The sequence below is a fragment of the Setaria italica genome, chromosome V (genome assembly GCF_000263155.2).
Source record: "Setaria italica strain Yugu1 chromosome V, Setaria_italica_v2.0, whole genome shotgun sequence".
Lineage (NCBI taxonomy): Eukaryota > Viridiplantae > Streptophyta > Magnoliopsida > Poales > Poaceae > Setaria > Setaria italica.
In genome coordinates, this window is record NC_028454.1 from 30404079 (window position 1) to 30541414 (window position 137336).

General features: G+C 47.4%; 16 protein-coding genes across 19 annotated transcripts; 7 read left to right on the forward strand and 9 right to left on the reverse strand.

The window, feature by feature from the left end:
- Positions 1-7576: 7576 nt before the first annotated feature.
- Positions 7577-9119, reverse strand: LOC101782167 (protein MIZU-KUSSEI 1). The gene has a single exon (XM_004969233.2). It carries the CDS (start codon positions 8800-8802, stop codon positions 7936-7938), a length of 867 nt encoding a protein of 288 aa, XP_004969290.1. The 5' UTR covers positions 8803-9119; the 3' UTR covers positions 7577-7935.
- Positions 9120-16837: 7718 nt separating this feature from the next.
- LOC101782575 (G-type lectin S-receptor-like serine/threonine-protein kinase At2g19130) lies at positions 16838-28381 on the forward strand. The gene is made up of 3 exons (XM_022827177.1): positions 16838-17170; positions 19375-20992; positions 27289-28381. Exons 1-3 carry the CDS (start codon positions 16978-16980, stop codon positions 27794-27796), a joined length of 2319 nt encoding a protein of 772 aa, XP_022682912.1. The 5' UTR covers positions 16838-16977; the 3' UTR covers positions 27797-28381.
- A 141-nt stretch (positions 28382-28522) lies between these two features.
- Positions 28523-30944, reverse strand: LOC101782984 (single-stranded DNA-binding protein, mitochondrial). Its single transcript, XM_004969234.3, has 4 exons — positions 30618-30944; positions 30295-30521; positions 29811-29911; positions 28523-28913 (listed from the first exon to the last, which is right to left on the reverse strand). The coding sequence occupies exons 1-4, from the start codon at positions 30891-30893 to the stop codon at positions 28840-28842; spliced, it is 678 nt and encodes a 225-aa protein (XP_004969291.1). The 5' UTR covers positions 30894-30944; the 3' UTR covers positions 28523-28839.
- An 8757-nt stretch (positions 30945-39701) lies between these two features.
- On the forward strand, positions 39702-43708 carry LOC101783389 (auxin efflux carrier component 3a). 2 transcript variants are annotated; one of them, XM_004969235.2, is made up of 6 exons: positions 39722-40987; positions 41082-41430; positions 42410-42495; positions 42641-42798; positions 43076-43152; positions 43245-43708. In XM_004969235.2, the coding sequence occupies exons 1-6, from the start codon at positions 39724-39726 to the stop codon at positions 43318-43320; spliced, it is 2010 nt and encodes a 669-aa protein (XP_004969292.2). In that variant the 5' UTR covers positions 39722-39723; the 3' UTR covers positions 43321-43708. The 2 variants fall into 2 exon arrangements, with proteins under 2 accessions (XP_022682029.1, XP_004969292.2); XM_022826294.1 differs by lacking the exons at positions 42410-42495; positions 42641-42798; positions 43076-43152; positions 43245-43708 and adding an exon at positions 41546-41831 and having other exon boundaries at positions 39702-40987.
- Positions 43709-50310: 6602 nt separating this feature from the next.
- Positions 50311-54074, reverse strand: LOC101783789 (homeobox-leucine zipper protein HOX3). The gene is made up of 4 exons (XM_004969236.3): positions 53928-54074; positions 53556-53782; positions 52593-52672; positions 50311-50934 (listed from the first exon to the last, which is right to left on the reverse strand). The coding sequence occupies exons 1-4, from the start codon at positions 53998-54000 to the stop codon at positions 50640-50642; spliced, it is 675 nt and encodes a 224-aa protein (XP_004969293.1). The 5' UTR covers positions 54001-54074; the 3' UTR covers positions 50311-50639.
- Positions 54075-63640: 9566 nt separating this feature from the next.
- On the reverse strand, positions 63641-69459 carry LOC101784202 (mitogen-activated protein kinase 16). The gene is made up of 9 exons (XM_004969237.3): positions 68433-69459; positions 68260-68319; positions 67943-68092; positions 66493-66648; positions 66269-66406; positions 66127-66200; positions 65283-65384; positions 64799-65000; positions 63641-64061 (listed from the first exon to the last, which is right to left on the reverse strand). The coding sequence occupies exons 1-9, from the start codon at positions 69000-69002 to the stop codon at positions 63987-63989; spliced, it is 1527 nt and encodes a 508-aa protein (XP_004969294.1). The 5' UTR covers positions 69003-69459; the 3' UTR covers positions 63641-63986.
- A 1966-nt stretch (positions 69460-71425) lies between these two features.
- LOC101757078 (protein CHUP1, chloroplastic) lies at positions 71426-73309 on the forward strand. Of its 2 annotated transcripts, none has more exons than XM_004971974.2 (6): positions 71426-71939; positions 72026-72157; positions 72284-72465; positions 72543-72684; positions 72772-72957; positions 73064-73309. In XM_004971974.2, exons 1-6 carry the CDS (start codon positions 71484-71486, stop codon positions 73139-73141), a joined length of 1176 nt encoding a protein of 391 aa, XP_004972031.1. In that variant the 5' UTR covers positions 71426-71483; the 3' UTR covers positions 73142-73309. The 2 variants fall into 2 exon arrangements, with proteins under 2 accessions (XP_004972031.1, XP_022682878.1); XM_022827143.1 differs by having other exon boundaries at positions 72543-72672; positions 73064-73306.
- Position 73310: 1 nt separating this feature from the next.
- LOC101784600 (oleosin 16 kDa) lies at positions 73311-74182 on the forward strand. The gene has a single exon (XM_022827144.1). It carries the CDS (start codon positions 73552-73554, stop codon positions 74092-74094), a length of 543 nt encoding a protein of 180 aa, XP_022682879.1. The 5' UTR covers positions 73311-73551; the 3' UTR covers positions 74095-74182.
- Positions 74183-74546: 364 nt separating this feature from the next.
- On the reverse strand, positions 74547-75428 carry LOC101784998. The gene has a single exon (XM_004969239.2). It carries the CDS (start codon positions 75285-75287, stop codon positions 74805-74807), a length of 483 nt encoding a protein of 160 aa, XP_004969296.1. The 5' UTR covers positions 75288-75428; the 3' UTR covers positions 74547-74804.
- Positions 75429-78832: 3404 nt separating this feature from the next.
- Positions 78833-83285, reverse strand: LOC101785399 (pentatricopeptide repeat-containing protein At5g16860). The gene is made up of 2 exons (XM_004969240.3): positions 83136-83285; positions 78833-81790 (listed from the first exon to the last, which is right to left on the reverse strand). Exon 2 carries the CDS (start codon positions 81730-81732, stop codon positions 79072-79074), a length of 2661 nt encoding a protein of 886 aa, XP_004969297.1. The 5' UTR covers positions 81733-81790; positions 83136-83285; the 3' UTR covers positions 78833-79071.
- Positions 83286-83862: 577 nt separating this feature from the next.
- LOC101785808 lies at positions 83863-85501 on the forward strand. The gene is made up of 2 exons (XM_004969241.3): positions 83863-84104; positions 84965-85501. Exons 1-2 carry the CDS (start codon positions 83988-83990, stop codon positions 85241-85243), a joined length of 396 nt encoding a protein of 131 aa, XP_004969298.1. The 5' UTR covers positions 83863-83987; the 3' UTR covers positions 85244-85501.
- Positions 85502-93534: 8033 nt separating this feature from the next.
- On the reverse strand, positions 93535-94111 carry LOC101786215. Its single transcript, XM_004969242.2, has one exon. It carries the CDS (start codon positions 94010-94012, stop codon positions 93788-93790), a length of 225 nt encoding a protein of 74 aa, XP_004969299.1. The 5' UTR covers positions 94013-94111; the 3' UTR covers positions 93535-93787.
- A 2996-nt stretch (positions 94112-97107) lies between these two features.
- Positions 97108-98160, forward strand: LOC101786610 (leucine-rich repeat extensin-like protein 3). The gene has a single exon (XM_004969243.3). It carries the CDS (start codon positions 97459-97461, stop codon positions 97858-97860), a length of 402 nt encoding a protein of 133 aa, XP_004969300.1. The 5' UTR covers positions 97108-97458; the 3' UTR covers positions 97861-98160.
- An 8056-nt stretch (positions 98161-106216) lies between these two features.
- LOC101787005 (zinc finger CCCH domain-containing protein 9) lies at positions 106217-108704 on the reverse strand. 2 transcript variants are annotated; one of them, XM_004969245.2, is made up of 3 exons: positions 108434-108704; positions 107219-107969; positions 106217-107137 (listed from the first exon to the last, which is right to left on the reverse strand). In XM_004969245.2, the coding sequence occupies exons 2-3, from the start codon at positions 107930-107932 to the stop codon at positions 106805-106807; spliced, it is 1047 nt and encodes a 348-aa protein (XP_004969302.1). In that variant the 5' UTR covers positions 107933-107969; positions 108434-108704; the 3' UTR covers positions 106217-106804. The 2 variants fall into 2 exon arrangements, with proteins under 2 accessions (XP_004969302.1, XP_004969303.1); XM_004969246.3 differs by having other exon boundaries at positions 106217-107134; positions 108434-108701.
- Positions 108705-115551: 6847 nt separating this feature from the next.
- On the reverse strand, positions 115552-116228 carry LOC106804351 (L10-interacting MYB domain-containing protein). Its single transcript, XM_014805220.1, has 2 exons — positions 115920-116228; positions 115552-115833 (listed from the first exon to the last, which is right to left on the reverse strand). Exons 1-2 carry the CDS (start codon positions 116226-116228, stop codon positions 115552-115554), a joined length of 591 nt encoding a protein of 196 aa, XP_014660706.1.
- Positions 116229-124146: 7918 nt separating this feature from the next.
- LOC101753825 (probable sodium/metabolite cotransporter BASS2, chloroplastic) lies at positions 124147-129585 on the forward strand. Its single transcript, XM_004969248.4, has 13 exons — positions 124147-124548; positions 124642-124729; positions 125467-125644; positions 125763-125804; positions 125896-126009; positions 126120-126182; positions 126953-127080; positions 127537-127618; positions 127698-127749; positions 127850-127947; positions 128272-128433; positions 128957-129046; positions 129181-129585. The coding sequence occupies exons 1-13, from the start codon at positions 124458-124460 to the stop codon at positions 129256-129258; spliced, it is 1266 nt and encodes a 421-aa protein (XP_004969305.1). The 5' UTR covers positions 124147-124457; the 3' UTR covers positions 129259-129585.
- The last annotated feature ends 7751 nt before the right edge of the window (positions 129586-137336 follow it).

Below are 137336 nucleotides of genomic sequence, written 5' to 3' on the forward strand. Positions count from 1 at the left end.
CATGAACCATTCTGGGCATTCAGTGGTTAGTAGTACCGGAGCAGCGCATCCTGGGCAGCAGGGCAGGTAGCGAGTGCTAGCTTCTTCTCTTGACGGGTGGTAGGCTGCACCCATTGATCGACAAGCCAGACGTATGCCTCTACACATGCACGGACTTCAGCTTTAACGGGAGAAGAGCAATGGAACAGAACACGCCATGCTGAAAAGCAAACGGTCCCTCGGTGAATTTCATATGATTCTTAGGCCCGTTTGGTTCTCCGGGAGCTCCTAAAATTCCTGTCACATTGAACGTTTAGATGCTAATTAGGAGTATTAAATATAAACTAATTATAAAATCTTCTAAAATTTTCTGTCACATCGAACGTTTAGATACTAATTAGGAGTATTAAGCATAGACTAATTATAAAATCAATTGCACAGATGGAGACTTAATATTGTCACTCAATCACCAAAAGCACAATCTATAACCCAATGGGGTCATATTTCTTACATTGTGACACGGGTACTCCATCTTATAGCGTGGTATATGGGTTTTGGGATCATTGGATCAAGCCCTGTGAGAATTGGTTTGCACCTCTGAATCTCCTATCACATCGTGCGTAACAGTAGTTAGTAGTGGTGAACCTCAAGCTCTTTTACTCGGTTAAAGGTGTCAGCCGAGGTCATAATACTAATGAAAGTATTTATTGGAACTCAAACAAACAACCAGGTCACAAAAACATCATTCGGGAGAAGATGAATGCGACGACATAGTTACACCTGTCTTATTTTTAGTATTCATCACATGAGGGGTGCATACACAGTCAAGGACCTGTCCGACTAAGGGCACAAGTTCAAGACATCATGAAAGACAGAAGAATGGAAAGACTGGATTCGTAATTCATAACAGTAACATAGCACGGAGACCCTCGCTCAAGCTCCATTTCTCTTAGCTTCCATCGTCACTTTTTGGATGCCGCGGGCTTGCTGCTCTTCACCTGGTTTCACGTGAAGCTAGCTAGTGATCATCACGAAAAGAGCAAAGGTAACGGCAACAATACGATGCCATGCCAGCTACAGTGTTATACCTTCTTCTTCGGCTCCCGGGGCTTCTGCTCGGCCTTCTTCTTGACGCCGTTCTTGGCGGCTGACGGCTTCGTCGCCGTCTCGCTGAGCTTGGGTGCCGGCTCCTTGGCCTGTGCTCCAGCTCCGGTGACCTTCGCGGCCTTCATGGATGCCATCGCTCTTGTGCTACTGCTGTAACACTGCTTGAAGAAGCTTAGCTTGGTGCTTTGGACCCGATGGGAGCGGACGGGACGAGGTATTTATAGGCCGTTTCAGTATCAGTATGCCAGAGCGGCAGAGCTCTCAGCAGAATATATGTTCTTGATATGCAAGGAATAAAGGTGGCCTGAATTATTTCGGCTTGTTTAGTACGTCGAAGCAAGTGATGACACGGTGTAGCTTGGCTGCTGCTGCTGCTGCTTCTTTTACAAGAATTGGATGCCTGAGACGACGCGAGTTACCGGACTTGAAGCTTGCTATTGGAAATGCTTCATACATATTATTCGCTGAGTCGATTGCGCACATTGGTGCCAGAAAGTTCAAAAAGAGGATGGAATGCTACGAAGATTTTTCTGTTTATAGATGGAAACGCTACGGAGGGGTGTTCGTCGAAAAAAAGTTCATCTCCGGGTGCTTCGACGTGTCGACAGCGAGCGAAGGCCCAAGTACACTCTCAAGGAGGACAGGAAGCCCATCTATATTCCACGCGGACTGGCCCAAGTACTGAAGTACAGGAGGCCCACCGCATATATATCTCTTGATTTCCTCAGCGTGAGTGCGTGACACATTTTCTTTATATACTTTTGGTTCTTGTCTTATCTATAAGAATGGGAAAATTGAAAGTAGTAGTAGTAAAAATATCTAAACTTCACCATTATGCATTTAACAGAACCACCTTGACTATCATCCCATCAACAAGACCGGCGATAACTTCTGTGCACTATGTACTACTCCTTGAGTATGTTTAAAATTAAAAGAATAAACAAAATGAAAGAGGAGAATACTCAAGAGAGTCGAAGATTGTTTTTTTCTAACAAACCCAAAACCTAGCTTAAGGACCTGTTGGGTAGTTATGGATATGCTCCCTACAACCCCCTGAAACTCCATTATTCTCCATCCTCTTTTATTCTATCCACTCAAAATGGAGTCGCTTTTTCAATTCGACGTGGTTCAGGCCGGGTGTTTTGAGCACGAGGTCATGTCATTAAAAAAAATCTGCAGATGCAACTAGGTCGGGCACTTCGAATATATCGAGACGTAAAACAGAGGTCTAGGAATTTGATTCCATAATTCCATTCACGCGTTAATCCATCTTTGCAGTTCCCATCAGGTTAGACGAGCGAACTTATCCGCGCTCTAGCCTCTATATAAGAATCCTCGTTTCCCTGGATGGTACCACTGAATGAAATTTCTCCAAATTTTGCTTGGTAAAAGTTATTGACTTAATTACTTTCACTAGCTATCTCTAAGCCACCATGAGAAGGCCCAAGCTGATCGTGCAACTGTGCAAGCAGGATTTGGAGTTTCTTCTTCTTGATGGTGGCGAAGGAAATGGGAGTGGAACTCAACATGCAGCGATGGACGTCTTGCCATGGCTCCCGGCTCCATTTACACTATGGCGTGTGGTTCCCTCAAGAAACACTACAGCGTGTGCATGTGCGACTCGTCAGGCTAACCTCACAGTCACATCGTGCCTGCCCGGTACCGTTAACGTACACAAGGTAAAACTCGTGACGGGCCGGGTGTACACTCGATCGGGCTCTTTATCGAGGACCGCGCGCGCAAGACCGAAAGACACAGCCGCAGTACTCCACGTTGGGCACCAATCATGTCGCTCGCACGACACAAGTGGCAGCGATAATAATACTATAATCATGATGGGTCCGTCAGCCACAGCCCGTCTCCGTCCCGAGATGCAGAGCAGCCTGCAGCCATCACCAGCCAGTATGAGCGTCTCTTCACTCCGCTCTCGAGGGATGAGGTGAGGCTAGCTTTCAGTTCAGGAGCAAGCAGCAAAACACTCAAAGATAGGAGACGGGTTCCAAGATAGGAGACGGGTCAGTGAAATGAATGGCGCCAGGCCATCAATCGCAAGCAGGCTTCGCTGCAGCTGCAGGCCTGCAGTGCAGAGTGCAGTGCCGCTGGCCTTGGCTTCCCAAGCGCTGTCGTGAATCAGTCGGCTGCCGGCTGCCGCTTGCTGCAGGTCTCGATCTGGCGCTCTTCGGGCAATGGTGCCCAGCCAGAGCCAGGCGCCCAGGCAGCCAGTGCCCAGTGGCGCCCTGCACTGCACCCGACCGGCTCGGCAGAGCAAGAGCAGTTGATCGGTTCGCACGGCAAAGGAAAATTCACACCACGTCTCGTTCAGTCATTCTGACGGCCCAGCGACCCAGGGGCCGGCATTTTAGCTCTAGTTAGGGCCTCCATTAGGAGTGCTATAAAGGGAGAAGAAAGAAGATTAGTATGCAGTTAGGCACATGGTTGCCCCTGCTCCAAACTGTCCGAATTCGTCTACTCAGCAGCTCACGCGGGCCATGTATCTGCAGGAGTGCAGGTACTAGCGTGCCGCTCCCGGCATGATTACGGCTGCCGTTTTGCGCCACCAGAACCCCCCTGCTTTTTGCATAGAAAACGGGTGATTAGCCGTGTCCTATCTTGCCGATCCGTAAACACTCGCCCGCGCTTTCCCATCGGGATGGGTGGGGTGGGACTGAGATGCTGTCGAGCCGGGCCGGGGGGCATGGCTTCATGGCCAGAGCCGCCGCATGCAGCATGCTGTCCTGCGCAAGCCGCGTCGAATGATAGCACGAGGTCCTCACGTCTGTCATGGCTACCATCATTCACCGCCGGCGTGTTAGGCCTTAGTTAACTGGGATCTAGATTGATTGCTGTGCGGATGTCTTGTCTTGCCTTGCCAACGGTCCAGAGGGCTTTGGCACCGCGCGACGGCAAAAACTCCCAACTTTAACATTATGCAAAAAGAAGATTCCCCATCACATCAAACTTGCCGTACATGCATGATGTACTAAATGTAGACGAAATAAAAAACTAATTGTACAGTTTTGTTGTACTTTGCGAGACGAATCTTTTGAGCCTAATTAGTCAATATTTGGATAATAATTCATAAATACAAACGAAACGCTACAATGTGCTACAGTGCTATAACAGTAATTTTGCACCTCCAAACTTTGGGCACCTAAACAAGGCCAGAACTGAGTTCCGTCCCGTGCCACTGGCCACTGCCTGTGCCTGCTGCATTTCGCTGTTAATTGTGTTTGGCATGCTTTAACTCTGCACAAGATTCGGATCGTGTCGAGACCGAGCTTCGGAGAATCGGAGGGAGAGAGATGCAGCTGGTGGAGACCCTTTTCTTTCGGTCATTAGGGACTGAAGTGCAAAGTTTTTGGCCTGAATACCAGGTCACCATTCTTCAAACATTATGTTGTTGTTATGCAGAAATGCAGTGCTAAATGCGAACTTTGGCCCAAACACTGCTAATTACCTACTGGCGTTCACTTGAAAAAACCACAAGGTTCGTCTAGCTACACCTGTGTAATCAGCCAGCCTCAGTAGTTAGATCAGTGTAAAGTCATGCATTTTTCATTCCAACCTATTAGCAAGTGTTAGCACGAAATTCCGTGGCTATTGGTAAAGTAAAGGGTGAGAAATGCGGGTAGCTCGCTGCAAAAGAAGGGAGTAGCTGTCAGTAGTCAACATGGAGGGTCTGATTCTGATCTCTGGAGGAACAGGAGGACTACAGGAGGCTGGAGCTGAGAGTCGGCCCAGCAAACGAGAAAGGAATCCTGTGCCAAATCCTGCATGGGATTTATTAGCATCTGACATCATGAAGGCATCAATCACTTGAGGCCGGGGGAGAGACAGAGCGAGGGAGGCAGCGACAGCGAGCGCCTCCTCGCTAGACCATCAGGTTCAAAGAGGCCGTCCTTGCATGGGCCATGATGTAGCTCATCAGCCATGTTCGAGAGACAGAGAGAGAGAGAAGCGTTTGACTATGTGGAAACGACAACCCCTAGTCACCTCACCGCCTGCATCTTTCATGTACCGCGCTGTACTACGTAGGTATGGCACCGTTCCATCCAACAGTTGATGCATTGACTTTGCTGCGAGATGAACTTGACATAAAAAGTAACCTGAGCCAGTTTTTCCCACTGGAACCGGTTTACCAAGATTATGCCGGCAACCACCCTAAGGGTGCGTTTGGTTGCGAGGACGAAGTGGGACGGGACGGGACGATCCCACTTCGTCCCGCGTTTGGTTGGAGGACAGGTGGGACGGGGACATCCCTACGAGGGAATATACCCTCCAGATGCGGGATGCCCCCGTCCCACCAAAACGAGCGGACGGGGGCATCCCACTTCGCCCCCGTCACGCGCCGTCTGCACCGGTGGGGCTCCGCCCCAGCCGGCGGGCGAGCCGCAGGCGGAGGGGCCGGCGCGGGCGAGCTCCGCCCCGGCCGGCGGACGAGCTGCGGGCGGAGGGGCCGGCGCGGGCGAGCTCCGCCCCGGCGGCGGGCGAGCCGCCGGCGGAGGGGCCGGCGCGGGCGAGCTCCGCCCCGGCGGCGGGCGAGCCGCCGGCGGAGGGGCCGGCGCGGGCGAGCTCCGCCCCGGCCGGCGGACGAGCTGTGGGCGGAGGGGCCGGCGCGGGCGAGCTCCGCCCCGGCCGGCGGGCGCGAGATCCGCCACGGCCGGCACGGGCGAGCTCCGCCGCGGCCCCTGGGGCGAGCGGGGCGAGCGGCCGGCGGGGCGAGCGCCCCCGGTGCCGCGGCCGGTGCCCACGGCCTGGGCGGCAGGGAGCTCCGGCGGGGGCGGTAGGGAGCTCCAGCGGGGGCGGCACGGCTTGGGGCGGCAGGGAGCGTTGGAGAAGATACGGGTTAGGAGAAAAAAAAAAGAAAAGACGATGACATGTGGGCCCATATATGACATGTGGGTCCCACTAAACACATGCAGCTAACGGTGTTACCCGAGCCATCCGTCCCTCGTTTTCAATCCATCGTACCAAACAAAAAACTGGGATGAATTCATCCCTCTCAACCAAACAGCAGACGGGATGATCCCATCCAAAAAATAGAGACGGCACCGTCCCATCCCATCTTGTCTCCAAACCAAACGCACCCTAAGGTGCCGTCCGTTTGGATCATACATGAATTCTATAACCCAGCAAAAATAATCATTATTCCGATCCAGACCGTAACAAGTAGGTCCTTGAATTGAATGAACTAATTTATATTTATGTGAAGTCGGTTTAAATAAGTTTATCCTAACTTTTCCTAGTAATCAAGTTTTACACGGTCATATATCTCGATCTTCCCAGCTACTAATTAGTTAGACCCGCATCCAAGCTCACCGTAAATGCCTAAATGGTGGTTCGTCAAGGACTCAAGGTAGAACTATACTCTCACAGTCTCACTGATTAGTTGTGTAATGCTCCATGCAAAACGAGTGGCGTACACATTGGAATAAAACCATTTGTATAGCAGAGTTACAAGTATACCATTTTAGTATAACTAATTGGACCCTTACATAAATCTTTACAAGACACGCTATAGAAATGAGGGAAAATCTAAAGTTAATTGAAAAACAAAGCATCTTACCATTGGTTAGTAAACTTAATCGTTGTTAACAACAGTAGCTATTGGATACAGTTTGGTCCTAAATTACTCACACCTGTTAAACTAAAATGACCTGTAAAACAACATCTGAATTACCCATTGTTCGCCATTTAAAAAAATAACTCAAATACAACTAATAAAACTTCTATATTGCACAATGTTTGCCATCATGAAAAAAATTCAAAGTACAGCTATGCATACTTCTAATTTACCCACTTACCTCATTATTAATTGTGAAAAAGTATATAAGCGTTATGTGTGCCACCATACAGACCACATATACAAGAATACATGAAGCGATGAGCACGTTAATATCCATGATTTAGCAACCATGGAAAATATTTCCTTAAATACTCACGTGCAAAAGACAATAACAGTCCATATTAAATAATATGATAAATCATTATGTTTTGACGATAATATTATAATATATCTACATCGATAATTTAATTGTAGGCACTCTAATTTATTTTAAAAGATATAGAGCATTATAATAAATTCGGCTTCCCAACTATTGGTGCATGCTCTGATGCTCATATGCCTATGTATGGCACTGTAGTAACTAATAAGACTGCAATATGTGGCCTATAATGTAGGTTTCTTAATAGATTTCGAGTTTTAACTTGACAACAAAAAGGTAATGAAGTCATGATGCATAGGCTGCAACGAGAAGCAATATACATTTAAACACGTGTCGAAAACAAATAACTCTATGTTAGAAAATGAACAAAATGAGAACAATTAGATAAATAATACAATTGATTAATCTTGAGCTTTAAAATTCTTTACAATTTTCATATTAATGACCCTTAAAATAGTGCGGGTTGATGCACTTTTGCGTAACTTTGTTACCAGTTGCTTTACGAGTTTATTTCACTCTTTTCAGTTATGATTTCTCCACTGAAGTAAAACAAATTTACGGTAGGACATACTCATTTCATTACTACATACTCTTAATCTTACAACATCATCACCTCAACTCTTGGAGCTCACTATCACAACCTCAATATGATCTGAGAGTTGAGGTGAATAGTGACCAATAAGGCAAGTGCCAACCATCAAGCCAAATCCCAGGAAAAAAAAAAGAAGGCCCTAAAGGGAAAGTTCCCACTCCGTTTCATTTTGCAGCGGTCTAAAGTCTAAACGGACATCATTTTTTTCACAACAACCACACCATAAACACGAAAGATAGCACAGGTAAATGACAGCAGCTTAAAGCACGCAAGATCACGGTGGTTGGTGCAGCAGCGTAGGTGAACGTGCGATCAAACTCGAAGGAGGTAGATGCTAAGCTCCGGGCCGCCATTGCCGCCAGTGCTGCTGTCCGGGTTCATCATGTAGAACGCCTCCGAGTCGCGGGAGCCGACGACGCGCTCGAAGCGCGCGCGCATGTACATGACGTCCCCCTCGCCACCGCCGCACGCCGCCGGTATGACGCCGGCGCCCATGGACACGGCCTCCAGCGCGCGCAGCACCCGCCAGTCCGCGGCGCCGCACTCGCGGCGCACCGCGTACCCGCAGCCCTTGCCGTTGCAGTACGCGCGCCACACCTTCTCCTCCACCAACTTCCTGCCGGCGCCACCGCTGTTGGAAGCGGCCGAGGCGGCGCTGGGGAGCGCGCAGGCGGCCTTGGCGCGGTCGCACTCGAGCGCGATGCGCACGAGGCCGGACGCCATCTCGCGCACCAGCGACGCCGTGGGCGCGGCGAGCTCGAGCAGCAGCGCGGGGCACGCGCGCGGGTCCACCTGGAACGCGAGGTGGACGTGGCCGCGGCGGTGGCCGTAGAGCGTGCCCGTGAGCCGCGCGCCGAGGCCGACCTGCCGGTGCCGGCCGGCGATGGCCGCGGCCAGCGCCGTGCGCAGCCGGGAGACAGCGGTACGGCCCTTCTTGCCGCGCTGCTTGGGCGGTGGCGGCGGGGACACGAAGTCCTCCGAGTGGAACGACGGGCAGCTGGAGGAGAACGCCATGGCCGCCTCGTCCTCTTCGTCGGCCTCCGAGCCCTTAGCGGAGCCGTCCTCCACGCCGGCTGTGGCGCCATGGCTGCTGCTCTTGCCAAGGACCGGCCACTTGAAGTTCCTCCGGGAGAAGGAGAAGGAGGACTCGTGGGGGCTCCTCGCCATGATGGTCCTCATGGTCGCTTGCCTCGCCTGAGCGTGGAGGGAGAGTGCAGTGTGTCCAATGGTCTCAAAGTGCAGGGAGGATGGAGGGGCTTTGTATACTGTGAGGGTCTGAGGGAGACTGGTGAGCAGAACCCACCAAACTGAGCAGCAGACAGAGGAGAAGAGAGGAGAAGAACGAGAGCTTCTCTGCTTTGTCTTGTCCCGGCCTGGCTCTCCTCTGCTGCGTTGTGTTTGATGAGGGAAATGGAAGACAAGCTGCAGATTCTGGCAGAGTGTGAGCAGGGTGGACAGGCAGGCCGGCCGGCAAGAGAATACCAATCCATTCGACAAACGATTATGGAGGAGAGAGGGCGTGCCTGCCTTGATGGTTTGGCATGCTTTTTTGACATGAGTTGTTTACTTCTAACCGCACACCTTACCAAGCTGAGCGGATTGCAAGCAAGACCCCAACAAGTGTTTTCCCATAATCATGGTCCGTCCTGATTAGTTCGTGGTGTTTAGCATCGTGTGACTGTTGAGAATGAGTGGATTTATTCCTCGGGGTGTTGGGTCGTCAGACTAGCCGGGTTTGCCGGTGCTGTGCACTGTGCAGTGCGTCATTCTCCAGAGTACCAGGTTTATGGCCGTCATAAGCATGTCGTCGTCTCTTGCGAGCTGTGAGCGTGAGCAAACAACAAGTGCTACAGGTGGCGTCATCACGTCGGCTGACACCGGCTAATTGATAAATCCCAGACACTGCACACGAAATGCGGTAGCAAAAGAACAGAATACTACCACTAGCGATTCGGGCAAGAATGTAGGTGACTTCCAGGTGAGCATTGAGCGACGAAGTTCTATCAGTTTGGTGGCCAGGTGCTGACTATCGCATTCGGGCGTCTGAATGAACGGTAACTGCCGAATAGCTTTACTGGGGGGACACAGACACACTCCTTAATCCTGGTACGGACGTAATTATGCAGGCATGTGTCGCTCTCTGAAAGGCAATTCGACACATGGTGCGCCTTCGAGTGTGCTGAGATTCCTTGTCAGTTCCGATCAGCAGCAGTAGGCTGACAACTAGTTAACTAAGGTTTAAGAACCCAGAGCCAAACAAACACGGAGAGGCTGAACCAGTTAGCAATAGGCAATAGGTAATTGAAGTGTGAACAGCCGGTAGAGATTCCCTTGGCATTCCAAAGGCACGCGCAGGTCGAACTCCGGCTGCCCATGTCTGGAGGCCCGAATGCGTCCAAGCTGCCCCCTGAGAAAAGGGTAGGCACTAGGCAGGCATGGGCAGCAGAGTACGACACTGTTTGTCACACAGTGGCGCCGAAACCATGGCCGGAGCTTCGACGTGGATAACGTATGGTAATCTAGTAGCGGTTTTATGCATTGTTTGCTGCTTAAAGCTCACGAGACATTCTCACGCTAGACTGAGATTATCTTTCTAGTGTTGTAATTATAACTGAGTAGTTTACCGCCTAAGTCCAAACTATGCACGTTCTAGGAGTAGATCGTAAGTCGTAACCGAGAGAAAGAACGACGCCGCTGATAAGATGGAAGTTAGGCAAGCAGAAGGACAGACAAGGGGTGCTGTTTTTTTCAACCCTCGGGATTGGCGAACCCTCCGATGGGGTCAAACAAAGCAAAGGTTGCCTGCCCGGCGGCGGGCGCCGTGACCTGGACATAGAGGGAGCGGATTGCAACGGCAGCGCGACGAGCATGGCAGGCGCTGCGGCGTATTGGTGGCACATGTTGGTGGCGCATTTTGAGCACTGCTAGGCGCTGCGCCCGAAGCGCCCATCTGACCGGCCGATAACCTCACGAGCCATGAGTCATGACACAAGCCACACACTGCTCTGTCTCCTGTCCCGCTCCCAGTCTGCCACTCTGGTTTCTACTGTAGCACTAGCAGTAGCAGGTAGCATATAGCAAGCTGTGAGCGTACTGTTCCTACTGGGTGTCGATGTCCAGGTGACCAGGCCCACACGGCCAGTCATATTTGCGGCAAACAAATTGGGGCCTGTTTAGTTCCCAAAATCCCAACTTTAGCACTATGCAAAAAGAAGATTTCCCGTCACATCAAACTTGTGGTACATGTATGAATTACTAAATGTAGATGAAATCAAAAACTAATTGCACAATTTTGTTGTACTTTGCGAGACGAATCTTTTGAGCCTAATTAGTCAATGTTTTGACAATAATTCACAAATACAAACGAAATACTACAGTTGCGTATTTATGGCAAAATCTCAACTTTGACACTCCTAAATTGGGAACTAAACAAGGCCTTGGTTATTATAGTTGTTGACGGTGAAACTTGTCAGAATTGGACGATAAGTCTCTGAACCGGTCTCCCAACTAGTTAGATCAGTTTGACCAAAATCCTCAAAATACAAATTGGACTTCACCATTATGTAGCTCTCGTTGAGTAGATCAGAATGCATATGTAGAACGTTTGATTTGGAGTTCAGATTAGAGAGTTATGACCTTGGGAGATTTACATCCAGGAAAACCGGTTCGGCAGAGCGGTCAGATCAGTTTGGTCTATGTAGTTCGAGTTAGGAATTGGATTTTGACACGGGATTTGTTAGGATTTCGATTCCTAACAGGGCAAGACCTCCCTATCCTGTAAATATAAAGGGCCACGACCGATTGAGAGGATCCAATCGATCAACAACCAATCTATCTTTTACTTTTACCTTTTTTCCTCTTTGCCCTACTTTTTCAACCCCATATGCTATTTTTCTTTTATCTCCATGGTGTGGGAAGGTGTCCTAGCTGACCTGCCGAGCCTAGGGCAACCCAAGGTGCGCCTGCCCCGATGGGGTCCCTCGCGGGCGAGCGTTTATTGGATCCTTGTCGGGCTCCCTAGCGAGACCGATCTCACCGGCTTACCATACCGGTCTGACCCGCTTGCGCAGAGGAGATGCAAGGAGCCCCTCCACATGTCGCACGTTCGAGTGCGTTCGTGTTGTCCGATTTTAGTGCTAACACATTTTGACGACTCCGCTGGGGACGAAGAATCTGACCGTCATGGCTGATCCATCAAACCCTAGCAACATGATGTCATGTAAAGAATTTCGTATGGAATATTGGCGAGAATTCAATCTGGCTGTTGAAAAGTTGCTTCTATCATGTTACCGTCTAACCGATCGAAACGTCGTCAAGATAAAGGAGTTGCAACCGCCATCCACCATCAACACGTTGAAAGAGATGCAATCCTCAGGTACTTTATCTGATGCTCTATCCAACTTTGTGAATTTTTAGCTCAAGTCTTTAATTGATAAAGAGGATAGTTCAGATTCAATTCATCTTAGTCAAAAGTTGGTATTCAAAAGCCAACTACTATTATGCCTAATCCTTACAAAAACTTACCGACTAGTGATGTTGTTGGTCAAGGAACAATTCGGCGGTCTCAAGCCAAAGTTGTTGACCCAAAATCCCCTAACAAGAGCACAAAGACTATATCTAGTACTTCCATGCTTGGGGGGCAACAAAACAAAGGCAAAGGTGCCGGTTGTGTCGCAACCGGTCTAATCAGTTTGCAACCGATCTAACCGCTTCTTCTATGATTTCGCAAAATAAATCAAAACCAAAGATGGTTAAACCCAAGAAACCCAAAATCAGTGTTTGGAAAACCGTTGAATCTAAAGGCCATAGCAAGCATCAAAACGGAAAGCTAAAGTCTGATACGAAGCTTCCGGCTAAGTCCCAAAGACAAAAGGATGTCAATGATGCTAATCGGTCTAAAACTTCCAAGCATTCAAAATCTGTTCCAAAACAAAAGTTCCACAATCAGAATCGGCAATGGAATAATTTTCCAACATCAATGCCGTTTCCATCATATGGATCACCTTTACATGTGCCATGGGAAGCTTATTTTAATATGCATTATTCTTATTCTCCGTGGTCTTATAATTCGTGTATGCCGTCTCTTCCTAGATATTTGTGTCTAGATTACTTTACCTATAGGGAGCTAGTAATTAATAAGCCACCATCCATACATAATGACCGTTTTGATCAAAACAATCGGTCTATACAGAAAAATAAGCGTAAGGTGATCAAGCAAGTCTATTGTATCAAAAAGGATGGTAGATTAAATAAAAATCCAGATTTGACACTAAACATAGAAAAGTTGAACATTGAAAAATCATCGGCTAGTTCTATTGATCAGATTGCCCCTGATGTTGAACATGTTTCAAACAAAATAGCTAAACAACAATCAAGTTCAGTTGAGGGCAAGATGACCTCAAAGTGGCTGGTTTTGAAGGAACTGGTCTAACCGGTGTCCAAACCGTTATGACCGGCCTTGCTAAAAATTCTAGTCGAGCTGCAAATGTCACACCAAAGAGCAAGGTGATGAAGAAGAAGCCAAGCTTTGCTGAATTATTGCATAAATATCAGAAAGTAGCTTAGCAAAAGTAAATCAATCAGAAGACAATCAAAGGAAGAGTTCTTCATCACCAAGAGCAAAGAAGCATCAACGATCATCTCATTGGTCTTCATCATTTATTCCGTTGATGCATATGCCATGTAATGCGTATTCAGGTATATCTAATTATAATCCATGAGTTTGGTATAATCCTTACCTTTATTTTATAATTATCAATATTATGCTTATGATTCACCAAGGAGCCATAATTGGCCGCTGTGGCCACATCAAGATTTTAGTTATTAGATATGCTGAGATGCTTAGAAGCCGAAATAGTAGTTTCATACATATTGTACTTGCTAGAATTTTGTTTCGGCTACATTAGCATCCATAAAGAGTTTAGAGACCGTCAAATAGGCAATGTATTGTCTATCATCGCCTTTAGACAATATTGATTATTGAGAATGTTTTCTAGCACGCATGCTTTGCCATAAAATAGGGGGGCATGTGTTGACGGTCAAAATTGGCAGAACTGGGCGATTAGGTCTCTGAACCGGTCTCCCAACCGGTCAGATCGGTTTGACTAAAATCCTCAAGGTGCAAATTGGACTTCACCATTGTGTAGCTCTCATCAAGTAGATTAGAATGCATATGTAGAAATTCGATTTGGAGTTCGGATGAGAGATTTATGACCTCGAAAAGATCTACACCTAGGAAAACTGGTTTGCCAGGGCGGTCAGACCGGTTTAGTCTGTGTAGTCTGAGTTAGAAATTGTATTTTGACATAGGATTTGTTAGGGTTTGGATTCCTAACGGGGCAAGACCTTCTCACCCTATAAATATAAAGGGTCTTGGCCGATTGAGGGGATACAATCGATCAAAAACCAATCTATCTTTTACCTTTACCTTTTTTCCTTAATGCACTACTTTTCCAACCCCATGTGGTCTTCTTCTTCTGTCTCCATGCCACGAGAAGGCGTCCTAGCTAGCCTGCCAAGCCTAGGGCAACTCAAGATGCACCTGACCTGACAGGGTCCCTCCTGGGCGGGCGTTTGTTGGATCCTCGCCCTTGCCACGCTCCTCGGCGAGACCGGTCTGACCAGCCTACCATACAGGTCTCACCGGCCCACACAGAGGAGCTGCAAAGAACCCCTGTGCGCGTTGCACGTTCGAGTGCGTTCGTGTGTTGGCCCGATTTTAGTGCAATATTGTTGAATGAATACCATTTCGGAGCGGTGAGCTCGGTTTCTTGAATCCTTGTCAGGCGAACTGCAAGTCTACAACGGTTTGGAAAGCAAAATGGGCAATTCTCTCAAATTTTTTAAGAGAATCAAGACACGCGTGAAACCGCCGTGAGGGGCTTGGGCTGTCTCGCGCGATCAAGTAGCCGAAGGGCTCTGCCGGTGCGGCGACGTGATGCTGGGAGAGACCACAGCACAAGCACGCATAGCAGCGATGGAGTGGCGGACGTCGGCGCGGCATGCGGTACGGGTGAGGCGGCAAGAGCGTGTGCGTGTTACTATCAGCAGCCCAAAACTTTTTTTGGAGTAAAAGGCCGGCCTGGAGGAATGAATGGACCGAAGCCCATTCTGAGATTTTAGAAAATCAAATAAATAGCACAATAAAATTCTATACAATCCATGAAAAATATAAGAAGGCTTGGTAAAAGAAAAAAGATCACAAATAACTTTTTTTTTGTGAAAAGTTCCTCCAAAATATCATGCACATAGCACTGTTGCGAAGCTTTCATCAAAATCGATTGGCTTGGCGCATAAAGGGGTAAACCCTTATGAGTGGACAGTATAGTAGGTCATGCGCCAACTCTATCAGCAATTCCGTGAGTGTCCCCTTTTTTATAACAGTGCTTGTCCAAATTTTGTCTTAGAAAAACAGTGGTTGTCCAACATTGCCTATATATGTGAAGCGGATAAGGCTTTTAGTCTCTTAAATCATTTGGCTTGATTTTAGAGTATCTCCAGCAGATAATTATTGGAACAAATCAATAATTCACCCCAACTCTTCCCAAATAGAAGGAGAGTTGGATTGGGATGAGATTTAAAAAAAAGATATTTAGACATCCCTATTAACCATTTATTAGAAAAGATTTATTGGGAGACTGCTGAAAATGCTCGAGGGGAGAAAATAAAGAGAGGATATGGTTAGTTCTAGATCTCGCTAATTTACGGCCGCCCAGGAGTTTTGTTCCGTCCGGTCAATTTCCGACCGGGCGATCCTTTCCTTTTTAGGTTCGCGCATGGGTTGCCAGTCCCCACTACTGTCGTGCGTAATCCTTCTGACACCCCTCCACACACCACGGGAAAAGTTTAGTACACGCAATATTTTTTTCAAAAAACACATAAAAAGGAAGAAAAAAAAATTAGTAGAAAATATTTATAAACAAAAAATTTAAGAAACAAAATGTTTGTGTGAAAAAAAATTGGAAACAAAAAATATGAAAAAAAAAATTGAAACAAAAGCATGAACAAAACAATTATGAACAAAATTCAAATAAACCAAAAAAATTGTAGCAAAATATTTTGAGAAAAAAAAGATGAGAAAAAAGTTAAACAAAAAACTTCCAAATAAGTAAATCAAAATTTTGGACGAAAATTATGAAAAAAATAGCTAGAAAACAAAAGTTAGAGAAAAAAGTTTGGAAGGAAAAAATTGGAGAACAAAAGTTATAGAAAAAACTTCAGAGAAAAAACTCCACTACCGACGGCGGCCCGGCTGAGTCTCTTTGGCTCCGCTGCTCCGACGGGGCCGCACCCATCGCCGTATCCCATGGGGGAGCCCGCCACCGCCACCATCTCCCGTCTCCCTGGAATGCCCTCCTCTGCTCCGGCAGGGAAGCCCGCCGTCTCTCCTGTGGGGTTGCTCACCCACCAGCTCGCGCTCCGCCGCTGCCGTTGCTCGGGCATCGGAACTTCGGAAGCAGGTGGCGTAGGCACCTAGAGGGGTGGAAAAGAGAAGCAGAGAGAAGGAAAGGAAATGAATGACCTTGACGATGTCTTATCGCAGCAGGACCCACCATGCGGAAAAGAAGAGGAGAAGGTAGTGGAATCGATTGAAGGGGAGGAAAGTTCCGAGCAACGGTAGAATTAGCTTTGGGTCTTTTCATTTTCATGGTGAGATGATCGAGATAAATTTCATCAACCTGCCAGTATTGAGTTACACGTACCAATCATTTCAATCTACCGTCTCAAACGTGGAATAGAAGTGGGCCACAAGATTCGGAATCAAGACATGTGGCCACGATACCACGTTATGTTGAATGTAACTCGAATGCCTAAAAGCTGATGAAAAACCGTGAGCAACCTCATGTTATTTCAACTTTAACAGCCAACAGTCAACACTTAGGAATCTAGCAGCCTGTGCCCTGTGGCAACTGGCAACGATAGATGATTGGATGGCCTCCCGGGAAGGGATCATAGCGTCACTTTGCTTCCGGGAGCTTACAACCACAAGTGAACAACTGGACATACAGTTGGGAAACTGGCTTCCGGAAGGAACACCGCATCGTGACTTCGTGAGTCCGCTGTCATCACAAGCAGAGCTGCATGCCTAACCCACCACTGACCACTCACGAGTTGACGAGGTTGCCGCGCCGCGGTGAAACCTGGCGCGCACCAACCACAAAAAGACACAGATGTTGCCGTTGCCGACGACATGTCGCGACGGGACTGGCGACGACGGCGCTCGTACGCCGAGCCCGGAGACCGGGCGCTGCGAATGTACATGTACGTCGACACCGCTCGAGCAGTAGTATATATCGGCGGCCGCGGACGAGGGCCCTGGTCAGTGGTCACTGGTCACAGCACCAACGATCGATCATGGCTACGGCGGAGCAGCTCTCCCTGCGTGTGTTCTTGCCATGCTTCCTGCTGGTGGCGATCTGCGTGCGTCCGCCGCTGTCGCGGGCGGCGGCGCGCGCGTCCGACACCGTGTCACGAGACCAGCCGCTCTCCGGCGGCCACAGGCTTGTTTCCAAGGGCGGCAAATTCGCAGTGGGGTTCTTTCAGCCGGGTACGCTTAATATCAGATTTGTTATCCACTTCCAAAACCTAGTAGTTTTAGCTATGCGAGGTATTCAAATTTTCCTTCGATATTATTACCTTGTTTCTCTCAAGACATAGATGCAGAATCAGCGTTAACAAAACATGCATGGTGCCAAAATAAAAGCTAAAAACTTCCCCTATATAGGGGGAATTCAGCTAATTTAATTTTTCATAGATACCTAAAATCAAATTCTTTTATGATCCATTTTGTGAAAATATAGATTTTGCCCAAGATGCAAAATTGTTTTTTTAAAATATAACTCCAAAAAGAATGAGAGGAAAAATTTGCAATGGATCTAAAGCAAGTTAATCAATTGCAAGTAAATCTGACCAAATTGCAGGTGGGGTTGGGCTCGAGCGGGCCCGCTAAAAAGACTGAAATATTTTGGGGACAAAAACCCACACCCACATTCGTCTAAGTGAGGAATCGGGCAAGAATTTTTAGGCGTCCACCATTTTCCATGTAAACATAATTAAAATAAATAATTGGATCGTTGGGTTCGTCCAATTTTTTCGGGCCAGCAAAATCAGCGCCACGCCCAGCCAGCCATAGTGCAGGCCGGGTCTCATTTGCTCATGCCTAACTGGGAGATGCTCCTATCTTTTCTCAGTATATACAAACATGTCAATTTCTCATAAGATCTTCGGTGTTACTAAAAAAGGTCCAATACTGTGTGTATTGGCCCCTTTGAGACAATATCTACGTTCTAGAAGGCAAATCTAATTGATCAATAAAAGTACAATTTAATGGAATTCATTTTTATTTTTCTTTAGATCAGTGAATCTTTTTTTAAAGTTAATAGGTGTAGTAAACCTGTTCTTTCATTTGAAACCAGTGTCCTTTTCCTTTGCGCGTAGAAAAGGAAAAAAAAAACTTTTTCCACCCTCCCTGTTTCAGATATCTAATAGGAAACGCTTGCGGCTGTATGAATGGCTTATGGGCTCAGTTCGATATTATATTGGTCAAATTCAAGTAAACTCATCATCGTCAAAAGCACCATCAGATGAAATAGTCAAAAGATGCATTGTAAACCACAATACACGGTCCAAGCAAAGAGATGCAAACACCATGGGCGGAGCCTAGTGGAGGCGGTTAAAATTGGACTCGGCCTGCTTTGCCCGTCAAACATTTCTGAAGACCTGAGTGCATCCCGTGCAGATGTAAGCCTAGCAGTCCAGGCTAGTGGAGGCGGTTAAATGGTTCCTACCATTGTTTACTGAATTTAATTGTTACGAGGTGGCTAACCACTTCGTCCTACTATACTACTACTATAATTCGATAAAGGGGTCTGGATATGATAATCGCTATTGGCTTGTGGCTTAATTTTATTATGTGAGAGACGTATTTGTTTCAGTATGAAATGCAAAGAAGTTCCCTGTATCGCACAAACTGTTTTGAAGAGATTATTAGTAAAGAGGATCATTTCAGGTCAGTGGTACGTAGGTTCCAATTAACAAATTGCTGAGGAATTGTTTGGAGACAAACAAAAAGAATATAATGTAAATTGATGGTAACTATTAGCATACTCTGGTTTCCCCTCTCACTTTTGTTTTTGGTAAACAAAGATTTTGAAGGCACACTTTCCCTTTTCCAGAAAACAAATGCAGTTACAATATGATTCAATATGACAATAATGATGTAATAAGCAACCAAGGTTGTATGCATTGGATGATACAAAAGGCCGAAACATTATCCTTTATCTAACTATAACAAGAACTCTTTTACGGTACATAATACTAGGCTAGTATTCGAAAACAACGGTTAAAATTAATTGTACACTACTGAAACCTTCACCTGTGGTATGGGTAGTATACATAAGTAGTATAAATAGTATAAGGGTATCATGGTAAAAAAACACAAATGACATCACTATAATTTTATTTTTGACACTAGCATAAAGTTTAAAATGTAATAATTACTAAATTATCCATAATAATGAATATTTAGATTTTATATATACTATATAGCACTAAGTAGTAGTATTGTGTATATCTTTAGTCTCATGTGCACCAGTTTATTTCAGCCATATACTCCGTAGTTGACAACCGTTACAGATGAGAAGGAAATTAAATGAGTTTTACATTAATTTCTGCGCAGTTCACTTTGACTAGCTGGTTTTTAGACATTTGTATCTTTGAACATGAAGGATAACTAAACCTTTTCCCCCTCAGATGATACAGCACCTGACAGATGGTACCTTGCTATCTGGTACAACAAGATCTCAAAGCACACACCTGTGTGGATAGCAAATCGTGCAAGGCCAATCTCCAATCTAGACTCCTCTGAGCTCACAATATCACAAGATGGCAACATGGCATTGCTCGACCGGCTCCAGTCTACTATCTGGGCCACTAACATCACCAGTAACACTTCAGTTTCCAACTCCACCGTCGGCATCATCCTCGACACAGGCAATTTTGTGCTGGTACCTTCATCCAACACCACCGATTTCCTTTGGCAAAGTTTCAACGAACCAACCAATGTGTGGCTTCCAGGGGCAAAGTTTGGACGGAACAAGGTCACTGGTCATACCACACGCATCGTATCATGGGATAGCTCTGTTGATCCATCGCCAGGGTATTATACCCTTTTGATCGACCCGGATGGCAGCAACCAGTTTATCCACCAATGGAACGACTCTGAGATCTATTGGGCAACGGGCAACTGGACTGGCAGTATGTTTACTGGAATGCCTGAGATGGCGTCGTACCCTAAAGCCTTACTAAAATATGAATTCGTAGATAATGATCAGGAGAGCTACTTCATATACCACATTAACGAAACCATACTTACAGCTATGTTTCTGATGGAGGTCTCAGGTCAGGTCAAGGGTGTAGCATGGCTGGAGAGTGCGCAAGACTGGGTGCCATTCTTTGCAGTGCCAAAAGCACAGTGCAGTGTGTATTTTGTTTGTGGCTCTTTCGCCATGTGTACTGAGAATACATTCACTTTCTGCAGCTGTCTCAGGGGTTTCAACAAACAGTATGAAGGAAACTGGCTGTATGGTAACCCCAGAGGTGGGTGCACGAGGAAAGCTAAGCTACAATGTGGTGCCAACAGCTCAAGGAATACAGAAATCGACGGATTCTATACACTTTCTATTGCTAACCTGCCTGACAAGGCCTCGACCTCCAGTATTGTAGCTGCTAGCGCTGATGCATGTAAGCAGGCTTGTCTGAACAATTGTTCTTGTGTTGCTTATTTCTACGATGATAGCTGTTCTTTATGGTATGGAGACTTAATAAACCTGGTGTCTCCTGATGGTTCAACGGGACATGTTATCTACGTAAGGCTTGCTGCATCAGAGTTCTTTTCAGGGTCAACAAAGACAGGCAAGCCATTGGCTGTGTGGGCTTTAACTGGTGGAGCTATCCTTATTGCCATCATTGTGATTGCAGGCGTACTTTTGGTACCCATGAAGAAGATCTATAATAAGCGGAACAAAATTGAGGGTTGTTTGGTTGTATTCAGTTTTAGGTACCTACGGACCGTGACAAAAAACTTTTCAGAGATATTGGGCAGAGGGTCTTTTGGTTCTGTGTATAAAGGAATATTACCTGATGGGACACTAGTTGCTGTGAAGAAGCTTGATGGCCTTTCTCAGGGTGAGAAGCCATTCCGAGCTGAAGTTAGTACGATTGGCACCATTCAGCATGTGAATCTAATCCGATTGCTTGGGTTTTGCACAGAGCAGTCAATGAAGATGCTAGTCTATGAGTATATGCCAAATGGGTCCTTGGACAGAAACATTTTTGCAAGCACTCCAGTGGAACTGAGCTGGAATGTCATGTCCAGTCTGCAACTCCGCTGCGTCGGTAGTTCAGACTGCGGGGGAGTGTTGGTGTACTATGTGTATTAGGGCCCAATAGGCCCATGTAAGACATCTACATAGCTACCCTCTAGGGTTAGCCCATAATCTATCTATTACCTTATAGTACGAGGGATGTAGGAGCTGCATCATACACTGTGATATTAAGCCAGAGAATGTGCTCCTCGACGCCTCTTTCAAGCCAAAAATAGCAGATTTTGGGCTTGCCAAGCTCGTTGGGAGGGATTTCAGCAGGGTGTTGACGACCATGAGGGGTACTGTAGGCTATCTTGCTCCTGAGTGGATAAGCGGCACGGCTATCACCCCAAAGGCCGATGTTTTTAGCTACGGTATGCTACTTTTCGAGATCATGTCAGGGAAAAGGAATTCAGCTTGGCACCAGCAAAAAATGGAGTTCTTCCCTGTGCTGGTAGCAACAAGACTACAAGAAGGCGGTGACATCAAGGCCTTGTTCGATTCTGAAATAATGCAAGATGCTAACTTACACGAGGTTGGGAGGGCATGCAAGGTCGCCTGTTGGTGCATCCAGGATGATGAGAACACAAGGCCAGCAATGGGAGAAATTGTTCAGATCCTGGAAGGATTACTAGACATCGACCTGCCGCCTGTTCCCTCCTACTTGCAAGTTCTTGCCGACCGCTCCAAGTTCTCTTCATATGAGGCATCATAGTTCTGTTGATGGAGGACAGCTTTTGGGAACATTTATTTATTGTACTTATTTTCTTCCTCAGATACAGATAGTGAAGATTTTAAAAATGTTTGATCATCCAGAGTAAGTCAAAATTGGCTATGCGTAGTAGGTTTGTAATGTTTGATAGTTAGATTAAATGCGGCATTTTTAGATCTGGTCGTTATTCGTAGAGAGGAATCACAAGGCAAAGGTTTTTAATTTATAGGACTTGCAAGGTATGTTATTTATTGATCAATTTTTCATCTTAAAATTATTCAGATACTATGACCCATCAATCCGGCTTCTGCAGACTTTCCGATAAGCCTAAGGGCTTACCACCTAGGCTCTAACCTTTAATTCCAAACCCTAAACTCAACTAACCCCAAATACTCACTGTTGGTTGGACACTAAACTTCACGAGTATCCCATGATACAGAATTCAACTTGTTTATCTTTTTTGCCAACCGGTATATAACATTTATCTTAAATTAGGAAAAAAGGTAGTATTAGAAGAGAAAGGGAAAAAAACTTTCAAAGTAGAGAGAAGGGATATATTTTTCTTTTGAACAAACGGGCACAAGACTGTGTTCATTTCTATTAATAAAGTAGGAGGAGAGAAGGGACATGGTTGAACAGAGAGGAAAGGCAAATAGGGCACAGGAGGGCTGCTCGCCTGCTCGCACAACGCATGGCCTCTCGGTGGTGCCATCGGCCGGTGGGCAGATGAGTGACAACGTTTGCGTAGGAGGGAGCGACGCACCTCAGCGAACTTACGCCCTGGAAGGCGATGCGTAGAACTTGCCTTGAATGGCGGATGGGAGTATGGAGGCTCCGAAGGACTTGGTCGCGACAAGTGCCAGGGCAGGCACTACCAAGGGGGATCGGAGGGATAGAGGAGCAAGGATTTGGTGTCGACCTCCAACTCTTCAGGCGAGAATTTATCTGCCAGGGGAGGGGGTCAGTGCGGCGGGATTTTCCACCGGTGGAATTTGTCAAAAAAAGGAAAGGGCGGCGCCGTGTCAATGACCTACGGTTGGCGCGTTCACGAGAGGTGGTGTGTTTTCAGATTCCGAATGTATCTTGTGGGCCTTGAGCCCAAGTCTTGTATACGACGAATTGGGAAGAACGTTTTCTCTCTCTTAATTTCATTTCGGGCTACCAGCTCATGCCCTCAACGAGGCCCATCACACATCACAGGAACAGAAGAAATTAGTTGGAGTACCAAAGTCTAGAAAATCAAAAGCCCATTGTGCAGTGCTAACTCGCAATCATCGTTGACAAAGACTTGAGGACAGCAGTGACAGTGAGTACTGACAATAGACACCTTCACTAGGTTGAACCAATTGATATAACCCAAGCAAAACCACAGGAAACAATTGGCGCCCATATCGCCGTCTTGCTGCCCAATTGCGCATCACCGCTTCGAGAAAAGAAGAAAAATCTTCGCCGTGCTTGCTCAAAAAAAAAAAAAATCTTCGCCGTGCTCCTATGTCGACCGTTGAATGGAAAACAGGAACAAATTGTAAGTCGTTAACTCGTTATTAGCTACGACAGCCAAGCCCTACCACACACACATGCGCGAGCGAAAAATCTAGAATAGCCAAGCAATGACGCCACATCAGAGTCAAAGTAAACGCCAGCTGGGTAAACACCGTGCGCCCATGTCACGCGGTAAAGTCAACCTTACTGACGCCACCCGACGTGGGTATTCTGTCGATTGCGCTAAGCACTTGCAGTTGCAGTTACGCACTTACCCTAAGTCAGAGACACCGGTATATACTCCAGCAATATAGCCCAGCCCGTGAATTTGATATCATCCATGGCGCCTACGAGACCTCGTACCTTGGGCATGGGCAAGCTCTTGCCATGCCTTATGCTGGCGTTCTGCGTGCACGGGCCGCTGTCCCATGCGTCGAACACAGTTTCCCGGGATCAGCCGCTCTCCGGCGGACAGAGCCTGGTGTCTCAGCGCGGCAGGTTCGCGCTTGGCTTCTTTCAGCCGGGTACATCTTTATTAGCTCCACGTCAAAACCTCTTTAGTTCTTTTTTACAGCATGTAGGTTATAGGGTTTGGCTATTGTCTGCACTATGCGAGTTTAAATGATAAATGACTTTAATTTAGTTCCAAACCTTTGATTGCCGCACTTTCACCTGTCATACAGGAAGATGATGAGTTAGGCTCCAACTGACATACGAGTGGTTTGTTAACCAATTTTACAATTTTGGATCGTGCAGTACGTTTTTAAGTAACACTCGCTCACTCCTTTAGTAACCTTGCGACGACAACTCGGCCAAATCGTAAAATGTCTCCGCAAAGTTTAGGAGGGAAATCCAATTAGATTAGGAGTCTGTGGATATTCTGGAGGGACCGAAGGGTCCACCGTTAGCAAACCCAACCATTAGTTCCGGTTGTTAGAGTGCGCAGTGGATCCGAACTGGTTTGATATACCCACGAGCCGACATCTTACAATGTTCAAGTCTGTTGGAGTCCACAACCTCTCAACAATACGATCCACAAGGAGGTAACTGGGTTAATTGATGACCATATTATTCATAGATAACGATCATTTGTGTCTACTTGGGTGCCTAAATTTGTTGAATCATATAAGATTAAATTGCTAAATTTGTTTCCATATCATGCTCAGGTCAATTATCAGGACGAATCAAGTGATAAGATTTTGATTAGGACTATTAAGAAGAAAATAGAATGTAACACTAGAAGATGGCATGAATCTTTGTTTGAAGTGTTGTGGGCTCATTACATAATTAGATGTGGTGCCATTAAAGTTACTCCTTTTGAGCTTGTTTGTGGTTAGTAAGTTATTTTGCCTACAAAGGTACATCCACATGCTTATAAACTGGCTAGACAGGATGTATTGATTATTATATTTCAATCAGATAATATCGATGAATTCACTAAGAAGCGCTTAGAGCTTTTAGGATATTGAAAAAAAAAACAAAGCTAGAGTTGAGAAGTCGTTCAAGTTGGGGGTTTTGGTATGGAGGACCATATTGCCTCTTGGATTGAAGGGCGAGTTTGGTAAGGTCTTCAAGTTGAGAAGATCCATACACAATTGCAAAGTTGCTAGCTGGAAATTATTATATGATGGAGACACTACAAGGTGAGTGTTTGGCTAGAGCACTCAATGGTTAATATCCGAAAGAAATATTATCCAAGAGTGGGAAGATGCTTGATAACATGGACAATATCATGAGTATCACTCTCGGTGTTAATGTGGCCCATGAAATGTGTTAATTATTGCCCTAAGGTTGGTCTAAACATGTTTCAGTACACAAGCTTTACTAGAAAAAACAGTGGCCCATATGTTGATGACTAAAACAGGTTCAAATAAGAAAAAAAAATGGATAGTCCATATTGGAATCTGGAGGGTCCGTCACAATTTTGCAAAGATTTAGCTTTGTACTTGGGATAAGATTTCTCCACTCTATAGCATAAAGGACCACAAAAGAACTGAGGGTATCCAATTAATTAAAAAATACTCTTTAAATCCTGATCTCTCTTTACAAACCCTAATTGTTTTTGTCGACTCAGGACATTCTTGGTGACCTGCCAACTCTAGTTGTTTTCTAGACATTTTTGTCTTTGAAGAAATGGCAAGATTATTTGTCTTTTAGTTAGAACGCTGCTAATATCAGGGTGATGAATCATTTTTTAAGAAATAGATGGGGTGCCCCTACTGATTATATATGTATTAAAAGAAGGAAAAGAAAACAGTACAGAGCTGTCCAAGAAACAAAATAAATGAGGAAAATTACAAGAGAGACTCTATCCATTGAACCATTAGTCTTTTTGCTCTGAGACTAACTAGAGCAAATTCTCTTTTGAAGTGAAATTTGCAAGCTTCAACTGCAGGTTGAACACCTTTAAAAATAGGTCATTGCGGGCCATCCATATGCGCCAGCTCATAATAATCATCCATATGCTTCAACTACAGGGTGATGAATAATTAATCATGTTTGTCTTTCTCAGATGACACCGCACCTGAAAGATGGTACCTTGCCATCTGGTACAACAGGATCTCAAAGCACACACCAGTCTGGATAGCTAATCGTGCAAGGCCTATCTCTGATCCAAACTCATCAAAGCTAACAATAGCAGAAGATGGCAACATGGTTTTGCTTGACCGCCTCAAATCCCCTATCTGGGCCACCAACATCACCAGGGATATCTCCAACTCTACGATTGGCATCATCCTCGACACAGGCAACTTTGTGCTGGCGCCTGCATCCAACACCACCTATTTCCTCTGGCAAAGCTTCGATGAACCAACCAATGTGTGGCTTCCGGAGGCAAAGCTTGGATGGAACAAGATCACGGGTCATGGCACCCACTTTGTCTCATGGGAGAGCTCTGTTGATCCATCACCGGGGTATTATGCATTTGAGATCGACCCAGACGGCAGCAACCAGTTTATCCACCGATGGAACAGCTCTGAGATATACTGAGTAACGGGCTAGTGGACTGGGAGCATGTTTACTGGAATTCCTGAGATGGCGTCATACCCTAAAGCCTCAGTAACCTATGAATTTGTGGTGAATGATCAGGAGAGCTACTTCCTGTATCATACTAATGAAACCACAACTGCAGCCATGTTTGTGATGGAGGTCGCAGGTCAGGTCAAGTGTGCCGTATGGATAGAGAATGTGCAAGATTGGGTGCCATTCTTGACAATGCCAAAAGCAAAGTGCAGTGTGTACTTTGTTTGTGGTTCCTTTGCCATGGGTACTGAGAATGCATTCACTTTCTGCAGCTGTATTCGGGGCTTCAACATGCAGTATGAGGGGAAACTGGGTGTATGGTAATCCCAGAGGTGGGTGCACGAGAAATGCTAAACTGCAATGTGTTGCAAACAGTTCTAGGAATGCAGAAGTTGATGGTTTCTATGCGCTTGCTGTTGCTAAGCTGCCTGATAAGACCTGGAGTGCCGTAGCTGCTACTGCTGATGGATGTAAGCAGGCTTGTCTGAGCAATTGTTCTTGTGCTGCTTATTTCTATGCTGATACATGTTCTCTATGGTATGGAGATTTATTCAATCTGGTGGCCCCTACTGATGGTTCAATAAAATATATTATCTATGTGAGGCCTGCTGCATCCGAGTTATTTTCAGTCTCGAGAAAGACAAGCAAAGCATTGATTGTCTGGGCTTTAACTGGTGGAACTATCCTTGTGATATTAGGCGTACTTTTGATTCTCACAAAGTGGTTCTGCAGTAAGAAAAACAAAATTGAGGGTTCTTTGGTTGTATTCAGATTTAGGAACCTGCGATCTTTGACCAAAAACTTCTCAGAAAGGCTGGGCAAAGGATCTTTTGGTTCAGTGTATAAGGGAATGTTACCTGATGGGACACTAGTTGCTGTGAAGAAGCTTGATGGTCTTTCACAGGGGGAGAAGCAATTCCGAGCTGCAGTTAGTACAATAGGCACCATTCAGCACGTGAATTTAATCCGATTGCTTGGCTTTTGCCCGGAACTGTCAATGAAGGCGCTAGTGTACGAGTATATGCCAAATGGGTCCTTGGATCCAAACATTTTTGGAGGCGCTGTGACAATTAGCTGGAATGTCAGGTTCCAAATTGCTCTCGGGGTTGCAAAGGGGTTATCTTATTTGCACGAGGGATGTAGGAGCTGCATCATACACTGTGATATTAAGCCAGAGAATGTGCTCCTCGACGCCTCTTTCAAGCCAAAAATAGCAGTTTTTGGGCTTGCCAAGCTCGTTGGGAGGGATTTCAGCAGGGTGTTGACGACCATGAGGGGTACTGTAGGCTATCTTGCTCCTGAGTGGATAAGCGGCACGGCTATCACCCCAAAGGCCGATGTTTTTAGCTACGGTATGCTACTTTTCGAGATCATGTCAGGGAAAAGGAATTCAGCTTGGCACCAGCAAAACATGAAGTTCTTCCCTGTGCTGGTAGCAACAAGACTACAAGAAGGTGGCGACATCAAGGCCTTGTTCGATTCTGAAATAATGCAAGATGCTAACTTACACGAGGTTGGGAGGGCATGCAAGGTCGCCTGTTGGTGGATCCAGGATGATGAGAACACAAGGCCAGCAATGCGAGAAATTGTTTAGATCCTGGAAGGATTACTACACATCGACCTGCCGCCTGTTCCCTCCTACTTGCAAGTTCTTGCCGACCGCTCCAAGTTCTCTTCATATGAGGCATCATAGTTCCGTTGATGGAGGACAGCTTTTGGGAACATTTATTTATTGTACTTATTTTCTTCCTCAGATACAGATGGTGGAGATTTTAATTTTTCTCGGATAAGGATACAGGGGTTGTATGGAGTAAGTTCCACCGGAGAAGTTCGTGACTCTAGACAGACGACTCACTGGCATAATGCTACCTGCTGCTTCCCTGCCAGTCTGCTGTTGAGTCCTAACCAAACTGGAGTATGGCCGTATGGGTATGGCTCGCTGGCTAGCAACCCTCCGTGTACGGCTCGACGCGGCTGACAAGTCTGGCAGCCTCTACAAACGAGGAGGGGCGGGCATGGTCACATGAGTACATGAGGCAACTGTTTAGCATGGATGCGCCAATGGATTTCAGCAGGGTGTTGCGCTACGGCATGATGCTTGGTAGCTTCGGTGCTGAGGTTGACTCTTAAAAAACAAAAAAAGAAAAGAAAAAGGAATGTAGAAAAGCGCAAGCGAATAGTTGACATATACTTGCCATCTGTTCAAAGGTACCTTCATGTTCCAGGACATAGATCTGTCCACTCAAATGCACGTATGGGGGTCGAACTTGGAATACCTCTTCATCCCTGAAGAATGCTAAAATTTATTACGACACAAATCTAATGGCAAAACAACTCTTAAAAACAACTAAGAACGGAAACGTAGAAAGGAATCACTCCATAAAGTGTGTCTGAGGTTAAATTAAGTTACACACACTACATGCTGCTGCTCAACAATTATAAGGCATCTACATGGTGTTGAGAGCTTGAGGAAAAGAGAAATCTGATAAATTCAGCGCAGCAAAAGACTTTGAATCTCTGCCGAGATTTGTTGGTTCACTCTCAGACTTCAACAATATTGAGCAAGTTCCGCACCACTGATACATCCATCCCAGTTGTCAGCATCAACTGGTATCATCAGTTAAACAAAAACCAGTATCAGAAGTAGCCGACGCCCTTGACTTCACCCAACTTGGGACCATTTGCATCATTACCAAGAAACAAGAGGCGACCTGTTACACAAGCAAGTCATAATCTGGTAGACATAAACACCACAACAGTGCAAAAGCTCAACATAATCTATCCGCATGCTGTCTAACATTACTTTGCACGAAGAAACCAAAAACACATGAAACAAGAACCAAATAAACCAAGTTCTGAACGCTATGAAAATGCCTGCACAAGGGTTTATGGTTATTAAATAATTAAAGAATTGGAGGATATTGTTTAACCCGGATATAGAACATATGGTTTTACCACATGAACATTAATTGTGTTACCACATGAAAGAATTAATGAAAATTCAGAAGGACTTAAATTCCTAATACATGTGTTTCTGTGGTGCTCTTCAGGACTGCCATCTAAACTACTACCAAACTGAAAGAGGGAAACATTTCCAAAAGACTTACACCTGGGTATTATTAGCAACAGATTAGTTGGTCTACAATCTTTGTACTGGCACATTTGGGACACAGACTGAGGCATGCCCCACCATCGTAGCATTATAGTATTCACCATGTCTTGGTTGTTTAAACATTGGGAACATGAGGAGATACCATCAAAAGCTCAACATTGCTATATTTTTGCTGGAAGCTAACTGAGCATCTAAGCAAATGCTTATACTGTGTTTGCAGCTAGCATTAACATGATGTAGACAAACTTATATGATGTAGACGAACAAAGCGGTGGACTGCACACAGCCTGTAATATCCTCAATTTTATTACATTCATTGGTTATATACATTCACTGGGGCTTCTAAACTGTGTCCCTCTATTCAATAGGGAACTGGTACCTAAGCCGAGAGAGGAAGCTAAAACAGAGGAATGGGCAATAAATACGCTGAAAATGCACTCATGACCTGGTAATATAAGTTAACAATGTAAATCAATAGTGTAAGGGAGAAGCATACCATTTGCACGCACAGCTATTTCTCTTATGCGTCTAACCAGCCCAGTAATTGGATCACAGAACACTTTGGTCTCCAGATTTCCTTCCAAATAGAGAACAGTGCTGAAATGTTGCAATTGATGCATAGTTGCATGTATCAGTAATTCTCAATGGGCAGAAAATCAATCAAACAAATAATCGAAATCTCAAAAAGAACTGCATATTGTTTAAAGCAATAAAAAACTGAACAATGTTGCACTTCAGCAAACATACATGAAATCCACCCAAAACATAAAAGTGTCCACCAAATCATGTCAATGGAAACCTAACAAGTGAATAAAAAATGGCTACATACAATTATCTACAACGAAAACCCAACACTTATGGTACAGAATCAACTAATGTAAGTTACAGGTGGAAATGAATAACAAAGGACTTGTGTGTGCGTTAGTCTAGAAGGTAAATTCTAACTGCGCGCGGCTACAAGGAGGCGAGGCAGGGCTCACCCGGTCTTGACGTGGTTGAGCGCGAGGGTGCCGAGGCGCTCTGGGTAGACGCAGACGCGGTGCCACTGAACGGAGCATCGATCGGCGTATTGGTGCGGCTCCTCGCGGTCCAGCGGGCGGCGGTTGTTGCGGATGCCGCCGGTGCCGAGCGAGAAGAGCACGATGGTCCTCCCATTCCGCAGCCGCTTCTGCATCGGCTCCTGCCCGACCTTCCCCACCATTATCGCCTTCGCATCCACCGCCAGAGAGGGGAAAAAACATCGCGTCATTTCGAGTGAAACCAAATCGGAAAGGGGGGGAGAGAATCAAGAGGCCAATCAGACCTTATAGATGCCGGGGTCGAGGCCGTTCTCGAGGGGGCGGGTGGTGTTGGGCGGGCGCGGGCGATTCTGCGCCTGCTGGCGATCCTGCTCCCCGGGGGCCTGGTCGTTCTCGAGCTCAGGGTCGGATTCCGTGTCGGACCCATTAAACGAGGGGGAAGAGATCGAGGAGGAGGAGGAGGGCGTCGTGGTGGTGGAGAAGGGGCGGAGTGGGGACGAGAGGAAGCGGCGGGAGAGGAGGAGGCGCCGGGCGAGGAGGGAGGCGGAGGAAGCCGCCATGGGGGAGAGGAGCAGAGTGGAACTGTGGAAGGGAGGAATCGCCGGCGCCGCTAAACCCTCTCTGCAAAGCCGCAAAGCCCTAGTTAAGTCACGGGTCAGGTGGGCCGGCCCACTAATGTGCCGGGCTTGAGCGAAGCAGATTACTTCTTGGGCCAGCTTTGCTCCAATTTCATTTCATTTGCAGCCTTGGCCCTTTTATCTCGACGCCCGCCCGTCTGGCTGGGCGGGCAGCGATCGGGAACGACGGGACCGTCGTCCCCTGCTGCGAAACGACCAAACTGATGAGTGATCCATATCTGATGTCCCTCCCCCCTGTATGTTTACTCCATGTGCCGCCTATACCTCTCTGCTCCATTGGAGAGGACAACTTGAACATAATGCATGGGCTTACTCCTCGCTGAACAGTGGCAAGAATTATGTAGGCGTACGTGCGGACAAAACGCAATGCATCCAGGCGACAGTATGATGGCCCTCGCATGGTCCAGGGATACCACATGAAGCTTCGTTCTCTGTTGGGCACATCTCAATTAGGCCACCAGGCCGCAGGCGGCACTGTCTTGAGATGGATGGATCATGGTCTGGATCGCGCGTCGCCAGAGGCCAGACGCCATGCATGGTCCATGGTCCTCCTCCTGAGGACCTCATCCGATCCTGCTCCTAGGAGGAGGAAGATCAGATCGATCAGCGAGCGAGCGAGCGAGGGAGACCACAGGGAGAACGTGACGACGCCTCGGCGCGGCCACATCGGGTGGGCCTGCGTGCGACCAGCGCAATCAGAGACGACGGAGCGAGGGCACGGCACAGCACGCCATGTGACGGGAGATACTTGGGCGACAAATCACCCGCACCTTTTTCTGTGTGTTTCCCTGCTGACGACGCCCCCCGCGCCTCCCCTCGCCGGCCGGCCGGCCGGACCACGCCACGCATGCGTGCACGGCCACGCCCCGATCGAGGCTCATGTCATGTGGCGGATCTCGGTCCCCGCCGCCGGCCAGCCGGCCCGGCCTTCTGTCATCAGCCCATGCCTCTGGCTACCAACCACGGTTCTTCTTCTTCTTCACTCGACTGATCAACGCTGTCTATCCACCTCGCCGCTTAGCTTCCTCCTCCAATTGTAGCTTCCTTAATCTGACACCCAATTAAGGCCATGCTCCACGCATGCAGTTTCTGTACGAGGAGATAAACTCCAATCCAATAGGTCGATCGAGCTGAGCAAGCCTCGCGACGGGTCAGGGGCTACGATTGGCAACAGTTTAATTAGGAGTTAGGCAGGTTTGGCCGTGAGAATTTTGCAGGCCAGTTCTGACTTCTGAGCAGCTGGATCACTGATCTGACGAGACGCGTAGTTAAATGATCAGTGGACAGAACACAGATGCAGGGGAAGGACCAGTGAGCGAGAAGATTGAAGCGAAGAACGCCGAACCTGAGACCTTATTCAGAGACTGATGACACGTCGAACTGGGTTGACAGTTCGTAGAGGCAGAGTGTCAATCCGAATCGCCCCAGCTAGATTTGGACGTGACGGCACGAGAACCGGTCGTCGCTTGCCTCGCTGGCATGTCGCCTGGCCATGCACGCAGCGCAGCGGCAGCGCTGGCTGAAAGATTACGAACAAAACTGGTAACTGGTGACCCGTTGCGAGACGCCAGCGTCACGATCGTACGCTGGTCTGCTCCAGTAACCATCATGGTTAATGCAGTTGTAGCATGGATCGGCTGGATACTCTGATGTCTCTGCTGTGTGCTGCTTCGACTGAATTATCAGCTGAACTGACAGGGTGATGGTGAAGCCTGAATGTGACACCGATACTGGTCTCCCACATTGGATCATCGTCAGCGAAATGTTCAGCAGCAGTACGTAGGAAATGCTCAACAAAAGTTGGAGACAGCGCACGCCAAATATATATTGTTTCTTCAATTCGTTCTCCATTTTTAGTCCACTTCAAGGTTATGGGAAAGAAGCATGTATACACATCATCCAGGCAGCTAACTGTTTGTTTGTACACACAAATATAGGACACATGAAAGCACCAATAAATGCATACACATTAATCTCTCTTTTGGTCATAAATATAAGTATTGTTTCAGACATCGACATGGTCTCAAAATATTGTTGTTCTATCTCTGGTCATACTCTGTTAAATTTGTAAATGCTTGGCCCCATTGACTTTTTGTGGTATTCTGACTTTAACTTTGATCAGTTTTTCCTTTTATGAAAGTATTTTTCAAGACAAATATACATGTGTGATTTTTATACATCCAAAACTGAATATTTTAAAATTGTTGGCATCAAAGTTTTAAATGTTTGAAACTTACTTGTAACCAATGTTTTGAAATGCATGAATACATACAGAAAAAAAAGTGAAAAATCCTTTACTAGCGGTAGTATTTTCTGTTCAACCATGCACTGATGCTAAGGCCAGTTTGGTAAAACTCCTTCTGCCCTAGACTCGTCGTGCAAAATTATTCTGCGTACTCCTTGAATTCCAAAATGTAGATCGTTTTAGCTTTTCTAGATATATAGATTTTGCTATTTATCTACACATAACCTATATCTATCTAGGTGCATAGCAAAAATCATGTATCTAGAAAAGTTAAAACGACATATAATTTAAAATGGAGGGAGTACAATACTTAGGTTGAATTTTAGGAGAAAATGATTTTTGTGTGAGAAATCAATCAACATATGTTTATTTCATAGAATCATTTTACACAACCAGCTTATAATCACTTCTATTTCTATGCAACATATGTTTGGCAAAGCTCCCTCTAAAATCATCTAGCGAGCTGCTCCAGAAGCTCCGTCAAGAAAGTCTAAAGTTTGCCAGTCAAACGCAAGATGTAACCAGAAAGGAAGAAAAAAGTAACCAGATAAATACCGCATCATTGCATGTCCTATAAAGATCGTTATATTAAACTCGGTCTTATATTTTTCAAGTTTTCTTTTGGGTTTGTACTTTAAGCCTTCGTTTTAAAAAAGAACCAATATTGTAAATGCTAAAGAAAAACAATTTTGCGTTTGCTAGAAAACCCCATGCTTGATTCTTCATAAATTGTAGAGTAGCTAGGATTTACCGACAGTATTTTCAAAAGTAAAAGTAAACATTGAGACCGAGGGATTGACATGGTTGCCAAACTCAGCGTCCCCATGGGTCCTTGTTATATAGGTCCAATAGCCAAGGATTTATAGAGCTTATCTCTGATACAACTCATCTTGTGAGGCAAGCAAACTATCTCTAACTCTATCTAAACATGCGCAACAATATGCTCAGATTACATTATAGAGACCGAGTACAACAAGGTGTATCTCGGGTACATGAGAGATCACAACTAATTCTAACAGCCTCCCTCAATCTAAACTCTTTCTATCTTCAAGCTTCCTGACCGGCAGCGGTTTAGTAAATCCATCTGCTAACTAATCATTGGTATATACCAGCCGTACCTCCAATTGTTTCTTAGAAACTTGTTCTATGACAAAATGAAAATCTATCTCAATATGCTTGGCCCTTGCATGAAAAATAGGATTTATCGACAGATATGTTGCTCCCCACCACAAACACGGCACTTGATCAAGTTGCACGCCAAGTTCTGCAAGAAGAGATTCCATCCAAATTAACTCTGCAGTAGCATTAGCCATAGCTTTATACTCTGCTTCAGTGCTTGATCTAGACACATTTGCTTATTTTCTGGCACTCCAAGAAATAAGGTTGGGACCAAGAAACACAGCAAAACCTCCTGTGGATCGGCGATCATCAACATTGCCTCCCCAATTGGTATGTGAGAAGGCACTTAGTAAGAATGTTCTGGATCGTTGAATGTACAAGCCAACCTCCATTGTATGCTTAACATAACTGAGTATCCTTTTAACAGCTGTCCAATGTATTGAGGTAGGATCATGAAGGAATTGACAAACCTTATTAATCGAAAAGGCAAGGTTTGGTCTTGTGAGAGTAAGATATTGTAAGGCTCCAACTATACTTCGATAATGAGTGCTATCTTGTGCTGAAAGCAACTTTCCTTCATGTGTCGAGAGCTTTTCTGTAGTTGACAGAGGTGTTTGTGAAGGTTTACACTTTGACATCCCTGTTCTAGTCAAATATCTCATGAGCATACTTCCCTTAAGACAACACCAAACCACTACTGTCACGTTGTACTTCAATACCCAAGAAGTAATGTAAATCACCCAAGTCTTTTAAAGCAAATTCTTTCCTCAAATCTTGTAGTAATGCAGCAACAGCTCTTTCACTTGAACTTGTCACAATAATGTCATCAACATAAATCAACATATATATTGCTATTCCAAACTTGTGGTAGATAAATAATGAGGTATCTGACTTAGACGTGCTAAACCCAAGATCAATAAGTTTGGAGCTCAACCTTGCATACTAGGTCCTAGGCGTCTGCTTTAACCCATAGATTGCTTTATCAAGCCTACATACCATATGTGGAGCAGCAGCATGTTCAAAGCCTGGTGGTTGTCTCATATACACCTCCTCTTCTAGAACACCATGTAGGAACGCGTTATGTACATCTAGCTGTCTTAGGCACCATCCTCTAGAACTACAACTAATAACACAAGTCTGACAGTAGTAATTTTAACAACAGGACTAAATGTATATTCATAATCAATATCATATCGTTAGTAAAAACCTTTAGCTACCGAACGAGCTTTATACCTTCCTATAGTCCCATATGATTTCTTATTGACCTTGAATACCCATTTACAATCAATTATATTGTTACCTTTCTTGTTTTCTACAAGATGCCATGTCTTGTTCCTTTGAAGTGCCATGTATTCTTCTTGCATAGCCTTTTTCCATTTAAGATCATCAAGAGCTTCGGCTCACCAGTGCTGCAAAAGAGTTCATACCTTACTGTTCCATCTGTGAACTTCTTAGGTTTGACAATGTCTGACTGTAGCATGGTCCGGCGAAGCAATAGCCCTGGCTCTGGTGAAGTTTCCAGCGCTTCTGATGAAGCTTCCGCAGCGGATCCAGCGGGCGTAGAAGATCCACCGGGAGCTGTGGGCGCGGCCGATAGCGGAGGGTGCAGCGCGCCACGCGGTGACGGCGGAGCGGGCGTAGCAAACGCGGGCAAGAATCCCCCCTGCGTGGTGGGCTGGGACTGGTCCCCGCAGTGCGAGAAGGAGCTATCGGGGCGGAGGTGGACACCGACACACCTGGCAGCGGATCAGCTTGGGATTGCGCACTAGATTCTTCTCCGGGTCCTCGAGGATCTCCATCGGATCCGGCACTAGGATCGTCTGCGTCCTGGGGATCCATTGCTGCTGCTGTCCAGCCTCCATTGAGCATCGTATTATCTGCAGAAAAATCATGTGTTTCTCCCTCTGAGTTTTGATTAGCATCAACATTAGTAATAATAGGTTCAGGACAATCTACACCCCCTAGGTTGCAAAGATATTTAGGAAGCAGAATAATTTCTTTTCTAAGTTGAGCACCAGCATTTGGATGAAGGTGAAAAAAAGGAAAGTAGGTCTCATCAAACACTACATCTCTGAAGATATAGATCTGGCCAGAAGAGATATCCAAGCACTTGAACCCTTTGTGCATGGCATTGTATCCTAAGAAGGCACAGCGGATAGAGCGAAAAGATAGCTTTTGATTGTTGTAGGGCCTCAAATTAGGCCAACAAGTACACCCAAAAATTCGCAAAGAGCTATAATCAGGCGTGCCATTCAAGAGCTTCTTAACTGGAGTCTCATAGTCAATAATTTTGCTAGGAAGGAAATTTATGAGGTAGGTTGCTGTCAAGAAGGCATGATCCCAAAATTTTAAAGGCATAGAGGCGTTAGCTAGAAGGGAAAGACCAACTTTGATAATATGACGATGCTTCCTCTCAACAGCACCGTTTTGTTGGTGAGCATGCGGGCAGGAGACTCGGTGATGGTTGCCAATTTGTTGAAAGAAAGAATTTAAACCTTCATATTCTCCACCCCAGTTAGATTGCATGGCAAGGATCTTTTTTATCAAATTGTCTCTCAACTAAATTTTGGAAGTTTCGAAAAACTTGAAACACATCAGACTTCTTCTTGAGAAGATATATCCAAGTATATTTGCTAAAATCATCGATAAAGCTCACATAGTAAGTATGGCAGTTGGCAGAAACTGGAGCAGGCCCCACACATCAGAGAAGATCAAGAGGAGCTTTAGAAATACTATCTGATCTTGAATAAGGTAATTGATGGCTCTTGGCCATTTGACAAGCATCACAAACCAACTCAGAATTTAAATCAATAGCACAAGGAAGCTTATTATTATTAAGAACCCTCTCAACAATGGGATAGCAGGTTGACCTAAACGACTATGCCATCTAGATGTTGACAGCTTACTGACTCCATGGACTTGCTTCTCGAGACCTCCACTTGAAGAATGTGCTACTAGAGGATAGAGACCACCACGTGATCTACCTTGATGCAGGACTTTCTTCGTTTCCTGCCACTTAATGAGAAAGAACTTTGGATGAAATTTAAGAAAGGCATGATTATCTCGAGCTAATTTGTGAACGGAAACAAGATTCTTGCTAGCACTAGGAACATGAAGGATATTATTTAAGTGTAGATTGCTACTAGGGATATGTAAAATTGTATGACCAATATTACTAATATTCATACCTGTTTCACTAGCAGTTTGTACTTCATACCGTCATGTATATTTATCCCGCACGACCAGCTTCTCCAATTCTCCTATAACATGATCTGATGCACCACTGTCGACATACCAGTTAGTGTCATACCCATAATTGGTAGTAGCTGCTCCTGCGGTCTCTAAGTATTGTTGTTGATCTTTCTCATCATCATAGCGGTACCAACACCTTGGGGCTTCATGTCCCACCTTCTTACAAATTTGACAAACCACCTTGTTGGGCATACTTGGGCCCGAGCTATTGCTTCCACAACCTGATCCTCCACGATTTCCACCATTGCGCCCTCGCCCACGGTTTCCACTATTGCCGCGGCCACGAGGGGCTCCTCGTCCACAGTAGGCAGCATTGGCGGAGGACTGATATTGACCTCCATCTTGATACAATTCTAGATGATAGTCATAGGCCAAAAGCAACGGGTAGAGATCATTCAAGGAGATGGGATCTGAACGTCCCATTACTGAAGCAACAAACGGATGATAAGCATAATCAAGGCCGTTGAGAATATGAGAGACCACCTCATTGTCGTCGACGATTTTCCCTGCAGCAGCGAGCTCATCTTTGATTGCCCGCATCTTGTTGATGTAGGTTGTGGACTTCTTGAGAGTAGAGAGCTGCATGAGTAGATTGGTCACGCGAGCTCTGATCTGCACCAAGAACATGACCTCCAGCGTGCTCCATGCTTCAGCTGATGAAGTCACGGAGGTCACATGCCCCAACACATCCTTGGTGATGGAGTTTAGCAGGTAACTCAATAGTTGTTGATCCTTGGCTAGCCACGAATCGTACTCGGGATTAGGAACAACAGTCTTCTTGGTGTCCTTCATGACCTCCAGCTTCTTGGGTGGCGGTGGAGAGATTCCTTCAAGAATCCCCGCGAGCTGAGCGCCACAAACTGTTGGTAGGAACTGCGCCTTCCATAGGAGATGATGGTCTCGGGTAAGTTTCTCCGAGACAGAACCGAGTTGGATCGGCGAGGCTGACGACGAGGACGCCATGGATTCTTTGGAAGGTGTAGATGTATCTTAGGAAGAGGATGCTTTGATTACCATGTGAAATTTGGTAAACATGTTTGCCAAACTCGGCGTCCCCATAGGTCCTTGTTATATAGGGCAATAACTAATTTACAGAGCTTATCTCTAATACAACTCATCATGCCAAGCAAACTATCTCTAACTCTATCTAAACCTGCGCAACAATATGCTCATATTACATTATAGAGACGAGTACAACAAGGTGTTATCTCGGGTACATGAGAGATCACAACTAATTCTAACAGTCATCGGCCGTTTTGGACTGAATTGGCATCTAGCCTTCTACAATCTCGTCTAGTCTAGGCCAGGTCTAACGAAATAAACGATATTGTACCTTTATCATCCACTAGGTCCTTTTCATGCAAATAAAATTATATTATGATTGATGATACAGGAAAGTGGAAAAGCAAAAGCCAGAAAGGTAGGCATATAGCACCGGTGTCCGGTGATGCAGTCCAGCTTCAGAATCAGAAACTCGTGTACAGTAGTGCAGATGCCATGTTGATCAGATATGAATCCTTCTCGATCTTCAAGATTAAAAAAAAGAAACTTGTAGATGAGAGATTAATGAGAATCAACATTTGCTCCAAGTGTTTGATGCAGATCATCGTCATCGTTAGGATCGGAGGCTCTGCAGGCATACTTGACTCTGTTTCTCTGATGGCAGTCCTTTCATTCGGCATTGATGGTTGCATGATCCTTATAGACTGCTTTAATCAGTTTCGACTTATGAAGATGAAATTCATGGCGCGGTCTGCTAATTTGGTAAGTTCAGCAAATTGACCTTGATCTTCAAGATAAAACATGAGCACGAAATCCAATTTGATCTTCAAGTAAATCCACAATGATTTTCAAGATCAGAAACGCATATGTGTAGGCCTAAAATTCGATGAACCGAGTCTACTTTGAGTTGACCTCAAACAAAATCAACCTTGATCTTCAAGATCAGATCCCTGCAAATGAACCTTGACTCCATTCCCCTTTTGGTTTTGCATTGCACATTTCACATTTGCATCCAGTGGGCTGCGCGGCTCGGCTGTTTTTTCTGCGGCACACGGCACAACGCCGGAGCCCCCCGGATCGCTCGATCTGGACGGCGTTTGTTTGTCGCAGCCTGTTCGCACTGCTCCCATATAAATGGATGGCCCCGGCGTTGCCGAGTTCACAAGACCGGAAGAGCCCACTCCTGCATGTAACTGGGATACTCCACCCAGAGTCCGCGGCCACTCCTCTCTCACCTTCTTCCACTCCTCCGTTAGCCGCCGGCGCCGGGGGTGGGCCAAGATGATATCTTGGAAGGATTTCTACACGGTGCTGACGGCGATGGTGCCGCTGTACGTGGCCATGATCCTGGCGTACGGGTCGGTGCGGTGGTGGCGCATCTTCACGCCGGACCAGTGCTCCGGCATCAACCGCTTCGTCGCCATCTTCGCCGTGCCGCTGCTGTCCTTCCACTTCATCTCCACCAACGACCCCTACGCCATGAACCTCCGGTTCCTGGCGGCGGACACGCTGCAGAAGCTGCTCGTCCTGGCAGCGCTCGCCGCGTGGTCGCGCCTGCCCTCCGGCCTCGGCGCGCCGCGGCTGGACTGGTCCATCACGCTCTTCTCCGTGTCCACGCTGCCCAACACGCTGGTGATGGGGATCCCGCTGCTGATCGCCATGTACGGGCCCTACGCCGGGTCACTCATGGTGCAGGTCATCGTGCTCCAGTGCATCATCTGGTACACGCTGCTGCTCTTCCTCTTCGAGTTCCGTGCCGCGCGGATGCTCATCGCCGACCAGTTCCCGGACTCCGCGGCGGCCATCGCGTCGCTGCGCGTGGAACCCGACGTCGTGTCGCTGGAGGGCGGCCGCGCCGAGACGGAGGCCGAGGTGGCGGAGGACGGCCGCCTGCACGTCACCGTGCGCCGCTCGTCGGTGTCGCGGCGGTCGATGCTGGGGGTAACGCCGCGGCCGTCGAACCTGACGGGCGCGGAGATATACTCGATGAGCTCGTCGCGGCAGCACAGCCCGCGGGGCTCCAACTTCAACCACGCCGACTTCTTCGCCATGGTCGACGGCGCGCCACCCCCGCCGACGCCCGCCGGCGGGCGCGGCTCGAGCTTCGGCGCCGCCGAGGTGTTCTCGATGCACTCGTCACGGGGCCCGACGCCGCGGCAGTCCAACTTCGACGAGCACTCGGCCTCGGCACGGTCGTCGAAGCCCGCGGCGGCCGCCGCCGTGCCCAGCCACGACGCCAAGGAGCTGCACATGTTCGTGTGGAGCTCGAGCGCCTCCCCCGTTTCGGAGGTCAGCGGCCTGCCGGTGTTCACCGGCGGCGCGGCCGTCAACGTCGGCGCCAAGGAAATCCGCATGGTTGTCCACGCCGACCTGCCGCAGAACGGCTCGGCCGGCAAAGGTTAGTTCGTGTCAACAGCTAATGGCTGGCAGCTTCTCGCTTAAGAGTTAAGACTTCGCAAAATTCCCAATCTTTCCTTTTTCCGCGTTTTCAGAGAACGAGAACGACGGTGCAGTGTCAGCAACTGCCGTGGAAGGCGAGGCTTTCCGCTTCAGCGGTGGCAAGACGGTGGAGGACGCCGAGGCGGGGAAGGCCGGCGGGGCCCCGGAAGCGCTGACGAAGCTCGGGTCCAGCTCCACGGCGGAGCTGCGCGTGAAGGACGTGGACGGGGCGGCGGACGGCGGCGGCGGCTACGCGGACGCGGGGCGCGCGGGGGCGCACCAGATGCCGCCGGCGAGCGTGATGACCCGCCTCATCCTCATCATGGTGTGGCGCAAGCTGATCCGCAACCCCAACACGTACTCCAGCCTCATCGGCCTCGCCTGGTCCCTCATCGCGTTCCGGTATGCTACAAAGTCTACACCTTTTCACGTGACCTGCCTCACTCATTGCCTATGACTAATCTATTAGTCTATCTCTACTGATTTCTTGCTGGGGTGTCAATGGTTTACACAACAGAGTGCGATCAATCGGGCAAGGATCAATGGCTAGTGCAAATAGAGTATCGCTTCAAGCTTGTTCGTGCTAGGCGGCTAGGGTGTGAGTGGCTGTACACAAGAGACAACTCCGGCAAGGACAAATGGCTTGTGTAAATGGCAAGTCCGTTCACATACTAGTCGGTAACTACTGGTAGAGGTAGCTTTGGTTACGGTAGGGTCTGAATGACTTTACATGACAGAGAGGAGACAAGTTCGGCAAGGATAGATTGTAGTGCGCATTGCAGAAAGAACCTTTTCCTGATTACTCGTAGCTAGTTTGGTGGTGGCGATAAGCGCGAGATGAACGGAACTGCCATTCTCGGCGAGGCCTAGCGCAGCTGCTGGCGGTGCGCGGCGTAGCTGCCGGCCTAAACGCCGGGCGGGATCGGAGGCCCCGTGCGGCGTACGAGCCGTGGCGGTGCGGGAATACCCGAAAAGCTGCTTTTACGGGGGCGCCCGGACGGTGGCGGTGGGCTGCTGCGTTGAGTGTTCCCGCGGGCGGCGGGGCCGGACCACACCGCGGGCCCGCCCGCCGGCAAGCTCCCAATCGCGAACTGTGGGAGCCGGAAAGTCGAAGGGAGAGCCTGCACGGCGCACGGGCACCGAGCGCCAATCATTGACGCGACGGCTTCTTCTCGTCATCATCCCTTTCGGTTGGAGTTTGTTAAAGCCTGCGACTGTTTACTTCACTTGGGCTAACTGCTAATCATCGCCGTTAGTAGAGACAGTGCTTAATTTGTCTTGCCTGCTACTACTAATGCCTAACGATCTCTCATTGTCTGCTGCTGCTGCTGCTGCTGTACTGTACTGTTGGGACTTAACGGGTGGTGTGCGATGGATGCAGGTGGCACATCTCCATGCCGGCGGTCGTGGCCAAGTCCATCTCCATCCTCTCGGACGCCGGGCTGGGGATGGCCATGTTTAGCCTGGGTGCGTACGTCCCACTCCCTCCCAACACCCCTTGTGCTCCTGTCGCCCCGTAGTCCTGCACCGCAATTAGGCCCGCGCCCACACGCCCCCAGGCGCCGGATCGAGCTGAGCTAGCCCATCTAACGAGCTCTCTGCGTGTCTCCAGGATTGTTTATGGCGCTGCAGCCGAACCTCATCGCCTGCGGGTGGCGCGCCACCGGCATCTCCATGGGCGTCCGCTTCCTCGCCGGCCCCGCCGTCATGGCCGCCGCGTCCCTAGCCATCGGCCTCCGCGGGTCGCTCTTGCAGGTCGCCATTGTGCAGGTAACTTTGCCGTGAAAAGCGAGCTCTCTCGTCTTGCCATGCCAACCAAATCATTGTTTCGGTTAGATAAAAGTTGCATTGCGTCCCCGGCTTACCAACTGCGCGCGAGCGCATGGTCGGCTCTGATCTGTCGGGCCCCTGCTCATGGCTTATCAGCTTCTTCAATGCAATGTTGTACTCCTAGTACTACTAGATTCAAGCTACCAATGTACAGTTCCGTATTTCTCTGTGAGTTATACTATAACATAACATAAAGATTTCTCCGGGCATTTGACAGGCGGCTCTACCGCAAGGGATTGTACCATTTGTGTTCGCCAAGGAATACAACGTCCACCCGGCCATCCTGAGCACTATGTAAGTGATTATAAGCTCTCTATACACACATAGCTCTCTATCTATTGCGAGAGTTGAGATTGACTTTTTCTGGTCAACGCAAAAAATTGCAGGGTCATTTTTGGCATGTTGATAGCCCTGCCGATCACCTTGCTCTACTACATCGTTCTTGGACTGGGACCAGTATAGCTTTGCTTGCTGCGCTCACATGCATGAGGTGGAGCTTGGGCCTGGGGGACGACGCAGTCAGCCAGTCACGCAGAGTTGCAGAGATTGAGTTGTACTCAAGCGTGGCCCGCAACGCATGGCTGGAGGCTTGTAATTTTGAGTCATGCTCCGGTGAAATGAAATTCCGTTGGGGTGATTAGGAATGCGGTTTGTGTTGCTTATTACTAATGCTAGCTTCTGGGCTTTTGAGGATTATATATAGTGTTCATACCCATACATACCCCTAGTTTAAGCTTTTAAGGGCCATGAACCGTGGAGAGAGATATCGATTTGTTGGTAGCGTCAAGTGAATCATAGATGAGTTCGCTGCAATGGAGGATAAAAATATATTGCCGCAACGAGTTAATTATTTACTGTCCATGCTACGTTGGTCTCAAACGATACCGTTACAATGGAAACAATGCTCTCTTTTAATTGAAAAGTGATCCCCTTTACAATAGGATAGGCTCCCCTTTTATAGAGACTCTTAGCCTTCTTCACATTACTAAAATACCTTTATTCAACTACTACATTGCAAGAATACTGTCGGATTTATAGCCCGGCAGTCCACCTAGGAGGTACCCAGATGGTTGATTTGTAGGCAGGGAGGATCGCAAGACCATGAACTTGATGGTAACGCAAGGCACAAAACACAGAGATTTATACAGGTTCGGGCAGCCAGTGTAGCGTAATACCCTACGTCCTGTTTGGAGGATTGTATTGCGCCCTGCGCTTAGGTGTTTAGGGTTCGTATGGTGGGATTGGATGTCCTCTAAGGGGAACCCCTACCTTCCCTTATATACTCCGAGGGGTAGGATTACATGACAAGTCCCCTAGTCGGATGACCTAGTCGGATTACAACACGTGGGGAGCTCTAGCCGGACTCTATCTTCTACCTTCTTCATCAAGTCGGGCCGGTCCATTAGTGGTCGGCTAGGCCCTCCATGAGGGTACCCAGATATCTATAACCGTCAGCAGTACATAAAGGTCATTAAGAAATACATATACAAATTGAACTTCTCCACGTGTTCACGTTTCTCACACCACCCTCCTGCTAACCTTGAGATTTCATCTGAAATTTGAGGCGAACGTCCACCCTCGAGGCATCAGTTTGAGGAAAGGTCTTAACATTGAGTGGCTCCGTGTCCGTTTCTGTGTAAAGTAAAATAAATCAGTGTTTGGAAATATTCCCAAACACTCGAGGGTTAATTCAAGAGGGACCAGCCGTCGTTCCTTACCCTCGAAGCATTCTGGAGTTTGAGAACAAATGAGGGTTCGAAACCTATTCCGAGTTGTGTCTCCGTGTTGCTATGAACACACGAGGTTAAGGAATTCAATTCCACTTATTCTTGGCATACAACTTGCGAGATTAAAGCTTGGAAATTACAACCGACGTTCGAGGGTAAACAACATTTTGGCGATCCCTAACAAGTTCAAAGGAAGTACATTCAATATTTCAATATCCCTTTTGGTGGCTTGTTCTCTTCAACCCAAACACTTATCTCGTGGCAGCAATCCTTGTAGCTTAAGCAGCGATTCTACCATGAGTTCGTGTCGTGAGGCACTCATAATAACCAACTCTAATTACAAGAAAACATGTAGCTCTCCTACATATTCTGCATATTCTCGAGAGAGAGAAAATCCTTCTTGTATTTTTTTTTTTTGCAAAACGGGGTATTCTGATGGTGCACACCAATAAATTTATATTGGCATTCTATAGAAAGAAGGAAGGACCGAGTAATAATGTTTCTTTTGCAGTCCATGTGAACGTTGCGTGACTCAATAATTCACCATGGGATCGGGTCACGGGGATAGTCTCTGTTGTTTGTAATGTAATTATCTCTTTAATCTCTCTTCTTCACTCTACCCCTACCCTTCAGAAATCTAGGAAGTACTGAACTTTTATCCCCTATAACTGGCAATGATCAGGTGGTTTTTCATGTGTTCCTAACGTAGCATTCCTCAGGACATAAGCAATTTAAATCTATACTGTTAGTTGGATGCTCAGCTCGTTTAAAAAAAATCGCTGGATGCTCAGCATATGACTGAAAATCGTGTTGCCACACCTTCAACCCATTTTGAATTCATTAATTTAATCGGTCCTTATTCAAGTATAGGGGGTGCAGACAACTCTTTCCCTCACATTGGTGATTGAAGAATCACTCCTAAGGTTCAATAAGGCCTTGACTAAAGGGAAGCCCTAGCGGCTCTATAAAGCCGAGGAGATTGTATCGTTGGGGTCTGCTATTCTTGACATCAAGAAGAAAAATGTTACCTTTCACCTACCTATCCAACCATCCATTTCTTCTTTTGTGAGCTATAGGTTTCATTTGAAGCACACCGCGTCGATAGATATGATACTCATCTAGTGGAGTTGCCAAGGTTCCCCTCAACAAAGGTGCCACACTCTACATTTAGCAAATGTAATTTTGTCAAATTCATAGCAACAGGAAGCAATACCTTACTTTTCTTTTCATCGGGCAAGAATCATTGACCCAGCAGGACAGGGTGCACTGAATGCCTCCGCTGATCTACAGGAGAGCAGGATATGTGCACAGTGCATACACTTCTCGAAAGATACGTATACACACTCTTAAATTGGCACGTATCCATAGAAGAGTACATAAGGTCATGTGTCCAGACAGTCAGACACAACGGGACCGCTTGTCCGCTTCTGCACCGGAAGGAAGGTCCTGTTTTCAGGAGTAGCTGGAACTCTAGGCATGTGGACTTAAACTCACGCATGGACCTTTTTCTTTTTCTTTTTCTTTTTCTTTTTCCCTGAACAAATGCATGCATGCATCTTGCTGCAACTCCTAAGCTTCCGACCTGTAGTAGGAGGATCCATCTAATCGAATCAAGTTCGTTCCATATAACTTGTTAATCTTGCTCTCTTCCGACGCAAGGACTAACTAACTGACAACAGGTTGACTGCTTAATTGTTGGCCGTCTTAAATGGGCCCATGTTACTCACACAGTCACACAGCCACGCAGGCAGCGAAGCTGAGTGCGAGTGAGAGCCGAGTAGCCGACACCGACCTAGTGGCTAGCTCGCCCTCTACACGGAAATGTTACGTCAATCTCGGGCAACCTAAGACTCGGCAGTGCCGTCCCGTGCCCATCTGTCGGCCGGATCGGAGAGAGAGCGCGAAAGAGTCCATAGGCGGCATCCGGATTCCGGAGCGGTGACCAGACTGTCATTGTTTTGGGGCTCGATTTCAGGTGCTTTGCCTGTCGGAAATCGCGTCACGTTCTCTAGGCTCTAGCTTGTCGATCTGCCGCTGATTGCATAAATTAATTATTTAGCCGTAAGAAATTAACACAGGTTGGTGCAGCTCGTGCATGTCGCTAGCGCCTAGCTCATCGATAAACCGTCGAGGCGAAGACCTGTTAGCGATACCGAACATTTGCCTAATTTGCCTCACCGAGAGTCCTATCGGAGAAGCTAGCAGCGACGAGCCGCGTACTGCAGCCAGTGCCTTTTTGTTTTAGTCCTTGATTACTTCCCTCCAAACTCCCAATTTTGACACTATGCAAAAAGAAGATTCCCCGTCACATCAAACTTGCGGTACATGCATAGAGTACTAAATGTAGACGAAATCAAAAACTAATTGCACAGTTTTGTTGTACTTTGCGAGACGAATCTTTTGAGCCTAATTAGTCAATATTTGGACAATAATTCACAAATACAAACGAAACGCTACAGTGTCGCGTTTATGGCAAAATGCCAATTTGGCACCTCCCAACTTGGAAAGTAAACAAGAGCTTAGTTGCGACTTGCGTTGCCTAGATGCCGCTACTACCGGCGATAAGTCTTGTCCATGCACTAACCGCATCCGATTCCGATTCCACCCACCCGAGACTGGCTAGCTTAAATTTGCATCAGAATCCACCAACAGTCTCGCACGCACCGTACCCCCCATCGCCTTCGAGGCTTCGAACCCCGCGCGCGCACGCGTGCGTGCTAGCTCAAAGAGAGACGCTACGCGCGCAAGTTGGTGACGTTCTGCTCCGCGTCTGGCCGATCTGAGCCGGCCGTGTGGTGCCGACGGCCCGACAGCGGCCAAGGTACGGTCAGTGTCCGCGCCCACCACGCTGCCGCCGTACGAAAGCTGCCTTTTTCAAGCTCGTACGTGCCCCGCGCGCGGTTCTGACCGTTCCGTCCGGACTCCGGAGAACCGGCCGGCCGGGCTAGTTAGTGCGCCGGAAAAAGGCCGGCGTGAGCTGTCGAGCGGCCAGGGGCGGGCGCTTTTGCGACCATTCCCCCGCGCGCGCCGCGGTGGCCAGGGGGGCGTCCCCCGCCGGGTCCGGTCGTACGTACGCGGCGCATCTCGGAACAGCGGCGCCGGCCCGGGCCGCCGGCGAAATTCGGACGCCACCACCCATGCCGCCTGAACGATCCGTCGAACGCGTCGCTGCCGGTGCGGTGAGGGCGGGGGCATCGGCCCTGGGGATCTGTCTGATTTGCTTGTTCCTGCATGGCCAGTGGCGAGAAGAGGAAAACGCCTGTATGCTTTATGTTTTTGCCTTCGTGCGAGAGGATTCGATGCCTCCCGTATTTACGTGGGTGCGTGCGTGCGTGTTGTTAGGTTGCAACTTTGGAAATTTTGCAAAAGACGCGCGAATCGACGATCGGCTTTGACAGCATATACAAGCGTGGGGTTTTGACTCCGCCGGTCGAATGAATCGCTTTCTTTGAACGCATTTGTTTCGATCAGTCGCGAAGCATTGAACTTGATCGACTTTTTTTACTCTAGTGTTTGTTCTGAATGTGTGACCGTCGTCGTGGAATGCGTCGTCGTCCCGCTGCGTAAAAAGTACGAAGAGAATATGGATCGCCTCGGCGACCCGGCTGGGGGGACATTGTCCGTTCAGATTGCAAAAGGATCGACCGCGCATGTCAGCTTGTCGACACGCCCAGCCCAGGTGACCAACTTTTGCAGCAGGCGACACACGAGGTAAGGCTCGATCGGACGTCGTAGCACCTGCTGTTTCCAGTGCTCTCTTATCTACACAGCCTATCATCTTAGCCGGTTATTTGATCACCGATCACATAGATATAGCCGCTGGCTGGACGTAACTAGGATGGGTTGGTAGAGGCTTGCAGCCGGCCAGCAGAGGAGGGTCCATGCATATGCACCTGTCGACACGTTTTCATTTGGTGTTGTGATGGTCACCACGCAACAACACGTTTCTATTTGCGTGGGGTTCGACAGCTCTGATGTTGCAGTGTTCACTTGCTGTACTGATTGGTTCTGCTTAGGCCATTCTGAGGCGGAATGTGTCTCCGACTAATTAATCGACAGTAATAGTGTGTATACAGACCGGGCATTTTAATTTGGGCACACCCAAAGAAGCCTTCGAGGTCGAGGATGTAGTTTCTCTCTTTTGCATTCCTTCTTCCTGTACCTTGTAAGTTGTAACTCGCTGCAAGGGCCTCTTTGTGCCCCTCGGCAATTGTTCTCTTGATAAGGCTAAGAATGTATTTAGTTCATAGATCAAATAGCTCACATAATGTATAGTTTTATCTTTTGTTGTTTCCAAATCTTACATGCAAGACACAAAGATCTCATAAATAGTATGTTATGTCATCAAAGTTGACTACGGGGCAGCTTATCTATTATTCATGAAACTCCTATTAACAATAGCTTTTATTTTTTTAAAAAAAATGGACACACCAGACAATAGGAGGATGTAAAAACTTCCCCCTCCAAACTTTTTTTTTGAAATAAAGTTCCCACTCCTCACTCCTAGTCACTCAATCCCCTGAGATGAGTATGCCTTGTATCATTGGTGCAGTCAGTAATTACGTGCAGGTGCTGACGTGTTGTAGATTAGTGTTACACATGTGCACCGATGCACGAGGCCCGGCGCGTTTTGTAGGGGAATTGATGCCCTGGAATTGGAGGGGAACATGCATGACCATTTTGTTCCCCTTTTCTTTACTCTTTCAGGCCGCGAAAAAACCGTAAACAAATCTAAAAAAATCGTGCATGTCCACAGTTTGGACAAAAGTATGAACAGTGGACGTGTGGTCGTTTTCTGCAGTGCGAGTTGCTCCTTCCGCGTGCATCGTCGGGTGAAACGGGGACCGTTCACTAACTCGGCGTCGCACGAGTGGCGATCATTAACTCCCCATCACGTCACCGTGTGCCGCGTCGTGCACCGCAATTTTTAATAGACGACGAATAATACCTTCTCGTTCGTCCAAGAGAACAGGAGCGAAGAGATGACCAGTAGATTTTGTAGAGCATGCACGGGGCAGCGGCATGTGCGCCGGTGCGTGCCGTGGATCAGGTATCACAGTGGCCATCTAGCTTAGCTGCATGGCTGGACGTACGTAGTAGTACTACCCGTCGCCGTCGTCGTCCTCGTCTCGTGGCTCGTCTCCATCAGCTGCCACCATTTCCGGGTCGCCTCGCGTGGAACAGCTGCAGCAAGCGGCCCTGGCGATGATGGTTCCCGTCACAGGCCTGCGTAAATACGCTTTCCTTCAGAAGTACTAGTACACATCACTTTTCGTCTTCGCAGTTGCACAGTAGGTAGCCAAGATTGGTCCACAAAGACGTACGCGCAGGCCCTGACGGTCTGGTAGGGTGGTACCTTCTCCAACAAACAACTGGACCTTAGCTTGGTCCCATGCAATGCGATGCCATGCAGCAGAATTACATGGAGTCGTCATGGACCATGTTGTTATAGGGAGCTAGCCCCCAACCTACATGTCTTTCTCCTCGCTGCTTCCAAGATGCATCGTGTTATCGTCACGTGATGCGAGGCTCTTTTGGAGCTAGCCCTTTCAGCTGCAGCCTGGAGAAAATGATGTGCTCTTGGATGCGGCGAATGTACTCCACATAAAAAGTTGAATGAGTACGCTGATCGTGTGCGGTGCGTCCACCAATCTGCTCGGACGTGGAGTAAAAAACCCAACCGGAATTCATATTGTTGGGCCTGGCCGAAACAAAATCTTAGAACTTCAGTTTTGGGCCGATTCCTTGAATAAGCTGTAAGGTGGGGCCAACAAGCGTGGACCGGCCCATCAGATATCCTAGAAGGCCATACACAAGTGACGACGACGACGATCCGTCAAGATGAAACGACCAAGCTACAAACTTTTGAACCATGGCATGGCATGGCATGGAAGAAGAACACGGGCGGCGGGGACGACGGCGGGGGAAGCGACTCCAAACCCTACACCTACAGGGGGCCCACGCCGTCCTAGACTGTCTTTTCCGCACCCATCAATTTACACGGCACTTGTGCCCTAACCAAAGCTTTGATCTCCTTCCCTAGACAGCCAGCGCCTAAAACGCCGCGGAGGGGCGCCGCGGGTGGAAGGGGTTCGCCGCGGCCGCCGGGCGAGGGGTGCGCGCGGCGGGCGCACCCGTTGCCGCGGTGATGCGCTCGCAGCGCGGGCACATGCTGAGCGCGGACGCCGGGAGCGGCTGCCGGGTGTGCGGGGAGAGCACGGTGGGCGGGGCCACCCGCAGCGCGCGCAGCTCCTCCACCTCCCGCTGCAGCCGCCGGTTCTCCTCGGTCAGCGAGCCGAAGCACCGCTTCAGGTACTCGCACTCCATCTCCGTCTGCTTCAGCTTCGTCCTGCACGCCACACGTCCGTCTTCATGTTAGGTTATTATATACATACTCAACGAGTCGTAAAATTACCACAAAACATAACCAAAACAATTGAAAATCACTGTCACATGTCTAATCATGACCCCATGACAGGATTGTTAAGGGTACTAATCAAGCTCTCTGTCCTGACATGCACGACACGTGCCTCACGTCTCTGACCGCCAGAAGTTTCTTCAACTGACATGTTAATGGAGGTTAAAATAGCGTCAAGTCGAGTACCAGAAGCGACTTAATTTGACCTTTAGGTCCCCATTCCGAGATCATCATCACCCCCCGACAAAGAGTGGACGCCAATGACTTTGCAGGGATAAGTTGGATTAGCACGGACTTCGGTCACTTGTTCCTCACGTGGCTTGCCAAACCATCCATCCATCCATGGACAATCCATCACAACTAGGGTCAGCAAGCTACAGGTAGCTAATACTCCTAGCACGTGCCGATTAGTCCACGTGCCCGTGCTTTTGGGGCAATCAGCTCGGCCTTTACCTATAGAGACAATCTGATTGCACGAGCATCATGGAGTAATCTATTCCGTCAAGCTCAATGGAGTACACAAGGGTGAAGCTCTGCTTACTTTATTTGGCTAGAGAATCTAGCTGACTGTTGTTGTCCCACTTCATGGATGCAGTCCAAGTTTCAAGATGGATACCTAATGATCCTTGTCACCTTAACTGAGGAAAGGGTCCATGATTTTGTTGGAAGGAAGTGGGTTCGTTGAAGTGTTAGGCTATTAGTATAAAGTGAACCTAGTTGCAGCAACATTTAAGTAACAAGTAATTAACCACTCTATATGGCCGGGATAGAAGTAGAGTCTAATGCAAACTTTGTATAGTATACAGAACACTGAATAGGTTTTTTCTTTTCCTTTCAATATTTCATCTAGGGTGGACAGAGAGGCTGTACTCATTAAATTTTTCTGAGACCAAATATAGTAGCGTAAGTTGGTCAGAGTTTTCTATATGGGAATACCAAACAATTTTGGCTTTCGAAGTAATGGTCCCTTGCAATGCGAGCACGTGAACCATTTGAAAATCTACATGTATGACTACAAGATGTCAGCTTTGATAAATGACCAATGTTCATAAATACCTTATGACAGCAGTCTTGCAACGAGTGGAATCACCTCGGAAACATAAATATATGTTACATGTGTGCATATCGTTTGCAGCCATTTTCCTTTTGTTTCATCATTATTAAACTTAACCAAACATTGATTTTTTTTTCAAACATAAAGAACCTTGCAAGCCTTTCAAGTGTGTCGTAACCATAACTAACCTCTCGTGACCACTGACAGGACATAGATATATTCCATGTTGCGGCCTTATTACTGGTACTAGCAGTAGTTAATCTGATTAAAAAAGTGCTAGCAAATAGTAGTTGTTATTGATGACTGCCATGGACTGACTGATGCAGTGGACGCATGCACTAGCAATTTATCAAAGGAAAAACACACGTAGTAGATACTAGGTAGCCGTTTGCCATGGTTACTGCCCGGCAAGTTACTGCACTTATTGTGTATGAAAACGCGGCAAATGTCTGTTGCAGATCGAACTATGCATATATATATGCATATATGGAAGCATCAGAAGACAGAGAGGGATTTAAATGAGTATACGACGTACCTAGCCCTGCGATTCTGGAACCAGACCTCCACCTGCCTGGGCCGCAGCTTGAGCTTGACAGCCAGGGCCTCCTTTTGCTTCTGCAGGAAAACACGTCGCATTTTCCAACACCATTAAATTTCCTTGCACATAGCATCAGTATGACAGTATGTAGTGTACTAGTATATTGCAATGTCAGAAAGTTAATTGAAGTAGCAACACACTCCTGGTAGTCAAACCTACAGTAGCTCGTAGTAACCGCTTTTACTTTGCAACATATAGTACAGGAATAGAGACTAGAGAGTATAGCTACCAGCATTGCATAAAGTGAGACAAACGTGTGAGACTACAGCTACTACAAGTTTACTACGGCTGCTGTACAAAAAGTAGCTAGATTTCTACGGTGTGCTACATGTACTGCATCACACAATCAGGGATTTGTACTGCCATCGGTACAAGAACTTCAACTCTAGAGCTGAAAGCTCACACGGTCACACCTGCAAGTACGTACTGGAAGGACTTGTCCTGCGTATCTGGATTCCCTATTCATGTGCCATATCATCACACATTCAGACCTCGAAGAACTATGGGACCCTCCCACTACCGTTAAATGATGGACGGTCACCAGAATCCGATTCTCGGAATCCACTCTTATGCAGGACTACTACCCTTCAATGCCAAGCATCGGAATCCACTTTAGTCAGAACCCGTGTACGAACGACGAATCAACCAGCTTCTGCATGCAATGCACTAGGAGCGGCGGTACTCGCTAATCCTATCCGCCGTGAGATCCTGAGAGAGGTACGTACTCCCCCGGGATCTCTTTGGCATACATACGGTGCTACGTGAGTACGTACGCCGTGCCAATCGTTTTGGCCGTAGCCATCACGACGCATCAGGGATGCCAATGCAAGCAGGTCGTAATTGCTATGCGTCAAGGACTCAAGGGGAAGGACAGGATGCGGGGGTGTGAGGGTGACTGACCGGTGTGAGGGTGTGGTTGAGGCGGAAGCTCTCCTCCAGGAGGCGGGACTGCTCCTTGGAGAGCCGGAGCTTCTTGGGGCGGTGCGGCCCGCCGGGCCCGGCGCCGCGCTCCTCCTCGTCCTCCTCCACGCTGCCCATCGGGAACTCCTCCTCCTCGCCGCCGCTCGCCGGCTGGTTCATGTCCAGGTCCCTCATGGCGTTCCCGTTCCCGTTGCCGGCGTACCCCTCTGCCAACACAAACATACCCATATTGAGAACGATGATGAAGTGGGAAGAACATTTCAGGCAATGGATTCAAACTTGTATGCCCTTGCGGATGAAATGAAATAACATTAGAGCTATCCCTCCTAGCAGGTGTTCTCCTGGGATTACCTGAACCAGAGGAGGAGCTGAGGCCGGGGACAGCCATGGTGAGCTCCAGGCCTGAAGGAGAAGTGGACCCCATCGCGAGCCAATGCAGGCACAGGAGCAAGAAAAGGGAGAGATGGAGGGGAGAAGGGGGGCAAGCAAAGACAAACACAGATTGGAAAGGAGTAGAAGCCTGGGGGCGCGTTATATAGGCGCCGGGTGCGGGTAGAGACGAGACGGGCGGATGGATACGCTGGAACTTTTTAACAGTGGCAGTGAAAAAATAATGCTGGGGAAAATACTGTTGCGTCGTACTGGTAGTACTGCGAGCAGGTGTGATGTCCTCCGTACTTTGTTTGCCGGGAAATTATTACGGTCACACTGTTGGAGACATGATGGGGTTTTCTTGTTCTTTGACCTGAGGTTACGAAACATTGGGAATGGTTTGATCCTTGATTGCGCTGATGATTTTAGCTGCTAGTATAGTAACGACCAGGCGGATAGGCAGCGCGCTTGGCTGCGCCGCCCGTAGTTTCATTTCAAAAAATTAGATTATAAATTCATAGATTTGTTTAAAAATATAGAATTGACATTTTCGATGGTTTGAACCTAACAAAACATAATATTTCATTTTTGTTTTATTAAATTAACTAACTTGAAATATTTTCATTTGGCACAATTGACATAAAGAGACGATAGAAACGTAAGCACTGCCTATAATCTTTGATCCTATAAGAAAAAGTCTAAAAGTACCCACCGTACTTGTTGCTACTTTTGTCTCTAATTTTTATCCACCTTCCGATTTGAAAAAAATAAAAGTTAAATTTAAGGATTATTTTGGTACTTGGTCCCACCAATTTGGTACTCCTTGGTACTTCTCTTTAGATACTTCCAAATATTTCTTTTGTTTTCACTGATGACGGCTCGCATGTATTCCAACCATTCTAAAATCTCTAAAAAAAGATAGTCATGTTGCTGTTAATTCCTGCAGATCAACCAAATTTAATCATTTTTATTTCTGATTGCATTTTTCATCTCAAGGGAAAAGAGAGAGCCTCCAACAGTTCAGCTATTTTTAACTTTGGAATTGATGATCTATAGAGATGGATTGTCATAATCCTACTAATTTCCTTAAAAAATAAAGTGGCATGGTTAGAAATTGCAGGTGTTTTAGGGCCGGATAATTTAAGTAGGAGTACCTAGTAAGCAAAGCATTGGTTTGATATATTGGTTATGTATCAAGACATACCATATATGTAGATGCATAGTAAAATTATGAATCTAGAAAAATTAAAATGAATAGTAATTTGAGACGGAGGGGGTAGCATTAACAAATTATTAAGCAAAATCTCAACTGTGACACGCTGCTCCTGTTAGCTTACCTTTATTTTTCCTTTTATTCAGTTTTCTCTTTGGGTTGGGGGCGCAGCAGGCAGCAGCTCAGGCCTCCGCAGCGCCAGCCGCCTGACGTGGCCCTATGCGCGGCCACGCATTCGCGTCGTGAGCCGTGACTCGTGAGGGCCACTCGAGGACCTGGACGTGAGAAGAATGAGAAGAAGCTAGAGCCGAGTGATCTAGGGGCTTTTGTAAATTTTTTCCCAACTAAAACTGTGGAGCCCACGTGAACAGTAGTAGGGTGGAGTAATAGATTCCGCACAGAAGGATTATCTGGTCATGATGGGTTTTCCCCAACCGCTACTAGTGGAGATAAGCAGTGCGGTGCCCCAGCCTCAAACCGCCACGCCACAATGTGTGACGGCTGTGACGGGCTTGCTATGGCCAGCAAGCAAACATGCCCTTTGTCGTATATCTATAGAAGCTAAAGATTGACTACAGTAGCACTAAAGTTACACCAGCACGCTTGATTTTATTTTGTTCAACTCTCGAGGGATACACGCATAGCAGCACGTACTTTTTGAGAGGATACCTGTGGAACAAATAAGGCATGTTTGTCACATGGGATATTTGATATTGGTTGGATATTTATCACATCGGATATTTGATACTAATTAGAAGCATTAAATGTAGTCTAATTACAAAACTAATTACATAGATGGAGTCTAATTCGTGAGATGAATTTATTAAGTCTAATCAGTTCATGATTTGATAATGTTGTGCTACAGTAACCATTTGCTAATGATGAATTAATTAGCCTTAATAGATTCGTCTCGCGAATTAGACTCCATCTGTGCAATTAGTTTTATAATTATCTCATGTTTAGTACTCCTAATTAGTATCCGAATATCCGATGTGATCCTGCTAAAGTCGTCTCGCGAATTACACTCCATCTGTACCATTAGTTTTATAATTAGTACTCCTAATTAGTATCCGAATATCCGATGTGATCCTGCCGACACCACGAGGAACGAAACACGAGTAGCAGCGGGTAAGCAGCTTTGGTTATGCATCAGCCCGTGCCCTTACACTTCACACTGCAGTCCCGAGCGCTCCAGATATGGACGAGCTGCGAGATGCTGTGCCAGCCATCACTCACAGTCACAGTCTCACGGCACGGTCACGGCACAGGACGAGGTGTGCGTTCAATGCTGCAAGGGACTGCGGGAGGGGGAGAGAGAGAGAGCCCGCGGGCACTTCGGTGGAGTGGGCCCCACGGGCTTTGACTCGACTCGTCATGTCAAACTGACTGGACTGGCTGGCTTGCTGGGCTCTGGACTAGTCGCGTAGTGGGGGTTGGCCCACGAGGCAGGAGGAGAGGAGGAGGAGGGAGGAGGGGGGGCCGGGTTGGAGGGCACGTGTTGCCGCGCTTGGGCGGGGCGGGTGCAGGGGAACCGCCGGCAGGTCCCCCAGTTCGGGGGTAGGCGAGTCGGCCTGTCGGGTCGCAGCTCGGCCGCCGTAATCATTGCACCGCCACCTATCTACGCCCGCTGCCTCTCGCCGAGTCGCCGTCTCCTCCAGTCCTCGGCCCCGCGCCCCCGCCGCTCCCGCCGCCGTGGCCGTGGATGCATGGGCATGGGCTTAACTGCCGCCCACGTCTAGTCGATCGGTGCTCGTAAAATCTCCGTCTCGGGTGACCACGAGGTTTCGTCCTGGACCAAGAGAAGAGTGACGTGACTTGTTTTTGCAGCGCCAGGTTTGGTAAGCCGAGGAGGCTCTGAATTCGCGGTTGAGCCGTTGAAGAAGTGGATGTGGATTCATCATGTTCACATGATTGTTGTTGCCCCTTTGACCAAGTTACAGAGTGCTTTTGGGCGTACGCGAACAGAGCCAATCTATATCACTGCCACCAATAATCCTGTGACTGTGAGTCAATCCGTAGTCTTAACTGTTAAGAACAGTAACGAGCCCGGTTCATCGCTTCGCTTGATGAGGAGGACTGGAGGAGTACATGTCGATCACGATAAGGCCTCTGCAGACTGCAACTCTAGTCTAGCTACCTGTTCCCAATGTAAGGTCGCCGTTCTCCTTTCTTTCGGCCAGATGAGACGAAGATCATCAATTCATCTTAAGAGGCTTTGCTAGCGTATAGCCAGGCGCCCAAGTCGTCGACTCGTCGTAGCCCCAATAAAGCAGCGCACCAAGAACGGCGTGCCCAATCGGCAGGCGTGCCATCGATGTGAAATGGAGTTGTTGGGGGAGTCATGTCCCGTTTTTAACTTTCTTGTTACTGGATGCTTGCATTCCACGAAACTAGTCTCGGGGTCCAGCTTTGATCCAGTCATCCAGAGACGGGATCGATGTGACATGCACGCACTGCCACTGCAGACGTCTTGACCGTTTACTACTCCAGTGGCTTCTTCCTTATGTTTGTTCGGGGAACCAACCTCGATGATGAAGGCGACTCTAGTGACAACAGCGCATCGCACGGCGGATAAAGTGGTGCACGGGCATCTTCCAGCATCAAGCACGACGGCGTCATAATTGATAGCTGCGTACGTGAGCCTTTTGTTTTGTACTGCTAGCCCTATCAAGCATCGGTGTTTTACGTGGTTTTTCTGCTCCCATCTTGCACATATGTTTGCACATTTTTTTTCTTCGAGCTACATGGGTGATACACAGAGTACACGCAGCAAAACAGAAGTTTTTTTTAATTAAGGATAACTTGATCCGGCCTCGACCATTAGTGAATGTCTATAGCCAAAGGATACGAAGATGCAGCACTTAGACTGCCAGCAAACAGCCACAACACCACAGTTCAAACTAAAGACAAAACCAAAGAAACAGAACCCCTCAGTAGCTCGGTGGTAGAGCGGAGCGGTCGGCTGTTAACTGACTGGTCATAGATTCGAATCCACAAGGGTTGGAGACCATTAGGCTTCAATACTGTTCTGAATCTCCATCCAAACTTGTTGAAAATCTCCATGACTATACTTTCTAATCTACAACAGCACTCTTTCAGGTTGTTTTTCTCTTCCTCTTTAAACAGCTGCGACCAACACCTTATCGAGTAAGTCCCCCATAAGATGACATGCAAGTAAGAGTTAGGAATGGTTCTTTTGAAAACAACTTCATTCCAACTCAACCAAATGGTCCAACAAAAGAGCCGATGCACCCAAAATATGTCTTCTAAGCTTTAAAGAAAAACTAAGCTGAGAACCCAACAAATTAGATATACTTGTAGATGGTTGAATACCCAAAGAAATATGAACAGCATTCCAAATGAACTTGGCCAAATGACAGTAAAAAAATAAATGTTGTATAGATTGACAGCAAAACAGAAGGTAAGATAAGTATGTATTCAAACTTTTTAATCTTTACTAACTAATAACAATCTTTAGATTGTAACACACAAATTTAGTAAAATAGGATTCATGTCTAAACATACTTTGGTATCAAATATGGCCAGGTCTCTTTAGACATGTCAGGGCGCGCAAAGATTATTTGAGCTTCTAAATTTAGTCGAGTTTGGCAAAATTTTATGACAAGTGATGATAACCTTAGTTAGTAGACAAACCAAACATGCTTTTGATTTTTCCTTCCAAACTTTCACAGTCACACTATTTCAACGAGAAGTTGGGGTCAGCAACTTTATCGTAGATTTCTTGAATAAAAAAAAGTCACAAATAAAGATCTCTAAGCAATACTGGCGGGTATATGTCTAGTCCCGCGGCCCCGGCCAGACAAGCCATTCAATCATGCAGCTGTGGATCCTGACGGGAAACGTCACGTATACGCGTGCAAGCAAACGTGACCACGCGGGCGGGCGCACGTACAGGCATACGTACGTACGAGTACGAACCGAAGTGGCCAGGCCAGGAAATCATAGCGGGCGGCACCACTCGACTGCGCCACGCCAGTGTACCGCCCCGCCCTATCCGGATTCCCCGGCGCCGTGAGATCTTCTGGATTCCGCCCCCGCCGCGGCCGCGCCATCACATTAGCATCACGTCACACTGTTGGCGGTCGACTGGTCGGGGCCCGTCCATCCGTCGCGTTCGGCGTCCCATTCCATTGCCCGGATGGTCCGCGGTTCCCGCCCGCCTCCTCGCGCGCGCCGTAGCGCAGGGCACAGTGTAAAAGGCTACGGAGTCGCGGAGCGCGAGCGGCGGAGTGGAGGGGGATGAGGACGACTACGTACGAGACGTGCCCTGTGCGCTGGACGGACGAGCGGCGGGGGTGAGGCTGAGGCCAGCCGTGAGCGGGCGGGTGGGTGGAGTTCACGCGCGCGCGGGCTCGCGGCCGTGACCGGGCGGGGCTGCTGCAGGCGGCAGGCGGCAGGCGGCAGCGGCGGACGGAGGGGACAGGTGAGGGGCGCGCTTTGTCGCGGCTGGCGTACGCAGCGAATCATGTCGTTTGTCTTCTTTTGCGGCTGCCCCCTGCCCCTGCCCTAGCCGACTGGTTGCAGGCAGCCAGGCACCACCGGCGCCCTTTTCCAGTTTCCTGTGGGTTTTCCCCGGGCAAGCCAAGACTGGGACCGAGCGCGGTGTGTGCCTGGGGCCTGGCTCAGGATCCACATCGCGTCCAGCCGTCTGATCCCCTAGAAAGGGGCAAGCCTTTTGCGCAGGCTAAGATTCGGTTTCTGTTTCCACCTGCAGCTTACTAACTTCTTTTAATAAGCATCTTTATAAACAGAGTGTTCGCTGAGGTAACTTGGCAAGCTAGTCCGAGCTAAAGCATGATATGAATACGCATGGCAATGATTTACGCACGACATGACTGCCTGTTACACATCCTCGAACTGCCATTTCATCAAGAGAAAAAAACTTGCTGAGAATGAACTCTCCACTCCCTAGTCTCAAAAAGGGAAGGACATGGTAGCCCGTAAATAGTAGCCGTTGTATAGCAGGCAGCAAGCAGCACTCATCATCAGTGGATACCACGGGCACACTGTTCCTATCCATCAGCTGACCCGGCCAGGCGGCCAGGGGCTTGGATTGCGTCGCACGCGCGCCTACGTCTACGTACATGGAGCGGAAAGGCGGGCCTAGTCTATACCGGCGCGGCTACACCAATGACGAAGCTAGCACAAGTAGTGCCGGCTCAGTGGCTCTGCCCGTGGCGGTCGGCTGCCGCCTCTCCACCGATCGCCCAGGCCCAGCCCAGGCGCTGTCGCGCTCCGCCTGCGCCAGTGCTGGCGCCGCCTGCCACACGCAGCGCCCGTCGATGCATGTGTTCTCGCGCTGCTGTTTGCGGTTTTTGTACGTGCTCAGTCCACTCCCACCAAGCCATTGCCATCATCTCGGGCTTGCTTGCAGCACGCTCGATCCCGTCTGCCATTGCCACCCTGCATGCGCCTGCGTGGCTGCGTGCTCCACTGCTCCCTGGCCACTGCACCGCACCTGCCTGTGTGTGTATGCCGCGCCTGGCGGCCTCCCTTCCATGCTGCTTGTTGCTTTCGTCCCTCTGCTGCATGAAGTGCTATATCTCACTGCTGCTTCTGCTTGCACAATAATGCATGCCTGGCCTGCCTGCGGGACTCCTGCTGCAGTGCTGCGTGCTGAGGCATGCCGCGAGGGTACACTACCACCACCACCGCGTCTGCATCTGCGTGCATGCATGCGCTTGCCCCCACTCGAGTGAATGCCCCGGCCCGGCCGGGAGTGCCGGACCCTTTGGCCTTTGCATTGCATACACACCATCCTCCTCTGATGGATGGATGGATGGATGGATGGATGTAACCGGTCACGTACGGTCCCTCTCTCTCATCCTGTCGACAATTAAGGGGTTCGGTCGTCCGGTCTCTCTCCGTCTCTCGTCTTGACTGATGCTCAAGATGACCGGTCATGCATGCTCTCTCGTCTTTCCGTAGGACGACAGGACGATCAGGACGCTTGGTGAAGAAGCATGCTGCGTCTGCAATTCTGCATGCCATGGGTAGCCTAGCTTTTTTTTCGAATGGAAAAAAAAGGGAAGAAACGAACCTTGCTGGATGCCTGTTTCAGGAACTTTTAACGTTCTCTCCTCTGCTTACACTACCCTCGAGCAAAAATGTTGGCGAAAGGAGGTGCATATATCTTTAGCATTTGATGAAGCCCCGTGAAACACTGTTCGTCGGTACGTGCAGCGCGGGTACCCAACGCGATCTTATTTTCGGTTCTTTGTTGGTCACCTGGAGCGTCCTCCCTCCGTCCTTGTTATCTGTCATTCTCACTTCCCAAAAATTCAAATATAATCAACTTGGACCAAATACATATAATAAAATATTAATATATGATACATAATTAGTACCATAGTTCAATCTATTTTCATAATAAATTTATTTAAAAATATAAATATTGCTAGTATTTTCTACAAATGTTGTTAAACTAAATTTTTTTAACTAGCACGCTTCCCAGGACAACAGATATCAAGGGATAGAGATTTTGACTAGCACGACAGATATCAAGAGATAGAGGAAGTACTTAACTTTGAGCAGAGCTTACCCAAAGTGACCTTTTCGCTACTGTTTCCAGTCAAAAAGGAGAGGGAGAAAGCACGGCAAGATCGTGGCCAACAGTCCTGCTCTGTGCATGCATATGCATGCCGATCGATGGCGGCTGCTGGTGTGGCCCCCTACTCCATGCGTTTTTCAACACACTACAGAATTTGAGGACGTGCACGCGTTCAAACTAGATGATGTAGGTGCGGTGCGAGCGCTATGGCTACGTGTACCTTAGGAAATCATTGCACGCCAGCGTAAGGCCTCCTCCAATGGTAAGCAGTCAGCATCCAGCTCTAAGCATTTTAAGAGATAATCCTGCTAATGATTAACTTTTAGTACATAGTTTGTAATATGAATGATCGTATACATCATCTTCATATAATTTTAAAGTGTGTACGAGACTATCTCTCCTATTAAAGTATAAGAAAATATTCTATGAAGCAGCTAAATAGTAATCATTGGAGGCTTAAGGAGAGCACGTAGCAAACCTCGTAGGGGCACATGTTGATCATTGTGCATCAGCTAGCGTCGTGGCATGTACTCGATCGAGCCACCCGTGGGTCCCTGTAAGACGCTGAAATTGTTGCTGAACGTGTGCAACCTTTGTCTGGATTACGTGGGACCAAGATGGATGCACTTATCTCTAGACCCACGTGTTAATCTAGAGTTAGATAATGCGTGCCTCCCTAGATTTCAGATGTGGAGCTATTGCTGACTCTAGACTCCTGTTTGGACTAAACCGCTCCACCAAAATCAGCTCCGCTTTCCTTTTTTTAAAATAGAGAAAATCATTTGTAATGCTATCCCGGCCGACCACGGTGGTCGTTTTACTGTCCAGGAGTTCTTATCTCGTGTAACTAGCCTCTAAGATCCGTGCTACCGTGTGCGTGCGTCCGGTTTAGACCGACGTTGTACAAGAACTATCTATTTCTTCTTAATTAAATGATGCACAGCTCTCCTGCGTATTCTAAAAAAAATAGAGAAAAACAGCTCTACTTTAAAAAATTCATCACGGAGCACTCGTGCATGGGTGGGTTTACACGGGTTGGGACGGATTTTTGGACCCACCCATGATGGACTAATTAGATGGGTTTGGATTGGGTGGTTCTGGTGGGTAACTGGGTGGGTAAGCATTAGCATGCGCTGGTGGATGAGACCCTGCCCACATATATATATGCACATTGGCGATGGTGTCCAAGTCCGGCGTGCTGCTGCTGGGCGTTGAGCACCGCTACGGAGCTGCTCCACTATGGAGTTGGGCAAGCAGGAAGGTGCTTAGGTGAAGTTGGGATATGTTTGATTGGAAGTTTTGGGGGTGGAACTGAATTTGATGGAGTGAATCATTTGAGCGGTGGTTTCCTGCCAGCTCAATCCTTTTGCGCGAGCATGACTGTTCGGGTATCAGGACTCAGGAGGCCCTAAAATGTGCTGCTTCACTGTACTTCGCTCCGGAATGGAGGAATCTTCAATACACTCAAGCGAAAAACACATCAATGTTGCATGAATACGAACGCAGGCTACTGACCAGTCTTCTACTACTGGGCACCGCTCCTCATTGGTCAAAAAGAGCACATGTGTTGCATGAATATGGATGCAGGCATTCATGGTCGAGGATGGAAACATGCATGCATATCGAGCACTTGTGTTCTTAACACAATGATGATGCTGATCATGATGATGGTGGCTCTTTGCCTGCACTGCAAGCATGTGTGCTCCACACTCACCACTACTGTGTGTTGCACGTGAACAATGTCAATTCTCAACACCTGGGCATGGCCGTACTGATTACTGAATGGGGGAACGTCTGCAAAGGACCATTACACGTTTCCAAGATACGAAATAAAACAGGCATAGATGATTTATGCTTTCAGGTTCTCGTAATTCGCTGCCGACAATGGCAGAGGGCCAGAGGCTAGAGGGACCGAAAAGCAGGTAAAATTCATGTATATGTTGAGTTTAGTATTTGCTACAAACATGTATTGGAAAACATTACAGACTCTGAGATCAGTTACTGGCTAATAATCTATACTTCACTAGCTAATGAGATCACGGGTGAACAGCAATTCCATCTGACGAAAATCTGGAGCTCAGGTCAAATGTTTCTAGCTCCAGGAGAAAGAATGAAGGGGGAAACATTACAACACAACACAATCATCAAAAAGGAATCGTGGCTACTGATCGAATCTCGATCATAGTTCTGCCTTCTGGAGTTCCCCTATGGACATGTCGATGTACAGATTGTTCTTGCCTGTTCCTTAAGGTTGTCAGGTTTTGAGTTGAGCAATCCTCTGTGGCACACCATCAACTGCATCGTTCCTATACTCAGATATAGATTCCTCCTGCAAAGAACGAGTTTAATACACCATTTATCATGTCAAATAATCCTTTACTCCAACAGTGAAGATATAAACTTATAATGCATATATATATGTAACTTCAGGGCATTCGATTATTGGCAACAAGATTCAATGGAAGAAGCAGATTTCTGAAATCTAGGAGCCGTTAGACTCTTGTGGAGTCATACGGACCTCGTGGTAGAAAGTTTGCTTTGGCCAGAACAATGCCATGCCACAAAAACCCAGGAAAGGCAACCACTAGTGTACTTGACAGCAAATTTGTACACAATCTGTTATTGGTCTAACAGAAGTGGAATCTTTAAATTCTAGAGGAGTCAACTATAACAACTTTCTTAACTGCATGTTAATATTGCAGCTAATCAGAATTGCTTAATAATAGGAGTGAGAAAACACACCCCAGGCCTTGTTTGGATACTAGTGGATTGAAGTGGAATGAGAGGGATTTGAGAGGAAATTAGTTCGTTTTAGACTCAATCCCCTTCATTCCCTTCCAATCCTCTTCTATCCAAACAAGCCCCCAGTTTTCATAATACGGTGATTTAGGATGCACAGAGTAGTCCATCCTACAATCAACATTAGCTCATTTTGAGTTCCCTGAGTATAGACAGTTTTTAAGTCCTCTTTCATATTGCATTGGTTGAAAATTGGTAACTACCAGGTACCATTAGGGTGATCTTGATAGACAACACAAATCAATAGGACTGTAATATTGCACTTACATCTTTGTCTCGCTTTTGTTTGATGACAACACACTGGGAAGCACTGATGCTTTCGCTCTTCAGGAAGTTACGAGAACTTGATAGTGGCTTGCTCAGGCCATCTGTAACTGATGCGGATGCTGGTTGCTCACACACATGCAATCTTATGCAGTAATCTGCACTTGGCTTCTCAAGGCCATCCCCGATGTCATTTACTCTTTCCCTGAGACAAGATGCAAGAACTATTAGTGCAAGAGAAAATAACAGCCAAATATTGGCATCAATACAGGATGAACATCTTACACCATTTGAACTTTTGATGCACATCGCACCAAAAGAAGAACTAATCTGTCATCCTAACCACCTCATAGGTTGATGCGCACTTAACTCACAGTCATACAGGGAAACTAAAACCTTTGCTACAGAAAAATAATAAATAGATATGTGTCTACTACTTTGCAAATCACAAAAAAGATGTCCTTTAGCATATTGGTAGAAGTATTACCTTGGTAGGGAAGCATGCTGCCGTAACTGTGGGCTAGTCTTCTCACCCTTAGCAGCACTTTCTTCGAGATGAGCAAATTGCCTCTTGAAACGATCCACCCCACTGTCAATAGTGCATCCAGTACCATAAGCATAATTGCAACATCCCCTCGACTATTTATAAGTTTATTAGATGAAGTGTTATAAGTTACTAGATGCTTGTATTCAAATGAACTTTACAATAGAATACTCTTTATCAAGCTCGGCCAGATACAATGTTTCGTTTCAATATCCATTGCATAAAAGAGTACAAGTTTATTACATTTTAAATTGGTCAAATATAACACAAAAGAAAATTGGATAGAAAACTAAATATTGTTAGCATCGCGAGTTTGAACATATCATTCTCTGATGTGAAAATCTAACAGGATCTCATAATACAGACATCATGGCACTACTTGCTATGTGTCACTAAAGTTTGCATCATTGCATATTTCATTCTGCAATTATAAGAGATCGTCACTAATATTCTAATATTAACATAACGTGATGAATTTCTCCCAAACAGTGCATTTTTATACTACAATTATGACATGTTAAAGTTCAGAGTAGAGATTTTCAAGTAACATCAACTGGATTTTTTTTTGTAAGCTATTATAGAAAGTGACCTTTACCAAGTGAGTAAAAAAAACTTCAGACAGATAGCACACATCAATTCTCAGAAAAAAAGAACACGATTATGTCTTTCTTTGCTGTGGGTCTTGATACTAACAACAATAATTGAACAAATGAAGCATAATCACATACAGTTTTCAAGGACAATATAATTTGCATTTAAGAAGATTAATAGAACAATGCCCACAAACCTTGGATACACAAAGTTTGACTTATCCCCACCGCAAAGAAACTGCTGCAAGATCTGAGGGTGGTACTCCAAAATCTAAAGTGATACATCAGAATTAGTAACCGTAATACCATAATCATCATACTAGAATTAACCAACAATACCTCTCTATAAATTAATTCCCGAACATCATCTCTGGCCAGCTTCCTTCTTTCAAACTCAAACTCAAGTTTCGAGATAGGCTGTGTTATAGGCTCGCGTTCAGAATTTGCTAATCCAGTGAAGTATGGATCTGTCAAGGCCTTCAATTCCACTAATATAATATGAGTGTTGAGCATAATAAGCAATACAACATTTTGAACTATTGCTTCTTAGACTTTGCTACTACCTCTGCAGCAGTTGGTCGATCCTTTGGATCAAAAGCAAGTAGACGCTCAAGCAAATGAAGAGCCATTGGGTCTATACCAGGAAACTTCTGTGTAAAAGGAATTGGATGTTTTTTTCTCATGTTACTTAAGTATCGACGAGCCTTTTCATTTCGAATCTACAAATGATAAAAGGGGTAGTGAAAATTACTTAGTCCAGCAAAAAAAAGTTGCACTATCATTGTTGGACCTAAAGGAACATATTATATTGCTAACAGATAAAAACACTATGTATCAACTGAACTGAAGTTATATAGTCTTGTATCAACTGAACTGAAGGTATGCACGAGACAAGCAAAAACAGAAAACAAGCATTACAATTAGTAATGCTTAACTAGCACTACAAAAAACCTAACTGAGCAACAGATTTAGCTAAAACTGGAGGAAAGTATTTCATAAATACCATATTTTATAGTATCACTTAACATGCATACTGGAAAGTTCATAATGGTTTGGTAAATCAGATTTGGCCTTTCAGGTGAAGACGGATACTACCTCTGCATCATTTTCTACTTCTTCCAGAATGTGAACATTCTTTTCCCATATATTCAACATAGAAGGTGCGTGTCTTCAGTTAATCAAGCAATTGTCAATGCTATAGTCGAAGTCAAATGCACTAATCAGTAATAACATTTGGAGTTTACGTCGTGAACTACAAATATATCAACAGAACTATTATTAACACTGCATGACTAAACTGGATTTTCACAAGACTACTGATTGCTGCAGAAAATTATCAAGAAACCCTGCTCCTTCACATTGAATGGGACTTTAGATGGTGGCCTAGCACGCCAACTGTTAGTGGGAATGCAAAAAGTCTATGTTTCAAAGAACTCACATAATATTTGTATTGCTAATTTACACTAGTTTACTATTATATTGCATGGAAGTCATTCTGTAATTCGTTTAGAGGCTGACGCATTGGCAAAAAGCTTCAGAATCAGTAAGGCCACAATGCAAATGAAATACAAATTTGGAGCAATTGAACAAACAATTTGTAGCTTCACAGTGGTACTGAGGGAAATGCTTGTATGCAGCAAGGTATGATCTAGGTAAGCACTTAACACCTTTGCACTTGATGAAAATAACAAACTGATTGAGGTGCAGATAATTCTACATGTTAGAGTTATGCTCTGAGCCAACTGTGTCTCTAAATTATCCAGTAGTCCAACCACCCTCAGCATAGAACTATAGTTCTGAAACTACTCAGTCTGGCATATAATGCAACGGGTAAAACACTAGTTTTGTTAGCTTTAAGATGAGGTAATCTCTTTTTTTTTTCATGTTATGGGAGGACCATTGTCCTCATATATATAGGAATCAATGATCACATCCTGAAATAGAAGATAAAACTCCAACTATCCAAGCCTGCAACTGATTTTCTTAATTCAGAAGCAAGGGAAGTGAACGAACCCTGGAAATTGACTCTGATGAAGGAGTGCCAAGTAGATCTGTCATGAGATCCAATTGATGTACCACATTCTTGCCAGGAAACAGAGGCTTGCCTGCAAGCATTTCAGCAAATATACATCCTATGCTCCAGATATCAATTGCAGGAGTATACTGCAAAGCCAAATGTTAAGTTGTAAATTCAGGAATGACATTGTGCTGTACTCCTACACGAGGTTCTTTCATTTATGAACTTGACATTCAGATAAAGTGCTCATGTCCAAATTAACCGTCAATAATGTGGGCTAGCTGAAGTTTTGTCAGGACGAAAATTATCTGACCTTTGAAAAGAATGAGCCACATAATTCTGGAGCACGGTACCATCTTGTGGCTACATAATCCTGTGATTGAAAAACACAGCAAGATTTGACAAAAAAAAAAAAATCAAAGCTCCATTTGGCTACTTGCGTAATTCACAATATATGAGCTCAGCTTTACTCGGATGGTTGGTTACCGTCCAGAATATCGCTGAAGGCGTATCGTTGAAAGACACCCGAGCAAGGCCAAAGTCACAAATCTTGAGCTTGCAGTCGCCGTTGGCAAGAATGTTCTTGGGCTTGAGGTCCCGGTGAAAAACATTTGCGGCGTGGATATACTTCATGCCGCGGAGCAGCTGGTATAGGAAGAGCTGATGGTGCTCAGCCGTGAGGTCGTCGTTGGCCTTGATGACCTGGTGGAGGTCGGACTCCATGAGCTCGAAGACGACGTAGATGTCGCGGAACTCGCGGCGCGTGGGCGGGAGCATGATGTGCTTGATCTGGACGATGTCCGGGTGGCGAAGGAGGCGGAGCAGCTTGATCTCGCGGAGGATGCGGGTAGCGTCGGAGATGTGCTCGAAGACATCGTTGATCTTCTTGATGGCGACGCGCTCGCCGGTGCGGGTGTCGACGGCGGCGGCGACCACGCCGTAGCTGCCCTTGCCAACCACCTCGGCGACCTCGTACCGGCTCGCCTCGCCGTAGTCAGTGAAGAAAGGCGCCTGGTCCGAGCCCTGGTCAGGCCACGAGGACGGGGCCGAGCCCATCAAATCCACGCCCCGGAATCCGGACACGTGCCAACCGGAGCACACACCGCGATTAAGGGGGAGTTTCGATGCCGGCCCGCACCTTCTTCGCGTCCATGGCGCCGCGCGCGCCGCCCCCGTGCCGATCCCGCGCGACCCGGTGCCACTCCGCGTCCCGCTACGCCCTCGCCCCCGGGATCCTCGGCGGCGCCGCCCTCGCGCGCGGGGTGAACCGTGCCGCTGCCGTTAGTGACGGTTGGGGGGGTGCGGTGGCGGTGAGGGAGGGGGAAGAAAGGGAGGCGCCGGGTAGTGGGGGCGGGCCATTTTACGTGTGGCAGGCGGAGCAGCGGGGAAGCGCACGTGTGAGCAGTGGACACCCGACCACCGCGGGCGCCCGGGGCGCGGGCAGCGGAGACGGAGGGGGGCACCACCGGGACAGGGGAAGCTGCGGAGAAGGCGGCAGATCTGCAACTATCGCCACGCGCGGTTGGCTGGAGAGGAAGAGGACCAGGCCTGTGGCTTAGGAAGAACATGCATGCATGCAAGGAAAAACAATATGCACAATAAAAAAAATTGTACTACTCAAATTAAACATCCAAATACAATTCTGAATATACTATATTTAGGGAATATTTTTAAAAATATATATTTAATACAAAATAATTAATTTTGACTAGGGGAAAAAGAATAAGCATAGCGAATAAAATAATAGTTTATTGCGAGCAAAATGATTGAACATAAAAAATATTTAATTATACCAGACAAAAATAGATACTAAACATCGCAAAGTGGACAAATAATTTAGCAAGGCAAACAAATAGTAGAAAAATAGAAACTTAAGATCGCAAACAAATACATCTACATCGCGGAACAACTTAGTCTAAAAAATTAATATGGATTCAATTACATAGGGATAATTTAGTCTCTAAAATAAACAAATAATTTAATGTCAAAGGCTACATAGAAGAAAAAAGATAATAATAATAATAATAATAATAATAATACAAGAAATAAAAAGAAAAAATAAAATAAATATGTAAAATACGAAAATAAAATAGAAACAAAATATGGTATTACATAAGAAAAGGAAAAAAAGGAAAAAGAAGTCACGGGCCGCAGCGATGCTCATCGAGGAAAAGAAAAAAATAATAGAAACGGGCTAGAGCTGTGCTATATCCGTCCTCACTGTAAAAAGAAAAACGACGCAAACAAAGCCGCGGCTAGACCATATTCTGTCCTCACCGGGAAAAAGGAAAAAAAAAAGCAATAGAAAAAGTCCATAACTGGACTGAATACAACCAAGAGCCCAAAAGGAGTAAAAAGGAGAAAAAAACGAACAAAACAAATCATAATTGGGCATAATATGTACATCGCACAGCAGGTCGAAATCGCTACCCGAGCTGTGCATGCGACCTATGGCAAATCTATTGCGCTCACAACAAATAGACGCAGCGGCTTGGGCCTGGGTGTTCGCTTGGGCGTGGGAGCGCGGCGGATGACCTATGTCATGCCGCGGCAGTGCCAGTGGAAATGTTCGGAAAGGGCGTGGAGCTTTGCGGTTTGCGGGAGCACGGTGCCGTCGGGCGTCGGCACAACAGGTTTGCCTATGTTGTATTGTATCTTCTCGATTTGCAGAAATCACGACATTGCACCCAGTGGGATACATTTTAGATCCACAGCGTGACCGAACTCGAGCATTGGCCCATTGCCTATTGGGCTATTCGAGTTGGGGCAAGGCCCAGCCATTATTTTGCGCGTCTTTTTAGTATTTTAAAATGCTTGGTTTTTAATAAATAAACTGAAGTTTTCATTAAAAATGAAATAAAATTTAGTTAATAATTATAGTGACATTCCTTTGACGAAATCTAATTTATGGTGGATTTTAGCGCATAGAGTTGTTAGTTAGAAAAATATGGGATATTTAGTTCGACGAACAACTTTCATTAGTCCATCCTATAATTTTGGTGGACTGACTTCATGTCTCGTCTTATACTAATTAATATCTTGTAAGTGATGGGTAGTGACTTATCAACCATTCTATTTTACAAACCAAACAAAAAAAGATGAGAAATGATAAGGTAACTGACTACCCTACTCCTCAACAACTTACCTATCTTTTTAAAAAAGGAAACTGTATTCATTACTCTCAAAAGGAAAAAGAAAACCATGTTCGTTGAATACAAACTTTTTTTTGCTTACGAGCAATTTCTTTTTTGAAAAACACTTACGAGCAATTTCAAAGAACCTTCGTCGAAGCCATTATTTGTTTCCTTAGCGAACAAGTACCATATAGTATTTCTTATACCAATGAAATCAAGTGGACCCAAGCAGAGTTGACCACCTTATTCCGTTGCACGGATCAAGACTGAACCGCGCACGAAGTCAAAGCTAACCCACGTCTTACCATTGACACCAACAACCGAGCATGGTGGCCAGGGTCCGGGGAAATCATCGAAGCCATTTAGGCGCCGGAAACAGCGAGGTCCAAGTAGCAAGTTCGCCATGAGCAAGCTGGCGCGGTCGGACACGGAGAAGAGAGCTCCGAGGACCCCGAAGCCGCCGCCCAGGCGATCCAAGACGATCGGGCCTTCGCCGCCAAGCAACATCCCGCTGGCGGGCCCGCCACGCCCGCCTGGCCCACCGCCTCCTGGTAGTCCGCCACGTCCGCCAGCTGGTCCGCCACGCCCGCCTGGCCCGCCGCCGCCTGGTGCTCCTCCGCCACGCCTGCCGGGCGGCGCTGGGCCTCCTGCCAGCAAGGGCCGTGCGCCCGCTGGCGGCAGAGGCGACAGGATGCGCCGGGCGCCCGAGATTGTGGAGTTCTACCAGGCGCTGATGAAGCGCGGGGAGGCCAGCAGGCAGACAGGCTCCCGGGGTCCGAAGGCGCCGGCCGGCGGGTCCAAGGCCGCGAGGAGCGACCTGATCGGGGAGATCAGCAAGAACTCCCCCCATCTCGTCGCCGTGAGTCCGAAGGCTCGACCATTCTCCTCTTCCAGCAAAACTCCAGTGTCTGATGACGAGGAACATGGGCATACAATTTGCTGCAGGTGCAAGCTGACGTCGACACCCAAGGGGACTTCGTCCGGACCTTGGCCGCCGAGGTCCGGGACGCGACCTTCGCCAACATCGAAGACGTCGTCGCGTTCGTGGCCTGGCTTGACGAGGAGCTCTCCTTCCTGGTGAGCACCAATTCGCGTGTTATTACTCTACTCCACCGCGGCATGGCATTGACGTTTGGTTGAATTGGAGCCTGAGGTGACATGCTTTGTGTTTGTGGTGGTGACCCTCCATCTTCACTTCTTCAGGTCGACGAGCAGGCAGTCCTCAAGCACTTCGACTGGCCGGAGAAACGAGCAGATACGCTACGGGACGCGGCGGCCAAGTATCAGGGGCTCCTGCAGCTGGAGAAGCAGATCTCATCGTTCGTAGATGATCGCGCACTCCACCGCGACGCGGCCCTCGGCAAGATGTTCTCCCTCTTTGAGAAGTGCGTGCTCCTCATTTCCCATGCTTTCATATCCCGCTGTGGCTACTGACCAGCCGGGTTCCTCTGTTTCTTTACAGAACAGAGAAGAGCGTGTACAGGTTCATGCAAGAACGCGACGCTGCTGATGCCAAGAGCAACCTTGTATCGCGGTACAAGGAGCAAGACATCCCAGTAGGCTGGATGTCAGACTCGGGTGTAATCGCCAAGGTGCGCGTCATGGTACACACGCTCTCATCTCATCTGTTGCATCCCGCATCTGCATCTCAGTCTCAATTCTCGCATTGTGTGCCGGCCTCAATGTGGCAGATCAAGCTGGCATGCGTGAACCTAGCGAAGCAGTACATGACGAGGGTGGTTTCCGAGATTGACGGTCTATCAGGAGCCAGGAACGACGAGGAGAAGAAGGAAACCGCACTTTTCAGGCGTTTGAAAGAGCAGAACAGGGAGGTCTTGCTCCATCAGGGCGTCAGGTTTGCCTTCCGGGTTCATCAGGTACAGAAAAAAACTTCTCTCTTCGTTCCTCTTCCTGACAGACAGACAGAGCTAGTTCGTGTTCATGGCGACATGCAGTTAAGCAAGTACTTCCTCTCGATCTTAGTTTGCAGGAGGGTTCACTGCTGAGAGCCTGGATACTTTTGTTGAGCTAAGGAGACGGCACACTGGTGGAACAAACTAACATGTAATTACTGGAGTTTTAGCTTAATTATCTGTAAATTACCAGACTTGGTAGGGAAACAAACACTGTAAATGTCCATGAACAGAACAGCCAATTAAAATCGTGTAACACCAAGCAAGAACACTGCGATGCACGCCCTGCCTTCATCTCGTTCTCTTTGCTTCTCCCGTGACGCGAGCGCTTTGTACGTGTTGCTATTCCTCCTCCCGTGGCGAGAACGGAATCGGCTGCCACAGTTGTGCATTGCCATTTGGCGCCACATGTCGCCAGGCATGCCACCCAGCACAGCGGGCGCCGCCACACGTCGCTGGTCGCTCCGAGCACTCGCAGTTAACCCCTCGATCCCCGGCATCGCCTAGCGACCAACCGATTCTTCCCTTCCACCCCCGCTCTCGCGGTCTCGCTTCGCCATGGCAGACGGCCCGCGCGCATCCCCGCCCCGTCCCGCCGCCCGGCGCGGCCACGCGCCGCAGTGGACGGAGCACCAGGAGCGCTCGCTCATCGGGCGCGCCGCCGAGGTGCTCCGCGCCCACGGCTCCACCCCCCAGCTGCTGGGCTTCCTGGCGCTGGCCGTGACCCTGACCGCGCTCGTCGTCCTGGCGGGCGTCACGCTCGCGGGCGCGCTCGCGGCGCTGGTCCTCTTCAGCCCGCTCGTGCTCCTCACCGCCCCGCTCTGGGCGCCCGTGGCGGTGGCGGTGTTCCTGGCGGCCGCCGCCTCGCTGCTCGCCTGCTGCGCCGGCGTGGCCGCGGTCGCCGCGGGCACGTGGGCGCACCGGTACCTCACGGGGCGGCACCCCGTGGGCGCGCACCGGGTGGAGACGTCCAGCGGCGGGGCCGCGGTCGCGGAGGTGGCCAGCCGCGTGAGGGGGTACTACGACGCCTACGCACGCGAGCACGGCGGGTACCCGCCGCGCCCGCACGCCCGGGTCAAGGACGCCGCGCCCGGGGCGTAGGCCGTGCGCGCGCCGGGCGCCGGCCGGGGGTCGGGCCACGGTTTCGGGCTGCTTTGTACGCGTGTGGTGTTGCAGCGGTCCTCGTGTTTATGTGCAATGTTTTGGTTTGAGCCAGGTTATTTGGCAAGGGAGGGGCTCTTGAATTCTTGATCCCGTAGCATGCGGCGGCAACAATTCGGTGCAGCGGCCGGGCGTCCGCGAATTGTGACGTGAGGGCGTCCGAGTATTCTTTGAACCAGTTGACACCTGTATAGAAGGAAAACAACAGGATGCTACTCGGCGTGCGTGACTAGCAACGAAAGCAAAAGTGAGGGGTACCGCAAGTGTGCGTGCGTCCAAAACGTGAGCGACTACTCCGTAATAGTTGAACGACTCTCATCTACCAAATCCTTTTTGGAAACGGATTCATCGTTTATTTATCTACCAAAATCTGACACGATAGACGATACAGGAGACCGACCAAACGCTTAACCCTTTACAGCTTGTCAGTTTCACTGAAGAGGGTAGTAATGCCCATTTCTCTGTTCCGCAAGAGAACACAGATCGGAACCGACACATGATGGACTCGGATCACACAGGGTCAGGAGTATACATACAGGAGTACAGGACGAAAGAAAAATGAAGTCACCAAAGGAAAGACACAAAATACTCTGTCATCCATCCGTGTTCATACGCATATAATATGTGTGCCGCAACGTGCAGATCGTGTCCTATGCGCGATCCATGTAGCCGAGCCCAGAAGGATGGAGACGGACGGGGCTCATGGGCAGCGGCGAGGAGGACTGCGGCGGCGTGCGGGGTTGCCACAGCCGCTGCCCCTCGCAGTCGTAGTGTATGGCCCCCGTGAACTCCAGCGGCTGGCACCTCCGCCCCAGCAGAATCGTCCGCCGCCACACGCACGGCTCGTCGCCGTCTAGGAGGTGGTGGTCGTCGTCGCCCTTCCCGCCGCCTCGCCAGCGCTTTTTCCGTTGCTCGCCGACCCTTCTTGGTAGCTTCACCACCTTCCTCAGCGTCCTGCCGCGCTTGACGACGACGAAGGGGCTGCCGCTGACGACGTCGCGGAGGCCCGCGCCGCACGGGAAGAACGGGCGCCTGCTGGCGACGAAACCGGAGGACGTGATGCTCCTCCGGCGCCGGAGTGGCACCAGACGCCTGGCGAGGGAGGAGAGGAAGGTGGACATGGCACTGAACATGGCGTCAAGGTCCAGCCGGCCTTGTGCAAGAGCAAGACGAAGACTGCGAGTGCGAGGTGCGAGCGCAATGGAGTGATGGCTTCTTGGAGTAATCAGTAGTGTGGGACGAAGAATTGGGGAGGCTATTAAAAAGGGAAGCGACCGCCCAGTTGGCAGTTGTTTGGTGGACCGTTTGGCACCTGTCATGACGAAATTAGGGAACGGCATGTTGCCAAAACAGATAATTAACCGGTTAATATGCATTAATGTCACGGATTTAAAAGTGCTAATTGCACTTTCAGGAATTAGATAATCTGTACCGTTGGGCAACTAATTTTGCTGATGGTCACATTTCAAATGAAAATTAAAGGAGAACAATAACAAAATACTAGCTGAAAAAACAAGCATAACAAACGGGACTTATCATCCTTCCTTAGTTTCAAAGTACGAGGCATTTTATTTTGTTAGGACAAAGAACTTTGCTGGACAAGTCTGTTCATATGTCATTTATTGGCACAAATCATAATAATGGCTTAATATACAAATATGATAAAATCAAATTTATGTAAAAAAATTATATTAGCAAATTAGTTATTGGTTAAAGGTTTGTATTAACAAAACAAAACATACCTTGTAGTTTCAAATGGAGGAATTGTTACAGAATGGAGATGCCAGTGACATCCGTATAATATTACTTGTACTTCTAAATAGAGAAAAGTAAGATCCTATGTGAAAATGGTGCCGGAACGAATATTCATCCATTATTCCTAAAAAATCCAACAGTTTATAGAAAACGGTTCGCATGAGATTCGTGTGAAATTCCTATGAGTGCATCAGGGCATGGAATTTGCATTTGCAGTAGCAGACATGTATAGAATTATAAGACTTCTCAAGTAAGAAAGCAGCAATTCGAAATATAAATCATAAAATGCAAATATATTTTGAAATACTATTAGAATGTGCCTAGGGATAGGTGAACGCTAACACGATTTTTCCCACTTCAGCTGCTGGCCTCTCTACCTTTGCTCCTACTATCACCTACGCTACCTACATCGCTTATCAGGCTTGCCACTTCCGCTCATTCTTTGCCAAGTTTGTGGACAATGGCATCCTAACCACCACGTCGGATGACGTTCAGTCGTCCACCTTCGCTAACGACCGTGTATAATAATCTCCTTTTTTCCATGCGGAAGAATAGGGATATTGCAATTTGTCTAATTAATATACTTGGGACGAATGCATACATGATACATCACAGGAGAAAAAGAATCCTAAGGGCTAGTGCCAATATAATGGGGTTTTCATTTTCATTATAGGGTGTCATGTCAGTATTTTGATGAGGTGCCAAAGAAATAGTGGATAGTGAGAAAACAGAGGCTTCATCTAGATCCAGATGGAAATACCTGATTATTGTTTCCAATAATAATACTTTCTTGCTTATGTTGCCCAAAAATGAAACAATGTATTGGGAGAACTATTTGATCAACAATTAAATACTTTCTCACACGTGTCGTGGTGGCGAATGGACAGAAAGAGAAGATAGCCTGTGGTTTGCTGAACCCATTTGTTGCGCATCCTAAGGTTGCACAAGAGCAGATTGGCAAGGGACGCTACTTAGCTGGATCCAGATATCGATGTGCCATGGTTAGTTCTTACAATCCATCGTTTGCCCAATATTCTACTGTATCTCCATGAATTTTCCAAATCGGCTGCAACCAAGCGTTTTCCAAATTGGCTGCAACCAAGAAAGCGTTCAGGTTACAATATGGCAAAAGAAAAGGCGGTCGAAAAGGTTAGGTTTTACATATTAAAGAAGAAATTATGTATTATTTGGACGAAGAACACACATGAACCTTCGCACAATATTTGACCAAATGCCTCTAAAAGAGGGTTCGATTGGAGGGAGCAAATTAAGACATATTAAGATTACATTATCATCAGCAGTAGCAACAGAAAATGCATAATCATCAAAAATACAGATTAAGAACTCCCAATTTCCATAAATTATAGTGGACAAACAGTGGTAAAACTTACTTCTAGAACCTGCTGTTCAACGATCATCAAGAGCGGCTCTACCACTAACAAAAGTGAGATACTCCATAATAAAGCTTCGTCGTTCCAGTTTTGCCCGCACCACTTTCACCACTAACAAGGATTGACTGGCTTCAGGATTCATTCACCATAGCGCTAATCAATTCAGCCAATGCCAACAAAATAACTAAATTGTGTAGAAGCAGTGCCTTGCAATTCAATCACACTGGAACCCCTAGCTGTACGATGCATCAGCTACGGCAGAACACATGGACTCAACTCCCCTAATCTTGACACCCTTCTCCATCATGTCTCGTTGTACAGGAACACAATCCGTACTTGACAATACAAAATTGGAAAGTAATGAGCGTAAAAGAAACAACAATACGAAAAGTGTCCTGATATTACATATGGCATTGATTTTTTTCATATTTAAGTAGAGATCATATCAAGTGTACAACTGTTCAGCATTCTGCTCTATAAACTGAAAAAGGATAATTATTATATCATGAATTGATTGAGGCTGAAAACCATTAGATGAGTGCATCATTACTGTGTTCACAAAGACAAATGATTTTGCCTTAATGGATCAGATTTTCAATTGTAGATGGCTTTTATTCGATTCCAACAGATTTGGCAGAAATTCTACCAAAGCTGATTATGATTAAGACATCTAAAATCAGTCTGAGAATGTGCTAAGCAAAAGCTGCTCTATAAAAACAATATGACATGGAAATTTAAACATTGTGACTGGAATTATTCAAGTTCGCAAATTTGCAGAGAGAAAGTTAGTCTTGGGGTAAGCAATTCACCTACATTTCAATTAAGTTCAAATGCAAATTATCATAGTAAATAAAACAGTGCCGGTAAAGGTAAACCACTAACACATATCTCATTCAATTATTATCTTTTCTTCAGATTGCAAAGAACAGGTTCATTCAGATATGTCTGTTTGGTCATGTCATCAACATGACCCCCACGGCCCCACCCAGATCTTCATCTGTATCCCTGAGCAATAATTTCTCTAGCGGAAGTGCAGAACTGTAATCTGAATCAAGAAAGGAAAGCATCAACTAATCAAATCAAGTTTCCAATACGACAAATGAAACCTGGTCTTAATAAACCTGTTATGATTGGTTCTGATGGGCAAGCAATTAGGCATTCCTGCTACAAAGAAAATTGCCAGATACCAATATGCTTCAACATCCTCGGCAAATTGATTCAATATAATATCAACAATAAGTCCCAAGGATCTCAATGGGTGTAACACGAAAAATAAAAGGTTGCCAATATTTATCATGTGCTACTTGTGCTATCCACTCAAAAGACTTTCGAGCAGCGTATTACTTGCAATTGAATAACTCAACAAGACCTAAGTTGGAACATGACAGATCAAAACACAAAACAAAATGAGTATTACATGAGTACGTAATGAAACTATAACCACATTGGCACATATTCAGGAGAAAGAATAGCAGCTGCACTGTGCAGATTGTCGGTAAGAGTCACAGCTTAAAACAAATCAACACGAGACATGAAAAAAAAGGACAAATAACATAAATACCAGTGCAGGTGACATCTCACAGAAGCAGATCAAAACAATGGTAACCAGAATTCTGTGACTCTGTTTTCTGGAATGGTGAATTAGTATGACAAAATCATGAGCATATTAGTCCTTTTGAGAACAATCATCATCACATTAGTATTTCTTCTATGGGAAATAATTAGCATTTCTTCCGCACCCATTCCTTTCACAGGAAGAGATATCATCAAATCACCAATAGCCACCACAGGAGCAAGAGCCCTTCTTGAAATGATGGAAGCGACTGGAGTCTCGCACTATGATCTCATGGTCAACAATCTTTGATATGTAAGTGAATGCAATGTGACAATCGCCACAGACACGCAGGTTCTTTGTGATCCGTATGGGACAACCAGGGGAAGTCGTGAGGAGGCCATATGCGAGGGCAAGCTTCTCACTGTGTTCAGTAAGAAGGTTATTTTTCTCCTCATCATCGACATCGTGCAGTGCGAAGTTTGTCTCAGGGACATAACCCATAGCCTTGATGCGATTGATTAGTCTCTCTAAAAGAGCATATATCTCTGGAGATAGAGGGTGTGAACGATCTCCAACAAAGAAAGATGCGGTGCCTTTCTTACCCTGGACCCAGCTACATCCTGGCCTCTTCTTAATCCCTGATTTCTTCATCAGCAGTCTGATTCTTGCTACATCTTTCCACCGCCTTGCAGTGGCATATATGTTGGAGATCAGCGTGTAGGATCCATCGTTCTCTGCTTTCATATCAACCAGTTTGTTCAGAGCATATTCAGCAAGTTCCACATTTGAATGTACCCTGCAGGCACTAAGTAATGCGACCCAGATTACTGCAGTAGGCTCCATTGGCATTTCCTGAACTGTTTTCCATGCCTTATCTAATCGCCCAGAGCGAGCCAGCAAGTCAATAACACAAGCATAATGCTCTGCGCTGGCAACTACACCATAATCTCTACGCATGCTATCAAAGTAATCCAGGCCCTTATCAACCATGCCTGAATGGCTGCAAGCGTAAAGAAGAACCAGGAAGGAAATGTCATCAGGAGCAAAGCCTGCCGTTTGCATTTTGTCAAATATGTCCAGGACCTCATTACCACGACCATGCATTCCATATCCTGACATCATTGAAGTCCAAGATACTTCATTCCTTTTAGGCATGCTATCAAATACATTTCGAGCAGTATCGACATCACCACATTTTGAGTACATATCAATAAGGCAGTTTGCCACGAAGTACACAGATGCTTCATAGTGATGGTGACGGGTGACATAAGCATGGATCTGCTTACCCACACGAAGAGCAGACAAATGTGCACAGGCCATCAAAATGCAGGAAATTGTATAAGCATTTGGAGAAACTGCATAAGGTTTTGAAATCATCTCCGAGAAAAGCTTGAGGGCATCATTTGAGTCCCCATATTGCGCATACCCACCAATCATGACAGTCCAAGTTACCACATTGCGTTCCTTTCGAGGTATGCAATCAAATATGGAACGTGCAGGTTTCAAGCATCTGCACTTTGAGTACATATCTATTAACGCATTGTGCACCATTAGATCCTCACCATCCCCATCACCACCAAAATGATTATCCAAGAGTAGAAGGCATTTCTTCAGAGAGTACGCATGGGTTTCCATACCCTGAGACAATGCTCCCAAGGAAGCACAGGCAGACAACACAGAGATGATTGTGACAGAATTTGGCTCTGATCCATAAAGAAACATTTGCCGGAGAGCATCAAGGGCCTCTTGGCCACATCCCCTCTGAGCATACCCTGAAATTACAGCACTCCATGTTATCACGTCTAGTGGGATATTTTCTTTGTGCATATTCTTGAAAAGCTCAAAGGCTGCCTCAAAATCCCCACTTTGGCAGTATCCAGTAACCATTGCATTCCAAGAAACCACATCTTTGAGTTCCATTGCATTGAAAACCTTTACTGCATCCTCCAATGACCCGCACTTTGCATAGGTATCAATCAGGGCATTGCATACAAAAGCATCTGGAAATGTGCCATTCCGAATGGCATAGCCGTGAATTTCTTTAGTTTGAGGCAATGCCTTTAGAGAAGCACATGCAGGAAGAACGTTGACAATGCTAATGATATCTGACCTTTCATTTGTAGCTTTTTCATGGACAATCAATGCCATCTTTGAAAACAGGTCTAATGCAGTCCATGGATGATTACTCTTAACATGGGCAGCAACAATTGAATTCCATGAGATAACATCATCAATTCCCCTCCAAGTCATTTCATCAAACACCAGACTGGCATCATCCAAAGAACCACAGCGTGCATACATTGCCACCAATGCATTGCATACAAAGACATTTGACTCAAATCCATTGCAACATATGAGTCCATGGAATGTGCTACCACAACGGTATGAAGGCAGCTCTCCACATGCTTTTAGCGTAAACGGCAGAGTAAAATGGTCTGGCCTAGTTCCAGCACGCAGCATGCGGCAAGATACACCAAGTGCCCTGTCAAGGCGGCCTTCCTTGATGTGTTCTCGTATGAGTAGATTCCACCATACGGCTGGTGATGGTGTGACACGCTCCAACACTGAGAGAGCATCGCTTGTAGCACCACAAGCAAGATAAGAAGCTACAACACCAGTACCCAAAGATTTTGGTAATATATATGAATGTGATGGAAGTGGTGAAAGTGACACTGACAGCAATGACGCTGGACAAGAAAGAAGATCCAAAGCAATTATCTTCTGGTGAATTTGACGAACTATATTCAAAGACCTGCATTCCTTTAACAGGGATGCAAAATGCATCGGGGAGATATCTCGACCAAAGCATTCTGCACTTGCAACTGATAGGAACTTTACTCCAATTCGTTTTGCGGCTTTCGGTAAGTTGAAGAGCATAACACTAGCAGAATATCACTGTGCGCATTAAATCCTCAAAAGAGAAGTCATGGCATCACTGTATCATCAAACAAAGAGAACTTACTTAGAAAGAAGTATCATACACACTGTGCTTTAAATAGGGCAAAGCGGTAAGGAAAATATCAATAATATGAATGCACAAGAGCTCCGTTAAGGCCATAGAGTTGTGGTCAGTTTGCATTATGCTACTATCACATAATATATTTTGCATCTGGATAACTACTGAATTGGGATTTAACATCATGGAAGACAATAACTGATCAAGACCAGATTCAGACCATATCGTGCCCTTTTATAACAGAATAAGTTTGACTATTTGGTTTGCTTCCCTCTTGGTTCCAAAATAAAGATTTAAATAAATAACCAAACCATGATTCGTTCGTTGGGTGTTGTTTTCCATGATCAACGCTAGTTCTGCGCATAACTCCAGCATCAGTGACATTTCTAACTAGTCCGATCAGAGTGACTTGAGTCTACTCTCGCTCAATCCTAAGGAGTTTGTGTGACCATTTATGCATACAATTTCAAGCGCCAATTTTGAAAGTATTTATAGTAGGCGTAGAAACATTAACATGATTTCATTCAGGAAAGGAGAAAAAGGTGCACTACCCAGAAATCACCAAAATGCAGACCCAGCCTATGCAAACATCTTCATAATAGATGAGAACCATGTGATAAACTCATAAACATGGTCCGTGTCTAAAGGAAGCAGTTCAAAGTTGCGAGTTTTTGCTCCAACTAGAATAAACAGTAAAGCAAAAAACATGTCTTATTTTCCATTCTTGCCTCTGATAATCATAAAAAAGAGAGATTGTCCTGCAACGACTTGTGTGCATCCAGTTATTTCATCTCAAAGATGCGGACCCACCTATACCAATTATTTTAGAATTCAGACAATGAAGAGAGATTCTCTCTTTACTTTCTTTTTCTTGACCTTCAAGATATATAGCTACCTTTCAAAACTAGTATGTGGACAGCGGACTCAACAGCAAAGTCATGCAAATTCCAGCATCCTTTGGTAGGACGCCATGTTTGCAGACAGGCACTAATGCCAGACCCCAGATAGCAAAATAATCTCAACAATTTGATAAAGAGAATGCTCTGGGCAAGGCACCAAATGGCTGGGCATTTCATCGAGCACGTGTAGCGCAATGCATAGATTGGAAAAAAAATACCAATAGCGATTGGACCTAGCTGGCTGAGATCGACCTAGCGCGCACTGGAGGTCTACGAAATCAGGGGCGGACCCAGTGTAGGACATGTGTACGCCCGATAGTTTTTGAAGTTCAGGTAAATACATGGTCAGATCAGAATACAAATAGTATGCATCAGGGTTTTGGGAGTTCGATTTCGCACAGGAGGAAGGGAATAGGCGAGCGTACCTGTTTCCTGTCTGATTGCTCGTTGGCGGCGAAACGCTCGACGAAGACCTGGCCAAGGGCGGCCGCTCGCCCTGTCGTCGCCGACTCGCCGCTAGGAACGAAAGGGGAGTGGCGTGGAGCGGGAGAGAGGAAAATGACTTGATTTTGGTATCTGTTTCCAATCGTTTTTCTACGACTCTGATCGTGCCCAGCTTCGTGCGGGTTCCATTGGAATGGTGAAGCATGATGTTGTTTTTATGGGCCGATTTCTATTCCGTCAGTCGGCCCATTATCAAATTTGGTTGTTCCTGCAGTCTTGCTGAGGTCATATATTTTTAACATATCTGAAAATAAATTTTAACTAAATTTAAACCAAACTCAGGGCCTGTTCAGTTCCCAAATTTGGAGTGGCAAAATTTGCATTTTACCATAAATGCGCAACTATAACATTTCGTTTGTATTGTGAATTATTGTCCAAACATTGACTAATTAGGCTCAAAAGATTCGTCTCGCAAAGTACAACAAAACTATGTAATTAGTTTTTGATTTCGTCTACATTTAGTACTCCATGCATGTACCACAAATTTAATGTGACGGGGAATCTTCTTTTCGCGTAAGGTCGAAGTTAGAAATTTGGGGAAGGCCTCAGGGAACGCAGTTTGATGTTTTCCATAGAGTACAGAAGCACAACTCTCGAAAGGCTTCCCCGTGCTCAAGTCTCCAACGAGTCCTTGCTTGCCATCTTGTCCCACTGCTTTTGTCCACGAGCGGAACTATTCAGAAGGGTCGGGAAAACGAGGAAGCACCTCTCTTCTACGGCACTGCCACCTTCACCCGGGTAACCAGCTCCCATCTAGCACTTCAGTGACGACCATGGCCATGGCGTCTCTGCAGGTGGCCTCAATCCCTCCTCTCCTTCCGTCCAGAAATGGCTGCGCCAGCACAAGACCGCGGGTGGCCGCCTTCGCCTTCAGCTGCAAATACAACCAGGTACGCACTGCTTCCGCTAACTGATATCGACTCGAATCTCTGACAATAATTTCGCTACGGAGTTACTCTTTCCACTCTCCAGAATAATTAATCCTGCTCTGTGGCATCTACAATCAGCCAAAAAGAAAGAAAAACCTCCGAGGTCATGAATTAGATTAGCACGGGCAGAAGAGCCAGTTTTTTTTTTTTTTTTTTTGGGGGGGGGGGGGGTCGGGGGATGGGGGGGATTAACCGTAGGAACTTTTAGGATTAGATCTACTCTGTATATCGGAAGCATCTGCTGAGTTGTGGCCTGACTGATCGAGATTCAGTGTCGAACTTGCCACAAGGGCACAAGGCCATTGTCAGCAAGCAAGACCTGATGTTTTTTTAGCATCAATCGATTACTCTGCATTCCGAATCAGCAAGCTTCAAATCACTAGTAGCATAGTGAACTAGGAGCGAGTAACGGATTCAGGCAATCAGCAGCTTCATTTTGTGGATGCAGTTGTGGTGAATGAATTCTTCACGTGAAGTCTGGGCAATCACGGGCGGATTTAATTCTCTTCGTGTATGCAGTATGCTTATGCTACTTTACCCATCCACTTGAACTAGCTAAGAGTAAATTCCCCTCGTATACTGACAGATCCAAGCTTCAATGTTAAAATTACTGCTGATGAACTGAATTCTCCGATTTACATGACCGGCACCCCTGTGAGTTCTCTCATACTATAGAACATGTAGATTCACAGACTGATCCTAGAACCAAGACTACGGAAACTGAACTTGCATGTGCGTGCTAAAATTGTGAAGGAGAATAGACCCTAATTGACATCAGTTGAAGCATATCTCACTATAGTTCTATGCTCTGATGAATGCAGTCAGCCAATGCCCAAGGACGAACAAGGTTCAGAAACCACATAACACGCAGAGATACCCTGTCATTCATGTCATCTGCCATGTTGGCTGCATTGCTGGTGGCTAGCCCTGCTGAAGCTAGAACTTCCAGGCTGGAGAACAAGAAGAAAGCCATGGAGAAGTTGGAGAGGCTCCGGGAGAAGGCGTTGGGCCCAAAGGGGAAGAACGGATCCACCCGTAAGGAGATGCCGCCACCGGCGAACTTGCTGATCCCTCCCGCGGCGGTCGAGGCTTCCTTGTGAAAGGCCCTCGATCGGTCCATGGGGCCTTTGTTAATCTCAATGCTAATCTTAATTTCTATGTTGTTAGAACTTCTTTTTTTGGAACTCCCTGTATCATGATGCCAACTTGTTCTTGATCATCCGTTTTCGTTTAGCCCGTTTAATTAGCCGTTGTGCACTATTATTAGCCTAATGATAGGTGGATGATTGTTTAGCATTTACGTGAACATTAGTTGTTAAATTTTCTAAGGCCAGTCCCAGGGCACCGTTTCATTGTACTGTTACCATTGTACTGTTACCAAGATTGGGAACTAGGTAATCGCACCTATTGAGGGTCATGGGGATGAAACTCCTCTCACATATGATGAAACTCTACATTCTCTCTCCTCGTGAAGACCTTGTCAAGTAAGTAAAATTGGTAAAATTGCTTATGTGACATGCAATTTAATGCCTATAAAACTCTCACTGAGACTAGCTTAAAGTATGAGTCATATTGTTTGTCCACTAGATCAACGTACAATGCAATCGAACACCTAGGCGATGTGCTACAAATTGAACACCTAGGCGATGTGCTACATTTGTAGGTCACTTGTGAAAATGTACCGTAGGAAAATATGAAACTCCTGTAGTGAGTCCACTTAACCCGTAACCTTTATTTTTTCCTTTTTCTTAGCCCCCTGCTGTTTTGATATCTCATTTTGCCAAGGTGTGTACTGGTATTTGATCAGATGCAAAGAGAGAGAGAGGGAGGGGGGAGGCAGGGAGGGATTTGACTATTGGTATCTGATTTTGGTGAAGCGGGAAGCCTCACTCTAAACACAATTAGAACAACTTTTTTGTCCTATGGTTTTTATCAGATGTAGTAAAAAGGTTTTCCATTGATCTCCATTTCCATTCCGTCTCCCAGTAGGGCTTTACCCCTTCAGCTAATCTTATATATCATCATTTCATCAAGCCTCCTAGGGTTAACTTAACGGTTCCTAAAAATAAGTACCGAGCAACTCCAAAAGCTCTCTTAAAATTATTCCAAAATCTTATTTAGGAGAAAAAAAACTTACCACCAACAACTTCCCCATCCTTCCTGTAAAAATGTGCGGATGCTAAAAATATTTCCGTCACCCCGCATATATACGGGGGACCGATACTTCCCCGATCCTGGAATTTCCTGCATATATGCTGAAGGCTGGGGCGCCTTCCACGAACCGGCCGGCTGTGGTGTGCATCCCGTGCCCGACATCATCGGCGGTGTTGTCCCCAACGAACGATGCGGCACCGATGAACTTGTTGTTGCACCGCACGGGAGGCTGGCAGCCGCCCTTCCATTTGGCGCCGCGGAATGAAGGGTGCTTCTCGTCGATCCCAGTGTCTAGGAACCCTATGATGGCATCCTCATCGTAGCTCGTCGCGTTCCAGACACCTTGGTCGGGCTCCAACCCGAGGAACGCCGGCGTGCGCGTGGTCATGAGTTGGAACCTCCGCTCCGGGAACGCGCGCACGAACCCCGGCTTCCTCGACATGGCGTGAGCTCGGCGTCGGTCAGTGATGAGGACATCACTCCTTTGGATGCACACGATACTCCTCAAGTTGTACAAGGACCAATCACTCGAGCTAGAGCATGACAAATGAATCAACATGTGAGCTCGTTCTTAGGTATGTCCTGTCATGATTATAAGAATGAGATACTACCTAATGATTGTGATTATGAACTTAGGAGAGGACCAGCAAGGACATGGAGAGAGTTTTGGAAGTGGAGGAGACCAGCAAGGGCGCCCAAATCAAGTTGGAGACGCAGTACAACTCGGGTTTGTTTCAGCCTCGGATTCCAGGAGCAGCAAGTAGTAAATTGGACGCCCCGGTGGCATACAGAGGTCGTTTTGGACATTCTTTATATGGATGGAAAGATAATTTTGAGGAGCTTCCAATGGAATCAGTCCCACTGCAAAATACAGATGGAATCAACGGGAATAGTCGAAAGAAGTTGACATCCAGAAACTGTCCGGGTGCTACGTCACCATCTTTGGGCCGTTGGCCCATGTATCCTATCGAGCCCATTAGGGGGCGCGTCCCTAGGGGTATGCATGCCCCAAACCCTTATTTTCTCAGTAGCCGCCATCCTTCGAGGGTTAGGTTTTGCTTAGATTCATTCTTCACGCTTTGTGATAGAGTTCGCCTTGCACCGGACCGACTAGGCTGCTGCAATTGGTTTGTGAATCCTCAACTTGAGTGCTTAATCATTCATCTGCAATTCGGATTGTGTTCTTCTCATTCTTGCTTATGTTCTTGGATTCGCTTGCAGGGATTAACCTTCTTGGCGAGGCATCCACGTCCTGGACGGGGGTGATAACCAACGGAGCAGTGGTGTAACGATCACGGGGTGAATCTGTTTCAGCAGGAGCCCTGAATCGCCAACGTCGAGTCTCCACAAATCCAACATACCCTACCTAACGGAAGATCGGGATCAACACCCCTATTAGCTGGTATCAGATTCACAGGTTTCTCGATAGGTAATTCTTGTTATCTTCCTTTTATTGTCCTAGAGTCCACTAGCCGACAAACACAACAAAAAATCCCATCCTACAGCCCCTTTGTGCCTTTCCGATTTTAATTTCAGTGTTGCTTTATTGAATTTGTGTCCGTAGTTGAGTCTTTGTTGCTGGTTTAGATTGTGTCCAAGTCTGGTTGTGTTTCCCCTTGTGCCGCCACCCATATCACATCGCTGCCAACCCTAGCCGCCGCATTTGTGCCACCGTAAAACCCTGATTTCAGGGCAAATCTTGAAACGGCCATAACTTTCCGCTCGGTGGTCGAAACAGGGCAAAAAAATTTTCACGGACATCTACAAAAAAATTTCCTACGTGGTTCTCCCGGAAAGCCAGGTTCGGCGAAATCAGATTTTCGCAATTCCCTTTGCAAGATTGTGTTTCTGAGGTTCGAAGTTGTTTCTTCTCATTTCTAGTATCTTCATGAATTTTTCTAGCTCATATATGTTATCCCCATAAGTTGAAACTTGGTGTGCTTTGTTCTTAGGTGCTCCTGGTTCAAAAAAAATATCAAAAAATATTCAAAACACAAAAAAAGAAAAAAAAGAGACAAAAAAATTTTAGAGAGGAGCACCTGAGCACCTGAGACTTGGTACACCCTGAGCAGAGCTGTGAGATCCTATCCTTTGACTTGCCTCATTATGGTTTACCCTGCTTGCTTGTTGTTCTACAACTTCTACTAGGTGCACATTTAGGCCAGCAACTATGACGAGTCTTACGAACATTTATTCAGTTTGCATATCTGTTATTACTATCGTGTGTTCCTTGCTACTTACATTGCCTGCCCAAGCTCCACTTTCTCCTAGTCAGAAAAGCTTCAACCTTGGTGATCTGCCCACGCTCCGCTTGGTGTCCCCTCATCGGCCGGTACCCTCCTTGCAGTGTTGGTAGGAATATTTGCAAGCGCGGGTAAGATGCTTGACGAGTTGTTCCACCTTACATACAACCACCACACCCCCCCCCTCGTACTTGAATAGGGCTTTGTACTTCCTATTTTCTTTGCTAACATGCCAGGAACTGACAAAGACAAAGAAGCTGCTAGCCCATCCAACTTCAATGAGTGTGTTTCTCGGGCGGACCTTGATGCTACCACACGGATGATGACGCAAGCGCTTGAGCAGCTCAAGTGTTCTGTCGCAGCCATTGCTACTCGACTTGCCCACATGGAGGAAGAGCAGCGACTGCGCCGACCAGCACCACCGCCTAAGGATGAGGGTGATAATGAGGATGACGCCACCCTCACTGGTGAGGATGCTGACCAGCGACAACCTCCACATAGGCGTGGCCCTGGTAACCGCCCCGCCCAAGGTAACAATGATCCTTATTCCAAGGTTAAATTCTTAATACCGTCATTTCCTGGTAACTATGATCCAAATGTTGACGTCTAGAAACTGTCCGGGTGCTACGTCACTATCTTTGGGCCGTTGGCCCATGTATCCTGTCAAGCCCATTAGGGGGCGCGTCCCTAGGGGTATGCACGCCCCAAACCCTTATTTTCTCAGTAGCTGCCATCCTTTGAGGGTTAGGTTTTGCTTAGATTCATTCTTCACGCTTTGTGATAGAGTTCGCCTTGCACCGGACCGACTAGGCTGCTGCAATTGGTTTGTGAAACCTCAACTTAAGTGCTTAATCATTCATCTGCAATTCGAATTGTGTTCTTCTCGTTCTTGCTTGTGTTCTTGGTGAGGTCATTCGCGTCCTGGACGGGGGTGATAACTAACGGAGCAGTGGTGTAACGATCACAGGGTGAATCTGTTTCGGCAGGAGCCCTGAATCGCCAACATCGAGTCTCCACAAATCCAACATACCCTACCTAGCGGAAGATCGGGACGAACACCCCTATTAGTCAGCCTCGTCGCGAACCCTGACAGCACGCTCGTGTACGAGTGGCGGATGCGCTGCGGGGTGCCGCCGCCGCTGGAGCCCTGCAGGAACGGCTCATGCCAGAGATGGTGTGTGGCCTCGTCGTCCGCGTGCTGCAGGTGTGTCGCTGGCGGAGGCTCGACGAGCACAATGTAGGTTCGGGCGGCGCCGTTGGGGACGTAGCCGAGGACGGGGCACGTCGTTGGGGACGTAGCCGAGGATGCCCTGCGATTGGTTGAGTTCGACAGCAACAACAGCTCGTGAGTGGATATGCTACAGTGAAATTGAAACAGAGTAGCTCCCTCTGCATCCTGAAACTGGATTGGGAAAAGAAGGGAACTTTTTTTCATGGCAACCATCAGCATTGCAGGGATCAGGGAGTAATGGCTATTGGCTGGAGTTGGAGGATGGAGGAGGAAGAAGAAAGAATGAGATGGGGAGAGAGCAGGAAGGCGTTGGGCTAGCCCCAATTACGATGATGTGGCCTGTTTTGAAATATTATGAGTTAGTTATTAGCGATCTGCTGTGGGTTGATATATTTTTGGAGAAAAAACTTTTTGGAAGAACTCCTAGTATATAGTTTTGGGGAAGAATTTTTTAGGAAACTCTTGAGTCGCTCTACGTGTGTTTTCCCGTACAAAACAAAAGAGGAAAGGAAAATAACAGACGCGAATAGGCGCAATCAGAACCGCTTCATCATGAAGCGCATGTACGAGAGCAAATCGACCTCGTACGGGCAGAACTTGAGCTCCGTGTTCGGTTCCCATTTGCTGACCTCAATCTTGCTCACCTCCATGCTTTGCAAGTCGAGCAGCAGAGGGCCCATGGTCTCATCGCCCGCCCACAAGAAGAGTGTGCCGCTGCCCTCGCAGAACCACGAGAGCTCTGCGCCGATCATCCATCCGTCACAAAGATTCGCCGGCCGGGAAATGCTCGCCTCCCGGATGCGATGCCGCAGCTTCCACTCCCACTTCCTCGTGGATCCTGCGCCCCCTTTTTCACGTGCCCACACCTCAATCTCGTCGCGTACCAGGACGATCAAGCTCAGCAACGCCTCCGGTCCCGCGGCGTCGCCCGCCGACGGTAGCACCGCGAGGCACTTCTCCGGCCGTCCAAGCTTGTAGCCCCGTGGGAGCTTGACAATCGACGCCTCGCGCTCTCCGCCGCCACGCCACCGCCACGAGAGGATGCGACCCCCCGACTCCGTGGTGCACAGCCAGTGGACGGTGTCACCAAGGACGACGGGCCTGGGACGGCCGTCGTCGGCACCTGCGAACTCGCACGAGACCTCCCCGTCACCCCGGCTGCTTGTCATGGAGCAGGCCAGCGGATGCCCCCACTCGCCCCCCTCCGAGGAGAAGACCTGCACGTAGAGCGTCGAGGGGTCGTTCTCCGACAGCGCCGCGACGAGCAGCTTGAACGACGACGACGGGGCGATCGGGTCCACGTCGAGCAGGGCGTGGGACATGTCGAACACATCGTGGGGCGGGAGCACGCGGCGTTCTCCCGTGGTGGGGTTGCACACGGACAGCTCCACGGGGTACAGGCCGTGGCGCTCCACGCGGTGGTCCCTGTCGCCGTTCCTGCACCGCCGCCGGAGGACCAGGAGCGAGCGGCGAGAAGCCACGGGCAGGTAGGGGCCGAACTCGCACGCGCCGCCGCCGCCGCGGTCCGGCGCAGGCGCGAGCTCGGCCACTGACGGCGGTAACAAGTCAGCGCCGTCGGAAGCTGGGGCGAACGGCGGCTGCCGATGCGGATCGCCGATTTGATGGTACAGGCCGAGGAGGAGCTTCCGGACGGGCGGGCGACCGTTGCCGTTGCGGGTGAGGAAGCCGCGGAGGCGCCGGAGGAAGGGCGCGTGGAGGATCCCGCGGCGTATGGGCTTGGAGGCCACCGCACAGCGGATGACGTCGGCGATGGTGGGGCACCTCGCGATGATCTCGAGCACGAGGTCGTCGGGGAGCTCCTGCCTCGATTCTACCTCCGTCTTCATCCGCTTCTCTGGACGAGGCTCCATCTCCGTCGTGGTGATCGTCGGAGGAACGCGTACGCGCGGGCTTTATAAATTGCGATCTGCAAACGGCGTGGCCGGAGCCCGTTCGGCACGTACGCACGATTCCGATACGGCGCGAGGAGCGGGGGATACGTTGCCGCGCCACCGAGAGGCCTCGAACGTCAACTCGACTCCGGGCGGGAGCAGGAGGCTTCTTGCTCCGAAGGAACCCGCTCGGAACGGCGGATATTCGGAGTCGTTTCTGCTACGGGTTTCAAAATGTAATTGGCAGTTACAGAAAAAGGATGACAATCGACATTTTTGGGGGCATATCTTCATGGGCATCGAATGAGTCCATCATTGTAGTCGATATGCTGCAATTATGCATATGATTCTTGTATTTGTTTCCATCGACGCCAAATCTTTCAGAATTCGTGCGTTTACTATTTTTCTCCGGACTTTAAATGAGATGCAAAAATTGTATCTTCGGATCAATCGGCAGCTGCCAGGAATTTGGGCCTTATAAATGAGCCTTGAGGGTGGGTGGGCTTTGAACTGCTGCATTTTTTTTTCTTTCCTGAATCCACCAGAATCCTGCCTGCGACGAGGCTTTGGTTAGTGCCTTCTGCATTCAGAATGCATTTTACCCTTTCTCCAGTCCGAGCGCTTGAAATTGACTATACATTTCGGATCACGGATGTGTTTGGTTGTTCCTTCTTGCATACGTTCCCATAATGTCCTGTTTAGCACGGCTCCACTCCTAAACTCTAGCAATTTCATAAAAAAATTCAGCCAAACATCCCAACTTCAAAACTCCATGGAGTTGCTAACTCCATGAAGCTGTAGTGCAAATGGAGATGGAGTTTTGGAGCACCTCTTTTGCTGCTCCAGAAACCTCTCTTTTGAATCTCCTCGTGGAGTTGGTGGGTAATTACCCACCAATGCCACTGGTTAAAAAAAAACGTTTTCATTCTATTCTTCCTTCTATTCTCCCGAGCCCCACCCGCCGCCAGAGCCCTGCCCGTCGCCGCCCCCGTGGCCAGCCAGCCCCGCCGCCCGCCGCCACCCAGCCCACCACCCACCCACCCCGCCGCCCGTGGAGATCTCCCGTGTGCGGCACAGTGCAGTGGAAAAAGGGAAGAAGAAGATGGGATAGAGAGGATGACAAGTGGGGCCTTAATTGAGGGGCAACAATGGCAATCCATACTGAAATCGATTTTTTTTGAGCGGAGAGTACCCATCTAGCCAAACACCCCATTTTTATTCTGGAGTTTTGGAGCGGAGAGTACCCATCTAGCCAAACACCCCATTTTTATTCTGGAGTTTTGGAGCGGAACTAGCTCCATGTAGAGTTGTGGAGTGGAGTTTTGGAGCGGAACTAGCTCCATGTAGAGTTGTGGAGTGGAGTAACTCCACCCGGAGTTGGAGCCATACTGAGTTCTTTAAAAATTTAGAGCATGTTTAAAAATCGAAGTGTACTGGGTTATCTGAATTAGGTGCTGGGGACGGGGGACCTAATTCAGATTTTCTTCGTATGTGCTACATGTGAAACTATACACTCCATTTTGCAGCAATGTCGTGCGGCAATTGTCATGAAATCGTGAGCGTGTTTAACCACGTTCAAAGTTCTCTGTATTTTGTTTTGTGAATTTCGAGAAGTTTCGATGCCCTGCAGTCCTTCTGTAGCCAAATTATGTTGTAGAAATGGCGTTTACCTTTCTGTTTTACCAGAAGCTAGTCGAATATCACATCATCTCTAGTTGGAGCGCTTGAAATTGACTACCCATTTTTAGGCCATAGCTGCTGCTGTCTAGCCTCCGCAGCTGCAGCTAAAGCACAGCCTAAAAGTCTCATTCGAACAAACACTCCAAATCGGTAAAAAAAAAAAAAAAAACGGGTTCCTCCGAAGAATGGAGTTGGGACAAGTTAGACAGCACCTTACAGTATGCTCCAGGGAGTTACATTGATGATGTTACGTACATTCACGGTGATGCTTACAGAAGCGGAGTACCAATGTACAAACCGAAACCACACGCTCGACACTCTTATTGGAAAGAAAAAAAAAAGATGATGTAAAAGGATTCACACACGTTGGGGACTGACTGGCGTGTCAATACGCATGCATGCGCCACAATCTTCAACCCGGCGCGACACTGGTCGGCCGAGAGATTAGATGGGGATGGCGCTGGAGATGCGCGGGTAGACGACGGTGGCCGGGTGCGACATGATGCGGCGGCCCTTGCGGTGCCGGAACAGGTACACGGCGGCCCCCAGCGGCCACTCGATGACGCCGGCCACCACGAAGGCCACGAACCCCAGCGTCGGCCCGAGCACCTTGCACCGGCACGGGTTGCTCCGCGTCCCGCACTGCACGCACACCGGCACGAACGCCATCGCTTGTTGCTGCTGGCTGCTGGTGCTGCTGTGGAAGTGTGGATTGTGATGGGTGGGTGGATGCGCAGGGGATCGAATTTGGGAAGATTGTTTACACACGGTGAGAGTGGGGTGAGCCTTGGCGAGCCTCGCCCTGCGTATATAAAAGCTTCGCATCGGGGACGCGTGGCTCAACGGAGAGGGTACGTGGTGCGCGGCGAGTTTGTTTTTGCCCAGTTCGGCCGAAAGGACGGCGATGACTCGTCAACGCTCTGGCGTGCCACGCACCGTGTGGGGATGGATGGCACGAATCTAGAACGGACACGTGTTGAAGGAATTTTCTGGAACTTACGGTCCACCAGCAGTGAAGACGTCTCTCGTGGGCCGTCTCGGCCTCGCCTACGTAGCTTGAAAATTGAAATAAGTAGAGGCCCATGTGGCCAATGGTTTTACTCTGTCCACAAAGATTTTCCTACTGTTGTTATTAGCGTCCAAGAGACATGACTGAGTTCTAAAACAGATTCGTGCCTGCTTAGCGTTGCAACTTTGTTGTTGTTTCTCTAAATCTTATTAGTAACCTGATGACAATGCTACGTACTGTTAATTGTAGCATTTTCACATAGCATCAGTTGCGGTTTCAGAAGGAAACAAAACTTCTTTCCATTTTATGATGAACTATTTATATCATTTTAGAAAAATACAGTACATATACTCTTACGTAAGCTTATCTTTATGAATGTACGCACGTACATCTACTTTTAAGAGCACATCTGAGAGACTAGATTAGCATATCTTAATATTAGCAAAATGAACGTAGTCGCCTCGTTATAGGGATGTCGCTACCATTGAAGCACAGCATCGTTAATTTATATATTAAATCATGTATAACCATGGTTGAAAAAAATGTGAACAACCATGATGATGATTCTAAAACTCAATCCGGTGGTAGTTAGATTCCATAGAAGGAAAAATGTCAATTTTTAGCTTCAGGCCCAACCATTCAAGCGCGAATATGGGCTAACAAATGTATTCAGCTCAGATATCCAGCCCAAATTAGAACTTTCTGCCTCTAGTGCAAGGCCCAAGACCGTCGTTTGCCAATCGATGAGGAAGTGGGCTGGCAGGTTCTCATGGCAATTTTGTATTCTGTTACCCTATTTTTCATCTGCATTTTGTCTTTTTTTTCCTTTTGTTCCATTAGTATTTTCTTTTGCTCGGTGTACTATTAAACCATCTTCCAGTTCGGCCTTGCAGGTAAATCAAGGTTAGATAGGATGGGTATAACATATAAACAACCAACCAAAATAAAATATTTGGCTACTTTTTGGCCTAATATGTAGTCCTTGGGGGCAATGGGGAAAAAAAACTGAAGAAGGTGAGCTAGTACCAACAAAACTTTTTTATAGCATAGTTAAACAACCTTCCTATTTGAGGAATTGATCGCCGAGCCCGGCTAAGCTGATTATTATAGCAAAGATGCTGAACATTGACAGTGACTGCGCTTGATTCCGACGGCAGTAGGCAGCAGCCGCGCGGATGGCTCTGATGAACAAAATTGGTTGGGAAGGTAGCTGCTGTGCTTAATTCCGCGCATGCGTCGTCCTAGGAAAAAGAAAAAAATAAAGAAAAAGACCTCTGCACAGGAAGAATGATAAGCTTGGAATGAATGTCTTGCATTGGTCCTCTTTTCCCCCTATGAACTACTCGTAATGGCAAAAGAAAATTTTCTACCCCTTTCTAAGTTCAAACTGACAAATATTGCTCAAAAGTAAAAACGTAGGAACTCGAGTACTTAAAAAAAGATCCTAGAGATAAGAAATACCGATTTTACTTGCAGGTTTGATGATGATCGTACGTGTCAACTGTAGCTTAAGGCAAAGGCGGCTTTGCGCAATTGGCAGTCCGTGAAGCATCGAAGGTTCTGTCATCTGTTCGCATGCGGAACGATTAGCTGGGCTTTTGCCTACCGCACATGTCTAATCATTGGAACCTTTTTGCGCTAAAAAAACATGAATCATTGGATCATGAAAATTAGACCCATTGCGCCAACTCACTTTTCGTCAGCACAGTTATATATTCCCCTGCTTTTGTGTTGTTCTCGTTCCAAGATGATGCACGTTTAAATTATTTCTCGTCCGAACGGATCCGGCTTCTCCATTCACACACGAAAATTGGTAGCGCCAATTTCACTGCTTGAGAGGCCCACGGGCATCCTAGAATGTTAAGTATCACAAAACCAGATGCAAAACCAGATGCTGCACATGTAGTTTATCCGAAATGTGTTTAATTTGGGAACGAAGCAAAGCAGCCGCTTCACAACTTTTATCCCTCCATGCTACTTGCTGTAGTACGTCAGTACTCGGTAGTTAAAACAGAAGTAGTGTGTACTTCCATGGCACCCCCCCCTGCGCAGAATTTGCACGTCAAGATGCAAAATTCGGTGGGGGCTGGCAGCAGCAGGCAAGCGGATAGGCGAAAGGGATCCGGTAGTCAGTGCTCACATGGCGCGCCCACCCAAGGACAGCCCGGACCAGATCGGAAGCTTCGCCTTGGACACTTTATTATTCTTGGTACGCAGGTGAAGCCACCTTTACGCGACCCCGCGCGCTCCTAACTTCAATGATGACCATGACCTCCCCGCCGCTACGCGAGCCCGGGCTCGACGCGTCGTCGTGCGCGCGATCGCGCACGCCCGGACTCGCTCGCCGCCGCATGGGGCGATCGGGCGCGGCGCGGAGGCAGGCAGGCGCACATGCGGCGCGCGGCCGCCCGCGTCGGTGCTCCCGAGTGGCCGAACGCGCGCATCCCCTCGGCACGGCACGGCGCGGCGCGTTATTGGCGTGCGCGCCCGTCCGTCGCCTCGCCGCACCGAACTGGATCGCCCCCTATACCATAATGCCGTGCCATGCGGGCGCCGATAATGCACGGACAAGCATGTGGCCGGCCAATTTGACCCGCCGGGGGACCCCACCGATTTTAGGGGCCGTCCGCCACATGCTCCGTCGCTTTCGAGCCATACTGGAGCACCGGAAGGTAGCAACCACCGGCCTCAGAACGCCCCTCCCTCGCTCGCTGCTCCAGGCAGGCATGCCAATTCCTCCCCAAGCAACTATCCCAATGGACACCCGCTCACTACTAGCCACGCGGCTCGAAGTTCTAAAACAGCGCGGTGCACGTACAATTCTGCTTATTCCTTGCAGTTCCAGTAACTCCCCTACCGCCAAGCTTACCTGCTGCTGCTCCGATCCAACGAGTCCCAACTAATATTCCTGCAAACAACGGGAGTAGATGGATACACTCGAGGTCGGTCTCGCATCATAAGAGCGCGGCTGGGAGAGGTGCGGGCCAACGACGCGCGCGACCTCACCATAGGCCTCCTCTGTCTCTTACCGTTCTCGTAGCCTCGTAGCGTAGCGTGTTAGCCTAGTCAAGCCCACAGCAGCTCGCGCCTCTGCCGCCTCAGGACCATGGGAAGGTCGTCAGTGGCGCTGGCGATCGTCGCCGTCGCGGCGGCGATCCTCACCACGGCCGCCGCAGCGGGGGCCCAGGGGGAGGTCAAGTGCGGCGGGTGCTCGCCGTGCGGCGGCGCCGACTGCCCCGTGCTGTACCCGTCGCCGCCTCCACCGGCCCTGCCGCCGCCGCCGCCGTACTACTACTACAGCCCCCCGCCGCCGGCGACCTACCCGGGGTCGTACTGCCCGCCGCCGCCCGGCGCGTACATCCAGATCGGGAGCACGCCGCCGGGCAAGGGCCCGCTGTACCCGCAGGACCCCGGGTTCATGCCGTCCGCCGCGCCGAGCCGCGCCGTCCCACTCGCGGTAGTCGGTGCGCTTGCCGCGCTGGCGGGCGTGTGGGCTGCCTTCTCGTGATCTGCATTACAACTCGACGGCGAGCTTCTTCTCCGGTAAGTAGGGCGACGACGGAGCCGACCCGATCGTGCCAGCGTTCCCACGGGTGTTTCCCAGTGTACTTATGCATGCTCCTTGTAAGAATAATTTTTACTGGCGATCATATGGGCTGTAGTTCTTGCAATGTATGAAGGTTTTCTTTGCTCTAGTGTTTTTTTCTTTAATCTGATGATTTAGAAGAATCACTTGTAAGAAATGGAAGAACGCAAATTAAGCAGGATGTGGAACTAGCAGGTCACTCCTGATTTCATTTTCTTTTTCCCTCATGGTCAACTCATGCCGTGTGTATCGTCAATCGGTGATCCGTTTCCTCTTATTTTGCGATCAACTTGCCGTTGTTCATGGGCGCGGATTTCAGGCCGATCGAACCGGTGAGCATGCGTGTTCCATGCTCGATCTCTCTATCAGTTTCCAAATCTTTTTAATTCAATGCTCATCTGCACGGGTCACGATTGCGCATAGTACACGTACAGCTCAGTTCTTCCCATGGATCGCGACCTGTTCGCAGCATATGGCCAGCTAGTACTGATAGTTGCAGCTCTGAACCTGTGAATCTGTGAAAGCCATGCCATGATCCGATCCTCCCCCTGATCCTCCTGCATGAAACCTGGTCTCCTGAAAAGCTATTTCGGTTTACAGTGCTGGTTCAGCCAACCAAACGAAGAAACACGGTCGTATCCGTGTTTGATATTAAGAAGATGGGACATTCCACGGGCATCTAACAGCATCGTCGCACCAACGATGCCGGTGCCTCTAATATTTAAGAAAACAGAATGACAGAAGAGTGTTCGGCAGAATTAGCAGGGGTACCCCCAATCTTTGCAAACGGGCAACTACTATTCAGTGTTCATTGAACATATCACTTGCCTCTCAACAAGGAATCAGCGGCAAGCATGCATCAAATGACAGATGTAATAGCAACATATGTAACATTTAGTCATAAAAATCTAAACTTTATAACTTTTGATTGACATGTGCTAACGACATATTCCAATGTACAACTTTTTTTGCTATGATTTGGTAATTTACACTATGTTGTGGTCAATTTCAACTTAAAAGAATTCCTAATGCGCTTCACAGAAGTAGATGTTGTATTAATTTCTTTATTTGCAACCTTAGATAAAAATCTAAACTTTATAACTTTTGATTGACAAGTTTGCTAACGACATATTCCAACTTCCAATGTACAACTATTTTGCTATAATTTGGTAATACCAACATTATGTTGTGGTCAATTTCAACTTAAAAGAAGTCCTAATGCGCTTCACAAAAGTAGATGTGTATTAATCTCTTTATTTGCAACCTTAGATAAAAAAAAGCCAGTAGTTAGGCAAGGGCCACTATCCGAAACCAGTTGCACAAAACAAGATTATCATAGTCCACCTCGATGGCAAATGTGTGGATCCCATGACGGCTTGTTTGGGCTGATCTGTTAAACACTAATTTTCTTTTGTCAAATCTTAGCCCAATCTACATATATGGGCTGATCTGTTAAACGCTAATTTTTTTGTCCTACTTGCGTACTGGGCCAGAATCGGCCCATACACAAACAGGCCCGGGTGAACCCAACTAGGCACACAGCTCGCCACAAAACCGGACTGCCAATGTTTTTTTTTAAAAAAAACCGGGCTGCCTGCCACTGCCCGATCGGACGGAAGGATCGTACTCAGGGTCTTCCGTCCTTCGAGGTCTGATGATTTGCACGTTTGATCCATAGACTTTTAATTTTCAAGTACATCGGATTTTGATATCAATTAGAACTAATTATAAAATTAATTGCATAAATCATACTAATTCGCGAGACGAATCTATTAAATCTAATTAATTCATGATATTTACTCCATGGTCAAATTATGAACTAATTACACGATTCATCTCGCGAATTAGGCTTCATTTATACAATTAATTTTATAATTAATCTATATTTAATACTCCTAATTAATATCTAAATGTTCGATATGACAGGGATTAAACTTTAATCCAAGAACCAAACAAACCTTAAACGTTTAAGCATCCATCTCTAAGAGCAACTCCAAGAGGCTGCTAATCTTACCCCCAATACCTTTTTTAGGAAAAAAGAGAGAAAAAATGAACTCCAACAATCCACCTAAACCTTCCCTAATTTTTTAGCGACGCTAAAAAACAGCCTGCCACCGCGTATATTTTAGCGTTGGCGTTCCTCCCCCAATCCTGATTCCCGCACGCCCGCGCGTCCCTTCCGATGGGCCCAATACGATGACGTGGCCTGTGTTTGAAATATTGGGGGCTATTTATTAGCGATCTGCTGTGGACTAATATGTTTTTGGGGGAAATTTTTTTTAGGAGAACCCTCAATACATAGTTTTGGGGAAGAATTTTTTAGGATACTCTTGGAGTTGCTCTAAGGGGGTGTTTGGGAGGAGTGGGCTAAACTTTAGCCGTGTCACATCAGATGGTCGGATACTAATTATAAGGACTAAGCATAAGCTAATTACAAAACTAATTGCAGAACCCCTAGGCTAAATCGCGAGACGAATCTATTAAGCCTAATTAATCCATCATTAGTGAATAGTTACTGCAGCACCACATTATCAAATCAGAGACTAATTAGGCTTAATAGATTCGTCTTGCGATTTAGTCGAGAAGTTGTGTAATTAGTTTTGTAATTAGTCTAGGTTTAATACTCCTAATTAGTTCGATGTGACGGGGTTAAAATTTAACCCCTCCTCCTGAACACCCCCTAACTATGCCGACACCCACGATTCAAGTCTTGTCACCCTTGATACCGAGGTCATCAATAATGCTGTTCTGTGGATATCCCAATCATCCATAAAAAAACTAGAGATTGCACTATCTACTGTATCACTCAACATCAAACAGTAACGCGGCTGGCTCCACAATTTCAACGCTCATCCACCGCGACCCTAGCAGCCGCCACTGTCAAGTCCGTAATAACTATCGGGCTGTATCAGTTATCTGTCATTTTTTAAGGACAATTTTAGTATATGATTTCGTCGTACCGTTACCAAGACTGTCATATTATCTATTTAATGAAATGAAACTGTCACTAGTTTCATTGCACAGTTTTGTAGATAGCATACAACATTTAATTTGTACGTGGAGTTATGATCAAATGTGTCTTGGGATGAAACTATAACATCTTCAGTGCAAGTTTCATTATGTTTTATGGGACTTGGTAACGATACCAAGTAGGTTTCATGAGGATGAAACTCCCCTCTCCTCTCTCCTCATAATTAGGTTGCCAAGTTAGCAAAACTGCTGATGTGGCATAAAATTTAATGTCCCTAAAACTCCCATGACACCCCACTGAGACTGGTCTAAGGCTAATCCCAGTAGGAGTTTCATAGAGGTTTCATGCACATTAAATACAATGACACATTAGTATATGGGATGATATTACAACATAATTATGAAGAGAGAGAAGTAGTTTCATCAGGATGAAACTGTGTATGCACTGTTTCCAAAACTATAAAACTTGTATTGGGGGCTAGAAAGTTTCATTTCATCTCACCATATCCAATCACATGCCTTGCAATTAAATGGTATGCCCAGTCTATGAAATCATGAAATAAAACTTTGCACTGGGGGGATTGGTTTCATTCATCAACTCAAACCTCTTTTGGTGACATGTCACTCTTGGAATGGGAATAACCTAAATGAACCGTGATGTTTCATTTTCCTCGTGCTTGTTTGTACCATGTTGTCCATAATTTTACTGCCTTGCTGCCACAACAATGGACAACTGAACTTCTTCTAAGAATCTAACTATTACTATTACTAATTGGAGGTTTCTTTTGAAGGCTCCAGGTGAAGCTACCTAGGATCCTACATGGACACTCTAGAAAAAGAGAGAAATCTTAGAAATTCTTAAAAAAACAAAACATCTAATCATCAAATCAGTAGACTCAAATTATCATAGCTATTGGATGAAAACTTAGGGTCCATTAAATAAATTCAAGTACATATCTGCAATGCAAAGTGAAAAGTTAAAGATTCACAATCGGATAAAGATAATAAACATATATCTATATAAGTATTGTGTTCGAATATTTAACAAATGAGTAGTAGCTCAAGGTAACAGTTTATGTAGCAATATGGTCTTTTTTTTTCATTAGACTCTGCATTAGTTCTGACGAGACACGCTAGAAAGAAACACAAATCCTAAAAATTCTCACAAAAATCAGAAACATCAACCATGTAAACTCTAATAATCATAGCCATCGATCTATTATGTTTTCTAAAAAATTACTCAGCACTGTCATTATGAAAATATTCTAAAATAAACCCTAAACGTATATCTAAATTACCGGGCTTTTTCATTATAAAAAATTATCTAAGATAACCCCATAATCTTAATCCAATATACTTATGCATATGATTATCAATCATAACTTAAAATGTCATTCTAAATTTGTATCTAAATTAACCACATATGTTGTTATTAAAAATAATCTAAAGTAAATACCTAAATCGTGATCTAATTATATTCATGTGCATCGTATAGAAATGTCCAAAAGTAAACTAATATATGATTCTAAATTACCTATTTGTGTAACTATTTATATCATTGTTAATATTAAAATACTAATTTAAAGTATATAGTTATGAGTAGTAGGTAAACAATTTTAATTATTAGCTAGGAGTTTAATTTCTAAATAATTTTTAAATACAATAATTTTTAAAAATACTAGCCCGTACGGGAGAACAAGTTGATGGACTAGTAGACCTTAAACCGCTAACGACCAATTAAGCACATGTTGATAAATGATAAGCTTCACAAACAAACACTAGCTGACCATGAAATTTATAATAAAGGTAGCAAGGGTGCTAAAATTCTGAAGTCTTATATTTGGTCTAGTCTACTTTGGAGAAAGTACGTAAGTAAGGAATGAACAAAATCTAATTTATTCTACGACGAACAAAAGAGCGGACCAAGAAATTTGTAACCTTGTAGCTGATGATGGTTAGGTGAGGGAGTCACAAGTCACCAACTTCTACTCTCTCTGTTTCAAATTGTAGATCGTTTTAACTTTTTTAAATTCATAGACTTTGTTATGCACATAGATATACCCCCTGTCTAGATGTACAATAATATCTATACATCTAGAAAAGTCAAAACGACCTATAATTTGGGACGGATGGAGTACTAATTAAACTCAGTTAGAAATCAAGTTCGTGACTGATAGTCTTGCTCACGTAAAGCTGCATACCCACATCCTCAGGTAGTGTGTATAGGCATCTATCACACTTGATTTCTTACGACTGAACAAGTTCACAATCATCTAATTAACCTCTAGTTATGGCATCACCGATGTAAATAAAGGATCCCACACTCTTACCACCGGAGCAATACTTTATGTTTTTCCTGTGCCTGTCTGTGTGCCATAACCCAATCATCCCAGTTAGAGATTTTGCAGTGTCATGCTCTGATGCTCGTCAGCAAAATTTAATGTCCCACTAGCTCCGCAACAACTCAACGCTCACCCACCATGACCTGCGCGCAGCCATCACACTGTCAAAGCCCTGTTTACCACTGGATCAATTACCTTGCCTTCTTCCAAGACAAATTGCGCTTGCTCATTTTCCTCGTGCATCTTCCTGCCATGCCATGTTGCTTATTACTATTACTGCTAATGTCAATGACATTCCTGCTGCGAGCTAGTATGCGACAACGGACAAGTGAGCTTTTCTTCAAATAATGAGCCTGTGAAACCGATAGCACATGTTGATAAGCTTCAGAGACATTTTCGCGGACCGGATAGTCGTGGCTGAATCACCAAAACCTACTAGGAAGCCTAGTCAAACAAATAAATTCCTCATTAACCACATCGTCATGACTCTTCATGTTCATTTGAAAGGGAGTTAATTTACCCAATTATCCGGGACAGCGCATCTGACCACGCTATGCCGCTTGCAGCCTTCGTTATCATTATCCTACATACTTAAATTACCCATAAGACTCGTTCGCGCCCGTAACTACCAGCTCAACGATTGGCCGTTCAGACTAACGTTGCACCTGCTTTTCTTCTGTCTAACTTGACACAAGCGAACACTTCACCTACCACGTCGGCACCTCCTGACCAACGCAAAAGCTACGCACGCAGCTTCTGCGAACTGTTAAAAGTCTCTGAACGTTTCTCCGCTGCGAATTATTGTTTTGGGCGCGCACGTACGTGACAGCAGCAGGCCAGCAGCTCTCGATAACAGTCATATAAAAGGAGATCCCGGCATGATCATTCAGCACAGAAACTCAATCCTCTCTTCTCACCAGACACACACAACTCAGGCGACGCGGCGACGACGCGATCAACGAGCGGGGGAGAGCCATGGAAGCCGAGGCCTTCCCGATACGGTTCACGAAGGGCATCAGGTCCTACTGGCGCCGGCAAGACTACCAGCGCGTGGACGGCACCGGCGCAGCGTCCCGCGGCAGGCGCCGGCACAGGCTGGTGCGGCTCGGGGATGGCAGCGGCAGCGGGCCCAGGCCGTGGGCCGTGCGGATCGGCGGCATGTTCCGGGTGAAGCGCCACCGCGGCAGGGCGCAGGCGCCGCCGCCGGCACCCGCCCGGGGCGCGGCCGCCGTGGCCAAGGCGCCCATGCGCGTGCTCGGCCGGATCCGGGACGCCTACGTGGACGTGATGCTGGGCGCCGCCAAGACGCAGCCGGCCGCGGCGCGGGCGCTGCCCACCGCCGCTGGCGCGCTGTGGCAGAAGCGGGTGCCCATGCGCCGCTCGACCAGCAAGGCGCAGCAGAAGGCCGACGAGCTCGGCCAGAGGCTCGTCATGGAGATGTACAAGTCCGTGCTCGCGTCCAGGAGCGTCTCAGGCATGCTCCGCGCGTCCGTGGCGCGGTAGCGTGCATCTGCAGTGGAGATGTCGCGAACGCCGCGCAGGAAGACAGTCTCTTCACTTTTTTTTTTGTACTTCTGGTTAACCTATGTACATGATCCGTCTTGCCTGTACATCCATAAAGCATGGGGTTGCTCTGCTGAAGTTCTCCAAACCCCGGTAATTGCAGTAATCATGTAACATCCTCTTTCAAGAGCTGTATAATTACATTCATTAATGGTTGGAACATATAATTTTCGCAAGAATGTCACCGGAAACAGTTCAATTCCAGCATGATTCAAATTTATAAGACCAGGATGCGACCTTTAAAAATTCTTTCAAGAACTTTGTGTTCATGGGGAGGCCCATCCAGCGTTTCTCATCCTGCTCTCCAAAAGGAATATAGGAGCATCATGGGCCGAGGGACAGTGTAATAGACAGGTTGGGCTTGTCCATAACTCCATATTATGGCCTGTTGTCAATCCAATATCTTTCCCCAAGCAACACGTTGTGACTCTTTTTTGATTTTTAGTCCTTTTTGCGAAAGATTCTGGCGGAATCAATTCCAAAAAGGACCCTTAGCTTGGATGGCGCCAAGCTTACACGTCTCGACGCCAGCCATCCTGACGCCAAGGTCCATGCATGAGAATCTTTCGAAAAAGAGTTAAAAAATAAAAAAGACGGAATTGTGAAGCATCCCAGCAATGAAGAGCCCCTATGGAATCACTTCACGCGGAATGGCTCTGGCTCTTGCTGCACTGTGCTATATTGTTTTTCAATCAAAATTTGGCTCCGGCTCCACTCGTTTTTTTGCCTTGGGGGCACGAGGAGCCGGTGGAGCTGTGTTTGCTGGGCTCCCGCGGCTCCGTCACGGTGGCCTATAGTGCCGGAGCCGGAGCCAGGCGAAGCCCTTACCAAAGGCGCTCAAAGCAAGTTTGGGGAAAGCTGTTCGAGAGTTCAACTGCTACTCTTTACATAGGATTGCCAACGGCAAGCCGGTAACGTATCATAGCACCAAGGAATGTTCCGAGTTGCACCGGCTTTTCTACTAAGGCCGATGAAGCTGCGTAGGTTGCATTGCTTGTCTGCACTCTGCAAAGATGCTGCATAAATCGTGGAAGAAACGTTCTTTTCAGCAGTGGGAGTGATCAGCCGTCTGGCTTATGTGCGCAACTGCTCAAGAATAGTATATGTCAGTCTGCATATTTCTTCGTTCTCGTTTTGGTGACTACAAGTTTAGCTGCAAAGCTAGTGCAATGAACACCTCCAAACTGAAACAACTTGGAACTCTGCTAATTCCCAACTAGCACTCTAGCGGTAGCCTGTGCTGCTGTGCATGGAGCATGCAAGTTCCATACCCAAATTCCAGTTCAGAACAAACCCAAACAGAGAAAAATACAGAGACAGAAGCAGCACGATAATAAGGGATCATCGTAAAGATTTACTGGAGAACGATTTTTCGGATAACGAAACTTATGTTGTGAGCAATATGACAACATATGTACTGGAAAAATTACTAGCCATCACAGTGGAAAAAAGTTTCAAAGTACAACAAAAGCTAGCCTGAATAAATCAAAAAGCTTCTGCACAGATCCAACACTCATCATACAGACAAAATGACAGGTTTCACCCGCATTTCCTTGCATCAAGTGCAAGCATTCCGGTTGAATTTCACCTGAACATTGGAAATGCCTGCCGGATCTACAGCCATACGGACTTTATTGTATCAAGCTGTCCCTGTCACCCATTGCATCGAAACGCATCGAAGAAACAGGGCAGCTATCACCTAACAAATACACCCCAAAAAATAGATTACATAAACCGAAGACACAGTTGAAGTCCCTGAGCACCGGCAGCTGACTGACGGTGAAGCTAATCTTCTTGTATTTGAATATTCACATTGCCTGAAAACTAATTCTACGATCAGGTTTCTTTTATGCTCTTTTATATGTTACTTTATCTTATTTACGCTGTTTGCATTTTTTGTACATGTTCGTGTGAATTATATACTTGACTCGTTGACTCGAGACGGAACAAAAACGAACGGTTCCAGAGGCTGGCCGTGCTCCGTGGCGCTGCTAAGGGCGGGGGAGGAGGAGGCGTTCGGCAGATGTGAGCGAGTGGCGGAAATGGCATCGGTGGCCGTACGGGCAGACCTCGCCGGCGAGCACCATGCGGCAGACCTGGGTCTTGTAGCGCGGGTGGCGGATGACGGGACGGAGCTCGGCGACGCCGTGCGCGAACTGGCACTGGTCGCCGTAGGGGCACGCCCCCGTCTCCTCCCACTTGTTGCACAGCTCCGTCTTGAACATGCCCTGGTTGTACACCTCCAGCTCCATGGCCCCGGCCGCGTGTTGCTGCTTGGCCTCCTCGCCTTTCTTATCGCCGCCGTCGCCGATGTACACGCGCTGCTGATCCGTGTGTGCAAGCAACAATGATGTCAGATGCCAAGCGGGATGCGGAGTTCGCGCGGCGTGTGAACTGGGACTCACCGAGCTGGGTTTGGTCGGGTTGGACGCGCGAGGCTTGCGGTTGTTGGCCGCCGGCGTGGCGGGGGCCTGGTTAGGCTGGTTCATCTTGAGGTAGTCGTTGGACCGGACGGAGATGCTTTTGGGCAGCACGGCGAGCTTTTCGGGCTGCGCGCGCTCCTTGGCGGCCGGAACGGCCTTCTGCTCGCTGAAGCGGAGCCGTCGGACCTCGTCGGCGATGGCTGCGGCGGCGGCCTGCTTGCCAATGCCGCTGAGCAGCGCGAGGCGGCGCGTGAGGTCGCCGTTGGCGGCTCGGAGCTCGGCGTTCTCGCGGCGGAGCGCCGCGGCCTCGTCGGCGGCATCGGCGAGGCGGGCGAGGCAGAGCTCGTAGCGGTCGGCCACCTCCTGGTACTGCAGCGCGAGGCGCGCGAGCTGGAGGCGGTGGCCCGTGGCGGCGTCGGTGGCCGCGGCGTCGTCGCAGTCGTCCACGAGAGAGGCCGACGAGGACGGCGAGAGCGAGACGGAGGAGGTGGCGAGCGGCGACGGCGAGGAGAAGCCGAAGCTGGGGCTGAAGGGGGAGGAGCAGCGGAACAGAGCGTCGTCGCCACCCGTGCCGCCGCAGGCGAGGTTGAGGTAGCGCGGCGAGGCGAGGCGCTGGTCCCCGAAGGCGAACGGCTTGAGCTCAAATGCCGAGCGGAGGCTGCCGGCATTGGCCGGAGAGAGGAGAGCTTCCTGCATGGCTGCGGCTTCCAAGGCAGACAACTATAGCCTCTGCCTGCGAATTGAACAGACCGAAATGTCACAAGAAAATCACAAGATCTTTCTTTCGAACTGTTGTTCTTGCTCAAAAGCGTTAAGATCACGGAATTAACGACACAAAACGATCAGAAAGCAGATTGCAAAGAATAAAGGCCACAAAATCAGCAAGCTGCCAAACTAATGGTTCCAATTTTGACTTGCCCGCCTGTACTAGCTAGCGTCTGATCACCACTGACCTCGGACGAACTCGAAACAACCATAAGACGGTACGAAGAAAATGAGAAAAATGTCAGGAACTAGTACTTGGTTCCATCTCAAACACAACTCCGAAACCACACCTAATGCAGCCAGATCAAACCGTCGACCGCACTTGCAATCAGACGGAGAGAGTGTAAACAGAGCTCGGTGCAGCAGCAGCTGCAGCTACCAAAATGCAACGAAAGCCGCCATTAAATTGAGCTGGACCGCGACAGATCGTACCTCCTGGACGAACCGATCGAAGCCGGGGCGTGTTGGAGAGGACGATCGAGGACTGCGAAGCGAACTGCAGGTGGCTGCTGGCCTGCTGGGAACGCTTGGCGTCGTGCTTTATATAGCTGGGGGAGCATGCCAGGAGCAGGGGAGACCGTGGGGCCCGCCCGTCTGCCACTGCGAGAGCGAGGCCGAGGCCGAGGCGGCAGGGGAATGGGCGTGCCCCGGTCGTACCGGAGCACGGTCCGGACGTCGGGTTCGTTCTCCTTGTCCCGGTTGCATTCAGGCAGTCAGTCGGTGGTTGGCAAATGCCTTATGGCGTCTGCTTCTGGTTGGGTTTGAAACTTTTGGACCTGAGTGAGCTTTGCTTTGCTTACCTGGCGTGGCGTGTGCTCCTGGTCTGCTCTGTTTCAACTGGGTTTACCTCGTCAATGGAGCAGTACGAGTTTGGTGCGGCACGAACTGACCGAGCTGCGATGCTTGCTAGTCACGGTTTCAGATGTTCAGTAATTAGTAGTACAATTAGAGGTGGTAATGGATCATGCTTCTCATACCTCCTTTACAATCTAACTCAGCCTTAGTTCAAAATCATATAGTATTTCAGTTCGATTCTTAGTAAGCCGAGTTCTTAAATTTGCTAGGCTACACCCCTAAGTGAACTGCTCCCTCCGAAAAAAAAAATTGCAACCTCATTCTAGTTTGACGACTGGCTCCCTTCTCCCTTCTGGACCTCTATGGCTTCAGTTCCCTGCGCTCCTCACTTCTCTGTGTCTGCGCTCCTTGAACCTTCAGCTAAGACCACGGCTGTCTTCTGCTGCTGCCCGCGAGCTTTGTTCCTTGAATGAACTCGTGAGTAGTGTAGTTCTTGTTGCTGGAACGGATGAACGGATCCTGATTTGGGAAGAGCAACTAATACTTCCTCTAGTGCAGCTTACAGGACGCCCACAGCTACGGAGGAATTAGATGCCAACAGTGCCCACATCTGGGCAACTCGCATGACAACAAAGGTGAAATTCTTTGCATGGCTCTTCTGCAATAATCGTCTACCAACCCGTGCCAACCTGCTCCACAAAATCCTGAAGAAGATGAAGCCATTTGTCCTCGCGGCTGCGCGGTAGCGGAATCCGCGATGCATCTCTTTTCCGAGTGTCCTGCTGCTGCTTCAATTTGGGATGCTTTGATGATCACGGAAATATCAGACCCATGGACCCCCCCCCCCCCCCGGAAAAATTCTACAAAATTTGCAATTCTCGCTTCTCAACCAATTTTAAATTTGATCAAATTTATACAAAATAGTACTAACATTTATTGTACAAAATAAATATTAATAGATTAATCATGTAATATATTTTTATAAAATCTATTTGGATACGTGAATGTTAGTAACTTTTTATAAATTTGATCAAATTTGAAATTATTTGACTCCTTGAGAAGTGAGAGTTACATTATTTTTGGAAACGGAGTGAGTAGAGGTAGCCAGTGCAAAGTGCGAGTGCTGCTCATCAGTATTGTACTACGTATTGTCTAATGTCTAGTGAAAATCGATGGCTGAGATTGCACAGCACCTCGGAATGAGAACTGTTATTTACCATTCGAAATTTCGAATGCGATGCCAATTTGCTTTCTTTTTCCTAGAAGGATCATTTGCTCTTTTCCAACATGATTCAACAGGCGGTCCGGTTGCGGAAATGGTATTCGTGCCATCACGGGAGGTGCCAACGTGAATTCCTTCGACCACACTTCACCGAGGCCCTCCTCCCCTTCCCCTCTGATGCGGACAAGTCGCTGGGCTTTATGTCAAGCGAGGTCACGTCGGGGAGGTTGCATTTCCCACTCCTGCTGGCTCAGAATTCACAAACGCTTTCCAGCTCCGAAACAAAATCTAGGAAGAGGTTACAGTGTTATACGTCCAACTATCCAAAGCCACTCGTGCGTACAGGAACGTACGTAGGTGTACCGCGTTGCTGTTCTTCTGTCCGTACTTTCTGCGTTACTGCGTAGCAGGTACCATCTGGCAAGAGGCACTGTGTTCAGAAGCTACAAATAAAGCCTGTTACTCGAAAAGCTGCACCATGTTTGCATACGCTAGAATATATTTTGGGGTATGCCAGAAACGTGTGCCACCTATTTAGAAGAAAATAAAGTTGTTTGGTCTGTGGGCTCGTGGCATGGCTAATTCGCATCATGCCTTTGTTTAGCTTGTTGTAGGTGGTTTGGCCGTGGAGATTATTTGGCTTAACAAATCGGAGCACCGTACCGTACCAAACATGCTCCAGTGCCCCGCAGTCCTGTCACAAGAAACATAAGGCGATTTTTAATAATTATTAAACTCCACATCAAAGCATCTCATTAGTCGTTGCTTAGCACTAAATTAATCTTCCTCTCTTTTTTTTTTTGGGGGGGGGGGGCACCGCTAACTAATCGTGCAATGGTGGGTCCACTCTGCACGTACGACACGCATCTCCATCGGGTACACACATTACATTACGTGACATCCTCGCGCGGTCAGTGCGGGGCACCTCCGAGTAAAGTGACAGGGAAGGCTCATCTCTCCGGCCGCACGTCACAAACGCAACGCAAAGCGGCCGAGACCGATGGAGCGCAGCCTGTTGCTTGCTTTGCTTTCACGGGTCAGTCCCTCTCGGTGCTAACCAACCCACCCCGATCGCGGCCGCTGCGGCGTCGTCTCTCCTTAGGAAAATCAGAGTAACAAACCCACGCACCACCACACCGCGCACTGCCGCGCATCGCCCTCGCAATCATGTTGCTTCCTGCTTACAGCTTTAACTAACTCCGAGTCCCGCCCGCCTCTCCTCGCCTACCGCAGGCGCAGCGCGCGCGGCGGCACGTCCGAATCATTCCTCGGCGACGGCGAGACGAGCGAGACGCCAGAGAAAAAAAAGCCTCTCGTGTAGCGTGCATGGTGTGTGCGGGAGCCTTCCCCTGCCGCCCGCGCCGTGTGTGACGGCCAAACGAATCTGATGGACTTTTAGGTGGGCGCGATTACCTGGTCTGGCCTGGATCTGCGGTCGCCGGTAGCCATCCGGTTTGTTATGCACTGTGCTTGGGCGACGCCGACGGGTCGTGCGAATGAAGGCATGCACACACTACTACTACGAGCGATCTCTGCTGGGGAACGACGGGTTGATGGGCCACTTGGACCAGAAACGGATGTTTATGGGTTATCTTTGGATGGTTGTCGTGGCTATCCCTGCATTCGTTCCTGGCTGGCATGGCTATCCTACACCAGACAGTGGCAAAGTAGGAGTACCGTTCGTATCAGCATAAGCGAGACAAAAATGCAACTTAACAGTGCTGCTGGCTAATCATGTAGCTACTGATGGCGACCAAATGCGAACGGCACGAGCTAAGGTTGCAAGATTCAGGTCAAGTTAGAGGATCACAGACAGAGGAGTAGAGAATCGTTCAAATGAATATGGAAGGATCGGCCCATTTGGAACAGCAGTACAGTACTGCAGACGAGAACATCTCATTGGAACAGGAACTGCTGACATACTCTGAGACTCATCACACTATGGGTATATAGATATTCATTCATATCAACCGCCGAAAGACAGCCTCTGATTTGTTGCGTTTTCTTCACACGAGAGCGCCAACAAACAGTAGTTTGAATTGTCATTGAAGGGACCGTAACACCTTCAAGCACGTAAAAAACCTATTCCAATTTCTAATTGTGCACCAAGTTTTTCTATGTGTTGCTATCTCTTGTACGGTTCCAATCATATAAACTACACATGCAATTTTAGGAAAGTTAAATCATATAAACTACACATGCAATTCTAGGAAAGTTAAACGCGGAATGTAAATGCAATAAGAAATGCGGAAGGTAAATGAGGTAGAGAAGGCAAACTCCATTCACGGCGACATAACGTTTTTTACCGAGTTATCGGAAAGCAAGGCTCTCTATTAGTCCTCGTTATTGGAACCCCTCTTAAGAAAATATCCGTGGAAGGGCATACGCTCCCCGGTCAAGTAACTTCGTAGGATAGCTAACGGACCTTCCCCACGTCCAAGTAGATCTCCACATAGCCTCTCCCGGATGCTCCTTGCCACTCTTCACTTGGTAGAGCTTTGGCAAAACTCTCAGGACCTCTCATCCCTATCACAAGCACCCGTGGTCACTCCACAAACATGGTTAGAGGATTTTGCATGTCTTACAAGTCCCGAATTTACAACTTTGATGTGCGCAAGCACCGATAACTTGTTCATTTATCTATTAACTTGTTGATTCCCGTTTCCATTTGCATGATCTCCACCATCACCATTATCACCAAATTTTTTTTTTGAGAAAGCAACGGGGGGCAGCGGCCCACCTGAACCAAATTTCATTCCCAAATCGAGTCCACAGTACAAAAGAGGCATAAGAGCCTCAACACTAGAACAGGAGGGTAGGGGAGAACCTGAAACACAGGGTTTAATTTACATGAACTAAAGCATGGCACCAGGACAGAAGCGGCTCCGTGTCCAACCTCTGAGGAGCTCGGCACACTCACAGTTGAAGGTGATCCATCAGGAGGGCGGCCATGGCGCGCGCAGTCCATTATCACCAAATTTGTTGTCCGTGTCAGACAGCAGGTACGATTCGATATCATGCAAGACAGGACGGTATTGACTGTTATACAAGCTGCTTGGCTGGCTGCGCTGCTGGCTTCCGGCTGCTGCTTTTGCCTGTTGGCTGCAGCTACTGCTTTGCAGCTGCCTGCATCTGGCTACGCTGCATGTACTGCTTCTTTGTAGCTGGTTTGTATTGCGGGATGCTGCAATTGAATTCAAATTTTTAGTAGGAACGTGTGCAATTGATTTTAATTTTTTAGCGCAAACGCAGACCAACCAATCAAAATAACCCGCCATCACCATACCAATAGCCAATGAATCAGTACCGTTCTACTAACAGTTCATTACAATAAAAAAAATTACACACAAATTACTTGACGTACAACATATGGCAGAAACAAACACACATAGACATAGAACATTACAGGGAGATAACAGCGAGGCATCCAGTACCATTGCTACGGTCTGCTTGCTCAAATTCCACTACCTGGCTGCCTAAATGTCAAAATTTGCTGTCACCACTTGCACGTACCCATTTTGGTATAGCCATCAGTCATCACCAACATCTACGCAAACTTGTATAGAAACAAAATCCAAAACTAGTCATACCTGTTACCTACATCAAGAAGATTCCTGCCACGATTTAATCTCATACACTTGCCATATCAGGTGTAGCATTTGCTGCCACCCATGCGGACACGGCGTAATCCGGAGTTTGCGCTATGTTCCTATCTGCAGTACTTGCATCGGCACGGTCCAGCAAATAATTGTGGAGTGCAAAGCAAGCAATAATGATCTTCGTTTGCCTCTCTCGATCATAGAATGATACTTGTCGCAAAATATGCCACCTCGATTTGAGCATGCCAAATGCTCGTTCCACAACATTGCGAAGACTCGAATGGTGGAAGTTGAATTTCTCCTCCAAACTTTCAGCCGCTCTTCGGCTGAACTCCTCTAGATGGTACCTCGTACTGCAATATGGCCCCGGATAGCCTTCACGAACTGCGTAACCCGAATCCACCAGATAGTACCTTCCTGGATAACATCAAACATATTCACCATTAATGCAACACTTTTACAATTATTGCTTCATGGATGTAATTAGCCAACTAACATACCTGGAGGTGGATGTGGGTAATTTGGTTTCTCCATACAGTCCCTCAATACCGCCATGTCATGACTGGATCCCGTTCTCCCCGCTCCTACATATGTGAACCGCATGTCCATATCCACTATGGCTAACATATTAAAGCTTGGCCACCCTTTTCGATTAATGAAGTCCAAACGTGACTCACGCCCGATTTGTACGGGAATGTGAGTTCCATCTAAAGCACCTATGCACCTTATGCACCCAACAAAGAACGGTGCATATGGGTTGAGCTTATGATTAACCTTTGAGTACGACGAGTCTTTTGGAGCGATAACCGTTTGTGCGAATGAGAACATGACATCTGCCACATGAGCCATCTTCCTACTAACTGTGTCCAATGACCGCTCAAATCTATCTCTAATCTGTCGAGAAGCCTGTTGTGTCCCACAAGCCCAGACGAACATAGCTAAAGCCTCGATAGGTTCTAGCTCTTGTATTGATTCCAGCCCATGATAATTAACTAAGATATCATGCAACTGAAGGAATGCGTCATGATACATACGAAAATTATCGTAGCACCTCCAGCTTTCCCGCATATTCAGCTCAACCCATTGACGTCCGGTCATTCGTGGCAACTCCACGGGCGGGTTCACCACAGGAGCTGGACTTCTGCTTGCAGCTGCTGCTACCCCCACCAGTTGGTATACGATGGAGCTAGCATCACTGCCAGTGTCGTTGTTTGACTCCTCAGCGCTGCTCATAATGTAAGCAACCTGTGCATAGAATAGACAATAATGGTTCAGTCATAAGTCTAAAAAGTAAAAGTTCCACTACAAGTTATAGAACAAACTGCTTCAAACTTGTCAAGAAACTTCCCTGTCCTCCTCCCTGGATGGCTGCATAGGTAACTTTCCTGTCCTCCTTCCTGGATGGCTGGATAGGTCCTCAATGGTCCTCCATGCCTTCCTGGTAAAGGCACAATGAAAAGCAAGATCAAGCTTCTTTGTCACTGATGCACATGCCATGTAAATTACATGCGTTTTTACCTAAGAATGAAATAGATGCACATGCAATGTAAATCATGGACCACATTTAACTTGGAAAATTATACATCACACACAACACATTGTTCAGGCCAGAGGCCACATTACATGCTAAGACATTATTGTCTACCATCAGTACACAACACTACGATAAAACCAACACATGCCACACTGAACTACTTGTTCTCCCTCTCCCAGTTGAATTGAATCCAATGCAGGCGGCCCTCTCTGGTTTTCATCTTCGTGAAGACCCTTCGATACACTGCATTCTTGCACAAATATATTGCCATGCAGTACAAATCAGAACCCTCCTCGATACCATCTTCTTCTAAAATTCGCATTGCAAGGTCTAACTCTTCTTGCTCACGGTTGAGACGTTTCTGGCTTCTTGTAGCTACAGTTCCGGAGAGTTCTCTGACTTAGTCCTCCAAGCTGCCACTCTTCTTTTTCGGAGGACTGTCAACAACTTCCTCCCGGGTTGGCCTTTTAGACATATTACGAGCACTGGTAGCAGCCATGGGGTCTAGGTACATGTCTGATGCAGTGTCCTCGATCCCCATACTGGGTGTTGCCTCACGGACACCTCCTGCAGTTAGCAAGGTCCCCCTATCTTGGGTGGTGTGGCCGAACAATGTGTAAAGTTTGTCAAGGAACGGTGGCGGTTTAGCAGTACTTGTCTGGATAGCATCAACACTAGTTTCCTAGAGGTCACAACACTACATGTTAGAAAAAAAATTGTTGCTCGAATTGAATGAACAGGAAGTACTGCAAAGGTGACAGCACGTACCCCTTCGTCGGTAGCCCAAAAAGTGGAATCAGCTGCAATGCCACCAGTATGTCTGTCACGGCCTAGGTCTGATTGGACTTGCAGGTCCCTCCTATTCATGAACGACCTTTGCATGGTGCTCAGCTTGTTCTGCAGCTGCTTGCTGCCTAAAGTCAGACCAGTCTGTTGTTTGAAGTTGCGGTAGATGTGTTGCCATCCCAACTTAGTTAGGCACTTGTTACTCCAATTCAGTTGGTTCTTCTCAGCAATGCAGAGGTTGAGGAATGTTTTTTTTGTCTCCTCATCCCAATTGGCACGGCTGGTAGCCATCTGAGCCCAGTTGTACAATGCATAGTTTGAGTAGGTAGGAGCTGCAATTTTATTTTAACAAAGAAGAAAATGCAGGAGACATAAAAGTAGACAAACTCAGTATGTAATGAACATGTCACTTGTGTTGGAGTATAAGTGAACTACCCAGCTCTCCTCATTAGTTTAAGCTTTTGGGTTCAACTGGTTGGTGCATGCAACTCAATATGGTATCAGAGTCAGAGGTGTCGAGTTCAAATCCTGGCGGGTGCGATTAAATAAAATAATTGCAGCCCACTCCCATTTCCACATGCGGCCTGAGGGATCCTGCACGTGATGGGGAGTGTTGGAGTATAGGTGAATTGCCCATCTTTTATTATTAGCTTAAGCTTTTGGGTTGAATTGGTTGGTGCATGTAACTTAATAACTTGCCTTAGCAGTTATCTTGGTGTGTTTGTAACGGAGATTGTACGGACAGGCTCGTGGGGGAGAGCATGAAGAAGTGGATGGCGATGCCAATGTGGGCACCGTTGCGAAGGACAAGACTGTACTGCAAGTAGGCTCGCTACAGAGGACTGCATATATGCAAAAGAAAATATTGTCAGATTAATGCTTCAAATTTGCACTCAAATTGTACCAGAATTTAGTTACAACACTTGAGGACAATCCAATTCAGAGAAGCAATAAACTTGCATATAAACCTTTATGCAAGCTAGAAATATAATCTATAGATAAAAGGGACCAGAATCTGACAGGTAGGCATACTGATCATGGCAATATGCAAATCTCGTAGAGACATACACTAATGAGTAATTAACAGGCATACTGACTGGTATCATTGAGATACTAAGTTAATTTACAAATCTAATCCTACATTTTGAATTGTTACAAAGGAAACACAGTATAATAAATTCATGAACTGGTAAGTTAATAATTGTGTTCATGGGGCTACAAATGTCTCTCAGTATAAGTAAAATAAAAAGTAATATATGAATATGAGGAAAACTTGCCTAAAGTACCAAAATGTATTTATTAATCCAATAAAAGCAACCACATGCATATCCAATTTCATTCATTTGAATGAGATGGCAGAAGGTCGGGATGTTGTACGTACATCAAACAAAGACCTCAACAGGGAAGGGAAATCAAAACATTTGGTCTTTTATTATGAACAAACATATGAGCTCAAATAGTAAACCAAATGACTAATCAGATGAAAAAGAAAAATACATGCAATTTAAGCAAATTTACTTAATTCAATATTGTTTTTGTGCTACTAGGTTGAAAAGACAATGTTAGGTTGTCTCAACATCATGTATGCTATTATTTACCATCAACATGTTGCACAAGAATGATAGCTGCAATGAAAGCACACCATGTTTTCATCTTTGCAGCATCCAGTATTACTATTTTGGATCTCATGAACAAGAAGAAACCATAAGTTAAACTTACAGTGACACAAGTGAAGGTTGGCCTAAACCAGGTGGTAAGCTTCATGTTAGTGAATTATAGCTTAAGTTCCTAACCAAGCAGAAGATATAACATTAGCTACCAAGCCTGGATCACATACTATTAACTGTAGAAATAACTCAAAAAGGCATTTACATAAGCTATAAAAAATAATTCTCAGGAAAGGTACAAGCACACATAAAAAACTTGGCAATGGTAAACAATATAAACTTCTTAATTCAGACAACAATTGGTCTAAAACATAACCAACTATTAGCAGGTCCGGACAAGCAAGAAGGTAACTAAGATGAATTCTCAAAACAACTTATATTTGACATCCTTTAGTATTTGTGGCCATCATTTATACAGATGAATATATATCATTCCAAAGCAAAGAATGTAAAAAAAACATGTGTACTAGTAGGTGCAGTTTACCCAAACAGAGAAAATTAACAAGTCAATCAGTTTATTCTCAGGTATTATTTGAATGAGCTTTATCAATTTATATGTGATTTGTCAAGTGAGAGGGACAAGGATCTGAGTCCGATGGAAACTTTTAGAGGTGGAGAGAAAATATAAACCTACACCGTTGTAACAATTGAACTCTCTAATGAACATCGTTAAGATCAGCAAGATCATTAGAGTCTTATTGAGCTGATGAATTAGCAGCTTTCACAGCAAAAAGACCACAATGACCTTAAGGAGTTAAACTGCTGTTTACATCCTAAACCACATTTTTGCACAACAACTTTAAGTTTCACCAACAAGAAAGTTGTCCAACTGGTTAAATACCAGCAACCTTGGTTCTCAACTTTTGTTTTTCCTTAGCCAGTCAGAGCTCTAAATCTGTGAGACAAGTTCAACCTTGGAGCCTTTTTACTCCAATCCGTTGCGATCTTGATCTAACTTCTTTTGGCAAAGTTGTGCATGGGTTCAAGGATAGAAACTTGTTAAAGGGTTCAATTGGCGCGCGGTTCAAATTTTTGGAGAAGAGTTGCAAAGCAAGTAACTGCTCTGTTCTCTTCACGCCCCAAACCAGAGCACCCTGTGCGACGTCGTCGCGTGGCACGCCACCACCGGCAGCTTGCCGGCAACCAACCCACAGCCGTGACGCGACGGGATAGCGCTAGCATTGCCCAATCGCGCTAGCAGGCCATCCCTCCTCACTGTTCCAAATCCCCAGCACCCAATCCCGCTCCACCTCTCCCCTCTCCGCGAACACCACACCGCCGAAGCTCACCGGCGCATGCCTTCACCCAGTAACCAGCGCGACGCGACAACACGCGCGCGCAGAACTAGCAGATCCGCGTGCCCAGCAAACCCGCTTTGCCCCCAGCCCTCAATCCTTGCTGCCCAACTAGGGCAAGATTGCGTCCGACCTTGCCAATGGAGGCGCCGACCAATCGTCGCCGCGACAGAGCACTTCCTTCTCCCTCGATCTTATCCTCTTGCCCGCTCGAGCTCGTTTCCTTCATCTGAACACTTCCGCGCATCTATAAAAAGGTACTGAAGCCTCTTACCGAAGTTCCCTTTGCCACCACCGCCTTTGCCACCACCGCCATTGCGGCACTACCTGCTCTGTTTTTCTCCACCGCACTCACCGCTGCACTTGGAGCTGCCACTCCGGCTAGCCCCGCGCAGCGACTCCTTCACCGTCAGCTTCGCCTTGGTCGCCTGGAGCTCGTCGACCCGTTCAAAGAGCACGCCGACCTGCTCAAGGAGCCTCTGAGGCCCTATCTCGCTAGATCGCCGCCACCAGTTTCTGTGACACCGACCTGAGCCGCCGTTGTTCCTCGTTCCGCCTCGGCTTGTTTCTTCCCGATCCCAAGACCTCGTCAGTAGGACCGAAGGTGAGCTGCCGACCCCTTTCCAGCTCTTCCCGACCCTGAATCATCCGCGAAAGTGACCGGACCTTGTCCGCCTCGCCCGAGTGCTGTCCGCCTCGCCCGAGTGTTGTCCGCCTCGCCCGAGGGCTTGGTTATGTCTTTTCTTTTGACCGAGGGTATCTGTGTTAAATTCCGAGGACTTCTCTATGTTAAATCTGAGAATCGTGGTACAGTTATTCCTTAAGTCTAAGGGTTAGATCGTAAGTTTTCCCCAATCCGACTCTTTTAACTCGAATTAAATTGACAGAAACTTGGAAATTACATCTTAAATCGAGGAAAAATCAAAAAAATATGAAATCACTTTGGTTGGAATCCTCGTTCTGAGTAGAATCCAATAAAGTAGGCTTGACACCTTTTCCTATAGTTTTTCTACAATTTTGGGTTTAAATCCTTGCAAATGCTGTTGGAATTACCGTCTGAGTGTCTTATTCTTGCATTGCATCTCGTGTAGAATTGAGCGTTGCCGATGGCACCTACGAGCTGCATCAAGTGCTTGACGAGGACCCTGCTGCAGAGCTACTCCAAGCCGGAGCAGAGCCCATTGCTGAACCCGCCGAAGGCCCTCAAGCTAACTTAGCGTGTGAAGGCAAGCCCCGGAGCATAACCCGATTTTTCTAAACTTGTGCATGCCTTCTGTTGTTAATGTTTGTGCATTTATGTTTACAGGAGTTGTTTGGAAACTCTAGTTGCATGATCCTAGGTTCCTTTATTATGAATACTAGTATGACAGGATCTCGAGTAGCTGCTTTGCTTAAATAGGACTCGGTAAAAGTCGAGTGATTTCCTGTCACTCGCGAGTTATAGGAGTTGCTTGCTCTCTTTTTGTAACAACTATAAGGACGATGGATGGGGCAGGGTCTTGTGAATTATTTTGGTGGTCGGTGGATTGCCCCGTCTGTCGAAATGAATTTGACTAAGGTTGAGATATGCTAGTGTTCGTGATCAAGTGTTTGAACAGTACTAATCTCATACCTAGTATGGGATGGGGAAGCCTAGTACCTGATTGAACCGGCAAGTGTCTTACACCCCTGCTGTCCTTGGAACGTAGTTCCCATGGTGCATCATGTGGGTGCAAGTGCGGTCACAGTACGGTAGAGACCGGGACTATGGAGCATTGCATGCCAAAGGCGGTTTGGACCTGACACGCGCCTGGGAATTGATGGGGACAGTGGACAAGTGAAGCTATCCTTTGTGGTGAGCGGATGTCGTGGGATTATTTCCACCATGCATGGTTAAAACTCGGATCGATTCGTCTGCCTCTCACAGCTTGAGACTACTTGATCACTATGCTACACTGAGTAAGAAGAGGACATGTTGATGATGTTAATGCTGATGTTTTCTATTAATTGTTTGTATAACCATGCTTGTTCAGTATGAGTTGCAAATGTAGAATGGTTAATGAACTAGAACTTATGGCTAAAATGTTGAAGGTAAGGATCCACCACTAGTCGCTTTTGGCAAAATAACCCCTCTGGCCAAACAGCCTGCATGTCTAGGTGTTGGTGGATTAGTACCACCAACGGGTAAGTCTTGTTGAGCGTAGTCACTCAGCCTTGTTGTGGCTTATCTTTTCAAGTTTTGTTGTGGAAGAAGGTACCGCTTGGCCCTCCCAGCTCCCTTCGGGATAGACGGTCGAGTGGGCTCCCTCCTCGGATGGTGAGGATGGAGGTTACTGATGTCGTGACCGGCTTCGTCACGGTGTCGGGCGTCGACGTTTAGTTACCATTGTTTATTTCCGCTGATGAACACTTTGTAAACTTGTATTGAATTTCGAACTCTTTTGTTGTAATAAACTTATGCACTTGTTAAAAGAATAGACTGTTGTAATCTCTGTAACCGCTCACTCTCGGGTGAGTCCGCTTTCGTGATCCTGTAGCGTGGTTTCATCGGAAAGAATCCGACAGACGACCAAATTGGCTTGATTAAGGTGCACGATCGCATGTCAGACGACTTAAGAGTGTTTTAGCCGAGTTAATTTGAGCGGTTCTGCCACAACCGTATGTACCAATTGTAATAAATAACAGGATAATATACGCTTCAGAAGGTATTCAATTTTGTACCCAAGGCCTAATGCTAGACATTCACCTGCCTCAACAATGAACAGGCTTTAGATCCAATAACATCAGTTTAAATGTTTCATTTTGCTATTGTAGTCCAGCTTCAGTCATCTTGAGGAAGAAACATTTGGCGGTAAATAAGGGGATTACCTGGATCTGAATGGGGGGCTTCCTCGGGCTATGATGACACTAGGGTCGGGATGTGGCGAATGGGAGATCTGTTGCTGGACTTCTTGCTCGAGTTGTCAGGCGGGGGGTGCCGCGGTGGAGACGGTAGCAGCCGCAAGCCCGGATCCCGGCTGGCGTGCTGGACGACGAGCTGGATCCCTGGCGGCCGCCTTGACCCCGGGTGCCTCGACGCTACAGGTAGATGACCTTCCTACGCGGTGGGGGCGAATGGTCCGGCGCAGGCGACGAAAAGTCCACCCCGTGCTGAATCTGCTTCGTGGATGCCGCGTCGAGGACAGAGGGAAGCCGTCGCCAGGAAGGGAGACGCCGGGTATGACGGTGGTGGAGAGGGGGCGAGAGGGAAGTGGATACGGATGCGACGCGGGAAAGAGAATGCGAGGCTTCAGGACCGCCGTCAGCTCAATTTCTCTTCCAGCTGTGCCAATCAAACCTCGTCAACTCCGGTGAACGTGGGCATCTCGTCGCCGTGGTCAAAACCCCCAATCAGATCTTCACTCGTGCTGTCTACTGACCACGCATCACATCCTATTCCAAAATTTTCTTCAGACTGAACAAAGTTAATCAGGGCGATTGACAACACCATGCATTCCCAACATTAGTGTGACATTACAGTGCGAATAAAGAATAGGAGCACTGTAAATGATGCATATCAAGGAAGCTGATCAGAAGTGAAAGGTGGAAGTTCTGGGACAGATTATTGGCAGAGAATGTCGCGCGGTCTTGTGGAGGAACTCACTCCCTGTTTTGCATCGCACCGCAAGAGGCATAGCTCTGGCGTGGAGGACTGGTCGGCGCCGATCATCTCCATCTCAACCTTGAACTCCAGCTCGCCTCGTGCGCGCTTGTCCGACGCCATCCGGTCGCGCAGTCCGGGTGACAGTGCCACGCCGGGGGGCGATACGAGGATCACATATTCACATCCACCTCGCCCGTGGCCCTCCTGGGCACGCACAAGCCCGACGCCACGCCCCAGCCGACGTCCAGGCCAGCGTAGAGGATCCACACGGCGGCGGCCCCCGTGCAGGTCTCGTCGTCCCGGCGGTTGTCCACCCGGAGTGTTAGGTTGAAGGAGGGGGTGGCCGCTGGGTTCCGCGCGGCGCCGATCATCCCCTCGGCCGCCGTGACCCCGACGTAGAATTCGGCGCCCTTTTCGAGCTCGGCGGACATGAATATGAGCATAGTAAAACGGCGAAGGCCAGTCCCACGCAGACGATGAAAGCTAACGCCGGTCATGTCAGGCAGGGGGGTTCGCCTGATGACTCTGGTTCGACGCCGCTGGCCTCAACGTCAACGGGTACCACGGGTGCCATGGCGAGCAACCGAGGACGCAGTATCTAGGCAGAACAAAACGATCTAATATTAGATTTCTCGTGTAGCTAATGCAAGCAGATAGCAAAGTCCGTATTCAATTCGAGTCTGTGAACCGAGTCCTCGGTTACACAAAAGCTTCTGCGATCCGGATTTTGTACAATCCAAGGTCTCCTTCCAAGTTCCGTTCGGAGTTGCACAGTCACGTAAAATCCTTGTTCTATACGCTTTGCACTTTTTGCCGTCGATCCTAATCTCGTGCTCACTTTTTTAGCCATGTCCTGCTGGCGAGTGCGTAACGCTGCTGACGATCTCGCGCAGCCTGCGGCGGCCGGACGGCGATCTGCTCCACGCAACAAGATAATGGCATGCCTGTATTGTGTGGTCATCATCCTCGGCGTTCTTCTTTGCGGTTTCGCCGTCTTCAGGTTAGCCGATGACGTAGCGGGGCACTACGTCGTGAAAATCAGCATCGAGGCGTCGGAATTCCGATCCATCATGGCGGACGACGGGAGCACGATGTCATCTCCAGTAAAGGTAAAGCCATCGTTCAACGTCACCGCACGCGTCGAGAACCACTACCACCATCACATACGCTTCAGGACTGGGGCGGCGCCGTGTTGCACGACGGAGTACCGCTCGGCCGGGCCACTTTCCCCGACGGCCTCTGCGCGCTGAGCATGGGAGAAGGCAAAGTGACGGCCACCACGGCGAGCGGGTTGGTGGGGCTGACCGACGAGGTGCGCGGCCGCATGGCGAGGCGCGGGCAGACTTGGGGAGAGGTAGATCTGCGGATCGATATGAGACATCACGTCCTGCTAGCCGATTCAAGCGCGGACGAGTGGCTCCGGTGCACCGCAAGGTTGGACGGGCGACCTACTTCAGCACCGTGCCAATTCGAAATCTCATCGCGATCTTAGGCCACTTGTTTCTCTCTCTCTTTCGAGACGATTTAGGCCATTTGTTTCAAGTTTGTCCATATTTGCTCGTCTAATCCGGCAATCCCAATAATATTCCCATCGAGCAGCCACAGCCACAGCGCACAAGCGACAGAGGAGTCGAGCTCTCCTGAGCTTGGAGGGAGGCCACAGCCACAGCGCGCAAGCCACAGGGCGCAAGCGACAGAGCAGTCGAGCTCTTGAGCTGAGAGGGAGGAAGGCAGCGGGAGCGGCGGGGAGCCCGGACCTGATCCTCAAGCGCGCCGATCCACACGATTTCCGCCATCCCCACCCTCCTCGACGAAGGCACGGCCACTACATCTTCTCCCCTCGGTCGACGCCTCCCCCACTCGTGACTCTTAAACCATCCCCGGTCACCCCCACGGGCCTCGCGACTCCGCGCCCATCCGCATTCCGTCCTCCCGCATGGCGCCGTCCGCCACCAGCTCCATGGCCTCCGTCTCCCGGGCCCTCCGCCCGCGGCCCCGCGCCGCCGCCTGCTCGGCTCCTCGTCTGGGTACGCGCACGCTGAATCCTGCTTGAATCGATTCCCTTTTTTCGTTTGTTTGAGGTGGCTTTGATTTTACTTGGGGTGCGGTTCTGGGTGCAGGGTGCGGATTGGGAATCGCGTGCTCGATGCCAAGTTTGGGATTGGCCGTTGTGACTGCACCGTCTGCTACCGTCACTCCGGCTCTGAGGTATGTGCGTGCTCCAGAGGTTAATCAGGCCTTGGGAATTGCTTTGGTTCAGGGAATGGATTGGCCGACCGTGAAGATCAGGGTTTGTCTTTGTCAACGGAAATGTGGTTTAGGGGTGTTGACTAGTCAATTTTGCGCCAGTCTGAAGCAGAGTCCTGGACACCTGCATCTCTTTAGGAAGACAGTAGCCCGTGCCCTTTAGGAGTTCTAAAGTTGATCTTTCAAAAAAAAAAAAAGGAGTTCTAAAGTTGGACAATGACTAGTTGCTACTGTTGGATCTAGCTTTGCTCTCTCTGTCCCACTAGGCCGACTTTTTTTTTTGAAGCTTTAGGCCGACTTTGACTGGCCCAAAAGATATCAAAGGATGACAGCTGTTTGAGGTCCCTACAAAGTCACTTACCATCTTCTACTTTGAGGTGCATAGATTTAGTTCAGGAGTCTCAAAAGTTAATAAGCAACAAACTTGTTGACGTATGTTTCATAGTGTTCAAGTCAACTTTATCAAAATCGAAGCTCACGAGTGAAAGGCGCTGGTGCAAAGCTATATTCAGAAGCATACAATAAGTCTAGTAGATCAGATGACTAGATAAGTAGAGCAGTGCAAAATAATTTTTGTTGAGCAGTGCAAAATAATGAGATTCTCTTGTCATCTCATTATTTTGCACTGCTCAACTAGGCTATTGGATAAAGTTGTTATGCATGTCTATATTTTAATTTGTCCAATTTTTTTATTTCAGGAGACGCCAAATTTTGTGCCAGGCTGAAGCTAACATATCTAATAATCTTCCGGAGAAGTTGCCTGCTAAAGTTAGCCAGCCTGCTAAAGTTAGCCAGCCTGCTGAAGTTAGCCAGCCTGCTGAAGTTAGCCAGTACGAAAAAATTGTCGAGCTGCTTACCACTCTTTTCCCTGTCTGGGTATGTTATACGAGAGCATGTGAAGGTTTTGTTTTCCTTTGAACTAACAGGCAGTTATATATGGTGGATATGGTACAGCTTTTTGTAAATATACTAATACAGAGATCACCTGTGGCAGGTTATAATAGGTACTGTTATTGGGATCTACAAGCCAGCTATGGTAACATTTCTCCCACTTTCAGTTGCCATCGTTTTGGAATCAACAGTTAACACCTTACCGTTTTGTTGGGGTTTCATTGGACAATCTGCAGGTTACCTGGTTGGACACCGATCTTTTCACTATCGGGTTAGGACTTCTAATGCTATCGATGGGGCTAACATTGACATTTGAAGATTTTAGGAGATGCTTGAGGAATCCATGGACAGTATGTTTCTGCACTTGAAACCTTTATCGATTAGATTGTCTTTTCTGTATCCAACATCGAATTGATGTATAGTTTATTATGTATGTTCTGATGGAATTGCTTATTTGCAGGTTGGTATAGGATTTCTTGCACAGTATTGCGTCAAACCTCTGCTAGGACTCGCTATTGCAACGGTAACTCTATTATGGCAATAAAATGCATATAACCATTATTGCATCTCCAATGTTTTGTCATCAACTAGTATGAAATTTCACTGATTTTAGGTTAAGAAAGTGTTGTGATGGATACAATATATTCTGTTTCATTGTTTTTTTGAATCATGGTTATATTGTCGTATTGTTGGTTAATTCATGGTTATAGTCTAAAGTTTTATCATTGTGTGTACAGTTGGCCTGCTTAAATAAATGATCACTCCTTATAATGTGTTTTATTTTCCTTCATTTTATATTTAGATAAACACTTTTATTGCTGGATAAAGCTTACATCTATTAACAGTAAGTGAACAAAACTACGATCATGTTTCTATCTAGGAGAACGGTATCTAATAGTACTTGTTATTTCCAGTCCAATCAATTACAATCTGTTGTACCTTTGTTTTGAGTTGCTGTTATGCTGGACTTTTTTTCTATGATATACAAGCTTATTTGAGAATTTAATATAAGGTGATTTGGTACTGCCCCATTTTAATCATGTTATATTAAGTGAACAATGTCAGTCCATGTCTGCCACCATTTTCAATAGTTTGTTGATTCTAAAATATAACCTTCTCTATTTGGATCTTCAATTGGGTACATTTAAGATGAGATGTCTATTCATTGCTAAAAAGTCATTTGACCATAGAATTTCTTCTACAGCATGAAATTTGCACTAAAGTATCTCTAGAAGCCATTTCATTTTAATTCCTGCATTTATAAGCACATAATCTAGGTGCCTTGTATTACAGACCTTGAAGTTACCCGCTCCTCTTGCAACTGGTCTTATTTTGGTCTCATGTTGCCCTGGTGGACAAGCATCAAATGTTGCAACTTACATATCGAAGGGAAATGTTGCGCTTTCAGTTCTTATGACCACGTAAGCTTGATGTTGCTTGTTAAAAGAAAGTATATTGATTTGGACACTGCATGCCTGCTGTCAGTTACTGTCACTAGCTTTTTAAGTTATTGAGTTCATCTGATGTCAGCTCTCTTTGTAACACCACTTCCACAAAATTAGTGTGAACAATGGTTGCACTCCTAAACAGTTTGCTGTTGTCTTAATCAAAATTTGGATTTATTTTGATTTAATTGAGCCTTCCATGTTGAAACTTTTGAAGTACGGAAATGTCAGGTTTAGCTAGCTTCTATGGGATTTTGTACTTTGTCTAGTATCATAGCAGTGCATTTTTTTTTTTGGTAGAATTTGATGAGCAGACCATTTAACTGTTGCATATCCTATTGTCATGTTGTGCTACTTAATTTTTATGCTATGTTGCTTCCTTCAGTCTACTGCTCTATTGCACTCTAACATTTTACTCCCTTCATGTTTTAGCTGTTCAACTATTGGTGCTATAATAATGACACCCCTCCTGACTAAACTCCTTGCTGGTCAACTAGTTCCTGTTGATGCAGCAGTAAGGGCACTACAATCCTGTCCCTATTTGTTTCCTTAATCTTGTCTGCTTGAGTTAAAAGGTTATTATGTTTGTGCAGGGATTGGCCATCAGTACTTTCCAGGTTGTTTTATTGCCGACTGTTCTTGGAGGTGCTTAAAAAACTTAATGGGAGATTAATTTTATTGGCTTTAGTATCTTAGAAATATTTTCTCTTACAGCTTGTGTGACTATATTTTTGTCACTATGCAGTATTGGCCCACGAATATTTCCCCAAGTTTACTGAGCGCATTATCACCGTAGCACCCCTGTTCGGAGTCCTCCTCACCACTTTGCTTTGTGCGAGCCCTGTAAGTATAACAAAGAACTTACTAGAGTAAGGTTCAAGCATTTGCAGAACTGTTTGGTAATAATTCAAAATCATTTTTATATGTTTCATGAAATAACAAATTCAAATATTGTTGGGATACCCCATTTTAACCTCACCAAGCATGTGATGTTTCTACTCACAGTCAAGTGTGCCTAAATTTATCTCTTAGCTAGTAATTTGTAATAGTTATATTCTATTCTCTTATCTTTTTGTAAAAGTTGCTCCTCACAATTATATTTTGGATAGTATGAATGAAATGCTAATTGTTTATACTAATTTTGATTGGAAAATCAACTTTTGCAAGATTGGGCAAGTCGCAGAAGTGTTGAAAACTCAAGGTGCCCAACTTATTATCCCTGTCGCTCTGCTACATGTTGCTGCATTTGCTCTTGGGTACTGGTTATCGAGATTCTCTAGCTTTGGGGAATCAACTTCTAGGACCATCTCAATTGAATGTGGCATGCAGGTAAAGAAATGTTGAGATGCTCAGGTTCAATCTGTTCTTATCTAGCCATAGAAATTTGTAGCACCGTTATTGTTTTAATTATTCTTACTTTTGTTTGGGATATTATTAGAAAATGGTGGGCAAGTAAATAATATATTTGGTGAATTATTTGTGAGTTTCTGTGCTGGTGCAGTTTGTCATGTAGTTCTTGCTTAGACATCAATATTCTGTAAAATTATTTTGCTGCCTGGTCTCACAAACATGTTATCTATGTCTAATGGTTGGTGATGTTAGACAGCCTCTTGATGAATCTGTTTAGTTTTTCACTACTAGTAACATTAGATGGTTTTTTGCTATTGATACTCTTCTCAGTGGAATGAGTTTTGTTGGACTCTGAACCTTCCTGGTTTTACTAGTAGTTTAGTTCGTGAAGCATCAAAACATTCCTTAGCTAGATGTCTGTACAGTTATGAAGTTTCTTCTCTTGCCTAGAGCAATGTGGATTTTCAATTTAGTGTTTAACAATGCCACTTTTTTTTGTCAGAGTTCTGCGCTTGGATTTTTACTTGCTCAAAAGCACTTCACAAATCCGCTCGTTGCTGTTCCTTCTGCTGTCAGCGTTGTGGCCATGGCCGTAAGTTTCCTAGTTTCCTTCTCTTAGCCCGATGTATATGTGCCACAATTCTTTTGCACTCACTGTTAACATTTTGCATGGTGGCACAAGTAAATGTGTGTTCTCAAAGGTCTTCACCTTTTTGTTCGTGACAGCTTGGAGGGAGTGCTCTTGCAGTTTTCTGGAGAAGCATAGGGCTTCCAGCGAATGACAAGGACGACTTCAAGGAGTGAACAAACTCAACAAGAGAACCTATCGCTGTCACCTGGTATTGGTTTTTAGATGAGCGTGGTTACATCAGAGCAGATTCATGTTCCCAAATTTCAGGAATGGATATCAAGGCCTATATTCTATCCTGTGGGTTATCCTTAGGGGTTACACTCTTGTTATGTTTGTTGTGTAATATTTCACCTCTGCTTTCCCGCAGAGCAGTCAAAAAAGTCTTGTGGACCCTTGGGTGGTCCAAGTAACTGGTCTGTTTGTTCCAATAGTTGATATGACAATTAAGAATTATGATTATCCTGTGCTATTGTTGAATGCATCGATTGAATTTTGAGCTACCTTTTGTCGAAGTGTTGCAGGTTTGTAATAATTCAATTATTGTGCCAAGTACATGTTTTAATGCTGTTTTTTGTTCGAACTGGGCCAGCCAGGAAATTAATTGCCTCAGAATGAGATTATTCTTTTTTAAAATGGAAGAATATTCTTTTTTATTAATGCAAGAAACGAACAGAATCATTTGTTCATTGTAGAATGTAAGTAACATGATGAATCCAGCTGGGGAGTTCTTTTTCTGTTGATTTAAGTATGTTTTTTTACGCCTGCACCTGGGGGGCTGTGGCACGCTCGGGTATTGTATAACTCCTGCAGTCCTGCTATGTACTCCTAGGTGACAACATTGTACTATGAATAGTTAATGGAGAAGTTACAATAATGTAGTAGTAACGTCAAAACCGTGGGCAGGGAAAAACTCGAACAAAACTGGTACGTCTGCGTCGCAGGCTCGCAGCATCAGCGCAGCGCAGCTCCTGTGTGGCTGCGTGCACCTGCCATTCTGCCTTCCCCTCAGACGGACCCCATGGCACACTGCTCCAGCACACGCATGCATTGAATGGGGCGCATGCGCCGTGACGCGCATACCACCAGCCCCTGAGGTCATCGGCAACTGTACAAACGTGCATGCCTGAGGTCACCGGCGGGCGGGTACTGTGCGAGATACAGTATATTGCAGCGCTGACAGGATCGCGTACGCAGTGGCGGTACCACTGGATCGTGCTCGTACGCATATAAAAACGATCGGCCATCCATCGGCGTCAATCACCTCGATCGCAGGATGCGCAGGTGTGCATCAGGGTGGGGGAGGGGAATGACCATCGGTAGTATAGCAGCTCGAGATGCACACGCGACATTATGGCGCTCGATGGATCGATCGATCGCGTGCCGTGCATCCAGCCTCCAGGCATGGCGACGGCATCTTGCCGTCACTCCGGTGATCCTGATGGGAGAGGAGAGGATCCATCGGCGGATCGAGCTTATCATGGTGCCATCATAAGCTCGGACGCAGTCGCCATGCCCTCGGCCCTCGCTCGCTCAGTCGCTCTCGCCGTACCGGTAGCTGCACGCCAACTGCGGCCTGGATTCTTGTAATGAGACGTCAAATCGACACGTACTGTGAAGCCTACCGAGGACCAGCTGGCCTGGTGGCAGAAACGGCGAGAAGGTCGCCGTACGCCCGTTTGGAAGAAATTCTTCTTCTTTCGAAATTTGGTCCACTCAGTTTTTTTTTTTTGCAAAAGAATAAAATCTGGTCCAGTCGGCGAAGCTGATCCTTTGCGGTTTCTCTCTGAAAGCATGTCACTATCAGCATCCCTCGATTGTTGTTGCACGCCTGAATCCTGCTGACCCCGTGGGCTCCAAACACAAAAGCTCGGTTTTACCAATGGCTAGCAGCGAGTAGTAGTACTCCGTAGGTTGGAATCCCGTCATGGAGCGGTCCCCGAGAACGAGATTTGGGGCCAGCGGTGCGCTGCACGCGCCGTGTTGCTCCTCCCGTTTTGCCCGTATGCGCGCGCGCCGCGCGGAGCGCGAGGCAGGAGCCATCAGCTATCGTCTCGTCGTCTGGTCTCGTCGCGTGCACTTGAATGGCGGAGTGGTCGCCGGACGCCGGGTGGGGCGAACGTCTGCGGCTGCCTGGCCTGGCCTGGGCGGCTGGGCGCCCGATCCCATCAAAGCCTTCCCGTCACGCGTTCCTCGGCGGGAAAAGCTCGTGGGCGTGGCGTGGGGGCGGTGCGCTGCGGTCCGGCCGGTCCGCGGAGGAGACCCGGGCCGGGAGGGAATGGAATATCCCGCGGCGTGGATCCTGCTCTGCATCCGCGCGCGCACGTCGTCACGTCCGCTGGATCGCGCCGGATGCCCCGCCCCCGGCCTCTGCCGCGCGCATGACCTCACCCACCACCCACGCCGCTATACGAGGGCCAGCCGGGCAGAGGAGAGGCCCCCGCCGCCTGCAGCTTGCTGGCCGGCGGAGCTGACCTGAGGCTGACGCCACTGGCCTTTTCGATCCGGCCATCGCGCTGGCGAGCTCGCGTGCGGCCCGTACGCCTGGCTGCCTGGCTCTGGCTCCGCTCCCCACTGGGCAGTGGGCACTGGCCGACTGGCGGTCCGTCCCGTCCCGGCGGGGCGGTGTGAATGATTGAGATGATGATGACGAGGTATTTTATCTTTTCGTCTTGTTTATTAATCGTCCTCTCCTTGTCAGGGGGGAGACGCAGAAAAGCAGAATGAATGCCCCGGAGTACTTACTTGGCAAGTCCTGCGTGCACACTTTCTTGAGTCATCAAATCAACCCGACTGTTCTCCTCTTCATTTTCTTTCTGGGCAAGCAATGACCGGAAGGTTTTCGAGAGCACGGTACCTTCTACACGTTGTATATACAGCCAATACTTGCAATACGTACAGGTAATCGCTTCCGTTCCACATGTGCTCGGAACACATTCAAGGTCAAGTAACCACCTTCAAACAAGTAGAGGGTTTAAAGTTTATAAGATGCTTATTATGTCACTACCGTTCCAAATAGTAACGGGTAAGTCTTGTGTGTATGTATCTATGTACGTAAGGTGACCAAATTGAAGTTACAAAACCGATGACCAATACATAGGATCCACAGCCTGCCGGTCGCATGAGAGTTCAACTCCATCAGTCAAGCATAGCTAGAATTTTAGTGCGATGCAAAAAAAAAAAGGCATCCTCAAAGCCCCCGTTAAAAAGAACCGTAGGGGACGGAGGTTCTCACCGGACCACCGCCCCATGTCTCTTCTTGTTGTCACGGATCCTTTTGCCGCTCGATCGCCAAGGCGAAGCAAGAAGCAACCACCTACACAGGACGGCGCCGGCCGGCGTTACTTTGCTCTGTCCGTGGCCGGCTTTTATCCCCATATTCTGCCGTTACATAGTTTTATAGTCCGATCCTACACATGACGACGTGATACATCGTCGTCCTCGTCCATCGCTTGCCGACGCCCGAATTGCATTTTTGGGAATTCCCCTGCCACTAACCGCCTGGACCACCGGAGGACGGCATGCCTAAGTGCATGCATGCCGGCCGGGCTAGTGTAGTGAGCACAAAAGCGATTCCACATCGCGAGTTTGCCGAGGTCAAGGCACCAGTTTAATTCAGGTGCCGTTCGCGAAAAGAAGGCCAAGACTCGTCGAATGTTTGCACTAGTGTGTGTACATCGATCACAACTGTGCATGCCACAGCCTGGTTTGATTGCCGGACGACGGTTGCATGGCTTGCTCGCTACCACACCAGCACCAGTCGAACGCCAGAAAGAATCGAATCTTTGTGTGCAGTGGCTTGAGCCCTCTAACCACAGCCACCACACCACATGATCTATCCCAGATTCTAGCTAGCTTGACTGATGGTTCTTCGACTTGTTCACCTCGATCTCATGTACTACTAGCACGTACGTAGTTTCTAGTTTGGCATTGCTGATGCTTCAGCGTGACGAACAGTACGCTACGGCCCAAGTGATTCATATTTAGGGTGATCCACGCATACGCACGCACCTTTCGATCCCAACTACTGCATGCATGGTCCAGACTAGTAACGTCTAGGCGAGCCTCAAAAGTTGTGTGTGTGGATATATATGCATGCTTCCTTCGTCCCCGTCTTCCTTCGCTTTATATGCATGGTGATGAGAGGCCATTGGATTGGATAACGCTGAGGTGGTGCCGTTGGCTGGGTCTTTCTTCCATTTGCGGCAATTGGCGCCATTCGAGGATCGATCGGGCTACCAGCCTAGCTACCACCTCGAGAACCTGGACCGGCGTTACTGCTGCTGCTCTGCTAGCTACGTGTCAGCCTATGAATTCAAGAGCCTTCACCTACGGACCTACTCTACGGTCCTTTTAACTCATCGGGCACTGCGTCGCTCAAACAGTCAAACTTGAGCACTTAACCGCAACTGGAGTACCTCAAAGGAGAAAGTTTAGGTTCAGAAAAATGCATGCAGGCCATCTCGATTTTAATGTTCGCCCACTGCCTCAAGACGTTGACTCCTCTTTTTGGGATAAAATCTGTCCTTTGCCTTCTGATATGTGGGAGTACAGTATGTGTGCTAAATTTTCACTACAACAACAAAAAAAAAGGTGATAGGCACTTTGCTTAGGCATTTTCTAATTTTCCGCAATAAAACTTTCTGAAAAAATGTGTTTAAATAAATAGATATTATGTGGAGTATCATAGATATTATTTGTGGCACTTCAGAAAGTGGTCTCGAGTGTAGAGACACTACTTGAGATAACCTGAAACAAAATTGCTTGTGGATGGCTGGAAGCACATCTTTTACACACTTTACTTAATTATAAATTTCAAATACAAAATAATATAGAGAATTAGAGATATTATTTTGGCATTCCCAAATTGACTCTATCTGGTATATATTGTTTGAGGCATGTTTTAGAGTATTTCCGCCCATATAGAAATGCCACTGATTCAGTAATCCAATATAGATGATTCACAAAGTGTTTCTACTTTCGGAGAGTCTAAGACAATGCATCGGAAGGCGTTTTATGGCATTTTAGAAAAAAATGACTATGATTACGTAGAAATATGGAGAGAAAAAATAAAGTGCCTCTACAAGCCGGTTCTCTTGCATGGAAACATGGGGAAGAAATCATGCCATACGCCCATATTGGTGGACGTTGGAGCGAACAAGGGCATAGTAGTGACAGGTGGTGAGGTTGGACTTGAAAGAAGATTGGGAGGTGTGATTCTTCTACAGGAATGGGAATGAGATATTGCTTGACGATTACTAGATACTAAATGGAGTTGAAATTGGGGAGTACGTTAAAAAAGCCGCTGGTAGATAAAATCTCTACCTGTCAACTGTAGGCTCACTGGAGCTTCAAATTTGTCTCAAATTCGTACTGCTCTAGTACTTTACGACACCTCAAGACAAACCTAATACGAACGAGCAATCATGAGCGCATTAAGACCGGTTGCAAGATGGCGGGCCCGGTGTTATGGTCTTACACGAGGTGGACCAGCAGTCTATCTATACGTACACGTACTAATGTACCCGTAGGCATGCTCGTACACGTACGTACTCCTATGGCGAGGGCCAAAGCGAGAAAGAGAGAGGTGTATGGAGCAGAATAGCCGATGGAGCCGAGGGCGAGCGTGACCGATCCCGGAGGCGAGGACCACGACCAGTAGTCCACTTGCTGGCGTGATTAGGACGAGGGCCGGGGTCCACGGTGCAGCGGGCCGGGCAGCAGAGAATCATCATCATCAATGATTGAGCGAACGAACGGCGCGGGGCCACCGCCCACGAACGCACTGGCACCACCACTGCCATAACGCGCCGGCCGCATGCGGCATGCCCGAGTCCCGGGGAACTTGTTGCCAAGGCGTGGCGCACGGCGGAGCTAGGGGAGCCACCCCCCTAGCTACCTTCCAGCGTGCGTGCTAGCCGTAGCCCTAGCCCTAGCCGTGGGGGCCAACCAGCCAAGGGCCATGGCCGATCGATCGCGCGCTTGCTTCGGCGGTGCATGCTCTTCTCTGATCCTACTGCCCATGCATGCGCATTTTCCTGCATGCTCGCGGCCGCTCTAGCTAGGCCGGCCGGAGAACGGGAGAAGCTCAGAAGTCTTGCTTTCGGCCAGGTTCCACTTTTTTTTTCTATCTCAGTGAAAATTTACTGCTGATCACTGATGTTGGCACGCGCAGTGCGTGCCTGACCCCTGATCAGATTCTTCAGACCTTGATCGGATGGCCTGTGCGCCTGCGACGAGCTGGAAGGCATGGCGCATGCGGTACTACTCCACTGTGCAAGCCATGCATGCAGCGAATCCTCGTCCGGATCAGGGTGGCAACATTGTCACCAGGCTTGGCAATAAATGTTCCCATCAAAGCCCTGACTGTAGCTTGTAGATGGTCGGCCGGCCGGCCACCCGGACGCATGCAAATTGATGCCTGGCTCGACGTCCTCAAGCTCAGCACATCATTTTGAACTCAATCAGACTCCGAGTTGACTTGTACCCGTCAATCAACGTATTCGCAGATTGCGCTCACTGCTCGACCAACCGAGCTAGGGTCGGCATTGATGCCTGGCTCAGTGCTGCTAGCTGCGTGCTGTACGCCTAGAACCTCGCAACCAGTACATAGGAGTAAGTTGCTCCTTTAGTCCATGGATTAAAGTTTTAGTCCACTTTAGTTCATGAATTAAAAGTGGATTAAAGTGGTGTTTGGTTCAAGTGACTAAAAGTGACTAAAACCATTAAATGCTGTGATAAGATTACCATTTAGCCTTTGAAAGCTCTCCCCACCAGTTGCCCTTGGCGCAACAGCCTGGCGCCAAATTCTGGTGGCGCCAACACCCTGCAGGCGCGCGCCAAAGCTCCAGGCGCCATATCACCTTCTGTTTCATGCTGAGTAGGAACGCTAAAATCTTTCTTGTGCCACATGTTCATTCCATTTGGTAAAAAAAAAGTCCATACAAATGTTCATACACATTCATACACTCATACAACCTGGGAGGGTGTTTTAGAGGCCTTGTCATCTTCTTCGTCACCGGCATCAACATCTAGTGGATTGTCATAGCCGTGGTCTCCAGAGGAAGATGCACCATGTCCTCTTCCCAATCTTCCTCCCCCACAGCTCCCACCTCTGCCTCCACACCTACCGTTGGCTCCTCCACATCCTCCACCCACTCTCCCTCCACCGGTTGCAGCGGTCATGGACCGGCGACCACGCCCTCCGCCACCGTGTGCTCCCACCCTGCCTCCAGGGGCTAAGGAGGGAGTTGATGCTCCAAACCAGCTGCACCCCCTGTAGGAACTCCTGGTACGACCTAATATTGGGGAACACGTCGGCCTCTGAGTTGAGGTCTAGATGCTCCATGTGGCGGTGGGGAGTGGACAGGGAGGAGGCCGACGGCGACACGAACGAGCCGAAATCGTCTTCGTCCGCATCTTCAGAGGAAGTGTGGAAGCTACGTGTACCGGATGAAGAACCCTAATACAGGAACTCCCGATAGTTGTAGTTATCCATGGGTGGGGTGCGGTGGTTGGGCGCGGTCGTGCTGGCGGCGTGGGAAGGAGAGGGAGGGGGTGGATCCGGCGGGGGAGCTTCGGGGGTGGCGGATCCGGCGTGTGGAGCTTCGGGTGCGGTGGATCTAGTGGGGGAAATGGTGCGGGCGGCCAAAATCGAGAGGAAATTTGGGGCAACTGGCGGGCAGTGTCAAGGAGGGGGGAGCGAGCGGATGCCGGCGTGGGAGGGCGCGACCGCCGGTGAGAGGGCACGGTCGCCGACATGGAGGAGGGAGCGAGCGGCGGCTGGGTTGGGGGAGGGAAGCGAGCGGTGGTTGGGCCTACGGGGTCTGGAGGCGGGGGTGGGAGGACTCGAGGGCGGTGGATTCGGCGGGGGAGGGCGCGGCCGCCGGCGTGGAGGATGGAGCGAGCGGCGGCTGGGTTGGGGGAGGGAAGCGAGCGGCAGTTGGGCGTGCGGGGTCTGGTGGTGGGGGTGGGAGGACTCGGGGGGGGGGGGAGGGTGCGGGGGTATGTTCTCCACTCTAACAATTTTTTTTGGTTTTGTTGGCGGGGGGAGGGGCATCACGATTTAGACTGTCCACCGTGACAACTTTTAACCAATTTTATAATTCCCTGTCATGCACATTATTTCTCTCCCGGGGAATCGCACTTCCCAAGTCGTGTCCCTACCCATCCCAGCATATTGGCCAGTCGAACGCTCTATTCTGACTATTCATAACATTCGGTGGTCTCTCTTGTTTCACGCGACCCTTCCACC

Bases quoted from the DNA above. Each gene is read 5' to 3' on its own strand.
- LOC101757078 (XM_004971974.2), top strand. From the start codon at position 71,484: ATGAGCAAGCTGGCGCGGTCGGACACGGAGAAGAGAGCTCCGAGGACC. The intron at 71,940-72,025 runs GTGAGTCCGAAG...AATTTGCTGCAG, and splicing joins ACTCCCCCCATCTCGTCGCC to GTGCAAGCTGACGTCGACAC. The intron at 72,958-73,063 runs GTACAGAAAAAA...TCTCGATCTTAG, and splicing joins TTGCCTTCCGGGTTCATCAG to TTTGCAGGAGGGTTCACTGC.
- LOC101784202 (XM_004969237.3), bottom strand. From the start codon at position 69,002: ATGGGCTCGGCCCCGTCCTCGTGGCCTGACCAGGGCTCGGACCAGGCG. The intron at 66,407-66,492 runs GTAGTAGCAAAG...GTGGAATTGAAG, and splicing joins ATCGACCAACTGCTGCAGAG to GCCTTGACAGATCCATACTT. The intron at 66,201-66,268 runs GTATTGTTGGTT...GTATCACTTTAG, and splicing joins GGGAATTAATTTATAGAGAG to ATTTTGGAGTACCACCCTCA.
- LOC101782575 (XM_022827177.1), top strand. From the start codon at position 16,978: ATGGCTACGGCGGAGCAGCTCTCCCTGCGTGTGTTCTTGCCATGCTTC. The intron at 17,171-19,374 runs GTACGCTTAATA...TTTCCCCCTCAG, and splicing joins AGTGGGGTTCTTTCAGCCGG to ATGATACAGCACCTGACAGA. The intron at 20,993-27,288 runs GTCCAGTCTGCA...CTGGAATGTCAG, and splicing joins GAACTGAGCTGGAATGTCAT to GTTCCAAATTGCTCTCGGGG.
- LOC101784998 (XM_004969239.2), bottom strand. From the start codon at position 75,287: ATGTTCAGTGCCATGTCCACCTTCCTCTCCTCCCTCGCCAGGCGTCTG.
- LOC101782167 (XM_004969233.2), bottom strand. From the start codon at position 8,802: ATGAGGACCATCATGGCGAGGAGCCCCCACGAGTCCTCCTTCTCCTTC.
- LOC101783389 (XM_004969235.2), top strand. From the start codon at position 39,724: ATGGATGGCCCCGGCGTTGCCGAGTTCACAAGACCGGAAGAGCCCACT. The intron at 40,988-41,081 runs GTTAGTTCGTGT...CCGCGTTTTCAG, and splicing joins GAACGGCTCGGCCGGCAAAG to AGAACGAGAACGACGGTGCA. The intron at 42,799-43,075 runs GTAACTTTGCCG...GGCATTTGACAG, and splicing joins TGCAGGTCGCCATTGTGCAG to GCGGCTCTACCGCAAGGGAT.
- LOC101784600 (XM_022827144.1), top strand. From the start codon at position 73,552: ATGGCAGACGGCCCGCGCGCATCCCCGCCCCGTCCCGCCGCCCGGCGC.
- LOC101786215 (XM_004969242.2), bottom strand. From the start codon at position 94,012: ATGGCGTTCGTGCCGGTGTGCGTGCAGTGCGGGACGCGGAGCAACCCG.
- LOC101783789 (XM_004969236.3), bottom strand. From the start codon at position 54,000: ATGGGGTCCACTTCTCCTTCAGGCCTGGAGCTCACCATGGCTGTCCCC. The intron at 52,673-53,555 runs GTCAGTCACCCT...GTTTTCCTGCAG, and splicing joins TCAACCACACCCTCACACCG to AAGCAAAAGGAGGCCCTGGC. The intron at 50,935-52,592 runs GTACGTCGTATA...TGTGGCGTGCAG, and splicing joins TTCCAGAATCGCAGGGCTAG to GACGAAGCTGAAGCAGACGG.
- LOC101787005 (XM_004969245.2), bottom strand. From the start codon at position 107,932: ATGCAGGAAGCTCTCCTCTCTCCGGCCAATGCCGGCAGCCTCCGCTCG. The intron at 107,138-107,218 runs GTGAGTCCCAGT...CACACGGATCAG, and splicing joins ACCCGACCAAACCCAGCTCG to CAGCGCGTGTACATCGGCGA.
- LOC101786610 (XM_004969243.3), top strand. From the start codon at position 97,459: ATGGGAAGGTCGTCAGTGGCGCTGGCGATCGTCGCCGTCGCGGCGGCG.
- LOC101785399 (XM_004969240.3), bottom strand. From the start codon at position 81,732: ATGCTCTTCAACTTACCGAAAGCCGCAAAACGAATTGGAGTAAAGTTC.
- LOC101785808 (XM_004969241.3), top strand. From the start codon at position 83,988: ATGGCCATGGCGTCTCTGCAGGTGGCCTCAATCCCTCCTCTCCTTCCG. The intron at 84,105-84,964 runs GTACGCACTGCT...TGATGAATGCAG, and splicing joins TCAGCTGCAAATACAACCAG to TCAGCCAATGCCCAAGGACG.
- LOC101753825 (XM_004969248.4), top strand. From the start codon at position 124,458: ATGGCGCCGTCCGCCACCAGCTCCATGGCCTCCGTCTCCCGGGCCCTC. The intron at 126,183-126,952 runs GTAACTCTATTA...CTTGTATTACAG, and splicing joins TAGGACTCGCTATTGCAACG to ACCTTGAAGTTACCCGCTCC. The intron at 127,948-128,271 runs GTAAGTATAACA...AACTTTTGCAAG, and splicing joins CTTTGCTTTGTGCGAGCCCT to ATTGGGCAAGTCGCAGAAGT.
- LOC101782984 (XM_004969234.3), bottom strand. From the start codon at position 30,893: ATGGCGGCTTCCTCCGCCTCCCTCCTCGCCCGGCGCCTCCTCCTCTCC. The intron at 29,912-30,294 runs GTGAGCCCTGCC...GCAACATTTCAG, and splicing joins CTCAACCACGTCAAGACCGG to CACTGTTCTCTATTTGGAAG. The intron at 28,914-29,810 runs GTATGCTTCTCC...CTTGTGTAACAG, and splicing joins AATAGCTGTGCGTGCAAATG to GTCGCCTCTTGTTTCTTGGT.
- LOC106804351 (XM_014805220.1), bottom strand. From the start codon at position 116,228: ATGGCTACCAGCCGTGCCAATTGGGATGAGGAGACAAAAAAAACATTC. The intron at 115,834-115,919 runs GTACGTGCTGTC...TGTGACCTCTAG, and splicing joins TTTGGGCTACCGACGAAGGG to GAAACTAGTGTTGATGCTAT.